General features: G+C 48.6%; 3 protein-coding genes across 10 annotated transcripts; all 3 read right to left on the minus strand.

Moving 5' to 3' along the window:
- Positions 1–10,506: 10,506 nt before the first annotated feature.
- Positions 10,507–60,249, minus strand: MYOM3 (myomesin 3). The gene is made up of 37 exons (XM_088790517.1): positions 60,092–60,249; positions 56,560–56,738; positions 56,208–56,288; positions 55,326–55,485; positions 54,464–54,621; positions 49,906–50,001; positions 48,245–48,333; positions 46,247–46,291; positions 45,648–45,788; positions 43,957–44,118; positions 43,230–43,371; positions 42,017–42,216; positions 41,217–41,270; positions 40,689–40,816; positions 37,576–37,759; positions 35,128–35,302; positions 32,456–32,577; positions 31,894–32,081; positions 31,504–31,630; positions 30,251–30,429; positions 27,042–27,156; positions 26,186–26,342; positions 25,417–25,526; positions 23,678–23,722; positions 22,877–23,013; positions 21,196–21,340; positions 21,005–21,064; positions 20,599–20,666; positions 19,397–19,507; positions 17,552–17,639; positions 16,962–17,000; positions 16,624–16,732; positions 15,288–15,451; positions 15,030–15,066; positions 14,823–14,845; positions 12,981–13,036; positions 10,507–12,009 (listed from the first exon to the last, which is right to left on the minus strand). Exons 2-37 carry the CDS (start codon positions 56,718–56,720, stop codon positions 11,746–11,748), a joined length of 4,320 nt encoding a protein of 1,439 aa, XP_088646643.1. The 5' UTR covers positions 56,721–56,738; positions 60,092–60,249; the 3' UTR covers positions 10,507–11,745.
- A 5,448-nt stretch (positions 60,250–65,697) lies between these two features.
- IL22RA1 (interleukin 22 receptor subunit alpha 1) lies at positions 65,698–90,068 on the minus strand. 8 transcript variants are annotated; one of them, XM_088790523.1, is made up of 10 exons: positions 89,931–90,068; positions 87,869–87,982; positions 86,542–86,632; positions 83,333–83,589; positions 78,833–78,965; positions 77,740–77,918; positions 75,413–75,585; positions 72,574–72,712; positions 68,799–68,920; positions 65,698–67,697 (listed from the first exon to the last, which is right to left on the minus strand). In XM_088790523.1, the coding sequence occupies exons 4-10, from the start codon at positions 83,373–83,375 to the stop codon at positions 66,744–66,746; spliced, it is 1,743 nt and encodes a 580-aa protein (XP_088646649.1). In that variant the 5' UTR covers positions 83,376–83,589; positions 86,542–86,632; positions 87,869–87,982; positions 89,931–90,068; the 3' UTR covers positions 65,698–66,743. The 8 variants fall into 8 exon arrangements, with proteins under 8 accessions (XP_088646649.1, XP_088646647.1, XP_088646648.1 ...); XM_088790521.1 differs by having other exon boundaries at positions 83,333–83,683; XM_088790522.1 differs by having other exon boundaries at positions 86,542–86,635.
- Positions 90,069–90,222: 154 nt separating this feature from the next.
- Positions 90,223–107,864, minus strand: IFNLR1 (interferon lambda receptor 1). Its single transcript, XM_088790526.1, has 7 exons — positions 107,727–107,864; positions 104,013–104,136; positions 96,472–96,656; positions 94,223–94,365; positions 92,552–92,711; positions 92,108–92,241; positions 90,223–90,972 (listed from the first exon to the last, which is right to left on the minus strand). The coding sequence occupies exons 1-7, from the start codon at positions 107,782–107,784 to the stop codon at positions 90,223–90,225; spliced, it is 1,554 nt and encodes a 517-aa protein (XP_088646652.1). The 5' UTR covers positions 107,785–107,864.
- Positions 107,865–142,056: the final 34,192 nt, after the last annotated feature.

Genomic DNA, 142,056 nt, shown 5'->3' on the forward strand with positions numbered 1-142,056 from the left:
CAAACTATTTGGGAATACGAGCCCCAGATGCATAATGAAACAACTTTATTTAGTATCTTTAGTATCCTGTGAAATCAGTACAAAAGCAAGTGGGAAGCCACTAAAGGTGTCATAGGCTGTTTAAGCTGGGAATGCCAGCCATTCTGGTCAAAGTCAGGAGGAACAAATCTCGCTGAGCTGCCAGTCCGGTTGCCCACTGGGCCCGACCCCAGCTGACAGCAGTGAGTTACTATTGCCAGGGAGATCTGAGCTCTTCGGCCAGCAAGCTGCATACTTTTGTAATCTGCTATGTTAATATATTCACTTCAGTTTCTGATTCAAGATTAAACAGGGAAAATCTCTGCTGGAAGCTGAATTGCTTTACAGCCCAGCTCCAACCCATCCTTTGATAATGGAGAGCATCATAATCACCTAGGTACCGTGTTTCCCTGAAAATAAGACCTAGCCAGGCTATCAACTCTAATGAGTCTTTTGGAGCAAAAAATAATATAAGATCTGGTCTCATTTTACTATTATATAAGACTGGGTCATATACTATACTATACTATACTATACTATACTATACTATACTACTGGGTCTTATATTAATTTTTGCTCCAAAAGATGCACTAGAGCTGATGGTCCAGCTAGGTCTTATTTTCAGGGAAACACGGTAGGTAGGCTTGTCATTATCACCACTTGGCAGCTGAAAATACTGAGTTCTGGAGAGGTTAAGCAATGATGCTGAGATAAATGAGCTGAGATTTGAACCCCTGAAGTCTCACCCTGAGGCTGCTTTAGCGTCAGAGACTTTGTTATTAGAGAACTACTAAATAAACTAAATGTTATTAGTAGCCTCCCTATGCTCAGAAAACAATTTGGAATCTATCACTTTAAATGGTTGTTTTCAGTTCTAGTGGTCACTCTATACCTCTAAAGATAGGTTTGTGTGGTTAGTTCTCACTGTATTGATTTTAGACATTTCTATTGACTTCCTGTGGGTTATACAACCTTCGTTTCCTATCTTCCTGTTCTCATTTTGCTGGTGCATGCATTTGAGCATCAATGCATCTTCCCTGTCCCATCAACTTTCCACAGTCATCTTTTGACCTCTAAAAAACAGAGTTTACATATTATCGTTATGTAAGTAGAGCCAAGTAATGAGCTAAGATAACATTTCCTCTCTACTAATTCAATGTCACTCAAGGAGAACATCCCCAGAGTCAATTTCAAATGGAGTCTTCTTCCACACACATCAGCAATTATTTAAAATCACAACATGTATTATTTTTGGATTATGTCTATCCCATACCATTCTTTCTTCCTGGCATTTCTGAGCCTTTGTTTTCTTGTTGGGAGTAGCTAATAAAAAATTGCTGATTTTTTTTAAAGCAATTACCACATGCTAGGCACATTACAAAGTGCTTTACACATAATAATTAATTTAGTCCTCACAGCTACCCAAAGAAGAAGCCACAATAATATACCCATTTTACAGATGAAGAAATTGAACCACAAAGAGATTAAGTGGCAGAGCTGGGATTTAATCCCAGTGGCCTGTCTCCTGCGTCCACACACTTAACCACTATGCCCTTCTCAATAAGGGATATGTGCCATCCTCACCACATTCCTAATCCATTCTCGTTCCCTACTCATTCTGTATATTGCATCCCTGTTCTAATTCAGATCCACTTCTTTACATTTGGACTACATCTTTCTTGTCCAACTATTAAAATTTATTTTCAGTGGACATCTTTAGGCATCCATTATTCTGTCTTCCACATCTGGGAAAGAGGTCCATGTAGGTCCTGGAATTGAGTTTAGGGTCATTTGGTCAGAGAATTCTAGGTCCTGGGTACCAGATGCATAGTTAAGGGAAGGTGTCATATGCTCCATGTAGCCATGTTCCCTTGGCTCCAAGGACCCCTTGGCCCATGGAAAGGGGGTGCAGCCAGCAGAGGGCCGAGTGCCCACTAAAACATGGGGCCTGGAGGAGACCTTCTTGCCTGGGTTTACTGCCAATATTGTTTTCTCCCAGTGGTTTTTAACAGCTTTTGAAAATAAACTCATTCTTATAGCTCAGTGATTTGCTACCACCTCAGATGATTCAAAAGAATGTACCTTAAGTTCTGACTGTCCAGTTGTGGGTGGCAACGTAAAAGTGAAATCTGCTGGGAAGTCTCTGCAGTGCCAAGGCAAAGGGTGCCCAACCCTATACAAAATATATTGTAGGTTAGAAGGCAGATGCCAGAAATCCCAGGGGCATTTCCCAGAAGGAGGGGCTGCTCTGAGTGGCATGTCCTCTTGGCCATGTGGACTCCTTGTCTTTAAGGGGCTACTGAAGATTGAAGCTAGGAGAGTAAGTCACAACGAGGAGTTGCACTTATGGTTTGGCCAAGTTAGCTCCAACTAGATTGATCCTCCTGCAAACTACAGCTATTAACTTCTGGGGAGAAAACTTTACCTAAAGCACTGGAGAACAAATCAAAGCAGGCAGATTCTGGAGAGGAGTCAACATTTGGAAGAAGGATATAGCACCTGATGAGTTTCTCATTTTAAAATGGTTTCTAGTACACTATAGCCAACACAATTTGAGGGTGTCTAACATTCCAATAGAAAGCTTGTAGTAGTTATGGCCTGAAAACCCAGAGTTGAGGGCAACCACAGTCACTGGAAAGTGATAGGGAGATCCTGGAAAGGTGAATGTCAGAGAGAAAAGGAGCCACAAGTTCTTTATAAACTCTGTCCAAATAGCTGGCTGACCTCTAAATCACACATATGTAGGACAGACTACAAGCAGATCAGCTAAAAATAAAATAAACTGACATTTGAGCTGTTTCCCCAAAGATAAAGTTTGTGTTTTGAGTCCAACCAAGTTAATTACCTGAAAAAACAACCTCCACAAAAATCAGCACTCTTTAGAGGAATGTAACAGAATCCAGAGTCTCCATAATGTAACATTCACAGTACAATCCCAAATTATTTGACATACAAAGAAAAGAAAATGTGATCCATTTTCAAAAGATAATAGAGACTGAATTTGAGATGACCAGATTATGATTTTAAAGCAACTATTATAACTATGCTCCTTGCTGTAAAAGAAAATATGTTTATAAAAAAGGAAAAGATAGGATTTTTTCCTGTCAAGATGGCAGCATAGGTAAATACTTGCTTACCTTCTCTCACGACCACATCAGAATAACAACTAAACTACAGAACAACCATCATTGAGAATCACCTGAAGTCTTGCTGAACTGAAGCCCTACGGACATAGAGAAGCCACCTCAAGACTGGTAGGAGGGGCAGAGACGTGGAACAGGCTGGTCCCACACCTGTGTGTGTCCATTAAAAATCAGGAGGGATATCCCGGCTACAGAGGTCCCTCGCCAGAGGAGTGAGGGGTCCCAGCACCACACCAGGACCCCTAGCCCAGGGTTTCAGTGCTGGGGAGAGAAATCCCCATAATTTCTGGTTGTGAAAACCTGCGGAGCTTATGGCTGAAGGGGATGGAGGGCAGCTATACTCTGAGGCACTGCTCTTAGAGAGCCTGTGCATGGACGTACTTGTTGACGGATTTACTCACTCTGAGCTCCAGCGCTGGGGCAGCAGCTTGAGAGGTGAAAGGGACACACAGGGAGGAACTGACTTGTCTGGCTTCAGAGTGAGGGCTGAAGGAGCAGCTTTCTCCCAGGTGGAGGAGCTGATAGAAGCCATTGTTTCTTTGTTGAGCCCTCCTCCTTCCCAGCATGCATAGGCAAGCAGCCGCCATATCTGAGTCTCCATCAACCTGGCTAATGCCGTTCTACTGCATTAGAACGTTCACTGCAGCATTATTTACAACAGCCAAGATATGAAGCAACCTAAGTGTCCATCGATGCATGACTGGATAAAGAGATAGTGCATATCTACAAAGGAATATTACTCAGTCATTAGAAAGGATGAAATTTCGCCATCTGCAACAACATGGATGGATCTAGAGGGTATTGTGCTGAGTGCAGTAAGTCAGACAGCGAAAGAAAAGTGTTATATGATTTCACTTATAAGTGGAATTTAAGAACAAAATAAACAAACAAATGAAACATAAACAAATTCATAGATACAGAGAACATTTTGATGGTTGCCAGATGGGAGGGTGTTTGGGAGTAGGTGAAAAAGGGGAAGGGATTAAGAAGTACAAATCAGTTGTTACACAGTAATTATGGGGATGTAGGTTATAGCATAAGGAATATAGTCACTAATATTGTAATAACTATGTGTGGTATCAGATGGATACTAGATTTGTTGGGGTGATAGATGGGAGGGAGGTTGGAGGCAGGGTGAAAAAAGTGAAGTGATTAAGGAATACAAATTGGAAGTTACAAAATAGTCAATGGGATGTAAAGTAAAGCATAGGGAATATAATCAATAATATGGTAATAACTATGTATAGTGCCAGGTGGTTACTAGACTAATTAGGTGGATCACTTCTTAAATTATATAAATGTCTAACCACTATGCTGTATAATTGATGTACTGTAGAGCATAGGGCATATAGTCAATAATATCGTGATAGCGTGGTACGGTGTCAGATGGTGATCACTTCTTTAGGTATATAAATGTTGAATAACTGTGGTATACAGCTGAAACTAATATAATATTGTATGTTAGCTATATTTTAATAAAAATCTTAAAATAAATAATAAAATAAGAAAATAAATAAATTTAGAAAAAGGGGAAGATAGGAGATTTTTTATTGGGGAATACTGGGGAACAGTGTTTTTCCAGGACCCATCAACTCCATGACAAGTGGTTTTCAATCTAGTTGTGGAGGGTGCAGCTCACTGGCCCATGTGGGAATTGAACTAGCGACCTTGTTGTTATGAGCAGTGGGCTCTAACCACTTAGCCAACTGGCCGCCTTGTAGATAGGAAATCTTGACAGAGAAATAGAAATTATAAAAAATAACCAAATGGAAATTTCAAAGCTATAAAATACAATATCTGAAATTTAAAAAGTCTTAAAGGATTTAGAAGTGAGGGTCCCAGGTATCACTAACAAGTTAGATACAAAAGCAAAAATAAACAGGGTCTTAGAAGGAGCAAATTTCTGTGGTAGCTTATAAAACATTCAAGAGTTCTTGTTTCTCTTTTCTGTTTAAAATATAATGCAAGTGTATTATAGAGATTTTGAAAATACAGATAAGAAAATAAAATAAAAATCAGCTGTAGAGAATTCACTAACATTTTGATATTTATTCTAATCTTCTAAAATATAAATTTTTGTTTTAATAGAATAAGATCACACCTCTATATGCTGTTTGAAATCTGCCTTTTGATTCTTAAAATCTATTCAGAACATCTTTCTGTGCATCTCAATATTTTTTTTTGCAACATCATTTTTGATAATGGCATACTGCTCATGATAAGACTGGATTGTAATTGTATATTATGTTTATTAGACTTATAGTTTCCATATAGATCACAAATGTTATTCTCAGTTGGTTTTTGCTTTTTAACTTTGTGGTGCGCCTGCCCTTTTATCAGTTGGCCATGGTTCAATAAAAACCAGCCATCTCTCTGGATAAACATCTGATAAATGGCATTTCTCATGTGAGCAGGGCTCATGTCTGTTTTGGTCATCACTATATCACCAGGGCCTAGCATAATGCCTGGAGTGAAATAGCAGCTCAATAAATTTGTGTTGGCTGATCCACTAACTTCTAACATGTGCCCTGAGGGGAAGGTCCAGCTACCATGGTTGCTGGTTCCCACTCTTGCCATGTAGCTAGTCTGTTTTCAACCTAGGAATACATGCCCTTTGATCCAGTAATTCCTCTTGTAGAATCTATTCTAGAAAATTTTTCAGTGATACAGGCAAAGATTTATATACAAGGATGTCCATCCCAGTTTTATTTTTAATAGTGAAATGGTAGAAAGTATTTTTAGCCATATGGAAATGATTTATCATGATAGACAAACACTAATATGGGGTTTGGGAATGCTTTTTGGTGACGTGATAAAATTCTTATGGTTCAATGGCATATGAAAAACCCAGAATGTAAAATTATATATAAGATTTCTCAACACTCTTAAGACTAGTATGAAGTACACCAAAAAAATCTTAACAAATGGTGCGTGAATTGGGAATGCTTTCGGCTCTAAGGAATTGAAAACCTGATTTATGGTGCCATAAGTACAGAGAGGTTCATTTTTCCGTTCATAAATAGTCTGGAGGTCTGAGGGTCTGGTGTCGGTTGCTTGGTGATGTCAGGGCTGGTATCTCGGCCATTTTCTTGTCTTTGTGGTCACAAGATGGCTGCCCCAGCTCCAAGCATCAATTCCACATTTGAGGCAGACAGGAAGAAGGGGAGTAGCACCGTGCCTGCAGTGTCTGCTTTTTTTTTTTATCAGGAACATCAAGATCCTACCAAGGTGGCCTAGCAAACTTCTGCTAAGGTCTCTTTGATCAGAACCATGTCCTGTGGCTGCCCCCAGCTACAAGGGCCCTGGGAAAGTGAGTATCTAACTTCCCAGTCTCTAAAGTGGAGGTGGCAATGAGGAAAGGGTGGGGATATCTGTTAGATTGGTTAATAAGCAGTGTCTTCCACTGTGCTTATTTCTGGTTGGTGGGCTTATGGATATTTTTACTTTTCTTCTTGCCTCTTTTCTGTCTCATCCAATCTTTCTACAACACATTTATAATTTCTATAATTGAAAAAAAATACAACAGATACTACTTTAAAAATCCCTTGTGAGGTTGTGGGCTCCTGTCTCTGGAAGGATTTATACTGTCATCACTCAAAAATGGGCAGAAGAAACTGTTGAGTTCTGTAGAAGCTGGATTGACCCATCGTCTATCTTCCCCAGCAGACCATGACCTCCCCTGCACCCTCCCCAACCTGGGAATGGGTGGGTGGGGAAATCTATCATTTGTTTCACTCCTATTAGGCACTGTGCTAGTTCCTGGGCAAGCATCCCTGCATCTAATTGTTATAGCAGTCTTCCTTTTGCAGACGAGATGCAGAAATTACTTAAGTGACATATCAAGTAAAGGAAAGCTGGACATCAGGTTATAACACCAATTTTGTATGTTCCTGCCAACCTCATAAGCTCAGTAAAGATTGTGTTGAATGAATGCAGTCGATGAATCATTTGGATGTGTAATTAAAACAAAAAAACTACAGCCCTTACTTGGTAATTATTTCTTGTAGGGCATCTATGTTACCATTAATTTTAATTAGTGCGATTGAAAAATAACAGGCTGTACGCATTGCCTGTTACAGATACGCCTGTTCCGCATATGCCAAGAGAAGAAGTCTGTGCTCACTTGCCTGTTTCTAATGTCCCTGACTAATTGCTGGATTTATAACTAATATGACTCCAGATGAAAAGACAGCTGAAGATTGGTTTCCCATGGAGTTGTTAAAATTTTTTATGATGAAAAAATTTCAAACATATACAAAAGTAGTGAGTATGAACCGCCATGTACCAATCACCCAGCTTCAAGAATCACCCATATTTTGCTACCTTTTTCATTTATCTCTCTTCTTCCCATTTCCCTTCTCCCCCCCAAACTGGAGTATTTTAAAGCAAACCCAAAGATGCATTTCACCACGAACGTTTCTATGATTAGAATGAAAAGACTTTTGTGTGGCCCTGTGTTTCTCTTTCTTTAGATCTGCTAGAACAGGAAGTGATGGTATAAAAGTCAGCCGAAGGGCACATGGATTTCTGGGAGGCCCAGGAGAGGAGAGGCACATTCCTTGCTGGCTGTGCAATTTGTTTTGCTCTCAACCCAGGGCACTTCTTGGCTGAAACTCCACCGGCCTCAGGGTTCATACTTTTCCTATATGCTGAAAATAAAATATCTGGCTTTCTCTAGCTAGAGACATCTGGGGAGTGTTGCTTCTGAAACTATATTTGGCATGAAAATGTCACCCAAGTTGCTTGAAGTGATTTGGAAATTTTAAGGTATTGAAAGCATCTGACGAGAGTGGCAGCTGAGGCTGAGTGGGTAGAGGTTAATTGTTACACAGGCCAGTCATTTTCCATCAGGGTTCTTGCTCCCTATAGTCTTCCTGTTTACTGCTCTTAAGCTTTAGGTCAAGGATTGCACCGAGGGCTGGTATTTGAAAGGTGGCAGAGCAGCTGTGGGGGAGGAGTGGCTGGTGGTGTGTTAAAGGGGCAATCTACTGGCTGGCTGTCCCTCCTTCAACCTGCACACCCTCCTTGGCTCCCTGGAAGTCCACTATCCTGGGAGATCCATGGAAGGTTCCTGGAGAATGCTAGGATCACGTGTTTACTGCTGGGCTCCACCAGGTAGGGGAGACAAAGTTCCTGACTTTCTGAGTCCCATGCAGAAACTGAGGGATCAGGCTAGAACAACTGAGATGTTTTCCAGGATGAAGCAGTAAAAGAGTAATACAAGGAGCAGGTGGGAATTATAGCTAAGGAGGAACCAGTGGGGTCCCACAAGGAGGGTGCTGGGAGTAGTCCAGGCCAGGGGCAGGAGTGGAGGCCATTGGGAACAGGTCAGGAAGGGGAGAATAAGGTGAAGGGCTATACAGTATAATGCAGGCTATACATTGTGAATGCGGTGAAGCTAGGGAGTCTGGCTTCATTGGATGATAGTATGCTACCGCCAGCGACCCTGCGCTCAGGTAATACAGCATAGATGAAGATGGAAAAGACCCTCTGGGGAGGTGTTGACCTGTTTTGGTTCACAACATTTCTGACACCAAATGTGTGGGTTTTTCCATACCAACAACCAGTTTCCCAACTCTCTAGACGTCAATTGGGTGTTCTACAATTCAATTCAATTCTGAGGCAACTACCCAAAGGAAGTGTCAGATTCCACATGTAAAGGGCTCAGTCCCATAACATCACCCTCACTTCAGACACCTGTTGAAAGTCCCAGGTGGCCACTTGTACTTCTGACCAACCAGCTGTGAATCGAGGGCTCCCTTGACGTCCTCCTCAGGTTTGATAATTTGCTAGAACAGTTCACAAAACTCAGGGAAACATTTTCTTTCCATTTACTGGTTTCTTATAAAGAATATTATAATGGATACAAATGAACATAGAGCAAGTGAAGAGGTACATAGAGCAAGGAATAGGAAGAAGGTATGAAGTCTCCATGCTTTTTCTGGGTGCACACCCTCCCAGCACCTTGATGTGTCCACAATCCTGGAAGCCCTACAAATCTCATCATTTAAGGGTTTTTATGGAGGTTTCATTACTTACGCATTATTGATTAAATCATTGGCCATTTGTGATTAAGTCCATGTCCAGCCCTTTTCCCCTCCATGAATCAGTTCACAGCATTTCCAGCCCCATGATGCACTGCTTCTGAGCTGCTTCTTAGCACGCAAACTCAGTCCCCACCAACAGGGGGCGCTGAGACCACGCTCCATCAGGGCCAACAGGAGGGCTAAACGCTTCTCAGGGAGGAACTCGTGACAAAGTGCCGTGTACCACCGTCCTGCATCCAACACACCCTCCTCCCGTGGAGAAAATTTTACCCTTCTGGACAGTGGGGCCAACAAGTCATCTTCATTTACCCCTCCACTCACTGATTTGCTCATTCATTACTTTGGCAATTCTCAAGTGTTTATTGAGAACTTGTGATTGGTTCACCTCTGGGCTCTGGGCTCCGGGGTCTGAGTACCCTCCGCATTGCTCAGGGGCAGCATGGCAGAGCAGAACGTCCTCTGAAGCAGGATCCAGGGACTCTTGTTCTTGTCCTGACTCTGCCATTTACCGTTCGGATTCTCAATTGCCATTATCTGTAAAAATGGGGTCAGTGAAGCTGTCCCATTGGATCTGATGAACACTGAGATATGAGAATGCTTTACAACCTTTTAAGCGTTGTGCCCCTGTAATTTACTATCATCGCGCTGTCTGTCTACCTCCCTGCGTTGGGGTGATGACAAAGTGAAGGAGAAGGGAAGGTGCTTTGTGAGAAGATGAAGTACACATGTAAGCATATGGAAGGCTGTGGTTTTAAGGAGAAAGTCGATACTGTGCTTTCCAATTTCTCTGAAATCTGACATTTTTCATTGACTCATGAAAGAAGCCAAATCTCTCTTCTGAGATGCCAAGTATGAGAGTGGGAGGGTGGGTGAGGATGGAGCCTTTTTCTTCCTCACATCATCATGAGAAGAGAAAAGCAACGAGAATTAAGTTCTGGGAAGTAATAAAGATCTCAGTGTCAGCTGAAAGGTCCCTCGAAAATGACCTTTCAGACTTCTTGTTTTACAGGTGGGAAATTGAGGCCCAGAGAAAGGAAAAGAATTACCCAAGCTGTGTTTGCCTTCAAGACCTGCACAATTCCCCCACACTCATTCCCAGCAAGGGCACGGTCAGGCTCCCGGGTCCCCACCCCCTTCATTGAATACGTGGCCTGAGTACACCATGAGCCAGAACATGAGTCACTGGGGGATACAAGTCACCCAGCATGAAACACGTGTAGGTGGTGAGTGTAGGAGTGATTCATTTTACCTTGAAGTTCAGAAGTCATTTCAGAAATCAGAGGTGGGTTATCTTCTGGTGTCGGGAGTATAGAAGATTTTTATTTTCTCCTTTATCATTTTCAGGGGTTTCCAAAACTTTACAACAAACATCTATAGCTTTATAAACGCCCACCCCCTGCAAATCATATTTTTAAAAAGGAAATTGGAGGGTGGTGAAATGCCCAGCTCCTAATTGAGGCCCACCCAGCAAGGCCAACCTGTATCTGTTGCACCAGGCAGAGGCCCCAAGCGGGAAGAAGTCCTGAAAGTCATCCAACTCTCATCCAAAGCCACCAAAGCCACCCAGGCCACCAAGGCAGTGTCACTACACCTCCTCAGCTTTGCTCTCACAATGCTCTGCCCCTGAAATGCCCTCCTCCCATAACCATCGCCAAATCGGACTCATTTTTCACGCTCTAATACCAATTCTGCAAGTTCCATGAAGGTGTTTCAAAGCCCACTTTCCCCAGTTGGGACAAACTTCTGTTGCTCTCCTCTGACCACTAGTGGCACTTTATTTGGACCTGTTTTATAATCCTTATCATCTGCCTTGTCCTGGAGTCATTTGCACCCAGGTTTGACTGTCCCCAAGGGCTGAGGCCTCCTCGAGGATGAGGGCTGCGTATTATTTATTTTTGTGCTCCTAATGCCATCCTCAGCCTGGCACACGCTCGACTTCAAAATGAATGTTTGTTGAACTTATGTGAATGGAAAATACAATATCCTGAAAGAGGGAGGTTGTGAAATATCCGTTTCTGGTAGGGCTAACCAGTCTCGGCACTATTGACATTTGGGTCGGATATTCCATGTGGTGTTCAGCAGCATCCCTGGCCTCTCTACCTACTAGATACCAGTAGTCACCCCCAGTTGTGACAACCCCAAATTTAGACATTGCCAAATGTCCCCTGGGGGACAAAATTGCCCACTGTTGAGAACCACTGGTATATGGTTTATAAAGGGTTTTTTATAAACAATCCCTAGGAGTAGGAATCCCCATTTGATAGATGAGAAAGAAAGGAGAGTGTAGAATTGCAACTGGGTTTTGCACCTGAGTCTCCTATTCCAAGTCCAGTCCTGAGCCCACCAGCCTGAGGCCTCTCGGGACCCCAGCAAGGTCTTTGCCGTTCCACTTTGGTGTGTCCACTCCATGCCACCCCTGTGTCCTGGCTTCTACCCTGTCCCTTCCCCCTATCCCCCTGCTCCCTGGGCCCGTGATGCACTCGTTGACCCTACTGGTCCATGCAGACTAGACCTCAGGCTGTGCCTAAACACGCCCGTCACATCTTCTTCAGCTCCGTGGGCTCCTCCCCGTGCTTGAACACGCTGATAGTGACCTGGCCCGTCTCAGAGCCATACTTGTTCTTGACAAAGACTCCATAGCGCCCACTGTCCTCACTGTTGACCTTGTCGATGGTGATGGTGACCTCTGATCCCCTCACTTCCATGTGGTAGCGGTCAAGGAAGGTGACAGGCTGGTCATTCTTCAGCCAAGAGATTTCAGGGGTGGGGTCTCCTGAGATGATGCAGGTGAGGCACAGGGACTGAAATGACAGGAAGGGGACGCTGGGTTACCTCCTTATAATGACATTGGAACTCATCTTGACTCCCCCAGGGAGCTCCCAGCACAAGCTGCTCCTTGTGATAAATTCATTACATGTGTTTTATCGTAGCCCATGAAGCGATAACATTAAAGGGAGAGACATTTTACTTTAACCCCATATCCTCCATCCTCAACTTTTCTACAGGAATACTTACGCGTTAGGATTTCAGGCTTTTCTTATTCTGGCAATTACCTGCCGCGGATGGCTTTATTGCTTTTTGTTGTATACATGTCATTATGATCTTACCACGCAAATGAAGCTATATTGCTTTAATACAAAGATTTATGAATGGAATTTGAAAATTCTTGACTAAGCTCTAATTCTAGTTTCATGGTCAAACACTCAGAGCCTAGAGCTGACCTGCCTCAGCTCTGCCTCTTCAAGCTTTGTGACCTTAGGTACGTCCTTTAACCTCTCTGGGCTTCAGGTTCCTCAGCTACAAAGTGTGACTAGTAATAATACCCCATTTCATGTGGCCTTGATGGTTAAACAAGCTAAAATAGGTAATACATAGGAATAGTGCCTGGCACAAAGTAAGTACCATAATAACGTTAGCTACCATTTTCTAGAATATTCGACTTGCATAATTTCTGCCCTGGAAGGGCTTTTAGGGATCATCTAGTTGAACGCCTGTGGAGACTGAAGTTCACAGACAGCTCCGTGACATCCAGGGCCACCATGAGAGATGGGGCAGAGCTGGGGCAAGCACCCCCAACGGTCCTGACCTCTGGCTCAGGGTCTTTCCTTTACATTACTTGTGACCAGTGAGGTGTGGTCATTTGGCCAGACTCTGGCGGAACTGGCCCCTTGGGCTCTGGAACCCACAGAGCTGCCTTGTTTCATGATTTCTGATGGACATGCAAGGGGACACAGCATGGGACTGCTGGTTGTGGGTTGGGCATGGTCAGTACCTTATCTTCCATGATTGTGGCCACATCTGGCAGGCCCCTCACCACCTTGGCGCGATCTGGAATGGAAAAATGAGACCCCCAGTAACGAATGTTTTTCTGCATGTTGCCGCCCAGAAGCAGGTTGCCACAGAGTTGAGGCTTATTTTTAAGCAATGCTTCTTTTTTCTATTTTCCTCATTTTGGGGTGGGAATCTTTAAATTTATAAAGATTTATAAATGTTTCCTTGCCTTTATAAACAGAAGCTAGGGGACAGAATGTGTTTCCACCATTGACTTGAGGTCATTGTCATGATTAGTGGTACCTGGAGGTGACAGTGAGGTACCCCTCCCCTTGAGACTGGGAAAGAATGTAAATAAGGCTACTCCGAGCCTTACTATGGCAAAATGCACACAACAGGCATGATGAGCCAGCTAAGGGAGCGAACCAAGAGGGGGGCCAGGAAAAGTGGGCCAGAAGCTTTTGGGACACTGATTCTGGTCAAGGAGGGGACCTAGTGGCCATTGTGGGTGGGCAGGAAGAGAATGTGGTTGTAAATCACAGAAAGTCAATATATTCCTTATGCTGCAATTGAGGCTGTGCGAACAGAGAGGTGGGCAGCACAAACCCTACAGCACGGATCAGGGAAGCGCAAAGAGCCTGAATTGGCTGGTGTCTGTCCAATGGACATAAGGGGAGCAGGACCCCGAACTGGGGTGGTGGAGAGAAGGCCCTAGAGATGGACACTGTTGAATGTTCACCAGGCCCTCCTTCAGAGCTGGGTGAAATGACCCACTTTTGTTGACTCTTGATTCCACAACCATATATGGTGAATTCAGCTTCTCTCTATTGGAGTCCTGGACAGGTGTCCTGGCTGGGGACATGCGTTCCAGGATGGGGTGGGATGTTCTTGCTGGGTAAGTGATTAGACTGGCGGCATAGCGGGTTTGAGAGCCTCAACAATCATGTCAGCTCTCCTCCTGGCAAGATGCAGGCTGAGGGGGGGTCTCCGGGCTGCACTCTTCCCACCAAGGTGGCCACCCTCCTGCAAGAACTCCTCACTGCATGGCCACTTAGACCCCCATTGCCCCCTCCCGATTATATTTATGAATGCTGAGGCCTGCACTTCCTGCCAAGTGGAAACACTCGGGGACAATGACGCCATGCAGGGTGAATTCCCCTCCCCCAGGTGATCCCAAGTTAGCAGTGTTTCAGTTCTCTCTTCTGTTTCTCACAGTAATTCAGTTTCCTTCCTTGTTGTCTCATTGTCAGGGGCTGCTTTGCTATGCCGCCAGAAATCTTTCCCTCATTGAAATTCCTACTTCTGATCTGCGGGGTCAGTGGAACCCGAAAGTCAGTCCTCTACCTCTGGGTGATTTATAACTGGCCGGAGGAGACCTGATGACACTCGAGTGCATGGACTTGGTGGTGGCTTTGGGGCCGCTCAGAGAGCGAGCGTGCCATGTCACTCTGGGTTTGGGTTTGAGTCCTCTATCAGATGAGTCCCCGCGCCCCAACAGCCAGAACCAGTTTCAGCTTTAAGGCCGTCTCCTCCCCACATCTCACTCTGAAAGGCCAGCCCAGTCTCGTTCTTGTCCGTCCCCAGACTGTTGGGTCCTACTCGCTGTTGCACCTGACATTGCCCTAGGCCTGTGCGGGGCGCTTCCACACCCACGGTCTCTGGTACCCTCACTCTCCTCATCATCTATTTTCACACTGTCCCTGCCCAGGTCTCCCTGGCAACTGCATGACAACCCAGAGCCACACAGACCCCACGGGGACTTCAGCAGCCTGCCAGGAAGCATGTTTCTTGGAAGCCGCCCCAAACTCAGAAATGAAAACAACAGAAATACTGGTGGACTTACTCTTCTCGATGATGGCCAAGGCTCTGAAAAACAAAAAGGGGAAAAAGGCTCGTGGTTCCCATTGTTAAAGGACAGTCCTGCTCAGGGTGGGGGTGAGGGGATAACGAGGGAAAGGAAGAGCTGGCCGGGGCTCCCAGGAAGGGAGCACAGTGCATGCCACACCCCACAGGCCTATGATTTACACTGAGACACACAGAGGATACTTACTTCAGTCTCTGGTGCTCAGCCAACGCGTCATCAAAGGCTGCGAGAAGGAAAGGGGGGAGGGGAGTGGATTGTCAGGGCCTTTGCCTCTGTGACCTGCAGGTACAGGGCTTAGCGCTGACTGTTTCTGCCTCTCAAGTCCCTCCTGTTCCAGTATTCTCTTGGGGCAAAGCCGGGATTGGGTGCAGAGATGGGAGTCCCCCCGAAAGACTGGGTTTTCCTAAACAGGTTTCACTGAAGATAAACAGATGGATAGCTCACCTTGCCCGGAGAGATCAGCTGAGAGTTGCCGAACTTCCTTCCCGGCAGCTATCTCCAGGATGTATTTGCCTTTGTCTGAGTCTTTGGGATCCAGGATGTGAAGCCAGATCTCATCCAGGGTGGTGCCAGCCCTCACTCGATCACTGCTCTCCAGGCGTTTCTCTCTGAATGTGAGGGCACACAAATGGTTAACATGGCTCAGCCCATCAGTACTGCCCCAACAGGCTGTATGTCTGCTGGTCCATAGGTGTCCCCTGCCCCAAACTCCTCTCATCAGAGTTTTGTTTCCAGATTTGTGGGCTAAAGATGGTGACGATCCATGAGACATTCCATAAATATCCATCCATTCATCCATTCATCATTTATCCATCCATCATTCCTCATCTACCCTTCCATTCATTCATTAAATCCTGTGGCTCATCAACTACGTGCCAACCCCTTGGGACTGAGTCTGTATTTGTGACATGTCCTGCAGGCTGGGACTCTGAGGAAAGAATGTTCCCGGGTCAGTGACCATCAGTCACTTCCTCACCTCTTCATTTTCCTCATCTTAAACCCTTCCAGGATTTCTTTCCACAGTTACTCTCCCCGAGCCCTCAGAAACCATAAAAACTTCTTTTTTTAATTCCTGGAGACACCTGGCCCACGTCCCTAGTGTTGGGTTACAGAAGTGATACATCTGGGCTCAGTCACAGGGCTCAGAAACTCTAGAGAAGGAGCCTCAATTGTCCTGAAATTCAACTTGGCCATGGCTTTCACTCATTTGACAAACTTGACCAGGTCAGTCTAGCCTTCGCCACGGAATGGGTGTGGCAATGTCTGCTCCACAAGGCTGAGGCATGCAAATGACAAGAAACACTGGGAAAACTGCTTTCAAACTATCTGAGGTCACTTAGTTCCCGGCGGAATCTCTGTGGATACCTTATCTATCCTGCCTTCAAGCCCTGGCTCTTAGTTAGTTGCCAGCCCCACAGGTCTCTCTGCCTGCACCTCTCCCCTCAGCCTGGCTGCCTTGCTAAGGCTTCTGAGACCCACAAAGGTACCATGTCCCATCTGACTGTCTGGTTCTTCTTTGTTCCTACACCTTTCCCTCCCCCAATTCCAGATGCTTCTCTAAGACAATGGTCCTTCTGTGGTCATGGATATTCTGGAAAAATGGTCCTACCACCAGGGTACCCACCTTCCCTGGGGTATCTCCCTTTTGTTCCCTATTCCTGACTGCCTCTGTGGACAACAGGACCAGTGGGAGACCTGTCTGCCGACCCCTTGGGACTGAGCTGGGGCAGGTGCTGGGCCCCCTACAGCCTGGCTAGGGCTCCAGGGCAAGGCGACTTACTTGTGGAACCAGGTGGTTTTCATGTACTCCACGTTGTAGTACTTGACCTTGCTGAAGATCCGGATCCCCTCTTCAGTCCCTTGGATTTTCAATGGGGTCGCAGAGAGGACTGGGAGGCAGAGGAGAAGAGTGGGTCTCCCCTAAGATCCTCTGGGTGGCACATTTTGGGCCCTCTAGCTTGCCCCTGCTTTTGAGGTGTGGTGGTGGGGAGGCAGGAACTTCTTCCCCAGTATTTGAGGTTGGAAACTATACCCACCCCTGGGAGCCAAGGCTGGTTGGAGGTCCCCTGGAGGCGATTTGGCATTGGGGCAGGACTGGGCAGAGAGGGGCTTGCTTACCACCAATCTTGCCCAGTTCAGTGAAGACAGCATCCAGGGCTGGAGGGAGACAGAGAGAATGGTCAGCTGATGTAAGGCCCCACTATGGACACACCAAGATGGGAATGTCCTTGGAAAATGTGGTGGAGCTCATGGGCATCTCTCGGGGCATTGGGAGCTCTGCAGGACAGGTCCCATGTCTTGGGGGTGGCGGAGGTCTGGGGCACTCAGTGATTGTGGGGCAGGGGGTACCATGGATGGAGGACAAATGTGTCGACCTGATACTTTTCTTGCTGGCTGAGCGAATCAGCTGGATAAAGAGCCAGGAGCCCACGATGGGGCAGAGGAGTGAACTTGGGCTCGGGTCTTGCAGCCTAGGCTCACGGTGGTATGTTGCAGTAATCATGGGCATGAGTGTCACACAGACCAGGCACCCTCCCACTGACTAGTTGTACAGCGTTGGGCTAGTCACTTAACCTCTCTGTGCCTTAGTTGCCCCAAGTGACATGGGGTCCCATACATTTTACCCTACAGGTCATATCACAGTCTCTTGGCTCAGTGTAATCTCCCCACGACCCTCCTGGACCATCTCCAACATCGTCAGCACCTACCATCTCCTGTGAGGTCCAGTATAGTTTCATCCAAACCACGGTCATCAGAAACCACTGCTCTATATGTTCCCATGTCCTTTTTGGACAGCTAGAAAGAAGGATGAGTGAAGGCGGTGTCAGCATGGGTTCCAGAAGGAGCGATGGACAGCAAGTCAGCCTGGGCTCTAGGCCGACCCTAGCTCTCTGTGTGATATCAGGCTAGACCCTTCGCCTCCCTGGGCCTCAGTTTATCCATCTGTAATGGGTGAGCTGTAAGGCTCCTTCCAGCTCCAGTGCCCTCTGATTTCAGCTCAGGGCTTATCTGGGTCTGGGCATGTGGTGGGGTGGGGGAGTTGAGGACAGAACGACGCCTCACATTTGGATTTCCAGGCAGCTGCTCCGAATGGAGCAGTGATCCCTCCTTGTGGAGCTTGTCTGAGCGTGGCACACCCTCCACCTGGGCTACCCTGCTCCGTGCGGCCCTGGAAGGAGGAATCCCTCTGTACTTCTCCAAAAGGAAGTGTGTTCTTTTGCCCAGGACAAGGGGGGTCCTCTCTGGCAAATGCTTATCAACCCCAAAATGAAGACTGAACCAATACTCAATAAAGTAATAACTTGCGTTATACCTAAAGCAAGGTCCAGAGGTCAGAATGACCTCTCATTACACAACGTCTCCTTCAGGGACTGGGGAGTGATATCTGCCTCCCTGTCCCCTCAAAGGGCCCCTCCCACCCTGCCCATTTCTACAGTGTGCTTCGAGGCAGGATCCAAGGTACAAGTAGCTCTTAACCTGGGGATTGAAGGGCTGGACCCCAAGCGTCCACTCCTAAGTCCCTTCCCTCCCCCCAGTGAAGTTTCCAAAGTCCCAGCCACACCTCGAAGAGGGTGACTGGAGGGACATCTCTCCCCCACTCTCTAGCCTGGTGCCTTTGTACTTAAACCCTCTGAGCCTCAGTTTACTCATCTAAAATGGTAGCATAATCCTTGCCCCAGCTATGTGCTACCACTGCTGTGACGATCAAAGGAGGTAACACTTTGGAAGCCAGAAAGCTCTGCACCAATGGGCCAGGTGATTATAACAAGACTCAGTAGCTATTAAGCACCTACTTGATGCCAAGCCCTGAGTGAGAAGCTTGCACCGTGATGAGAAAGGCCAACTTGACCTTGTCCTGGTCAGGATTTGGGAGAGTACCCTGAAATCATCATTTCTCTCCTTGTCAGCAAACCTGTATTTGCCCCAGTCCTCCTCGGCATCCAGTGAGGCCAGAGAAATCAGCAGCAGGGCAGAAAAACTGAATGTTTGAGAGAAAGCCTTGCGCTTCTGCCTTAACCAGGTCACACTCCTCGGAGGCCACAGGGAAGACGTGGGTGGGAGAATTGAGCTCCAGGCCCGCTTTGCTCTGCCCAGATCGGGCCTCACGCGGAGACAGCCTTCCTGTGTGAAATTCTAGACTGTCTGGGCAGGAAGGAATCTTTGAGAGAGCATCCCTTTCTCTCTGCTTATGTTACAGATGAAAGCTGAGGTCAAAGAACAATGACTAACCCAAAGCCACACGGTCAGTGGCAGGGCCAGGACTGGAGTTCAAACACAAGGAAAAACTGATATTACTGAATCTGTCTTTATTTAATATATTGGTATTGTTTCCCCCAAGGCCTTTTTTCTTTTTTGCATTAATTTTGATTTTTAAAAATATTGCAAGAAATATCATTTATCTTGATTACAGAGTTTTTAGTGACCTTAAATTTTGTACCTGAGCTGAGTGCCTCACTTGTCTCACCCTAATCCTGGCCCTGCTTCTGGCTCCCCACCCAGTGCTCCTGGCACTGCCCAGAGGGTATAAGCCTAGAAGTCGGGGCTGCACTTACCTCTTCAATGCAGAGAAGCCCTGCTCCAGTCTGCGAGTCATACTGACCGTCCGGCATCTCTTTCTTCTGGAAGAACCACTGGAAACAGGTTTCCTTCTTTGTGTTGGTCACCTGAGAAAGGTGGAAAATGAGGCTCCGTCAGGCTTTCCTTTTTTAAGTAATAACTCAGCTCATCAGAACTTTTTTCTTGCAAATGTGACTTGTTGCCCCTCACCCTCTAGCCTCCTATACATATACACTGTCACAATACGTCTCAGCCTCAAACGATGTCTCCTCTGCTGGCTTCAAGTCTGGACTTTTTCTAATGGTGTTCCCTCTGCCTCTTCATCCCCTCCCTACTCTATTTTTCCTTGTAACCACCTATGTGTCTTAAAGACTGGAGTTAGATGTCACCTCTTCTAGGAAGCCTTCCTTGAAGTACCCCAGAGTGCCCCGCCAGGTGATTAATCAATTGCCTGCATGTCTCGATCACAGCAGGAAGCACGCTGTTTTCTGATGAGCCTGCTTCAACCTGTGGGCTCCCAGAGGCCTAAGAAGACCACTTCCTCCTCATTGCATGCCTAGTGCCTTGCAGAGTGCCTGGCACACAGTAGGTCTTTGAGTTTGCTGAATGAATATGCTTCTGGGAGCGCACTCTCTCCTCCCCTCCCCTCTCCCAGTTCCCTAACAAGGCTGCAGGGTGCTGAGAAGAAGCACCAGCTTTGGAGTCAGACAGACTCTAGGCACTACCTCTTGATCTTGACTTATTTCCCCATTTGTTTTCTCATCCAGGAAGTGGGGATTATAATGCCTGTCTCACAGATGCTTGTGAGGCAGATGAAACAAAATAATGCTCTGAAGCACTGAGCACAGTGTCTGGACAAGGCTGCCACTAGTCACCAGAGAACTACCTCAACATATAGACTCCTCGCTTGCTCTCAGACCCCTGGCTCCACACACGGCTTCCCAGTGCAGCTTGGAGATCTAGCCAAGGCTGCCCCATCTCACACTAATTCTGCCCCCTGGGCTCTGCAGACGGGTGGCTTTGTTTTCTGGTTAAATGCAGTCTCCCTGAGTCTACTTCCCAGGTGTGGAGATCAGCCAAGAACAGGGTACTGAATTTTGGGGAGTGGGGGGCAAGGATTGCCACCAGCTTGGGACAAGCCACAGATTTCGCCCCGCTGGGCCTGGGGGCAGGGCTGGAGGTAGGGGCGGGGATTTGCCTTGCACGTCAGCAGCACTTGGCAGTCCTCTGTGACCTTCCACTGCAAGAGCTCCTCGAAATAGGGACCTGAGAATGCAAAACAAACACGCCCACGGATCAGAGCGTCAGGCTCAGCCAGGGCGCCACCTGGTGGCGAGACAGGGAGCCAGCTGGGGTTAGGGCAGCTAGTGTCAGATTCTGCCCTCACCAGGGTGGGGACTTGAGTGAGGCAAAGGAGGCACTTAGGGCGCAAAATTTAAGGAGACATTCGCTCTCCGAGTTGGGCAAGTGCTGTTTCGTTTTGGCACAGGGGCAGCGGAACTGGATTGAATTGCAGCGGCCCTCCCTCAGGAGCCCAGCAGTTCTCAGGCACCCACCACTGGCCTGGTGGCCCAGGTTTTGAATTTCACCCCAGCAACTCTTACCCTGTTTCCTCTTCCAGTCTCTTCTCTTAGCATCCGCCTTCCTTAGAAGTTTGTCAAAATCTGTGAACACATAGGGAGCGACTGGCATGAGCCAAGAAAAGTGCAGGTCCAGAAAGGGGCATCAGGGTGGTCAGAAGACCCTAGAGCCAAGAGCTGAGGCTGGGAGCATGGGGCAGGCAGGCAGGGCTGACCGTCATCCACCAGTGCCAGTGTGATCTGGTTTTTGGCTTTCCCATCTCGGAGCTGAGCGGTATACGATCCTTTGTCTTCCTCAGCCAAGTTCTCCATGATCACTTCCACCAGGCCCTTCTCTCGTTCAAAATTGATTTTGCGGTTCTGGGGAGAACAAACCTGGAGAGTCATTTTTGCCCTTTTCCTATCCCAGGGAATTTGTATTGTGGGGCAAAAATTGGGGTGCAGTTAGACTTGGGGGGTGATATGTGCAGAGTTAGAAGCCTTACGAAATGGGGAGAGGCCCTAGATCACCCTGTGCTGCTTATAGAGTGGGGCTCTCCCCGCACCATGTCCCCAGAGCACCCTGAGGCCCAGCGGGCACTGAAACACTTCCGGAATGCTTGAATTAATTGCAATTAAGAATAAGCACCAACCCCCTACTGTGCCACATTTTTTTGGGTTACTTTTTACTTCTTTTGCAATTTTCCATAAAACTATAAAGGATCATATTTACAAAACCTATGCACTTGCTACTCAGAATTAACACTCATTTATGTTTTTTCATATTTGAACAGTTTTTAAATGTTTTCTTTTCTAGATTTAGGACCTTAGTCCCTCTGGCCTTATTTGCGTGTATGATTTGAGGGAGCCATCTAGTTTTATTTTATTTTTCTATGGAGGCCACTGATAGTCCCAATGCTGTGTACCAAGAATCCAGACTTTGTAACACTTCCTCTACCATGTGCCAAGGTCATGTTTAATCTTTAAGCAGAACTTTCAAATCTATTTTCTCATTTGCTCCTCCTGATTCTGGGACAACCAGCCTCATTGTATAGATGCAGAAACAGAGGTACAGAAAGGTGAAGGGACCTGCAACCCCCAGGGAATATATATTAGTCTTCTGATATCTAGCCCTGAGTTCTTTCTTCTCGTCAGAACCAGCACCCTTCTCTATAACACTTAGTTTCTGATGCCATTTTACCCTCTGGAGATGAAATTCACAAATACTATGATCTCATGATTAAATCTCTCATGAGATTGAAATTGTCATGTTTGTAAGTAAAACAGTTGAACATAGGCAACTCATATGGTTCAACTAATACAACTTATGCACACACATCATTTAAAAATATAATGGAATACCAAAACTGTATAGGAAGAAGAAATAAGGTAATATGCAGGTGTTCAGACATAATTTCACCCATGCCGCACTGATTTATAATTAATTGGTTTGAATTTAAGAGAAGAAAAGCAAAAAGATCAAAACTATTCTGTACAAGAACAGGGAAATGAATGAAAGAGCATAGGTGAACTGTCTACTAGAATAAAAACTCTCTATTCAGTGTATATTAAAACTCTGCAGAAATTCTCTGTATTTATATTTCAGAGTCAGGGTCTGGGCTTGGATAATTATAAACATGAATGTAGGTTTTTCATCTAAAGAATGTCTGGCAGCACATTCAAAAGTTGTAGGGGGCGTGGGAAATTCTTTGTTTGTGGGATCGTCTCTCACGTTGGCGGGCATCTAATGTCCCTGCCACCTGTCCCCAACCTTACACTGTCACTGTGACAGCCAAAGTATGTGGTCAGTTCTGAAATGTCCGCTAGGGGGCGCTGCCAGCCGGTGGGGAACCACTGACGGGAGAGGCCGCATGCTGGGCAGGGAACCTCAATTAAGGAATCTTGAGTTCCAATTACCGGTGAGCTGAAGATCTCCTTCTCGTTGAAGATGAGATGCAGCTCAGCGGCCGGAGATAACTTTTCCACTTCCAGCCAAAGCCGCACTTCCCCTCGTTCGAGGATGTCAACGTTCCAGCCAGAGATCAGCTTGATCACTGGGAAGCGGAGGATGGAAAGGGGTGGGTGGGGCACCCTTCTCCCCTCCCCTCTCCCCGACCACCCCCACCCGGAGGACACCATTGGCATTTACGTGCAAAGTGCTTGAGAGTTTGAAGGTGACAGGCTGGGGTGGTGTGGGGTGAGGGTGGGCGTCTGAAGAAGGTTTTGCGAATGCTCACTCTAGAGTGAATTCATTTTAGGGTGCTTCTCATCCTGGCTGCGTACCGGATCCCCAAGGACATTTAAAACCACGAATGTCCAGGCTCAGATATTCTGATTTGTCTGGGGCGTGGCCCGGGCATCGGGATTTTGAGAAATTCCTGCGTGATTCTAATGTGCACCTAAGATTGTGACCCCTGTCCAAGGGCTGCCCGGCTACTAGCCAACAGAGGGAAGCAGAGGTTTAGGTGATCCAATGTCCAAGAAGAAGAAACCATCCACTCTGCCCTCCCTTGCACCCCCTTTCCACCCCGCTGGCTGCCTTGTTCCCTTTCACAGGACTGCTGACTCCCTGTATCTCAGGGCCTCCATCCACTGTACCCCCACCCCAACCCTGGCTAGTTTTTGGCTCTCACTGGCTCCTCAGCTCTGCTCCAGACATCCCAGTGGGTGTCCCACCCGGGTTGGAGCTGTACAACGTGGGTGGGTTGGAGTACTTACCTGGGTTTCTGATCTCATGGCTCAACTTCTTCAGCTTGTCCAGCTCTGAGACAGGGAGGAGCAAAGAAGAAACCAAAGAGAATGAAATACTGGGGCCAGTGGGGTCCGTAGGAGCCATTCTAGGGTCCATGCTGGGTGAAAGTACTGAGAAACACCCCCCCTCAACCTGGGGTTACTGGCAACACAGGGGTTGATGAACACCATGGGCCTTGGCCTTGGGGCACCTGGGGAGTGTGGGGGGGCTGCTGTAAGTCTCCTTGAGATCAAGTGCCACCTCCCCAGAGAAGTGCCTACTATGTGCCAGGCGCTGTGTTATGTCACTAGTGCTCACACAGGCTGTGGGGTGAGCATTACTGTCCACCTCTGACCGCTCTAGGCCCACTGGTTCCTGAACCCTATTCTTCTTTCTTTCTTTTTTTTTAATGGTAAGGGAGAAGTTCATTAGAAAAGATAGTATACTCTAAAGAATTAGGAGCGGGCCGAGCACTGAGAAAAGTGGCTCAAGGCTCAGGGCTCAAGGTGGCATTATTATTAACAGAGAAAGTATACTCCAAGGTGTTTGGAGCAGGCCCTGAACAAAGGCAAGGCTCAAGAAGCTCAAAGTAGAGTCCTATTCTTGCCCCACTGTAATAGCTGTCCTAGTCCCTATACTAAGGGTCTGGCCCCTATACTAAGCACTTCAGTCTAGAAGGCTCTAGGGCAGTTCTGCAGAATGTTGCCTCATTTGCTATCTGCTTTTTTACGTTAGGTTTGTCTCTCCTGCTAAGCTGGGCTCGGTGCCTACATGAGTGTCTGGCACATAGTAGGTGCTCAATAAATATGTGTTACTTCGATGAATTAGCTGGGGCAGAGCCCATACTAATTTTCCCTTGTGAACCCCAAAGCCCTTAACATGATGAGTCTGGACCCATGGTAAGAATCCAGTCAAAACAAAACAAACAAAAAACTATCCCTTTTGTTGATGGCTTTAGTTTGCATAGAATCATCTAAATGTATCTGCATAACATTGTTTCAGTTAGGGCAGCTGGGGATTATCATCCCTTTTTACAGATGAGAAAACCAAGGCCCAGAGAGGTGACATGAATTGCTCAAGGTCAAACAGCCAGAAAATTGTGGAATTGGGTCTGTCTGGTTTCTGCTTCTTAGTAAAATCAAAGGGCCTCATATACAGTCAGCAGGGAAGACAATGGGTTGTCCCTCAGTTGCCATGGAGACAGCAGAGTGTGAGTCTTGTTGGTCATCAGCACTGATTTCAGTTCTGTTTAAATCATCAAGCATGGATGACCCTTCAGACACAGCATCTGCTCTCTGGTTTGTCACAGTCCCATCTGTTCCCTATTGACATCTTCATTCCTCAGACCAACGTTTTTGTTTTTTAGGCTTTTTTGTTTTTGTTTTCACAGGCAGAAGTGAAATAATTCTGGTACTTTTGCTTTATCCAAAATAAAAAAAAGGAAAGAGAGACAAGAATATGAACTCCACCAGGCAGGGAATTTTGCCTGTTGAGTTCACGGATGTAATCCCCAGTGTCAAAGAGAGTGTCTGGCATATGGCAGGTGCTCACTAGACATTTATCAATGAATTAGCTGACTGAATGGGTGGGTGAGGGCCTACTCCTCTGGAAATCACTGCTTTACTAATTTTTGTTGCTTCTTGCCCGCCTCTGGGGGCATTTGTGTTTGGGATTCTCCATCTGGGCCTGTGTGTCTGGGGAGGTGGCAGTGGAGCAGGGCCATTACCTTCCTCTGTTAGCGTGTGGCTCGCTGAGATGTCTTCATCAGCGTCGGTGACCACCACTGAGTAGGTGCCTAAATCCTCGAGACCAGGTTCTTTCAGGATGACCTTGGACCTGGCAGAGAGAGGAGAGCAGAGGCTCTGAGAGATGCCTTGTGCACTGGAGGCCTGTGAGCAGGAAAGTCTCTGCCAGCTGTGGCCTGGCACCTTCAATGGCCCCTGTTAGTGGGCTCTCTGGCACAAGTTCTTCTTACTGGCCACACTGCCCTGTCTCGCCCCCCAAGGCTTAAATCATCAGCTTTATCTCCTGCTGGACAGGGCCAAGGCCATGAGCTGCTGAGGGTGGAGACGAAGACCTGGGGGCATTTGATAGGGATCTTGGTGGTCACCAGGTACCAACCCCTTGTTTTACAGATGAGAATGCCAAGCCCAGAGAAGTTGCAAGACAAGTCACTGGCACCCAGGCTCGAAACTAAGTGCTGAATGTCTTCTGGAAAGCACACATGCAGGGGCACATGTGATTCCTTCCAGAAAAAGAATCTCCAAATGAATGTTGCCATTTCAGCCCCTTAAATGCACCATCCCCTTATTTCTCCCTGAGGTGGAAGTCAGCAACCTCAGTGAGATAGCAAGGAGCCCCTCTCAAGGGTCTTGCTGGTGGTCTCACCCACTGTCTGTGGGTCCTGCTGGGTGGTCTCCCCCATGAGCTTCTGCTCACTCATCTGACACGTGGGACCTGTGGACTAGCTGTGCCGCCCCTCCCCCCTTACTTACTTGCTAGCTTCCTCCTCGATCTGGACCCTCTGGGGGTCCAGAGGGCCCTTGTAGTCCTTGGACCACTGAAACTCTGAGGAGTCAGGGGCCTCAGGGGCTTCGAAAGCCAAGTAGATGAAACCATCTTCATCCACGCCGACCTTGATCTCCGGGGCGTCTGAGGGCAGAATCCAACAGAGGGCACCGGACGTTCATAAATAATAAATCAGGTCATGCCACTCCCCTGCTTAAACCCTTCAGTGTCTGCCTTTTGCACTTGAATAAAATAATAACTCAGATTCCTTGCTGTGGCCTCCAAGGCCTTGCATGAGCTGGCTTCTTGTCAGCTCACATATCACCTCCTCAGAGTGGCCCTCCCCGACCACCCTGGCTAAAGCAGCCTCCACCCCACCATATCACCCTGTTTCATTTCCTTTATAGCACTTATCACTGTCTCCTTCATGTAATTGGTTACTCGTTTACTGTCCGTCTGTCCTGCTCTTCCCCCACACTAGAGCAGGGACCTTGCTTTCCATCACTGTTGTATGGAAAGAGAACATGTTTTATAGTTAGGAGAGCTGAGTGATTCTGTCAAGTACTAGGTATGTGACGTGATCATTTAACCTCTCCAAGCTACAATAATGTCAGTTCTAAAGTGGGGACAATGATGGCACCTTCAGGGTCTTGTTGGGAGGGCCAGGGCAGTGTAAAGACCTAGTGCTGGAAGAAGAGTGGAGTGGCAGTCGGGGGGAGGGAGGGCTCCAGCAGATCGTGTCCTTCTGCAGACCCATGTGCTCCACCCCAGCCCCCTCTGAGCGCCGCCCCTCCTGGATGGCACAGCCCAGCAGTGGTGCTGGCACCTTCCACCTGCTCCTACCTGGCTTGTGCTCCAGGAATACGGGGTCAGTGGGCATGGACGGTTGCCCCAGACCAGCTGAATTCACGGCCTGCACCTGAAACACATAACTCTTCCCGGGCTGCAAGTCAGAAATCTGGGGGTGACAGGGGAAAGGGAGGCAAGAGTGAGCACCGAGGACAGCAAAGCCCACCCTTCCCGAAACCCTGGCCGTGGGGTTCTGGGAACTACTTATTTGTGGAACCCCAGAAGGGTCCAGGCTGCCCTGGGGGTGGGAATGGGCTAGGAGCACATGGCTCTCCCAAGTTCCAGTTTTTAGTGGGTCTCCCCTTTGGGACAACCGTGCCTGTGGCCCCTGGAACTCCACCCACTTAACTTAAGTCATCCGCCTTCCAACAAGGAAACTCTCTTGCTTCCTGCACCCCTGTCTCTCCTCCACCCACCATCCCAGAGAGATGCCTGGGGATTTTCTTCGACACCTTTTTCGTGAGCCCTACATGTCCAGTCACTAAGTTTCCATTTTATTTCCCTAACGTTTCTTGAATGTGGCCGGTCCCTTCCATGTCCCATCACAGCCTCTACTGAAGCTTTATTTCTTCTCACTTGGTTTAGTCAAGTTTCCTAAGTGGCATCTCTACCTCTACACCCTTCTTCCTGGTTTATCTTTCCCTCTGCCAATCTTCTCAAGCTGCCAGTCTGAATATGCTTGACTCTTTCAGTGGCCTTCAGAGCCAAGTCCAGATTCCAAGGTTTAGTAGCTGAGTCCTCCTGCTCTGGCCTTAGCTTCTGTCCTGTTCCTCTTCTCTGTGCCCTCTCACTCCATGACGCTGTCAGGGTCCTCACATTCATCATGTCATGCCACACCTTCCTGCCTTTGTCCCTGCTGAGTCCTCTGCCTGGCACGCCCTTGCCTCCTTCTCTGTCCAGCCACCTCTAACTCATTCTTGACCACTCCACTCGGGCAGACATGAGGATTCCAGGAAGGGTCTCTGACCATCCTCCTTGGAGTTTCCAGAATCCCTCAGACTCCCCTCCATTGTGTAATACACAGTATCGTTATTGCCTGTTACCCAAGAACTGTTATGTCTGGGACCTGGTTCCAGACCTGGCACTAAGTACGTGTCAAGAAGTGTTTAGTAAATGACTGAGTGAGTGAATGCCAGCCAACCATCCACATGCAGAAGTGGTGCCAAGTTACCGAGGCCTGCCCCACCCTGGCCTGGGCCAACCTATGTGGGGAGCAGAGAGGCCACCCATCTCGAGTGGCTCTCTCGGGCCAGCTGTCCAGCACTGGCCGACTCTACTGCAGAGAGCCTGGCCTCGAGGAGGTAGAAATTGCTCCACTGGCCGAGTCTTGTCCTCTCTGATTCTGTCTTACGTGGCTTTAATATTATTTTTTCAAATAAAAGTATTTTTATTTTTATCTGATTATAAAAGAAATACATACTTGTTAGGGAAAATACAAAAGCAATAGAGAATATAAAATGAAGGGTTAAAGCTCCGCTGGAAGTCTCACCCCCAGAGATGCCCAAAATTAACAATTTTATAAAAATCCATTTACTTTTAAAGGCACATAATCCATGTAGAAACATGACATGCGCTGTATTCTGTTTGTTCGTTTCTTATTCTTTCCACAATGTTTTGGGCTTCTTGAGCCTGCCTTCTTTTTTCTTGGTTCCAAGTAAAGGAATGCTAATGTGTGGTCTTGAAAACCATATACCCTCCTGCCTATTGGTGAAAGATACCTTAGGAAAATGAGTTGGAGAAAATATTCCCTCTTTCTCTAGACTGCAGAAAACAAAATCTAATCCATAGCTAATCCACATGACGGAAATGTTCCTTAAACAAAGGAGGCCTGTGAAACACGCTGGCTTCAGAGATAGATGCTACTGCCTGTGAAAGTGGCCTGGTGACCTGGAAGTCTGTGATTCTCATTGATTTTTCAAGTTAGCCATCTATGTCTGCTAAGAATGTTTCATTCGACACCTTTGTTTTCTGGCATGTAAAAATATCTGGGGGCCGGCCCGGTGGCTCAGGTGGTTAGAGCTCCATGCTCCTAATTCCAAAGCCTGCCGGTTCGATTCCCACATGGGCCAGTGGGCTCTCAACCACAAGGTTGTATGTTCAACTCCTCAAGTCCTGCAAGGGATGGTGGGCAGCGCCCCCTGCAACTAAGATTGAACACGGCACTTTGAGCTGAGCTGCAGCTGAGCTCCCAGATGGCTCAGTTGTTGGTTGGAACGCAGGCTCTCAACCACAAGGTTGCCGGTTCGATTCCTCGACTCCCGCAAGGGATGGTGGGCTGCGCTCCCTGCAACTAGCAACGGCAACTGGACCTGGAGCTGAGCTGCGCCCTCCACAACTAAGACTGAAAGGACAACAACTTGAAGCTGAACAGCACCCTCCACAACTAAGATTGAAAGGACAACTTGACTTGGAAAAAAATCCTGGAAGTACACACTGTTCCCCCAATAAAGTCCTGTTCCCCTTCCCCAATAAAATCTTAAAAAAAAAAATCTGGGAGTTGTCTTTCTTATGCCCGGGGGGTGGGGGTGAGGTGGGGTGGGGTTGTTTGTGCTTTCTTTTCTCCTACAAGCATGGATGTTAAAAGCACTACCATCGGTGAATAAAACCAATGGTTCTGCCAGATTTCTTATTTATCCGAAGAGTTTAGAGTTTGTTTCTCATTTAAATTAAGAAACATATATAGGATGGATATTTTTTCACGTCAGTACAATCACATAGGCCTACCTCATTCATTATATAATTGCTACTCCTTAAACCACTGGAGTCATTTTACTATGTGGGACAGAATTCCACTTTAAGGATATGGTTTATTTGAGCAAACCCCCTACTGATGGACATTTAAGTTGTTTCCAAGTTTTGCCCTTATAAACAATGCAAGAATCAGCATCATTGTCCTTAGATCTTTGCATATTTGTTTAATTATTTCAAGGGACGATCTTATCCAAATGCTGATATATATAAGTGAGTTTTTAGGGAGGAGTCTGCCCAGAGTGGAGCAGGTTAAGTCTACAGCCAGCCAGACCTAGTACTAACTCGCTGTGTGATCCTAGGTAAGCCACTTCCCCTCTCTGGTCCTCTGCTGCCATTCAGTAAGGGCAGTGATCCCTGAGGATTGTTTCAGCTCTGATGTTCTATAGTCTTGCCATGTCCGGTGGCAGGGAAGGCTCAGGGTGGGTCAGAGAATGAAGGGGGCAGGAACTCACCCTCAGGTGGGGGCCAGAGACAGGGTCTGGGGTGACTGGCTCCCACTGCTTAGAGCCTTCCTCCCGGAAACTGATGACATAGCCTGTGACTGGCCCGGCTCCTATATACAGTGGGGGCTCCCACTTCAGCATCAGGGAGGTGGCCCGCACCTCAAACGCCTGCACATCATGTGGGGGACCTGTGGGAGATGGGGTAGAGAAGGTGTTGGGCAGCCAGGCAAGCAGCCAGACAATGCGACGGCCAGCCAGACAGCCAGGTATCGAGCTGGGTGGTCAGTCAGCGAGCCTGTCAACCTGTCAGTCACAACCAGGCCCGGAAGTGCCTGCCCTGGATATAGTGGGGACCTGGCCAGCCTTAGCATCATGACAAAGCTTGATCTGGGACTGAAATAGGGTGAGCTTGGCATCACTCCCTCCCGAATCCTCCCCGATCCGCCCATCCCAATCCCAGACAGCATTAATCCTTCTAATGTCCTTGTCGTTTCAGTGTGTAGGGTGTGACCTCCAGAGTCAGATCACCAGGGCTCATGTCCCAATTCCGCCCTTTCAGACTGGGGACTGTGGGCAAGTTACTTAGCCTCTGTGTTCCTATCTCCTCATCTGTAAAATGAGGATGATAATAGCACTTATAATATACATAGCACTGTTGTGAGCATTAATGACATAATTTATGGAAAGTGTCAGGACATAGTAAGTACCCAGTAAATTTTGCCATTTACAATTGCTGTCTATGGACACACGTACTAATTATCTGCCATTCAGGTAAAGGAACTGAGATGAACGGAATGATGGAAGGTTGTGATCCTTCCTTCCTGGGGTGGTGGTGAAGGGCTTGTTTGTGAGAAAGCTAACAGGGCTGTGGGAATGATGTGTAGGGTGACTAGCCCTCTCGGTTTGTCGCCACTAGGGTGTGGGACTTTCAGTGGTAAAACCAGGAAAGTCCCAGGCAAATTGGGATGAGTGGGTCACCCTCGCAGTGGCCAGAATCAGAGCTCAGATGATGTATTGAGCTAGAGGATAGTTTGTGCTGGGGGTACAGGGCCAGGTGACGGCCAAGGTTAGGGGTCCTCCAAGGCAGGGTTGAGACTATCTGCGTTAGCGATTACAAGGTCAGTTGGTGGAAGGGGCCAGGCATCTGGTGTCTGGGACCAACAGATCAAACGTGCACGCACAGAGAGCTCAGCAGCATTCATCTCATTGGTTAGATTTGGGGAGGCAGGCATGCTGAGGTCCAGCCCTTCCCAGCCTCTCACCTGGCTGTGGCATCGTCCACTCTTTGCACTCAAACAGGCTGCTGGGAACCGACAGCTCACCAACACCTGCCAAGTTGACCGCCCGGGCGCGGAACTCATAGAAGTGGCCTTCACGAAGGTTACTGACCTTGAAAAGCAGAAACACAGACTGAAAGCTGAGCCTAGGGAGGAAGGGGACGAGGTGCAGCAGCAGGGAAGAGGTTCAGGGCAGGAAGTCCATGGGGGCTTTAGACAAGAGTGGACAAGTGGGTCCGCACTTGAAAGTTAGCTGGATTATTGAGGCTACGGAACCTGAAGACTCTCGGTCAGCCTCAGACCCTCCGACAGTGACCTCTGATCTCCACCCACACAAGTCAGGATACCAGGCTGGTGGCCACATTCCAGCCTTACCTTGCAGACCTGGGTGGGGACGGGCTTCTGGTTGACTGGATGCCAGTCCAGTTCCTCCGAGTCGTGCTGATCCAGGAAGTAGCCCAGGATCTTGCTGCCTCCACGACGTTTGGGGGGTTTCCACCCAATGACCATATCATTTTTCCCACAGTTTAGGAGGATGAAATCATATGGGGCAGATGGTGTAGCTGTGGGGAGGCAAGGAGGTGAAGCCAGGGGCAGTGGGGCCTGGGGGGCCAATAAGACTCCTCCAGTGGGTGCCCACCCTGCCCTGGGGGTGCTAACTTAGCCAGTGGTGCTTGCTGGTAACCTTGACTCTGCCCTTGCCCCTGCCCGCAGGGCACCTAAACCTCAAAGCTGGTGAGGCTGCACTGCATAGCCTCAGGCCATTGTTACTTCCTTCCCAGAGGAAAAGGTGGTCAGGGTCAGCTCCAGCTCCCTTCCGGGGGCTTATCCCCATTGGCCTGTGGGATTGGGCCCTAAGGATGTGGCCCTCACTCTCTGCCACACCCAGGACTGCCCCTTGGGGCTTACAGGCTGGACCTGCCTCCTTTGGACTTACCCAGAGCCTGCTTCACCCTGATGGGTGCGGTGGCAGCTGAGCTCTCACCTACCCCGGCCTCGCTGACTGACCGGACACAAAACTCATACTCCTTCCCCGTCCTCAGCCCAGGAACTGTAAACCTGGGAGAGAAATGTGCAGCCTTTCAGGGATGGCCAAACAGTTCGCAGACATTCCTGAACTTTCTAGAACAACCTTGTGGAATAAGTGGTTAATGAGTGTGGTAGGATTTAAGGGTTGTGGGCTAGTTCTTAACTACAGATATTACCTCTGCCCCCAAAGTGAGACGTACATCCTGAAGGAGGAAGTCCTTCAGGTTTTAAAGGTTGGAGGAAGATAGTCAAAATGTACAAACTTCCCGTTATAAGGTAAGTCAGTGCGAGGGATGTAATGAACAGCATGGTGACTAGAGTTAACTGCTGTGTGGTACATGGGAAAGGTGTTAAGGGAGTAGATCCTAAGAGCTCGCATCACAAAGATAAATTTTTTTTCTTTTCTTATTATTGTATCTATATAAGATAATGGATGTTCACTAAACCCGTGGTGGTAATTCACAAGATATGGAAATCAAGCCATCATGCTGTAGACCTTAAACTTATACAGGGATGTATGCCAATTATTTCTCCATAAAACTGGGGGAAAAAAGGTTTTAAAGGATGTGGCTCTTCTAGAGCCCACCATGAAAATGCGAGTGTACTGAGAATGGTACCAGTTGGAGGCCCAGGTAGGGGACCCCTGAACTGTACTACCTGGTACATCTCCAGGACTGCGGGTCTGACCTTGAAACACAAGTGGCTCTTATGAGCCGCACCAATGCTGTGATTTTAAAACACAGAGTCCTTTGAAGACCCCCAAAGAGAATTGTTATTCAGAGACATACAAGGACACTCTGGTTTGGAGAAAAGTGTCCATTTCATCCTGTCCCTTCTTAATAAGACTCAAATTGTAGACCTCCCTCTCCCTTTTCACTTAATTAACATTTTCCTGTAGCAAATCTTGGTCTATATTGAGCTTCTCTCAGTCAGTTGACCTTGAGAAGCCCTGGGGACTTAAATCGGGTATTGATGGCTGACACAGCATCCAGCTCCTACCTCTGGGACACGCACATCTAAGGTGCAATGTGCCTTTACGAGAGGGATGAAGCACGGAGGGGATGATGCTCAGGCCACACCTGAACTCCTTGGGCCAGCCTCGGTGACAACGGGTCACAACAATGCTCATAGCACGTGCTGGTCTAGCGCTCCCTTCCACAGAACCTGTGTACACTCAGGCACTCGTCACAGCACCCTCTGAGGAAGGTGCTATTACTTACCACTGCTTTGGAGATGAGGTTGAAGTTGAGTGTGGGAGGGACCCTTAGGGATCAAACTGTCTAGTTTCTTTATTTCACAGGTAAGGAAAGTGCCCCCAGAAGGAAAGAGGCCACAGCCAATCGGGAACACAGTTGGGCCAGAGCCCAGGTCTCCTAAGTCCCAGCACAGCACCTGCCCATTCAGTATTCGACCATCCATCCCCTCAGACATCTTTCTGAGCATCTCTGAGGAGCCAGGTTCTGTGGCGCCCAGTGGGAAGGAGGTGAGCTGTCCTCCACTGCCCACCTGAGCTGTCTTAACGCCATCACCCTGGGCAGCACTCTTGGCAGCAGTGTTCAGCCTCTTTCCAGCCATGACACAGGTAACTGATAACATACACATACCAGAGGAGTGTTCCCCCCCCCTTGTGACATATTCCCCAGGCAGGCTACACTCTTCATGTGACTCTACCTCTACCTCAAACCCTGCTCCCTCCCCCAGGGAAGTACACTGAATACACGTGCGGGAGAGATATTCTAAGGATAATCTAGACTCGGAGCTTATTTGTCAAAAACCTGGTTTTTGTCCAACCTGGAAACTCCAGCAGGAGCAAATCATGAGTGACCCCTCACAGGTGACTGTGAGGCGCCCAAGATCAGACAGACACACGTTCCTGTTCCTTTTCCAGAGTAAGATGATCTAGGGGCTTAGGGCCCAGGGTGAGGGGACTTCAACCAGGTGTGCTCAGGGCCTGGCCAGTTGTCCAAAGAAAAGGGAGGGGAGGGGTGTCAGCATCTGAGCCCCTTACCCTACAGAGCCTCAAAACTGAGAAAAGTCATGAGCCCAGAAGCCTTGAGGCTGACAGCGCCCAAGGACCAGGGCCTCAGAGTGAGGCAGGAGGCTCAGAGTGGAGAGGGAGGCTGAGAGGGGGTGTCTATGCAGGGGCACCAGGTAAGTGAGGAGTGGATGCAGGGAGCCTGTATTCCGGCCTCCCTGGTCCTGAAGCCACTGCTGCTCTGCACCCTCTGCCTCTCTGTGTCTCTCAGCTCCTGGAGGGACGAGACCCACTCAGCCACCTCTATCTGCAAACAGCATGCCCTCAGCATGTGTTAGCTCCAAAGTCGGCCACCTGGGTCAAGTCCCAGTTCCTCTGCTTACCAGCTAAGGGCGTTGTGGCAAGTGACATAACCGCTCTATGTCTGTTTCTTCACCTGTGCAGTGATTATAAAAATATTAGTCCTAAGTTCAGAGGATTGCGGTTAGAACTGAATGACCTAATGCATGAAGAGAGTGCCCAGTGTCCAGTACCATATTGTGACACGGTGGGCTTCACTAGTATCATGGCTTCTCCTGGTGCAGGAAGGGGTGGGGCGAACTCACTTAGTGTCCTGGATGGGTTTGTTGTTAACTGTTTGCCACTCAGATGATCCTGCCTCCCGGGAGTAGATGTAATAACCCAGGAGCTCTGGGCCTTCTTTCACAGCATCCCAGGTCAGGGATACAGAGGTCTGCGTGTCTCGGAAAGCTTGAACTTGAGCTGGAGGAGGGAGAGTAGCTGAAAAACAAAACAAAACACCCAGAAACATGGGCTGAGTAAGGATGCTGACTTATACAACATGAATAGGATGGGGACGGGTGGGGTGTAGAGAGAGGCAGAAAGGAACCCCCACAATAATCAAGGGTGGAACATGGATTCCAGACATGCCCTGGGGTTTTGGGCAGCTCTTTCCTTGTCCTAGAGGTGTGTCCCAGATTCTTGCGTTCTAAAAGTCCTCTGCCTTCTTACCTCCAAATTTTTCCACTTCCTCACAATGAATCTTTACAATCTCTCTCTCTGTCTCTCACCTAGAATTCCCCAAATCTTCAGTTTCCCTCAGTCTTTATCTTCAATCTCTAGAAAACTTGATTTTCTTTCCTTGAAACATCTCTACTGACTTTCATGGCTCCCTGAGACAAAGCTCCTTGAGGTAGGGGCTGCCATGATTTGTTAAATGTACGGATGGATGAAGAGATAGACAGACAGACAGACAGACAGACAGACAGACGAATGAATGGATGGGTGAATGGATGGCAAGTGCAGGTGCTCCCTTCTCTTTCTACTCCTCAAACTTCTTATACATCTTTTGGTGGCTACCCATCTTTTTTAGAGCCCAAATGTGGGACTCCTCCAAACTTCTGGTCCTTGACTTGCTGAATTTTTCTCCTTTCCTCTCATCTTGAGGGTCTGTTCATTCCCATGCCTTCAACCACCACCTGGCTGCAGGTTATTCCCCAGGCTTTACTTCTCGCCCTGCCCTCTCTCCTGAATTCTAGAGCTCATCTTCCATTGCCCCCAGACACCTTTCCTTGTGTTCTGGTGGTGCCTCAAAGCAACAGGAAAAGGCTGACCTCAGCATCCATCCAACATAAATCCAATATTTATCGAGTGCCTACTCTGAGCCAGGCCCTGCACTTGGCCCAGAGGATGCACTGAGAAATAGATTTGAGGCTCCAGCTCAGGGAGGTCCTGTCAGCAACTTCAGCCTCTCAGGTTGAAGACAGTGTGGCAGTGGATGAAGGCTGGGTGGATGGGAGATGCTGGAGGGAGGCCACTCAGGACCCACCCTGCCCAAGAGACCTGATTCTACCCAAGGTCAAGAACTTGAGCTGAGGAGATCCAGGGTATAGAGTAGTCCTGAAGCATTAAAATCATGACTTCAAGGAGGGTTTCATGACCTGAGGAAATGTTTGTGATATAATGTAATTTTTAAAAGTAGAATGCAAAGTTCTACATATGGTTTGACTGAACTTTTAAAAAGACACATGATATGCACATGGTCAAAATGCTAGAAAACTAAACACTCAGGTGCTCAGAGTGGTTACCGTTGGGCAGCGGAATCATGGGGGCGGAGGCATTTCTCTCTCTCTCTCTCTCTCTCAATTTCCTCCTTCCTTCCTTCCTTGCTTCCTTCTTTCCTTCCTTCTTTTCTTCCTTCCCTCCTCCCTCCTCCCTCCCTCTCTTACTTTTTTGCATTTCCCACTTTTATATAAATTTACTTTTACAATACAAATAAATAAATACCTTTCCTTTTTTTCTCCCCTCTCTTTCCATCCCCTCATCTCCCCTCCTCTCCTCTCCCTTCCTTTTATGAACTGTACTAGAACCTTGCCCTAAGGCTGGCTTGTGGTCCAGAGACAGGCTGCTCACATCCAATCACAAAGCACTCAGTGGCCAGGCCCTAAATCAAGCCTAAACGTTAACTGGACCAGAATTAAAGAAAAATGCCACTTGCCCACCAACACATTCATACTCGTTATGAATATATCTATTCATCTGGCGGGTGAGGACACCAAGGTTTGCAGCTCAGCAGTGACTTGCCCAGGCTCATTGCTGTGCTGCAGGTGAGAGGTGTCCCACCTGTGAGCCAGAGTTCAGGGTGGGACAGCTCAGCCCCCACCAGGGACGGGGCAGGAGGTCTGCTCAGGAGGCTCACTTCTGGCTGCACAAGGCAGGACTGGGAGCTAGTTGGAGACCTTTAGAACTGAGGGACCACTTGGTCACATTCAGTACCTGGACCCAAGTGGATTCTGCAACCTGTGAAGTGTTGTTCTGGGGGAAAAAAATGTCTGTACTTCCAAGAGCCTCCTGCGCAGAGAAATGTGATTGCTGATATTCTAACAATTTACAGCCCTGAGATCATGTTGCTTTTGGTAGCTTCATGGTAGGTAGAAGGGGTCAGAGACAGGGAAACAGGCATGGCTCTGTCCCTGTAGTCTTGGGATCCTGAGCCCGGAGGCTAACAGACCTGCTTGGCCTGGCCTGCTCTATGTCCTACATCACACAGGTACCTGGCTTCCCGCCCAAGGCGATGGGCTCGCTGGGCTCTGAGGGGTCACTCATGCCACACTGGTTCATTGCTCGCACTCTGAAGACATACGACTTCCCTTTCTCCAGATCCAAAAGGGCGAATCTTGGGGATTTCACAGGAGTTTCTGTGCTGATGGCCTCCCAGGTACCAGTACCTATGACCGACTGTGACAAAGAAGAGAAACTCATGTTGGTTAAGTGGTTGCCTGGGCACTCCCCACACATGCTGTCATTAACTTCTATCCCAGCCTGGGCTGCCCCTGCTCACCTGAGCTCTGGCACCACCTGCCTCCTCGCCATCTCTACCTGGATGCCTACTGAGCATCCCACATCCAACATGTCCAGAACTTGACCCTGGAGCTTCCCCACCACACCAAACCTGCTCACACTGAGTCAGTGGTACCCATCCTTCCAGTTGCTCAGGTCCAATCCCTTGGAGCCATCCTGGACTCTTTCCCTCACCCCCCAGAAATGCCCCATCAACAAATCCAGTTGGCTTTACCTTCAAAACGTCTCCAGAATTCAACCATGACTTACCACTTTAATGTTCCCTGCCACAGTCTTGATCCAAGCCCCCGCTGTCTATTACCTGAGTTATTTTAATAGCCTTCTAACTGGTCCGCCTGTTTCTACCTTTAACTTCCTTCAGTCTTTTTATCTCCAAATGATACCGTGTTTCCCCAAAAATAAGACCTAACCAGAAAATAAGCTCTAGCATGATTTTTCAGGATGACATCCCCTGGACATAAGCCCTAATTTGTCTTTTGGAGCAAAAATTAATATAAGACCTGGTCTTATTTTCCGGGAAACACAGTAATCTGAGGGATCCTTTTACAACACGTCAGATCACATCCTGCTCTGCTCAGAACCATCCCAAGCCCCATGTCTCCCTTAGAGAGGAAGCTTCTCCTGCTACTTGTTTGGTCACATTCCATACTCCCCTTTGTCCCTCCACCATGGCTCTGTGTCCCCTGCTGCTGGCTCTGGGCCTCTGCAATTGCTAGTCCCTCTCTTTTTTTTTTGCTAGTCCCCCAGTGCTTTTCCTCCTGAAATCTCTTGGCTGGTTCCTCATTTCCTTTAGGCCTTTATTCAAAACTCACTTACAGGGAGGCCTCCCTAATCCTTTCATCTAAAATGTCAGCAGCCCCTCCCCTCAACACTTCAAATCCCCTCCCTGCTGTATATTTTTCTCCTTAGTGCTACCACTAGGTTATGTGCTAAGTATTTTATTCATTTATCTTGTTTATCATTGGTCCCCACCCCCTACTCTAATGTTAGCTCCAGAGGCAAGGATTTATCGGTACCCAGGGCCAAGAGTAGTTCTGGCACGTGGGAAGTGCTCAATCTGTGAGACAAATATGGATGAATTCTCACAAAACTGTGCAAGGTAGGTGTTAATTTCCCCACCAATGAGGAAATTCAGGTTCAGGGCGTTTTGATAACTTGGCTGAAAGTCATGCATCTAATAACTAGTGTATTTAGTATTAAGCTCAGGGGTGGATGTCCCCACACCTGCTCACTCTCCACAGTGTCAGGGGCCTCATAGGCAGCCATCAATTCTGCATATCTGGCAGATAGAGGGTGAAGGTGAGTGAGGTACCCGGAAGCCAATTCTGCTGAGTCAGGTATGAGAGTTAAGTCCTAGAAGCACCAGGGGACCCGATGACCCTGCCCTCCTTGTTCTTTTCCATCCCATGGCCCACCTGGCTCTCAGTGACCTAGGACCCAGCTAGGCCAATAAATCACTATAAAAACCAGTGAACACTGCTGAGTACCTCTATGCGCCAGGTTCTGTCGTAAGTCTTATGTGCTTAAATTAATTTGTTCCTCATATTGACCCTATAAGGTGTGTACAATTATTATCTCTGTTGTACAGAAGAAGAAACTGAGGCACAGAGGGACTAAATAACTTACCCAAGGTCACACAACTACTAAGTAGCAGAGACAAGATTTGAACTCAGGCAGCCTGACTCTAAGGTCTTGACCATTATGCTCTAGAGCAGGGGTGTCCAAACTTTTCAATGTTTTTTACCAAGGGCCATATGCGGTAAAATACACAAACAGCCGGTCCACTCACACGAGGTGAAGTACGTATTGCCTCACCTGGTTTATTTACGTGAACTAACTATATTTTTGGAATTTGCTGCGGGCCAATTAACAATGGATTGCGGGCCACAGTTGGCCTGCGGGCCGCAGTTTTGACACCCCTGCTCTATAGCCTCACAAAACAAATCCTCAATTATGACAGCTTTCCTATCATAATAGGATCACTTGTGAGTGTGCAAAGAGACGTTTCTTTGGTTGTCAAAGAGACAACCAAGCCAGAGACACCTCCCCAGAACTTTTTTATTCATTGATTTACTAACCCTGTACTGTCCACCTACTATGTGCCAGGGTCAAGAGCACCTCTTTGGGAAGCATTTATAGGCCCAGGCTGCTGGCCCCGGCTGCGTGTCACATCTTATTTCACCCTCACACGGTGGGTTGCCCAGTCTATGCTGGAGGAAACTGAGGTTCAGAGAAGTTAGGAAACTGCCTCACACAGCAGAAGTCAGGATTGGAATGATCTTAACGCCAGGCTGATTTTCACTCTGCCGTGCTGCCTCTCCTCCACTGTGAAATCCACTCCACACAGCTGCCCCCTCCCCAGACACCTGTCCCCACTCTGTCCCCAGTGAGAAATGTCTCCTAGTGCACTGTGAGTGCCACCAGGCATGACACTGGCTGGTAGGGACCAACCTAGCTTCCCTTCCAACATGGCTCTGGCCAAGATGAGATGCTTGACCTGAGGTGTAGCCCGATGCCAGCCAGGAAAGAGCGGATTTTACTGCTGTTATTGTTGTCTGTGTCTCTAATATTGTGTGTTTCCGTGAACAGCCTCAGAAACTGCCATCAGTAACTGGCCTCTCAGGGCTGTAGGTCACCTCAAAAGGTCATTTAATCCATCCCCCTGCTTCTGTGTAGGGTCATGCTCAGGCCCTCCAGGCGGGGAACTCTCTTCTGTGCTCTGAAGGCCTCCCCAGGACATCCCTGGTCCCATAGCATGTCTATTTCTCAGGCTATCTGCGGCCTGGGGGTCTTGGGGTCTCCGTACCTTCTCCAGAGAGTATGTCAGTGGCGCTTTGCCTCGGGGTCTCGGCTCCTCCCAGCCCAGAACCACGTAGGCTTCATGGATCTCACGGGCATGGACATTGGTCGGGGGTGAAGGGATGGTCACAAAGTCTAGAATGAGAGTCATCCAGGGGCAGAGATGGGCGGGTCCTCCGAAACCACGAATCTCAGCCCCTCATTTCATAGAGGAGGGAACTGGGGCCCAGAGAGGGTCAGGAACTTGCTCCAGGTCCTCCAGCAAGGCCGGGCAGAGCCAGAGTCAGCACCCAGGCCTCCCGATGTCCTGCCCAGGACTTTCTACCTCCTCCCCGAAGGGCATGGCAAGACAGGCCACAATCACGGGCCACAATCACAGAGAGCCCTGGCTCCTCTGACTAGGCCCCTCCCACCTCCCCTCCCCACACCTTGTATAGGACAGCTCCTGTCTCTTTGCCAGTTTGTGTTTCAGAGTTTCCAGAACCATAAAGTGGTCTGGAATCTTGAGGTAAAGTGTCCAGAGATTCACACATACCTTCAAAATCATCTGTGCTGACCATGATCTTGTTTCCCAGATCAAAGGGGATCTCTAGGATGGAGAATAAAGCAAGTTGGGGGAGAAGCAGGGGTGCAGGGTATGTGGGGGCTGGGCCAGCAGGGTCAGGGAAGGACCTGTGATGCTCTGGGTGCTGATCCCTCCCCTCGTCCCTGGCCCTGGCCTCTCAGCCCCTCACTGTGTGACTGCAGGCGGGTCCTCCCTGGGCTCCAGGATTCTCAGGGGTCCAAAGTGGAGCACTGCTGCTCCAGACCCCGAGTGATGCTCTGTCTTCTTGGGCCAAATGGGACAGAGAGGGGAAGTGATGTGCTTGGGGTCATGTACGTAGGGCACAGTGGAGCTGGGAGGCAAACCTAAGTCAGATCGACTCCTCGGGGCTGAGAGAGCTGTGTCCCCTCACTCCCCCCTCCCAGGGGGGGGGCTCCTGAGGCAGAGCTGTTTTCTGCCTTCGGATTAAGAGCATCTGAAGAAGGTGCTGTGGTCCTCCCTCAGATTAGCATGTCCTGTGGACAGGTTTGTGTTTCTTCCATGAGACTAGCTGTACCTCCCCCCTCAGGTTAGGGGTTCCTAAGGACAGCACTGTGTTTCCTCCAGTAGACTACGGGTTCCTGAGGCTGTGTGTCCTCCCCCAGATTAGGGGTTCCTGAGGGCTAGGCTGTGTCTCCCCCCTTAGAATAGGGCTTGGAATGGTGGCTGTGCCACATGTCTCCGGTATGAGTCAGTGCTGAGTGTGCTTTGACTGATGCTCTAGAATGTTCCTTCAGGACTTCCGTACTCACCTATCTTCCTCCGGGCTGCATCATGGTCACCCATGACAACTGGCTCTGAGGCCTTGGAGGGGACGCTGCTGCCTGCTTTGTTGAGGGCTCTCACCCGGAATCGATAGCTCTGACCTTCAATGAGGCCTTGGATTGGACACCGACAGGTCCCGCCGAGGGCCTCATGGCAGGGCACCCATTGCCCAGACTCACCCTGGCACCTGTGGGAGGGAGGCCCCAGCATCATCCCCTGGGCATAAATCACACGTTCCCAGTTCGAGCCTCTATCAGGGCCATTTCCCGGCCCTGGGCTGCCTGCCCAGCTTGTCTCAGCCAATTAAAGTCCTGCTCTCCATTTAAAAGCCTGGCTCCAATCTCAGGCACCCAGGAGGCTGGGGGCCATCCCCCACCTCGCATGATGGAACTTTTCTGCGTGTCGGGAGCTGTGCTATGCCCTTCACATTTGTCATCTCATTTAATTGTAACGGTCCTCGGAGTTAGGTATGATTACTGTCACTCTCCAAGGGGAGACACATGGCCTAGAGCGGTGCAGTTAGGATTTCGCCCAAGGGCTGCCCACTCCCTGAGTCGGCATGCTTCCCAGATTGACCCTCAGGTCTGGGCTTTCTGAGCTGTCTGAGTACCGCTGTTCTCACTTTACTGGCTGGATGGGGCAGTGGTCACAGGTGGGTGCAAATCCTGACTCCATCACTAATGAGCAATGTGACTTTGGTACATTGTTCCCAGTTTTCTCATATGTAGAATGGGGCATGAACCTCAATGAAATAAGACATCTAGCTCCAGGCACATAGTCTTCGAGCCATCAGTGGCAGGATTTGGTGTTACCTCAAACCAGGGCCTCCGAGCTGGTAGCATGTGAAGGTGATAGGGTATCCTGGGCCCTCCCCCTTTGTGGTGTGCCCTCTCCCTGTGGGGTTAGTGCTATTCCATCTCTGTCTGTCACTCAGGGAGGAAAGTAGCCAACAAATGTACTTGTGTTCAGGTTTCAGGCCCCTCCCGGGGTCAGCTCCTGCTGCAAATGTTCCAAAGGGCAGTGGCTGATTCCAGTGGTGGAATTCCAGGTATCAGTGAACACCCTTCCACTGTCTCTAAATTACACAACACAGTCTACTTCCTGCCCTGTTCTGAGGCGGGGCATGGGGCTCCCTCTTCCCTGTGGCCCCCATTCTTGCCCTTACAACTGGGGACTCTGCCACTCAAGGGGCCAACTCACAGCTCAATGGAGTAGCCGGTAACAGGGCTGCCCCGGGTGTCACTGGGCGGGGTCCAGGTCAGGATGAGGCAGTCTCTGTTCACATCCAGGCATCGGACATTTAGCGGGGAACCTGGCGCCCCACGCTCCTCAGCTGTAGCATCTGAAACCCAGGGAGGAAGCTCTTCCAGTCCGTGCCTACCTGGCAGCTGCTCCCTCCCACTCCTGCCCAATATCCTCTTTTCATTAACATCCAGGGGCTTAGTTTTGATCTTGAGGACCAGGACCTGAATAACGGCCTCTCCTTTTAAACAACAGCATCTTGGTGTACCATTTATTAGGGGCCCATTCCACACCATGCACCTTGGTAATTGGCATAACTAATTACTCTGAGCCCAGGAGCAACTCTCCATTTTGTAGATGGGAAAACTGAGTCTCATAGAAGAAAATTGACTTGCCCAATGTCACCCCACTAGTGAAGTGGCAAAGCCAGGGACTAGAATCATCCCAGCCCACACTCGACCCTCCCTCTCCAGCTCCCACAAAGCCTGAGACTCTCAGGTTCTGTCCTTTTGGAGGGCCATAGGAGGCCACAGAGATTCTTAAGAGACTAACCCAACACCCCCACTTATAGCAGGGAAACTGAGGCCCCAAGGAGCAGGGGACTTGCCCAAGGTCCCCCAGCAAATTGGTCGAGGATGGATCCCTGGTCTCTGGGCTCCAGCTGCCCCTTCTGTCCCCCTCTCACCTTTCACAAACACATAGGTGCTCTGCTCCCGAAGCCCAAAGGGCGAAGACACCTGGACCGTGTAGAGCCCCTCGTCCTCCTTGTAGGCACAGGACACCTTCAGAGATGCCTGGCGGTCTGCATAGAGGGTCTGCCTGCGTCCTGAGGACCTCAGTAGCCTCCCTGTGCGGGGAAGGGGTCCAGTGTGAGCTTGTGGGGGGGGTCTTTGCTTCACCTGGGAACCTGTAGATGTTCTGGGGTTCTAGGCAGAGGTGGGGCTGGGAGTCGAGAAGTCTGGGAGTCGAGGAGTCTGCCACTGAAGGGGCCGGCTCACCTGCGGCTCAGCTGGGGAGTCAGGGAGGGGGGTGGTGACCTCTGGAGCTTTGCCAATGTGGCTGCTCAACTCTTTTGTAGAAGGCTTGGGGGGTGGGGCTGGGCCCAGGGAAGGGGCTTGGGGTTCAATGAGGAGAATGAAACTTTAGGGTTGGGTTGGGAGTTCAGTGAGGTGTTGGAAGTTCTGTGAGGAAGTGGAAACCAGACATGGGGCCCTTTGTGAGGAGCTCTGTGAGGGGGATGTGAGCTGACTGACGGCAGTGAGGACTCCTTGAAGGGGAGTGGGAACGCAGGACAGGGTGCTGAGGGAGTGAGTGTCAGTGAGGAGGGGCAATGACGCATTGAGGGGGGTAGGGGTCAGTGAGGGGAGTAGGAGCTTAGTAGGTGGGACCCTAGTGAAAGGGATGGGGACCCAGTGAAGGGTCTCTGGACTCAGACAGTGGGCCCTGCTCCCAGGTCACACTGTTGGGCTGTCCTGCTTTTTGTTCCACTCCAAGGCCCCTCCCTCCGCCTGTCAGCACCTCTATTCTGGAAGATCTACAGGTTGAGAAAACATTTCAGCCATGTTATCGCAGCTGTTTCTCAGGGCTCCTCATGGTTCCCTTACTCCTGTGTCCCTATGACCAGCAGGTACAGCCTCCCCAGGCTCAAAGCTGAGGGATGCCGGGGGCTGCTGTACTCCCTGTCTTTGGGCTGCAAGCCTGGTCCCAGATGGGGCAGGAGATCCAGCCGTCCTTCTCTTCCCTGGCTGGGCCACTTTGTCCTGACTTAGCGGACCAGCCTTGTCTGTGACACCCCCAGGGGTCTTCCAGTTCATCGGTAGTAATTATTTACCGGCACCCATACCTTCACTCTGAAAAGCCTTACGCAACTGTCACAACCTGCCCTGACATTCCTTGTGCCGTCCTGCCTCCTGGCCTTGGCTTCTACTCCTGTTGCTTTGAATGCCATCACTCACCCCTAGGGTACTGATCCTGCAGGATCCTGCAGACGCACAGGGCCAAGCCAGGGCCGACCACAGGCTCTCAGTGGGCAGTGGCTACAAGTGTGCCCTTGCTTCCTCCCTCCTCCCAGATGGAGAGCCCCTTGAGCTCATGCATGTCTGTGCCTATCCCCGTCCTGGCACCCAGAACAGGGCGTGACACATTGGAGCTCAGGGACCATTTGTAGGGTGACTTGATCTGGACCCACCTGGCTGTGCTCTGCTTCCCTCTGCCTTTTCAGCACCCATAACTCAGCTGGTACTGGTTGGGGGAGGAGCATAGCTGAGTTTCTCTCTCCTCTGGGGGTCCCAGGCTTAGGGATAGAGCTAGGGCTCTCTAATCCCTCTCTTCCACCTCTGCCTCTGAAGGCTGGAGACCAGGACTGGGGGTCCTCACCATCTTGGAACCATTGAATGTTCTGCGCAGCATCTAACACATCTTCCGAAAATATGCAGGTCAGGGAGAATGGTTCCTTCTCACGGGCAAAGACTGGCTTCAGCTCCGATGTGAACTCCACGCTGGGGCCAAACATTAGTCCTGGGTGGGAACAGAAATTTAGGGCAGAAGTCTTCTGAGGCCGCCAACCTAGCCTGGGGTGTAGGTGGGCGTGAGGACCCTTCTGGGGGGTGCCCCCACTCCTCTGGGTTGGGAGTCACAGTTCTCGAGATAGTCTTAACCAGGAGCAGAGGCCTGGTCCTGGAGGGTAGGGGTAGGGAAGAGATTTATCTAGGTGGGACCAGATGAGCTGAAATAGCAACTATCCAAAGGTCATTTGTCTTTTTGGCTCAGTTTTGGCCACAGGACAGCTCAGCAGCTGCCTTGGGACCCTCAGAAACCAGTCTGCAAATGTTAACAGCTCATAGGCAAACCCGACATGGACATCCCTTAATGGGCAATGAATGGCTGTATCCTAAAGGGGGGCTGTGGAGAGGGCTGACGAGGAGTCCCAGATACCCTCCTCCCGAAGCCCCCCTTCCCACCCCCAACCTCCTTACTTTTAAAGATCTCTGAGTCGAAGCCAGCATCTTTCCCCAGGTAAGCTGCAAACCCAGAGCACACAGAGTTTGAGAAGGTTCAGACCCACGTTCCTGCTAGATTGTGAAGGCCTGGCCTTTGGAAGTGGGTTTGAGTCCTGGTCTATTAGTGGCTCCCACTTTGGCTTTGGGAAAGTCCCTTCACCCCCTGTGCCTCAGTTTCTACCTCAGTAAAATGGGGACCACGATTCCCACCTGATGGTGGTGGGGTTCTGAACACCTGAGTTCATATGAACAAAACCCTCAGCCAGAGCCTGACACATAGTTGGTGCTCAGAAAATGGTGGTTTCTTTCCTCTCCTAAACTCACCACCAGCATTATACACTGTCTTCATAGAGGTAAAGCCCGATCAAAGTGGGATTTCTGGTGGGGTCAGGGAATGCTGGCTGGGGAAGGGGCAGCGCTAAGAGAGCCATCCGGGGACTAAGGGTGATATCAAGGAGATGTCAGCACAAACCACCAGAGAATAGTAACAGCTTTTGATTGTTCACATAGTGAGTACTATGTGCTGCTTATTAACTTGTTTAACCTTCATAATACCCTGTCTGTTGGTGCCATTAAATCCTCTCTACAGATGAGCAAACTGAGGTGTAATCACCCAGCTAGCCTGAAGCCATCATGTGACACTGGTCCCTGGAAAGGCACTTCCTGAGAGAGGCCCAGAGAGGGCCAGGAGGCTGCCCAAGGTCACACAGAATCAGTGGAAAACTCTGGATTAGAACCCAGAGCTTCTGCCTCCCAGTCCAAGGCCTTCCACTAGGTCTACTGCAGTTGCTATGGAGATGAGAGCAGGGGGAGGGGTGGCAGTGGCACTGAGTGGATGATCTTTGCAGGAGCCTGGCTGGAGTCTGGAGGCCAAGAAGAAGCCTGATTGATCCGGCCTGGCTGGCCTTGAGAGGGAGGGGTGGGGATCTGGAGGAAGTGAGGGGAAGACTAGGTGGACAGAGCGGGTAGGGCCCCGATGCCTGACCTTGGGCTTGATTCTGGGCACAGCCTATAGGGACAGCTCAAATTCTACACACAGAGCCTGGCCTGGAAGTGGGGACAGCTGCCTCTCAAGAGCTATTTGGGGAAGAGGGCAGAGGGGGTGGAGAAGATTGTGAAGGATGGTTTAACAAGATCTGATGAGAGGTGGGGAGCAGGGACTCCAGCCAGTCTGCTGCCCAGGGAGTGTGTGTGTGTATACATGCACACATGCAGCTTCTCTCTCAGGGGCGCTGAGGTCAAGGTGCAGCATTGTTCTGGACCCAGAGGTGTGGCTTCCTGGGCTGTGTTCTGCCCTGGTCATGAGGTGGGGGCGGGAGAGTTGTCCCTTCCCTAGAGCCTAATATAGCCAAGCTTTACCCATACTATCTCATTTAATCACCGTGAGTGTCTGAGGGAGGTAGTAAGAGTCTCTTGTATAGATGAAGAGGCTCAGAGATGGGAAGGGGCTTGTCCAGGCTCACATAGCCAGTCAGCGGCAGAGCCAACACGTGAACTGGGGTGTCGCTGACTCTTGAGCATCTCCGCTTCTTTATGCTGTGATTTCAGATGCCCTGGGGTAACTTCAGATGCCCAACTGGGAAATAGCACCAGAACCCAAATCAGGGAGTGGGGGTCAGGAGGGGCATTGGTAGGGCTTGGCCTTTGCCTCTGTGGACCCCTCAGCAAGCCTGGCAGGGCTGACTGATCTCCCAGAGGCCCTGAGCTGGGTCTGGATCCAAGCCCACCCCGACAGGATAAGCACACTCTTTGGAGCCAGTTGTATAGGCTGTGTAGTCTGAGGGCGGAGACTCACTTGCTCCAAAGGCCCCAGGGAAGCGAACGTTTCTGTGGCTGGCCTGGTCACCTGATCCCAGGCCAAATACCCCAGTTCCAGTGGCCCTTGCTTGAGTCTGACTGCAGACCCATGTCCTCATCTGCTCAGCCTGGACTTGCTGTGGGCAGGCCTGGCCTTTTGGGGCCTGGAGGACTCACTGCGGACGAGGACTTTGGCGAAGGAGGAGGCCTGGCCATAGGCATTCTTCACCATCACCCTGTAGGTGGCTGCATCCTCAATGGTGCATCTGAAAAGGAGAGAGCGAGAAGTGCCCCCCAAGATTGCGGGACTCCATGCGATCCCCACCTACAGGTGGGAAAGGTGGGGGCTAGTGGGAAGGCCTCACAGGGGAGACTCTAGGCTCTGGCCAGGCCTCACTTCTGAAAAGCTGTGTGCCTTTGGGCTGGCCACTGCCCCTCCCCATGCCCCAGTGTCCACCTCTGAAGAACTGGGGACATACAGTAGCCTCACCCACCTCAGGCTGAAGAACTTTGAAAATATGATTCTTATTACTGACTCTGCAGGATTAGAATGGTTAAGTGACTTGCCTCCTGCCCTATCAACACCTCCAGATCAAAAGCCTGGAGCAAGAGCAGGGGCCTGGGCTTGCTTGAGGCACACTGCCAGCCTGTGCCAGAACTGGGCCAGATGCCCAGGTGTTCGCAATCTCAGGTCCCGGTGTCCCCACCAGCCAGGCCAACACTGTCATGTTTCCATTGGAGGCTTGGGCCAGCTCCATCTCAGGGGCATCTTAGTGACAAAGAGAGTAGTTGGTAGGATGTGGCACATCCGGCCCCATCAGTATCAGGGAGGCCCCTTGGTGCCCCCTCCTCTGGCTGCTTGGGGCAGGAATCTTTCTTCTTTCAAGAGCGAGTCCCATCTGCCACTACAAGTTCCCCTCGTCCTGCATGCCTTCTGTGACTGTGCAGCCCATGGGACGCCTTCCTTTGTGGCGTTTTGTGGTCAAATATTTATGTCCATGTGTCCCTACTTTGTTCATATTTGTGTCTCTGAAACCCAAGTTGGCTGAGGTGGAGGGTTTGATATATCGGTAAGAACCCAGATGAAGAGAACTGGCTGCAACCCAGGCCCTGCCCTATACAAGCCGTGTAAGACCCTTGGCCTCTCGTAGTGTCTGTTTTCGCACCTGTAACAATGCTTCCACACAAAAATGGTGGTGGGCATTGTCAACTGAACATGTAAAGCACCTAGCAGAGGGCTTAGCACCAGGAGGAATCCAACACGTGGCAGCTCATATGAATAACACATACTTTGGGGAGGATGGTACTTTCCTATTCCCATACGGCCTCCCTTCATGTGGCCTCTTCCTTCAAAACCACGCCCTAGACTCACCATCTCCTGAAAGGCCTAACTCTCCCCTCCAACTGCTTCCCCTTGCACTTATATGTATGTATGTGTGTGTGTATGTGTGTGTGTGTATGTGTGTGTGCGTGTGCGTGTGTAATGATTTGTGTTTTCTCTCCCCCAGCAAGGAGCTCTCCCAACTTGCCTAGCTCAGCATGCAGTCCTTGCTACTAGCCTCTGGGTCCACATTTCTCATTGTGTATTCTAAGGCATTGGAACACCATGGAGGAGAGAAAACACATTCTTGGGCCCCACTACAGACCTATTTAATCTGAATCTCTGGGGGTGAGAGGAGGGTCCATCCCATGAATCGATATTTTAACAAGCACCCCAGGCACTTCTGAAGATGAGGCCCACTGGGGAGATAGCTCCGAGGATGGGTTTGGAATCCTACTCTGGCTTTGGGGTTATGGGGTTTGGGGGATCATGGGTCATCCAGGGCTCACAGTCTCACCTCCTAATCTCCAGGGTCAGCAGCCCATAGTTGTTGGTGATTTGGTACTTTCCAGCAGGGAAGAGGCGGGGATCGATCTGCATGTCATTTTTGTACCTGTGGAGACACAGTGGTCTGTGGCAGGCAGTATGGTTCTGAGCGGGAAGGATCTGGAGCCTTGTTAACTGCTCAGAACCTCAGTTGTCCTCATCTGTGAAATGGGAGTAAGAATAGCACTGACCTAGGGTTTCTGTGCTGATTAAATGAGATAAGACATGTAAATATTTTCTCTGTGCCCTATAGATGCTCAAGAGTTCATTCCCCTTCTGGGGAGCAGGAAGAGGGAGGCTGTAATTAGGGGTAGCTTTTCCTCCCATTATTGGGGTACCTCTGGGGACCTGGCCCCAGCTTTTCTCTCCTCTCTGAAGGGGGTTGCCAAGGGAGGTACCTCCATCCCTACCTCCCTGTTGACCCCCCAGGACAGCAGTTCTTTAACTCTTGGCTCTTGTTAGGCTCACCAGAGCAAGCGTTAAAATTTCTGTGCCCAGATTGTAAACAAAGGCCTTTGGGAATTTGCATCAGAAATTGCTAATTATTCTCCTATAGGCGTTCTCCTCTTATTCTAAAGGAATAGAATCTATTATCACTGAGCCACTAAATATGTAACATCTTTTCTAGCCTCTTTTTCTGCTAGGTGTAGCTATGTGACTGAGTATGTATTGTCAACAGAAAGTAAGACAAATATCACATGGTTGCTTCCGCCCCTTTTTATGTCATTATTTCCTCCATCCTGTGGTAAGAATATAGCAGTGAAGACTGCCATCTCGCATGGGGAAGACAAGGGCTACGCCCTCTAGCAGTGAGCAGAATGGGTCTGAATTCCTGAGGATTCTGAGTGGAGTTGCCTTAGCAGCCCTACCCTGTCTATATCAGACACTTATATGAAAGAAAAATAAACTTCTATCTTATTTAAGTCATTAAAAAAAAAATCTCCATGCCCAGGTTGTATCCCAGGTCAATAAAATCAGAATTTCCGGGGGCAGGACATGTGCATCAGTATTTTTTAAACTCTCAGGTGATTCCCAAAGGTGGCCCAGTGGATCACCCTGCTGATCCTGGGTTCCACCATTTGTTTCCTGAGGACACTGGGGTCTTGTTCTCCCTTCTGTGGACACTAGACAGTGAGATGGCCTTGCCTCTGTTCATAGCCCATTGTGTGTGTGTGTGTGTGTGTGTGTGTGTGTGTGTGTGTGTGTGTGAGCTCTGAGGGATGAGGAGTCAAGGCTGGCGAGTGAAAATCTGTGAAGGTTAGGAGGCCTGGGTTCTTGACACATCTTGCTGTATGACCTAGGGCAGGTCAGTCCCCCTCTCTGGGCCTGTGTGTCCATGAGGCTGTTTGTATGAGGGTCTGTCCCAGTGGTGGTTGAGATTAAAGAGGAGGCCTCAGCCGAGAGAGGGAGCCCCAGGCTCAGTGTGTTGCCTTCCTTGGACCTGGCTCTCCTCCATGCCCTGTTTGTCTCCACGGCAACAAACAGTGTCATGCCCATGCCCTACCACTCAATCCCCAGGCAACACCCTCTTCTGAAAGAAGCCTAACTAGGTCTCCTGTGGGGAGGGCGGTGCCTAATCTGGGTGCTCAATCTCTCCACCTCTTTCAGGCCTGGGGACAAGGTCAGGACCCCAGCCCCCACCTATCAGGAACATTCCAGACACCTCAGCCTGGCCAGCTTCTCCCTTGCCCGGAAAAAGCAGCAGCTGCAGTTCTGGGATTGACCTGGATAGCCAGGGACCTCAGTGCTCATCTTGCCTTCTCTCTGGGCTTCTCCTGCCAGTATGGTGGGCCCTCGCTGGCATGGGCTGTGCTGATGACCCTAAGGGGCAGCAAATCACAAAAAGCACTAGATGAGACCGCTGAGGCGAGGCACCCAGCCCAGAGCCTGGATTAGGGAGGCCCACATAAAAAAGTGAGATTTTCCTTATTTATCTAAATTTATTTTTCCTTGTAGACTTCGGTATTAGATTTTACTTTTTAAGGCTGCTTAGAATAGGAGATTGACTCTGACATCCGGTCGAATCATGGCAGGGCCCACGTCTGCCCCATAAATGTGGCCAGACTGGGGCCTTGCCTGACTTGCCCTGTTATTGCCCCTGTATTCAGGAAGTACTCCATAAATGCTGAATGAATGGACTCTCCTGACAAGCCCGGAGGGCCAGGCTCTTCCTCCTTACCTGGGGGCTGGGTCTCTACTGGGGCCTGGACAGAGCACTGGAGGCCAAGCCCAGGATGCCGTGTGGCCCCACCAGAGGTGATTGATGATAAAAAACCAGTCCCCAAAGCCAGGAGCCTTAGGGGTCACCTGAATCCCTCTGGCTAGAGGTAGGCCTGGCCTTGGCTTCTTCTACTTATAAGGAATACTCAGCTCTCTGTTGTGGCAACCTTGCTGGCAGGGGTGGAAACAAGTCGCCCTGTCGAGAAGCTCCCATGGAATGTCTTAGATGTGGGCCTCAGGGTGTGGCTGCCAGGACCGCTGAGGGGCTGACCCCCACCCCAGCTGTCTGGAGCAGTCTTCCTACTGGACCAGCAACTTGCAGGCAGAAACTGCCTCAGTCCCTGTGGGATTTCACTGCCCAGCACAGTGCCTGGCACACTTTTTTGAGTGAATGCCACCTGACAATAACCAGCCCCCATGCCATCTCCCTCAAGCCACCTCCTTGATTGCTCCTGGTCTAAATGTTTTCTGTTTCTCTGACTTCTGAAGCATTACGTGTGCTTTAAGGAAACAAAACAAAAAACGAAAAACAACCAACTGTAATGATGACTTTCCCTCTCTTTAGGTCAGTGGAAAGCTTTGGGCTGGGAGGCAAGAGACCCGAGTCTGAGTTCTGGCTCACACTGGCTGTGTGATTTTTGACGAGTCACACTACCTCTCTGGGCCTTGATAGCCTCACCTGTGAAATGGGGATAAGAGTCCCTACCTCATGGGTGGCCCTGAGGTTCAAATGAGAGAAAAGTGCAGGGTCAACATAAAGCAGGTTCAAGTATAAGATGTTGCTTTTTCCTTTGTGATGTTGTTTATTTATGTGCTTATCTCCTCTCTTCTACTAGACCATGGTCTGTTCAACCTCAAGGTCTGGCTTATGTGTCACCTCCTTTAAGAAGACTTCCTGGGCTGGCCCAATGGCTCAGGCAGTTGGAGCTCCGCGATCCTAATGCCGAAGGCTGCCGGTTCGATTCCCACATGGGCCAATGGGCTCTCAACCACAAGGTTGCCAGTTCGATTCCTCAACTCCCGCAAGGGATGGTGAGCTGCACCCCCTGCAACTAACAATGGCAACTGGACCTGGAGCTGAGCTGTGCCCTCCACAACTAAGACTGAAAGGACAACAACTTGACTTGGAAAGGGTCCTAGAAGTACACACTGTCTCCTAATAAAGTCCTGTTCCCCTTTCCCAATAAAATCTTAAAAAAGAAAGAGAGAAAAAAAAAAAGACTTCTTGAATCCTCCATTTGGAGGCAGCCACTTCCTCCTCTTTACCTCTACTCTTTTACCTCAGTTATCACCCATGAATGTACTTCTCTGTGTTGACATTTCTCTTCTGGATGGAGACTTCCTTGAGGTGAGACTGTGTTTGGGTCTTTTCTGACTCAGTGTCCAAGTCAGGGCCTGGGCCAGATTACGCTCCTGGTACATATTTGTTGAAATCTCTTCCTTGTCTTCTAATGTGCCTGACAATGGGCCTTAGACTGGGGGAACTCAAGAAGCAGTGGGATTAGCTGTGTGAATGACACACCTTCCTCTGTGGTAGAACTGAGACCCTGGATATGGCCATGCCAACCCTAATTCCACCATGCTTCTTCAAGAGACATCTGCCACCTCCCCACCATCCCCCAGCAAGGCTTAGACTCTGTGGTTCTGTTATGGGTACACTTCCAGGAATGGCATCTCCTGTTTTCCCAGCACCTTGCAAGTTCTGAGGGCTTCCACATTGTTGTGGCATGAAATCCTTACCACATACAAGCTACACAGGTGGTCTTCGACCCATTTTACAGAATAGGAAACTGAGGCAGGACTGGAGAGATTAAGAGATATAGTTGAGACCACACACTGAGTTAGTAGAAAGAGAGACAGAGTGAATGCTAGGCCTGGAGCGCAGCGCTCCCACTCCAGGCCTGAGCTCCTCTCACTGTAGGGCCCTTGCCCTCCCCACCTCCTCCCCTGATCCCCTGCTCCCTGCCCTGCCTCCCACCCAGATGGGAGCAGCTGCCTTCTCATAATGCCAGAATCATATTTTTACGAGTGCTGGCTCCCCAGTAGCCCAGTCTTCCAGTCCTAGGCTAAGTGGGAGGCAGCTAAGAATAACCCCTCCTGAGCCTCTTCAGCAGCTGCTGCTCTGTTTGAGGGGTGGGCAGAGCTTAGGGTCTGTGGCGCTGCAGCTTTTCTAAGGCTGCAGGGACTTCTGGGGGATGGACTGGGCCCCTGGCAGGTGCTGGGCTATAAGGAACTCACATTCACATAACCGTGAGGCCTAGAGTATGGAGGTAGGTGGAAGACCTTTCTCTCCCACCCCAGTGGCTTACCAGGTGACCTGGGGTGGAGGTGACGCCTGGACAGTACAGGTCAGCAGGACTGTGGAGTGTTCCCAGACGGCGTGGGAGCGAAGGGGGATCCAGAACCAGGGCCCCCGGCTGGAACACAGCTCTCTCAGCTCCTTGGCCTCTCGGACTTTCTCTTCTGTCTGGAGGCAGGAGAAAGTCTGTGACTCCTATGAGCCAGGGCGCCATCTTCACTGTCATCAGTCAGACCCATGTGAGCTGGAGCTCCCCTTCAGCAGTAGCTGTGTGAACCAGAGGGCAGAACATGGGCTTTGGAGCCAGCTGGCCTGAGGTCAAGGCCAAACTCTGCTACTTACTAGAGACCATAAGCGAATCCTCAGGTTCCTTATCTGTAAAATGATGATGACAATAATATTTCCCCAGCCTCCTGGGGGGTGGTAGTGAGGATTCAATGATTAATACATGGGTGCTGAAAAGGCCCATTAAGTATTAGCTACTGCTGTCCTGCCTAGGGAGGGGGACAGAGGGAGGCTCCAGATCCCTGACATTTGTCAGGAATAGCATTTCCTGACGATCTTCTGAGTTCTAGGCACTGGGAAAGTGATTTTATGAGCGCAGACTCACTTAATTCCTATCTCAACACTGAGAGTTGGTACAACCACATACATCTATTTTGCAGATAAGAAAACTGAGGCTCAGGAAGAATCAGTTGCTCGCCTAAGATAGAGGGGGGGCGGCACTGGGATTCAAACTCAGACCAATGTCCAGAGTCTGGGATCTTTCCCAATGTCCAGCGGCTTCTTGAGAAGGGGGTAGGGTAAGGTGGGTGACATGTGATGGGTCCCAGGGCTCCAGGGCTCCAGGGCTCCCCAGCCCACCCCCTCACCCGCCGCCTGAGTGCCTTCCGGTCCCGTCTCTGACGCAGCAGCCATTGGGTCTGCAGGAAGGCAATCTCCATCTTCTCCAAGTCGTTGCCGAAGCCCACCCGCTTCTGCCCTCGCTCCTCCAGTTCCACAGTGGAGGTCCGGCGCCTCAGCTGGGCCTCCCTGCGGAGGACATTGTCAAAGGACATCGGTGGCCAAGAGCCCAGGTTGGGGGGGCCAGTCAGTGCCATCCCCACCTGTACTTTAAGGTTCTCGAAGACAAGAGCAACTTTTAATCCTCTCTTGCCTCCAAAATACCGAGTGGGTCCTGCTTACAGTAGGTGCATAATAACTACTATTGATATAGTTCTCAAGGCTCTTTCACAAACCATTGCTCCTCTTGATTTCTTCACTGTAACAAGTGGACAGGCATTAGTTTCACCATTTTATAGGATAGACCATTGAGGCTCGGTGACTGGTTTCAGACCAACAAGGAAGGACCAGGACCCAGGCTTCCCAGCCCAGGATGCGGCCTCCCGATGTTCTCACGCTCAGAGGTCTTCCCAGTCTTGGGACTCATGTCTGAAACTTGGGGTTGGTTTACTTGCTCCGCCTCTCCCCAGCCCTCTCCCCCACCATGTGAAGCCCGGTGGTGAAGGATGGACCCCCACCCTCTCCTTTGGGGTTGGTCCTCACTACTGCCTGTGGACTCATCCAGAGGGCAGTGGGGTGGGCTTTGTGGTCAGACAGCCCTGGGCTTAAACCGTGGCCCAGCCCCTTATTCTAGAGGTGTCACTTGGGGCAACTTCTTTAAGCTCAGAGTGGTAGCCCAATAGGGAGGCAGGGGACTGGACAGGATGCCCACTTCTCAGCCCAGGGCTCTCTGGAAAAGTCACTTGACTTACCAAGATGTCTCTGAGGAGGCCGTCAGAGCCAGGGCGGCTGCAAGGGTGTAGTCTGCAGCGCTGAACTGATACTCTTCCTCGCTGTCCCCAGGGAAAAGAGAAGTAATGGCTCCTGAAGGTTTGGCTGGGGGTCTAGCCGGGGCCCCCTGAGATTAGGGCTGCATCTACCCACCTCAGCCTCACGGACTAGCAGGCATGGCTGTACCTCCCTCCTCAAACTGGGGTCTTGGAAAGCACGGCTATGTCTCTCCCCTCAGACTGGGATTTCCACAAAGCAGGGCTGTGCCTCCCCCCTCCGACTGGTGACCCTGGGGGTAGGGCAGAGGCAGGGTGGGGTCCCGGATGCTCCCACCTGCTGCGGAAGGTCCGCCTCTGCACTGAGGAACCCATGTGCAGACTGTGCTGCCGCTGCTCCTTCTGCTCCTCCTCCTGGTGGTGTTCCAGCCTGTGGACCTCCACCACCTGGGGGGGCTGGGGCTCCCCCACATTTCCAGGGTTGTGGGGCAGAGTCATGGCTGCAAGAGCGATAACCTGCCAAGTCAAGGGGTATGATTACTCCATGGGGCATCTGCCCATCCCTTCCCCATTTGGTCCAGCATCTGGGAGGTTTGCAGGGTTGGCAGCTCTCTCTCCAGTGGGCAGACAGGGGAACGGAGGCCTGAGAGGGCAAGGGACCAGTCCAAGGTGAGAGAGGCAGGCTTCATGCTCTGAGCCTGGCTTATCTACCACCCCAGGTGCTCCCCAGCGGAGTGAGCAGAGCCCCACATTGGGGAGCAGACCGTGGCTTCCAACTGCAACTCTGCCCTTGCCTTGCTGTGTGACTTGGGGCAAGGCCTTGCCTTCTCTGGGCCTCAGCTTCCTAGACAATTAATTACTGTGCTGTGCAAAGAAGCTGTTCTATAACTCAAGATGAGCAGCTGTCCTTACTCTTCCTGCATATGCAACACTCAGTCTTACCTCTGAGCCTTTGCCTGTACTGGTTTCCTCACCTGGAGAACCTTCTCCTCCTCCTAGCTCGCCTAACTCTAATCACGCTTCAAAGCCCAACCTGAGAATGCTTAAGTGAGCATGAAGGTTGAACGTGGAGATTTTGGGTCCAGCCCCCCGGGTGTGATCCCAGTTTCTCATTCTGCTTTACAAGTGTATGACCTTGGGCAAGACTCTATGGTTTCCTCATCTATAAAATGGGTTAATGGGCCTCCCAGAGCGGATATAAAGGATTGATGAGTACCTGGCACATAGTAGGTACTATATAAGCGTTACACATTGACATTCTTATTCTAAGTGCTGCTGAAAAACTACAGGCCACCTCGAGTTTGCCCTCCTCTAATCCCTTTTGTACTTTGTATCCGGACTTCACAATTTAGATCTGATTCAGAAAATGCCTCCTCTTACCATTTAATTCTTTTATATCTGTGCAACTTAACTCTTCAGTAAGATTGTATGTCAATTAAAAGTGACAACAGTGAGTGCTTACTGTATGCCAGGCCTCGTGTTTCGGAGTTTTCAAATGCATTGTCTGCAGTCCCTGCAACAACCCAAACGACACAGCACCATTATCCCCTTTTACTTATGAGGAGGGGAAGTGGTTGCTCAAGGTCGCACAGCTGGCTGATGGTGGGACCATGAGTGGCACTCACGGCTGCCCAACTCTGAGCTCTCTTGACCTCCATGTCACACATCTACTTGGGGCCAGGCCTTGGCTGAGGCTGGGGACAGAGGACCACATGGCCTTTCTTCTTATAAGCAGGTCACAAGAGAGGGGTCCTCCCTTGTATTCCTGAGGCTCAGGTCTGGGCCCCCAGGTAGTGCCCAGTAGGGTTGGATCAAATTGGTCCGGAGGCGCCTCAAGGATCAGGGAGAGAATCCATAGATATAGAGCGGCAGGAGAGGAGAGAGGGAGGCCCACGTGCTAGCTGCTTTGGGCACTTGTACGAGCAGGTCTTCTTCCAGACGTGGCTTTAGCGTCACCACCAGGTTTCTGATGGTCTGTTTGCTGCTGAAGCTCTGGTATGCTTGGGGGAGTCCCTGGAAGGCCTTTGACATCTCCTCTAAGTGGGAATTCCAGGGGTCAGGCCTCTTACCTGGGAGGGTCCTTGCTGGGCTTGGACCTGATGTAGACCCTGGGCATGGAGAAGGAAGCAGGAAAAAGTAGCACCTCAGCCCTGTGTTGTCTGCTTCCACAAGGCCCAGGCTGTTGTGGCCCCTGCCTATCCTGGGGTGGGCCCGCTGGAGTGTGTGTGTGTGTGTGTGTGTGTGTGTGTGTGTGTGTGTGTGTGTTGTGTTCTGACCTGAATATGAGCAGGGCACCTGGGTGACCATATCTCTAAGTTCATGACATTGCAGGTGGGCCCGCTGGCCTCATCGGAGATCTTTGGCCTGGAGGGCCTGTTGTGGGGTGTCGGGGGCTCAGGCTGCCAAATGTCAGTCCTGATGGGCATTTATTTACTCCTTCCAGTTCCTAAAAGTTTGCTACCTTTGGACGTCCACAAAGGACACCTAAGAGAGACTGGATTACTGTGGATTGTTAACCGGGCCTGAGTGCTGCCCCAGAAGTTTCCTTGGCCTCATGCGATGACCTCAGCTGAACATAACAAGACAGTCACCCCTTGGTTCCTATCTGGCCTCTCCTGAGGAAGAGGCACCCAGAGAATGGCCCAGCTCATTCTGCTCCTTCCACCTCACAGCTCAAGAGGAGAGCTGCTGGGTACCACCTTAGGTGGGGGAGGCCCCCCAGCTTTCCTGGGACTTGTGGCCCTGGCCCCAGCAGCTGAGGGTTAACGTTCCCTGGCGTCAGTGCTGGCTTCCTTCCCTGGATGATCTGTTCCTGATTAGCACAGCGGGTGGGCCTGGCACCCATCCCTGACCTCCTGGGCCTCGCAACCAGACCCCTACTTTAGCCGATGAGCCATCAATTCTTTTTAAAGCACTGACTGAGGCTTGGGATTAAGCAGCAGAGCGCAGCCTCCCCTGCCCTCTTCCCATATGCGGTGTGTGCCTGCTGGGGAGGGGTCAGTGGAGTGAGAGCCAGGGGTGCAACTGCCCCCCTTCCCCCCTCCTGGGGGTGTAAAGCCTTGGGCTAGAGGTTCTGCTAGCCACTTTCCTCCCAAGCCTCAACCTGCTTTCACACCGGCCCTCTGGCAGGCACCCTTGAGTGAGAACGGGCAAGGACGCCTCTCCCCTTCCTCAGGAGGGAAAGAGAAGTGCACGGAGGCTGCATGATTTGCAGAGCCCCGATGGCAGAAAGCTGGAGCCGTGGGCAGGAGCAGAGACAGCCTGCGGAGTCTGTCTGCAGGCTGGGACCTGCTCTTAGCCAGCGGCTCCACCAGCTTCGAAGAGGCTGAATTCTGACCCTGCCATTGAGGAACTGAGACAATTCTTCCCCTGTCTGGGCCTCGGTTTCCCACCAGGTGAACCCAGGCTGGATGAGTTCCCTCCTGGCCCTGTGGTTCCGGCCCTGAGGGCTTGCTCTCTTTCCCTGCCTGCTGGGTCTACTAAGCAGGGCTCTGCCAACACTGCTTAGATTTGCTGGACTGGCCACCTCACCCTGTCCTTGCCGATTCTGGCTCTACTGCAGGAAAGCCTCCATTTCCCAGGGCATCCCTGGGTATCTTTCTTTTTTTAGAGCTTTCATATCGCAGAGGGCTCAGCTCAGAAGACCCAGGGCCACACAGAAGAGTGGGATGGGGCAGGGATTTCTAGGGTCCCCTCTCATGTTCACTTGGGTGCTGCCTAAGCATACATCTACCTTTCCTTTTCAAATCTCCCAGCACACACACACACACACACACACACACACACACACACACCACTTCCCAATGGGAAGTGAGGGTCTCACTTTCTGGAGGTTTTCCTCGCCACCCTGATCCCTGGAATTGACTCACAGAAGAAGGAGCTGTGCCCACTTAAGCGTCTCTGGGGAGAAGATTCCAGAGGAAAAGATGATCCTCGGTGTCTTCTTGCCCTGGGCTCAGCGGCAACGGGGAGAAGAATGCGATCCTGGAGACTGCATGGGCCTTAAATATAGCAGCGCTGAGACAGTGTGATGACAATGGATGAGGACTATGGGGGTGGGGGGGTAGAGGGAGGGGTCGTTCCCTCCGTCCAGCATTGCTCAGGCGGCAGCAACAGGTGGAGCTGTCCCTACCCCCACCCTGGCTTTCCTCGGACTGCTCTTCCCCCCACCCGGGTCCCTTCGGCCCAACTCTATGAAAGTGGAAAAAAGGTAACAGCTGAGGCTTGGTTGTATGCAAAGCAGATAAGGGTGGTTTCCCCAGCTGCCGGGCGTTCTGATCTGAATTCTCCCCCCACTGACTGGTGCCTAGGACAAGATGCCCAGTTTCTCTCATCTGATTCCCCTTCTGAAAAATGGAGACAGTGAGACTGGGCACCCAGTCTTCAGGAAGACAGTGGAAAGCATGTGACCTACAAATGAATCTTTAGTGCTCATAAGTTATCACTGGCTGAAATGGAAGTATGTGGCTGCTCTATCACCCCCCACAGCTTGTGAGCCAGCCTCTGCCTGGCCATGGTCATGGGTAAATGAGAGCATAGCACAGGCAGGAGGGGAATGGGGGAAGCCATCTCTTCTTCACTATTCAAATTTCTCAGGCTTTGCTGTACCCCTCTCCCCTATCTCAATTCTTTCCCCTTCACATTGTTTCCACTTGCCCTTTGCCAGGCCTGGTGGGTACTAAGAGCGCAGAAGAAGGTAAGACCCATGATGTGAAGGAATCTAGATGGGGCGAGGGGTAGGCAGTTACAACAGGGGGTGATCAGGAAGGTACATCTGAGCCAGGCCTCAGGGGATGAGAAGGTTTGGGGAAGGCTGTGCCAGCTCCGGGCCAGAGAACACAGCTCCCCCCGCCCCCCCCCATCCTCCTGGGGCCTCCTGGGGCCTCCGGGGGCCAGCAACTCTCTGCCTATCACTCTTCCTAGTGCCTCGGGACTACTCACTGTAGAGAGGGAGCACATAAGCGAGCTCTTGAGCCAAATTCTGTTTCCTGCTGTCTTTTTTTTTTTTTTTTTTTTTTTTACAGTGAAGAAATTTTGTATTTAGAATTAGCCAGCTGGACTCAGTTTAGAGGATCCCAATGTTGTTGGCAACATCCAAAGCATCATAGTCAGGAGCCAGTGGAACATGTGCCTTCTTCTCTCCATCAGGCCTGATCACGGTGCTGAGCTTCTTCCCAGCCTGTTTCATCTGGTGCTTGGTGGCCTTGACATCCACAAGGAACACACGTGTATTGTTGGCTTCTCTCTTCCTCATGGCTGACTGTAGTCAGAGGGAATTTGGTGATGGCGTAGTGGTCAAGCGTGTTCCTCTTGGGGGCGCTCTTCCCAGGATGTTTAGGCTGCCTTCGGCCGCAGTGTTTTGGGCCTCCCGAAGGTGGGTGACATGCGGATCTTCTTTTCTTCTGTGGCTGTGGATGCCTTTCAGGACTGCTTGCTTTGCTGTCAAAGCCTTTGCTTCGGCTTTGGGAGGCGCAGGGGCTTGCTTCCGTCTTCGCTTTCGGCGCCATCTTCGTGAAAAGGGTCTCCTGCCGTCTTTGAAAGCCCCTTTCTAAGCATCCCCGCTTCCTCCCTGGCTGCAGTGTTAAGAAGAGCATCTTTGGGGGAGAACACTTGGTGGCTCTCGCCCATATTGTACTGAGCCAACCCAGGGGCTTTCCAAGACCCACATTCATATATTCGTTGTGAGGGATGAGTGTGTATATACAGCAAAGAGGGACGTGAGCCTCCAATCCAGCTGGAGACAGACATTTAAACTAGTCCTGTAACACACCCTCCCCCCGCCCGCCAAAACACACATAAGGCAGCCTGGTGGAGGTGCCACCACTTACTAGCTGTATGACCTTGGGTAAGTCACGTAACCATTCTTGTTATCTGTATAGTGAGGCCAATGATGCTTGCCTTACAGCCTCATTGGAAAGATTCAACTAGGAAATGCACAGCCTGTAGCACAGTGCTTGGCACCCAATGGACGTTTGCTAAATGAAAGAGCCCCACCAATAACTGCATGCCCTTCTGGGTGAGGGATTCCCATATACCCCTTTGCTGACCAAGCCCTAACGATACCCTCACTCCTTACTGGGATGACCCCCTCAGGGATATCCTGACGTGTCTTACTGTGAACACAGCCAATCTTCAGATCATAAGGCTGAGCAGAGGTTAGACTTCGAGTTATATTGGTTTTAATCCCAACCTCTGGTACCTGTACTCACTAGTGTGGGGAACTTAGCCTCCTTTCTGGGCCTTAGTTTCTTTATCAGTAAATTGGAAATAAGCTCTAAGACAACAGGGAACTTGCTTGCCTGTCTTGTTCACTGTATCCCTAACTCCAAGAACAGTGCCTGGCATACAACTGGGCCCTCGGTTTATGCGTGTTTATGAATGAACAAATACCTATCTTGCAGAACAGTTATGAGGTTAACTATGCATAAAATGTCTGGTATAGTACCTGATTCATGGCTAATACTCCTCAAAATAGTTCCTTCTTTCTCCCCTTTCCTTCTCTTCTCCTTTTAATTGCCTTCCCTGGACTTAGGAACATTGAGGACGGTGCTTTGAACCCCATTTCACCTACCAACTACCCTGAAGCTCCACGCCATTTATTCAGACAGCAACCAAACTGTCTTTGGCCGATGGCCACCTGGTGGCCAAGCAGAGAATTGTATGGCCCCAGCCTTTCTTCACACTACTTCCCTTCTCACCACTTTAGTCTCCCTTCCCTCCCTCTGTCATTTCGGCACTACAGTTAATTCCAGTTACTGTTCTTCTCGCACCTACAGGTGAAAATGTATCTTCCTTATGCCCCTTTCTCTTTAGAGTGGGAAGGAAAAACGGACTCAAGCAGCCAGGGACTAAGCTGGGGGCTGGGGGCTCAGGGCTGCGTCCTGCCAACATCAGCACCAGAAGGTAAGGCAGAGGGCTGTCTGTATCTCTCTGTCCATTCCTGCCTCCGTTTATTGTTTCTGTCTGTTCCACTTCCTGGGAGGTAGGGTGGGGATAGCAACAGGGGACAAGCCATGGTGTTGACATCTGGCCATAGCCTCTTTGTCCAGGCTGACACTCTGACCTGGCAGGGGCATAGAGGGATAGGCCCCCCTGGGACTCTGGAGGAGCGCCAGTCTCATGGTCCCTATTCTCCTTGTGGAAGCTCAAGCAACCTGCTATGTCCCTGGGGCCCAGGGCTTGGGAGGCTGGTGGTCTCCAGGCATCGTAGGTTAAAGTGCCACCCAAGTAACCTTGCAATTCCCCTACATCCATCAAGGGGGCATAAAGGGGGTGACTCTAGGGAGGTGATTTGAGGCGATGGATAGAGAAACTGTTGATATAAGGGCACTATTCCCTCAACTTGCCTGAGATAAATAAACTAAGGCGCTATTAAAAATCCAGATTTCTGGGCCAGCCCGGTGGCTCAGGCGGTTAGAGCTCCGTGCTCCTAACTCCGAAGGCTGCCGGTTCGATTCCCACATGGCCCAGTGGGCTCTCAACCACAAGGTTGCCAGTTCGATCCCTCGAGTCCCGCAAAGAATGGTGGGCATCGCCCCCTGCAACTAAGATTGAACACGGCACCTTGAGCTGAGCTGCGCCCTCCACAACTAAGACTGAAAGGACAACAACTTGACTTGGAAAAAAAAAAAAGTCCTGGAAATACACATTGTTCCCCAATAAAGTCCTGTTCCCCTTCCCCAATAAAATCTTAAAAAAAAAATTAAAAAAAATATCCAGATTTCCCAGGAGCTGTGGATTAACAGGTCTGGGGAAGAGGGAGGAGGTTGAGGTTGGGGAAGTTGTATTTTCAATAAGCTCCCCAGGGGATTCTCATGATGAAGCAAGTGTAGGAAACAAATCTGGGCAAGTCACTGCCCTGAGCCACATTTCCTCCTTTGCAAATATCAATCATACAACCTACCTGGAAGGTTACCCAGAGGATAAATGATCACATATACAAACGACCTGACTACATGGTTGAGTTCTTCCTCCTCTCCTACGGCTGCTACTGTTGCTTTACTCCTGGGCTTGGCTCTGCTGGACTGTGGAGGCAGGTGACACCTTGGAGACTCACCTTTCTCTGGGCTGGATGGAACTGGGCCTAGGAGATTCCCAGTAACGGGGTTAAGGCCTGGGTCAATCAATAGTGCCAAGGTCCTAGGCCTGGGACACTCTGCCCTCTAGCTGGTTCCCACAGTAACTGCAGGCCTGGACTGCCTTCCTGGGAGACCAGAGACCTGAGAGGGATCCTGCAGCCTGTTGCCTGCCCCTCTGTGGGGACAGGGCCAGCCTGAAGAAGATCACAGGACGCAGAACCATTCACTGCTCTCCTCAGGTACGCAGACTCCACCTTCAAAGAATCATGGAGTAGTTGGGACATCTGTCACCTGGAGGAGCTTAGAGAGCTTTGTGGCCTTTTGAGTTGGAGTAGGTGTTTACGGCTTTTAATAAAAAAACTCTGGGTCGCCCTGTCCTATTTACCTAGTGAGAGCAGTCTGGCTGTTAAGCTGCTTTTCATGACTAAACAAGGTGAAGACAGTCAACCTTTGGCCTAGTTCACCCCAAGTGACAGGAAGCAGACTTGTTTGCAGTGTGAGGGGAGGAGAAGCCTTCATTAGTGTCAGTTTCGTGGCTGCTAAGAGGAGAATGGGCCTGGGGTGCTCAGGAAGGCGGCCCACCCATCTGTTATAGAGATATTGGGTCTAAACCAGCGACCCGAAGAGATGTTAAATATTAATTACGAATGGATAAGAATAACACCACCTGGTGCTGTGTCGCAGGGAGGCGGAGGGGGAGGAAGAGGAGGATGCAGAGGAAGGAGGACAGTGTACACTAAAGGGTCACACCGAGGCAACTGACTTTGGTCCCGTTTCTCAGAAACGTTCAGACAAGGTCTTTGGGACAGGAGGGTGATGGGGGTGCTTGCCCCTCAGGGACCCCATTGGAGCCCTCCCCTCCTTATGGCTCATCCTCCAAGAATCCAAACTGGTGTGGAAAGTTCCTTCTCTTCATAAGAACAAAAAATTGAGCTGACAGTGTCATGGCCTCCATGGGGGACCTTGAGCGAGTCCCTTCTCCTCTCTGGGCCTTGATTTCCTCATCATGGGGGTCACCTGAGATGCAAATGATCCAAAGAATGTGCCAGCGCTCTGACAGCACAGAAGGGCCCTTTCCTCAGGTGGGATCAGACAGACGTGGGGGCTCTGTGCAAAGGAGGTCCTCTGAGGATAGCGCCGCCACCCCCAAAACAGCTTGCACTACAACCTTGGGGAAAAGGTTCCATTTGTCTCTGGACCTTGATTCCAGAAGGCTCCGCAATCCCTTCCTTTGCTCCCTCCACCAGACAGTCCAGCATCTCTGGCTTGGCCTGGAGCAATCCTGAGGAAATCAGGATAATTTGAGCCCACGAGAAAATGCCCAGTCTGAAGCCAACCTGAACTGGGGTAGTGGGTTACTCTCTGTGCTGTCTGATTTAAAAAAAAAAAAAAAAAAATCACAAGAAACAGCTCCCATTTATTGGGCATTGCCCACATGCCAGGCACTATTAAGCACTTTACAGAAGTTATTGAATTTCCTCCTCACCACCACCCCGTGAGGTAGATGTTATTATGCCCATTTACAGATGAAGAAACTGAGGTTTTGAGCAGTGATTTCTTTGCTTGAAGTCACATAGCTGGTAAGTATGAGGCTGGAATGTGAACCCAGATGATGGGCTGAACCCAAGGCTGTTTCCAAAGTTGTGAAGTAAGTACAGTTCACTGTTGTGTCTCCTTCAGGGACCATATGGCTGCATGTTCCTTTCAAAGTCTGCTCTCAGGGTGGGATCTGAAACTCCTGCTGACAGAAAGGATGTCTGTGCTCTCCCTCCCTGGGGGACCTGCATTTCACTTGGGATATAGCCTTTCGCAGAGGAATGAAGTTGAAATGGTGCAACTTCAGGCAGTAGCCCTGGCTGGGAATGAGCCCCCGGCTGCACCCCCTCCCTGGAGTCTTGCCATCGTGCTGCCTCTGGCCTTGGCAAGAGGGCAGGTTGTTCTGGTTCTGCCCAGCCTGCTATGAGGCGTTCATTTCCAGGATCCTTTTCTCACCTGGGGAATCACAGAGGAGGCAGAGACCTCACTCGCTGTCAATTTAGATTATGAGACCAGCCAGGAAAGGGGTGTGGAGAGAGGCAGGCCCCTGGAGAACTTTGTGTCCAGTGTGTTAGGAGCTGGGCCCTGGATTTCTGCGAAGTCTCCGTGTGTTAACTCGTCGCACTCTGACTGTCCCATCCTGCCCCTGCAGAGCTCTCATGCACACACTCATTTGCATATGATGCACGCCCCGTAACTCCCCCGGCTGCAGTCCTCATCGTGACTTTTTGCTCTAACAGGCGCTCAGCCATGGCAGGGCCTCAGCATCCTCCTTCCTCTGGTTCTCTCAAGGACACCCACCTGAATTTGGGCTGCGTGAGCAGCACGGTTGGGTTGGGAATGACAGCCGAGGATATGAGATTGGGGTGGAGACAGGGAGGAAGCCCCAGCCTGCCCTGGGTTCTGCTCAGGGCTCCCACTGCACCGTTAGGGCCAGGCCTCTGAAAAGAGAGTCCAGCTCTGCAGGCTGCTCCAGGTCTGAGGCTGGAAGGGCTGGGCTCTTGGCCTCAGCCTCAGACACTGGACTTTTGTCCTTGGGACACACAAGGGACTCCAGCAGGCCCCAGGGACTTGAAACGTCGTCTGTGGGGGAACATGGGATAGAAGGAGTGTGCAAAGGGAGGGATCCTGGGTGACCCTCGATCTGAACAGAGGAAAGGAGAGGCAGCTGGCGCTTTAGGTCCCCTGGTGTCCCTGGGTCCCCTCTGTGTGGCACATTAATGTCAGGTGCTCTGTTTGTGTCAGCCCCCAGACGCTGGTGGAAGGATTTGGCTTCTTGGAGTTCCTCCATAGCCAAGGAGGCCAACGCCTGCAAAGAAAGTTCATCTGCGACGCAGCTCTCAGCTGGTGCCTCTTTCTGGAGCTGACCTTTACGCCTGAGGTATTTGGGACTAGAGAATGTCCCAGGTGGAGAGTCTTTGCCAGAGCCTTCCATGCACATCCCATAGGAAGGAGGCCAGCTGTTCCGAGTGGCTTGAGGGTTGTAGGAAGGCGGCGGGACCTCAGAGATGGACTGTGGCGTGTAGAACGGAGCTTTCGCTTCAGGGGTGACTTGAGGAGTGTAGGATGGGGGTCTGACCTCAGGGGAAGCCTGGGGAGCATAGGACAGTGGGGAGAGTGCCTGGTGAGATGGTACTCTGGGGGTATGGAGGATGGAGATTTCTGACTGCCCGAGGTAGGTAATCTCAGATAGGCTGTGCAGCGGTCGGGCTCCTGGGGGCTCCCTGGGCCCAGAGACCATGACTTGGGAGTACTGGACAGGCTGGGCCAGGCTGCTGGGGCCACTGAGGTCAAAGACGGGGATGAGGATGTGCTCCTGGATGAAGCGCAGAGGCTGGAAGGTCAGTACACGCTGGACGTTCTGTGCGGGAACAAAACAACCCACCGTTAGGGCCTGTGCTCAGCTCCCTGAGGTATCGTGGGTGGGTGAGGCCCTCCATGGGGAGGTAGAGGGGATAGGCCATCGGGGGCTTTTTCAAGATGCATATGCCACACATCCCCTTTACCTCTTAGAGATGCCTCTAAATATTGGGGCTTTCATAAAGGGACAGGACTGCCGGCTCTTTACTTGAGGGCAACCCCTAAAGCCTGGGTTATCTCAGAGAGAGAGATTTTGGCTGTGGTTATCTAGCAGGTAGATAATCCAGGAAGTAGGTGACTCAGCTTTGGGGTCGCCTAGGGGTACCCTCTGGAAGTGGTGGCTCACATTGTTCCTCACTCACAGGTCCCTAAGGGCCTGATAGAGCGGGAAGGTGGGAAAAGATGAGGGATAAAGGGCGGCCAAGAGAGTTTTACAGGAAATGGCTCATCTGGGCTGTGACATTGAGCAAAGTGCCCTCAAGCCTCTCAGATGGGTGAAAGCCACACTGGAGCCCTGAGCAGCTCAGATGGAGCCTGTGGGCCCTGGTGCTTTAGCAGATGCAGTGCCGGTGGCTAGATCGAGGCTGCAATATGATTTGTGTGGTTTATATAGGGCTTCACATTTTAAAAATTAGTTGCCAACATTTGAAAATTGGGAGATTTCACATTATAATCTGAAATTCTGACTTCTCTTTTAAAAAATGTGACAATCTGGCCACACTGGGCCTGTACTCTCAGGGGACAGTCTGGGCTGCCCTCTAGACAGGATGTGAGCTCCGGGGCCCCCACAGTGCCCAGCACTCTTTGGCCCCTGCAGTGGCCTACCTCTCGGGTCCTACGTTACCTGCCTGCATGTGGAAGCTTTAAAGCCCCATGGGTTTTCTATTCCAAGTCCACTCTTCCCCATTACCTGCCCCCCTTCAGTATCCCCTGCTGGGCCACGTTCAGAGTTAGGATGGAGGGGAGACCTGAGGCCTAATTGTCTGCTTTGTGTACTGATCACTGAATTTCAGTGAGAGCCGGGGGTCCCTGGGCCTCTGTCCTCTGCTGCTTTGGGGCCTTCCTCAGACCTTTCCCTCTTGTCCCACGTACTGCTGCTTACCAGGGAGTTGGGAGGTGTAGGCGGCTTGGTTATGTATCTGTAGCTCAGGTAGCAGAGCCCTGCCACCAGAAAGCCCATGGAGAACAGGAAGGCACCCGAGAAGGAGTAGGTCCACGTCCGGTCTGTGTGAACAAAGAGGCCAGAACAGGAAGGGTGAGGCTGGCATCTGGGCTGGGCCCATCCGAAGTGTGGATGCTGCAAACTCAGGGCTTTTCCTCCCCTGTCGTCTCAGGGCCAGGCTTGGGAAACCTCTCCTACCCTGAATATTTGCAGAGCTGGGGAAAGAGCTCCAAGACAGGGCCATCCACCGCATGTCTAAATATTCAGAATTTGTAAATCATATTTTCACACTAAGTAAAACATGCTCTATGCTCCCACCTTGACAAATAATGTACTTTTCATAACAACCTGGAAGGCCAGGTTTGAAATTTGAATTCTTGGACTCATTGGGGACTGTGCTGAAATGTGAAGCCCCTAGCCCACCCGGCTCCATCCCACACTGCCATGGGTCTTGCGCATAGGATATGGAAGCCTCAGCCCACATGGCCAAGCTCATCCATGTCCCCCAACAAATAGCCACCTATTGGCCACTCTTTGGGCCGAAGGTCTGCACCTCAATGGTGTGTCTCCCCTCAGGAGGAAAGGTGCAAGGAAGAGATCTGCCTAGACTGGACAGAGGCTTGGGGCATTTCTACAGGGAATTTTGGGGTCCCAGGTAGTCAGGGTATGGTCTGGAAGGGAGGTCACAGGGGGCCTGTCTACGTGGACCTAAGGACTCTTCATTTTGTGGGGAGGGCCATGGCCAGAGCAAGGTCGGAGCGGGGTTTTCTAAGGTGGGTCCCTCTTGCCTGGGTCAAGTCCTGAGGATAGTCCTGACTCCCTGCTGGGGGGGGGCAGGAAGTGACAAAGGGAGGGCTCTGTTCTCCCCACCTCCCTAGCAATGTAAGGGGTTGGGTATTAGGGAAGACCTTGCTCAGGAGGGAGCTGGAGGCACCACCCTTTCTAAAAGGGAAGGAGAGGGGCGACTGAGGGCTTTAGAGCTGAGCCTTCTCCCTATGGTCCCGCATCTTTGGGATGGACACAGCCAGTTCTTCGTATGACACGCTTCCTGTCACCAGCCCAAGTGAGCCTGGTGAAGGGCTTGGTAAAGAAGAGGTAGTTGGCGTTTTTTTATTAAAACTGGCAATTTGTATTATCCAGGGGTCTTGACTCTCCAAGTCACCCTCCTGTTCGTGGCCCCATGTGGCTTTAGTTTAGGGAACTGATCACCAACTGCTAATGACCTTGGCAATCACTGTGAAGGCTGCGAGTTGCTGGAGCCTCTGCTTCTAGCCCACTCCTCTCTCTTCCTCCAGTCCTGTGGCTCAGGCCTCTATGGGTCATCTTCCCACTTCAGTGGTCCCCTGTCCCCTGTAACGTGATACTCCCAGCACCGCCCCAGGGAGAAGACAGACCCGAAAGTCTCTCCATGACATGCCCAATGGAAAACACTGCTCCTTGTACCAGGATAGGATAGGGACTTGGAACAGTCCCATATGCTATTTCACCCCTGGGGAGGCGGGAAGAAATAATAGAAATAACACTGGAGTGTGGGCTATTAGAGGTCTGGCTCAGCCACTGATATGCTGAGCTTCATTCTCTCCGCTGCACAAACCTCTCATTTGTTAATAACAGTAGCCAGCAATTATTGAATTCGTACAATGTGCCATGAACTGTGCAGGGTGCTCTACCTATGTTATGCCACCGAGTACAGAGTGCCAGGGATGCTCCCTTCTTACAGATAATGAAGCTGATTCTCAGAGAGGTTAAGTGCCTTGACCAAGGTCACACAGCTATACAGTGGAGAAGCCAGGGTTGACATGTATAACTCAAAAGCTTAGCCTCAGAGACACTACACAAAGGAGACTTAGTTTCCTCATCTGTAAAAATTAGGTACAGGGTGAGATGACCCCTAGAGCCCTTTCCAGCATCAAGATACTGGGATGTCGCTCTGTGACCCTTCCAGATAGTCTGAGAGGTAGATAAAGTGGAGATTCTGGGCTCTGGGGGTAAGATAGACCCTAGAATATGCAGGCAAGGGCAGAACATAGCACTCTGCAATGGAAGTAAGAGGAATAAATGTGCAGTAGAGGGGATTAACTATAAATAAAATTGCAAAGTGGTGGTTAGAGCTCAAGTTCAGGATCAGATGAACCTAACTATGCTCACTGACCAGCTGTGTGGTTACCAGCAAGTTGCTGCACATCTGTGAGCCAGAGTTCCTCCTCTGTAAAATGGGGATCACGCTGCCCAACTTGCAGTGTTGTTATAAAGAGCAATTGAGAAAATATAAGTAAAGCTTTTAACACAGTGCTTGGTAATAGAGCAAGTACTTAATAAATAGTAGGAATTTTTATTAACATTATTTTTGAGGATATGGGGTCTTCTATATGTCAGCAGGAAATAGCCAACTAGAAGTGTGATTTATATAAAAGCAGCTCCAGTATTAGAAAAAAATGGTATCACATGAGTGGTCTGCATGTTGTCAAAAAGCTGGGTAGGGCAGGGGTGGGCCACGAATGGGTGAGATGGGTCTAGTTCGGTCCTGGGGAGAGGGTCATGAATCATCTATACGCTCCCAGTGGAGTGCCTGTAACGTTGGTTCCCTTTTTCTAGTTCTCCTCTCGCCAAGTTCTATTCTGGTCTCCCCAACGACCCTATCTATAGGACGGGCATGCCCCATGCAATGGGCCTGAATGGCTGTCCCACCAGGTATATCTTCCCCTGAAAAATAATGCACTGGGACTGTGGTGGAGAAGTCAGTCTTCTGTGGGCTCTTGAGTTGAGTTTGTGAACAAAACTGAGAACCAGAACCTACCTGATGATGTTTCTACCAACCTGCAGTTGTATCCTCAGGCCCAGCCTCACAGCCACCTCACCTCTGTTCATTAGAACAGAAATCACCTACTGACATAATTAGTCTAAACAAGATGACTAAGGTAGAGACCGTTTTTCCAAATCCATCCAACCAACTGCTATCAGTTTCACCCTCTAAACTTGTTTCTCTGAGCGTTACAGGATTTCTATTTGTCTATGAAAATAAACACTAATAAAAATATCACAGTGCTTATGACGAGCGTCAAGTTTCAATGTGCCAGAGGAAGGGAGCATGGGACATCATCTCACTGAGCTGATGACTCAAAACTGTTTCTATAGTAGCACAACGGTGAGAACGTGGTCTCTAGAATTAGGCCTAGTTCTATTCTGCACCACCTGTGTGACCTTAGACAAGTTACTTAACCACTCTGAATCTGTTTCCTCATCTGTAAAATGAGGATGATAATAGTACCTGCCTCAGAGATTGCTCATGAGGATTGTACTTAGTAGTGCCTAGTCCCTGGTTAGCAATTCAGAAATGCTCATTCTCCTCACTGTTATTATTATTTGACTTTGGAAGATATTAAGGGATTTTTTTATCTTATCTGTTCTCCCCCTTGTAGATTATTTCCCAGTATATCTCACCGAGGTTAATATTAAGGTGAAGTTGCTTTGTCAGGGTACATACTAAAGTTGCCAGAGAGAGGAAATCTGGACAGAGGCTGGAGGGTGGAGATCAAACATGTGCAGTGATAACCCATCGTCTAATGCATTTATGGATGAACAAAGATTGACTTTCATAACCCTTCTGTAGTTTTTCAGAGCACTGCCAAGCCTCACCTTGGTTACAGGGAGAAAAGCACACAGTCAAGACTTGAATTCAGGAAACCCACCTACCTCCGGCTTCAGCCAAACTTACCTGGCAGTGTCTTCACTCGGCATTCATAGGCGTCACTCTCTCTGGACAACGATGAAATAAAAATTACGATCTTCCCAGAGAACTCCGTGTCAGGGGTCAGGCCAGTGAACTCATATTCTCTCTGCTTCCCTGCAAGGTGCTGAATTTGACAGAGAACCCGGAGTGACTCCTCGTACACGCCAGTCTCCATATGGAGCCCAAGCAAGCCTGCTCATGCCTATGCCAGGGTTACCGCACTTAGTGAAACGGTTCTGCCAGCTACCCAAACCAGCAACTGCTGGATCTGTCTGCAGTACTCCATTCCCATTCCCCTGCCTCTGCTTTATCTCCAAATCCAGTCAGTCACCAAGCTCCATGTACACTCACTTAGAACACTGTCTGGTACTCAGTAAACACTCAATAAATACTAGCTGCTGTTATCACCCGTGCTATTATCACCACCATCATCACCATCACCACCACCACCACCACCACCACCACCACCACCACCACCACCACCATCACCACCACCACCACAACCACCATCACCACTACCCCCATCACCACCACCACCACAACTACCATCACCACTACCCCCCCATCACCACCACCAACACCACCACCACCGTCACCACTACCCCCATCACTGCCACCACCACCACCACCACCACCATCACCACTACCCCCATCACCACCACCACCACAACCACCATCACCACTACCCCCCATCACCACCACCACCACCACCACCATCACCACTACCCCCCATCACCACCACCACCACCACCACCACCATCACCACTACCCCCATCACTGCCACCACCACCACCACAACCACCATCACCACTAGCCCCCATCACCACCACCACCACCACCACCCTTACCATCATCACCACTATCACCACCACTATCATCACTACCCATTTGTCAGGAGGCTATAGCAATCATGAATGTGTATGTGCCTGATAATAGTTTCAAATAGACACAGAATCAAAGGGGAAAATAGATAAATCCACAGTTGTAGTTGGAGATGGTAACACTCTGAGCAATGACAAGAACAATAGACCACCCCCAAATCAGAAAAGACATAGAAGATCTGAATAACACACTTAGCCATCTTTATCTAATCTATATTTATAGCACATTCCACCCAGCATCTATAAGGTACACATTCTTTTCAAGTGCACATAGAATATTCACTAAGATAGGCCATATGCTGAGCCATAAAACAAGTCTCCATCAATTTACAAGGACTGAAATCATATGGAGTATTTTTCTGACCACAAACTAAATTAAATTATAGAATTAATAACAAAATATTCAGTAAAAACCCAAATATTTACCAAAAAGTCATTGTGAAAAGGCCCCTTCCTGCTCAATAATCAGAAATTGCTCCCACTGACTATTGAAATAAATGATTCCTCCATCCACGATACCAGATCGCTAGAGCATAGCCCCAGCCTGTCTTCTGGAGTTTTAACTCCCATGGTTCCTCTCCATCAGTGCTTCTCAAACTTCAGGCTGGGTAAGAAGTACTGGGGTTGCCCTCTAAGATTCAGATCCCAGGGGTACAGCTGTTGGATTTGATTATGTAGATTGGAACGGGGACTAAGAACCTGTATTTTTAACAAATGCTGCAGGAGATTCTGATGCCATTGGTTTGGGACCATGTTTTGCGAAATTGTTCTATGTGTCCCAATGCTCTGGTCAAACTGGGAAGTTTTGTGCTTTCCAACAATGTCCTAAGTTTTCCTGCTTCTCTCTGTGATCACGGTGGGTCAGTATAGGCCAGTGTGTGTGTGTGTTTAGGGGTGGGTGGGTGGGGGATGTGGGCTTTGAACAGAGCTGGGTTTGAATCTTGACTATGCTATTATTTGCTAAATGATCTTGAACATGTGACTTAACCTCTCTGAGCCTGTTTTCTCATTCAGAAAATGAAGATAATAGTATCTACCTCACAGGGTTTTGGTGAAGATGAAGTGCCATAATAAGCATACATTACGTGGCACACGTCAGAAATTGGTATTGGCACCAGAAAGTTTTCTATTCTAGAGGTCTTTCCAGATGTCTCTGAACTGACATCGCCCCTCTCCCTTCCCTGCCTGCACTGTGCCCAACATAGTACCCTTATTTTCCTCCACCTGTTTGGATTCTTGTTTTAACTCCTTCCCCACTCACTAGGTTATAAACTCCTTGAGAGAGGGCATAGCCATTTAATGGAATTATGGATTAGTGGCACATGCTGTGGGGAAATACTACATGTTTTCTGAATACGAAAAGATATAACTTGTATGTTGTTTGACAATTAATGCCCTTGTAATCCATCTTCTATTATTGCTGATCTTAAGACACTGCCTGTATCCAGTTCCCGTAAATAGTGGAGAGCCAGCAAAAAGAACTACATCAGTAGCAACTGATTCCAGCATTTTCCAAAATGGACACCTGAGAATATTATGTTAATTGAGGTTGTTCCCCAGGATGTTAGAAGGGATTAGGTAAAAAAATAATATATATATATATCTATATCTATATCTATCTATCTATCTATCTATATACATATATACATATATATTTATATTTCTATGTATATATATAGTGCAAAATAAAAGGAGTTTGTCTGGTCAAATAAATTCGAGAGAGGTTGTATGAAACAAATTGAAAACAGAGTCTTTGCAGGACTTGTCAGAGACTTTAGCATGCTATTGTGTGTGTGTGAATCTACTAGAGAGAGGTGGTGGACATATTTTGGGAAATGCTAATTTAGATAACACATCTTCTTTTTACTGAAAGCAATGCAGATCGAATTGAGAGGGAAATGATTTCCTGGACAGGGAAGGACCAGGGTGGCACATCTATTTACCATGTGGTAGGTGTTGTTGCTGTGGAGTTCTAGGCGGTAGAACAGGTCATAGATGTCCTCCAGGGCTAGCTGGTGGCCATCCTTTCCATGAATGGGCGTGTAGGTGGGATGGACAATCATCTGGATGGATCTCACCTTGGGGATACAGGTCACGTCAGGTGGTTTGATGGTAGCTGGAAAAAGGATGACAGAAAAAAAGAAAAGAAAAAGTCGGAATCTGTCAGTAGTGTCTGAGGCTGCCCTGGGCCGTGGGAAATGAATGCTTCCCTGCTCCTCCCACTCCAGCCCCATCTATGCTTCTGAAAGAATCAGCTAAAAAATCAGGCAAGAAGAGAGACGTTCTGCAAGCAACTGGTATTTGGGTTTAAGGCTGGCAAAGGGATGACCAAGGGTGAGTAGGAAGAACCCAGGAAGAGGGTTTCTGGCCCCCTAGTTTGATCATGCCCTTGGCTCTGCCCCCACACATCCCGGTCCATCTATCCCCACCTGAGTCTGCCTGAAGCATCCGTCCCACTATTGGCAATGATAGCTTTGGGGATTGATGTCAGTTCAGTGACATATCCTAAATAATGTTTGGGGAACCCAATATTATTGATTCAGACTCGATGACCAGGCCTAAGAGTTTAATCTTTTTTCAGATGGAACTTTCTAAATAATCAAATGACATTTACTGGTTTACACACCCCTTTGGGAATTGGATAAATGCTATGAATCTTCTGTCCTCCAAAATGTAATATATACAAAAATATTGAATCCCTCAATTTCAGGGATTCATGAATCCCACTCCCCTTAAAGCTAATTTATAAAAACCCTCAAGGCTCCGTTGACCTTCAAGATAAAAAACAACTGAGCTAAAAGAATGATCACTTCCATGTTGTTTATAAAATTGAAAAACTGAGTTAGGGCGGCTGGATGGCTCAGTTGGTTAGAGCACAAGCTCTGAATAACAGGGTTGCTGGTTCAATTCCCACATGGGCCAGTGAGCTGCACCCTCCATAACTGGATCGAAGACAACGAGCTGCGGTTGAGCTTCTGGAGGGGCGGCTGGATGGCTCAGTTGGTTAGAGCGCGAGCTCTCAACGACAAGGTTGCCAGTTCAATTCCCGTATGGGATGGTGGGCTGTGCCCCCTGCAACTAAAGATTGAAAACGAGGACTGGACTTGGAGCTGAGCTGCGCCCTCCACAACCAGATTGAAAGACAACAACTTGGAGCTGATGGGCCCTGGAGAAACAGTGTTCCCCAATATTCCCCAATAAAACTTTATAAAAAAAACACACCAAAAAAACCCCTGAGTTAAACGTCTTCAAAAGTGAATTAGGGAAGTAAATCAGAGTACCTCTCTAGAAGGATCTTTTTTAGCTGTGAAATATCATACTGTGGAAATATATTTAATGGGTATAAGCAAATGTTTGTGATACTATTATATGAAAAACAAAAGATTACAAGATACCATTACATGAAAAACCATTATATGAAAAGATACCATTATATGAATAACCAGATTACAAAAGAGTACATACAGTTTCTAGTAACTGTGGTTATGTTTAAGTGTTCAGATTATTTTGGGCTGCTTTTATTTTTCTTTGCATTATTTCTGTATTTTCCAAAATTTCTACAAGAAACATGTATGAATTGAACAAGACAAGAAAAGATAAATTCAACTTGCTTAATTCAATTTTTATTTTCTTAAAAAAACATGTGGCTATTAAGTCAGTTAGTGAACATCACCTGCTTAACTTGTGAGGAGAGTTTGACAACACATTCATTCATTCATTCACTCATCAATTATGCATGGAGTATCTCCTACGTGCCAGACACTATGCTAAGGGCTGGGAACACAGTGGGTTCTACACCTATGCACGCCCTCACTGAGCTCATGTGTGGGTGTGGGTGGCTGAGGATATACAAGCAAACACAATCATCGCAGATTGGGATATGAGCTATGAAGACAATGAACAGTTTATTGTGACAGAGAACACGAGCTGGTGATCTAGCAAAATCAAGTTGAGGGTTGGGAATGTGGACGCTCACTTAGGAGGTGATGGTGAAGCTGAGACCAGACTAAGGATTGGAAAAGAGTCAAAGGAGAAATGGGGGGACCAAGTTTGGAGGCCTTGGCTGTAGTTGAGGGAAGATGAAGGTGGTCTGAACTAGGGAGGTCGGGACGGAGATGGACAAAGATGAACAAGTGCCCTGGGATGTTCTCCCGTCAGGTCGCCTTCCCTAAAAGCCACATCCCTAAGCCCCATCCCTCACCCCCCAGAGGCAGAGCCCTTCTGGGCCATCCTCCTCCCCTCCCTTGGAATAAGAGGGGCTCCTACTCACTGTGCTGCGGTGGGATGAACCGGTCAGTCATCTTGGGGGCTGACCGGACTCCCCCGCTGATGGCGGTTACCCTGGCATAGTAGTACTCGTTGAGGTTGCCCGTTTCCATGGTGAGGTTGCAGGATTTCCGGGTGATCCGCTGGCAGCCCTTCTTCGCTAGCCACTCTGTGTGTCCGTACCTGTAGGCAAGGGAGGGGCTGGAGCACAACTTTAATGAACAGGCCTGGCATCAGGCCTGTGGTTTATTAATAATGATAACGATATCAAATATTTACTTAGCACATTCTGTGTCCCAGGCCTTTTATGTGTATGATCTGTTAGTCCTCACATCGATCCTGTGAAGTTCATACATTATTCTCCCTCCTTTTCAAATAAGGAAGCCGAGGCTTAGCAGTACAATTTGTCCAGGTGTTTGAAGCATGCCGTGGGGAACCAGGACGTGAACCCAGCCAGTCCTGAGTCCACACTCGGCTCATCGCCACCATAATCCTTTGAGGCAAGCACTGTTATGCCTACTTTACAGATGAGGGAACTGAAGCTCAGAGAGGGCAAGGGACTTGTCACAGGATGAAGTGGCGGGACCAGGAATGAAACCCAGGTTTGCAGATTCCCGAGCCCATGCCAACCCTCCTCCCTTGCATAGGAAAGGGAGCATGGGTTGGAGGGCGTGGACACAACTTTTTGTCGACCTAGTTTCATCAAACATAATGAAACAGTCATTTGCCAGGCACCGGTGCCAATGACTGTCTTATTTCATCCACCTACCAATCCTATAATGAAGGTACTATCACTATCTTTATGGATGGGGAAACTGAGGCTTGGCATGGTTATCCAATTGCCCAAGGTTATATAGGTGAGAGTGGGTGTTTAGGCCTGGGCAGTCTGACGCTAGAGCCCTCATTTTTAACCATTGTTTTATCCTCTCTCTGCGAAAAACAGAACACCATAAAAGAGCAGAGCTATGTTTGTGTGTGGGCGCTGTGTAACCCCAGTCTGGGTGGGGGATATGGGGACATCAGGAAGGGGGAGATTTTCTTGGAGGGGTTGGTTTCAGAGCAGAGTTAGAAGAGGTCGTAGTGGGAGGGAAGCCTACGTCTTATACTCGACACTGTAGACTGTATCTGGAGCGCTCTCCGGCCCACTGTCCCAAGTCAGGATGTTTTCGAAGTTGCTGGACTGGAATTTCACGTGCTGAAGAAGATCCGAGGTTTCCTCAGCAATGTGAACTGCAGGAAGTGGGAACAGGGTGAGCAGATGGGCTCCTGGACCCCACCCCCCCAGCCTTCTAATAAACTGCCCAATTGATTAGACTGGGGGAGTGAGAACGAGCACCCACTCACCAGAGACTGCTCACTGTCTAGCACTGCTCGCCTTTACTTCTTAGTTTCCTTTTCATGGAGCTATAATTCACATTCCATAAAATGCACCATTTTAAAGCATACAATTCAGCGGTTTCTTAGTATGTTCACAAAGTTGTACAATCATTACCACTATATAATGTCAATGCATTTTCATCACCCCGAAAAGAAATTCCATACATTAGCAGTCACTCTCTCTTCCTCCCCGCCCCCCCAGCCCTACGCCACCACTAATGCTTTCTGTGTCTATGGATTTGCCTATTTGGACTTTTAATATTAATACAATTATACAATATGTGGCCTTTGCGTCTGGCATCTTTCACTTAGTGTAATATCTTCTAGATTTCCTTTTCATGGCCAAGTAATAGTCCACTGTATGACTACACCATATTTTGTTTATCCATTCAACAGCTGGTGGACATTTGTGTCGTTTCCACTTTTTGGTTATTGTGAATAATGCTGCTGTGAACATTTGTGTACAAATATTCAAGTGGACATATGTTGTCAGTTCTCTTAAGTGTATAGTTAGGAGTGGATTAGCTGGGTCATATGGTAATTCTCTGTTTAAGTTTTTGAAGAACTGCCAAGATGTTTTCTAAAGTGGCTGAACCAGCTTACATTCCCACTAACAATGTTTGAGTGGTCCAATTACTCCACATCATTGCCAACCTTTGTTATTTGTCTCTCATTCACTTCCTAACACCATCTGACGTTGGTATCCTCACCCATATTTTAGAGATAGTTAACTAAGATGTCTAAAAAGTAACTTGCCCAGAATCAATCATTTCAACCAAGAATGGAGATGTTTATGAATTCCTGCCTCTCTGCTGGCTAAACCCATCCCTGCCTACCTACTATGTGCCTTCTTAGGGAGGCAAAAGTTGCTTCTGCAGCCACATGGACTTTGTAGTGGGGAGGGATGCTGACTGAGGCCCCATATGGCAGGGTGACCTTTCTGCTTAAGCAATCAGAACTTCACTTTCTTTATCTCTAAAATGAGAATAATTTGACTTACCTAAATATAAACACTAATGACAACACCAGCAGCTGACATTTATGAAATGCACATGAAGTGCTGGGCACAGGGCTAAGCCTCTCACTTCATTAAATCCTCAAGACAACGTCATGCGACAGTTACTGCCATTATCCCCATTTTATGGATGAGAAAAACAGGAGGCTCAGAGAGGGTTATTTGCCCAGGGTCACAGTTAGAATGTGACAGAGCCTGTAATATTCATCACAGTGCTGGACTGGTTGTGGGGTGGATACAGTAGGGCAATGTCTATGAAAGCGTTTAGCACGTAGTAGGTTCTTATATATGTGTGTTGAGTCTGAGGGAAGGGGACCTGGGAAAGCAAGAGATTCACCATATAAGGAGGGGTCTGTCCTATTTACCCTCTCTTCTGCGGAAAGCTTCAGTGGCTTGAACTCCTGTTAAAGGGGCCAGCTTAGGGAGGGTGAGAAGAGAGAGGAGGGGAAAAGCTGGCCCCGAAGGAGTTCATGGCCATCTCTTCCAGCCTAGGCCTTTGCCTGGTCTACTGCTGCTTATATCAAGGAAAGGGCAGCAAAGGCCAGTGCCTCAAGAAGGGGTCTGAGGAGGGCTGTTTTCTCCAAAGCAATCTTCACTGTAAATGAGAGCCTTCGACTTATAAAACTCTTCTCTCAGCCCTCCAAGTTTGGTCTGTAGAAAAGAAGAAGGTGCAGGAAAATGGTGACTAGGGCTGGCAGCTGGCTCTGAGCATGCTCAGAAGGGCTGGTTGACTGGGTGGGAAATAAACAGGTGCAGACCTAGTGGACTTGAGGCCTTGAGGCCTTGTGTGTTCATGTGTCTTTGATATGTGTGTGCACTCCCTCTGGATGTGACCATGACCACCAGCAGGCACAAGGTGTAAGGGAGTGGATAGTTATTTACTCCCCCACTCCAAGTCTACATACAGTACTTCTGCAAGAGGGGTCCATGGGCTTGAGAACCAGCTACGGGGATGGGGAAGAATACTAGGACAGCCCAATCCTGCTGTGCATCCACTGGCTAAATCTAAGGCTGCACCCCTCTCTGAATCTGGGTTGGCCAGGCCAAGAAGCTGCCGAAATCTTTGTGTTCCAGGTTCCCTGGAGCCCCCAGAATGGGGTCTATGGGACTAGAGGTCCAATGTGATGGCTGTGCTGCTGAGCCCCAAGGTGTGGCCAACATCTTGTTTGGATCTGAGTCTGGGCAGAATTGGGATCTGCTCTGGAAGGAAGGGTCCTGGATTCAGGGCTGGGTCTGAAGTTGAGGGAGGGAGTCTACTTGAGGTCAGAACTGAATGGTGGCTTCCGGAAGGGTGGTGAGGTCAAGGGTAAGAGAGAAAGAGAGAGAGAGTGGGATTTGGGAGAAGGCCAGGGTCTGTCTGGAGGTGGGCTTAGCCTCCCCTAGTGGTGGCTTAGAGTCTGCAGTGGGAAGGTTGCTGGTTGGGCTCAGTATTCTGCTGGGCTATGTGTGTGATGGGGGGAAGATGTTGGCTGAGGCAGGGACATGCTCGGGAGGTAATAGGCCAGGTTGGGTGGAGATTGGCACCACTTTTCAGGAGGGAACTGAAGTTGGCTTCCTGACGTAGGGTGGTGGACCTTGGCTGGTCCCTCTTCTTTTAAGAGGTGTTGAGGGCTAAGAAGTTCTCCCCTCTCCTCCCATCCCACTCACTCTTCCTTTTTCCTCCTCAAATCCATCATCTGTCCCTCAACCTGTGTCATTTCTACTTCCTGGGTGAAAGTCTATGTTGTGAAATCCTGGGAAGACATGTGTTGTCAAGACTGACAGATTGGGGGTGGCCGGGTGGCTCAGTAGTTAAGCGCGCAGTGCTCATAACGTTAATGTCGCTGGTTCGATTCCAACATGGGCCAGTGAGCTGTGCCCTCCACAACTAGATTGAAAACAACGACTTGACTTGGAGCTGGTGGGTCCTGGAAAAACACACCATTCCCCAATATTCCCCACTAAAATAATAATAATAATAAAAAAAGACTGATAGACTTTATAAAAGGAAGTTTTTTGCACATTTTTATGAAAAAAAATTTTGTGTGTGTGTGTGAACCAATTGGGAATCTGGGGAAAAACAAACAATTCAGCATGCTCTGGAATCATCCTAAGAAAGCTGGGGTGAGGGAACTTGGTTACCCTGAGTAACCTTACTAACTCTTAACAATCTCCTAAGAACTGTTTCCCTGGGCGCCCCATCTTACAGGGTCAGGAGCCTCCAAGATTCCCAACCGGAATGGGTGGGGGTATAAAGGGACAGATCTCTTGGGGTCTCTTGGGGATGCCCCATGTCTTCCTAGGTCATCACAGACCCAATGTGTTGGGCCCAGTGTGATGCCGGGAGGAGGACAGACAGTAGGAGGCGGGGCAGCAGCTGGAAACACTGGATCCAGTCAGCACTGGCCAGGGACATCAGCAAGGGGACTGGGAAGCTCTGGCCCTTCATGTGCCCACCCTGCACTTAAACTAGAAGGGGATTTGTACAGGCTATCTCCCCCTCTACAGTCGGGACTATGCTTTCGCTTCCTGAGAAAGTTCCCGGAATTTGATTCAACTCTGAGGGAATAGACACAATCTAGGATCTCACATGTCTGCCTGAAAGTTCTCCGTAATGGTGACTCAAAATATCCACCTAACTGGATTTGAAAACTACGTCCTTTAGTCCTGTTTTCAAAAGGGCCCTGCTATTTTAGGACCTATTAATGCGGCAGACTTGGCCACTGTGGGAGAAAATACTCTTTCACATCTAGCAAGAGGGACTGCAGGGGCCCCCACAGGGTCTGGAGGGAGGCAACGGCTAGACTCAAGCTTTGCCCACCCGTCCCTCCTCTATGTCCCCTTGTCAGGCCAGTGCCAGCCAGACGCAGGGCAACAAACGGCATAACGTCTACCAGAACAATTTGACTCCTCAAAGGATGTCCATCTACCTCAAGCCAATTCTCCACCCACTGGGCTAGGGAACGTGGCCCCCCAGTTCAGACAGTTGGCTGCACCTCCGAATCTTGAGGTTCAGTTGAGTCTCTGGAAGAACCCAAGGTGTGAGGCCTCTCATCCTTCCCAGTAACCTGAGCCACAAGCACTTCTCCAGGGAAACTCAGCATCCAGTTCAGCCCCAGTAGAGAAGAAACTGAAACTGGCTGTCCTGGGCTGGGTAGCGTGCAGGGAGATGACCCTGATCACTGGCTCCTGGGGTAATGGAGGCCACGGGGCAATGGACACTCACCGATCAGGGATCCCGCAGCTAGGATGGTCAGTAGCGTCCTCATTGGGGCAGGCACAGAGCCCTCTTTTAGCCTCCACTCTGGGTCGCGCCAAGGAAGGGCTGGGAAGCTTTGCCGCCTTGGCAGCTGGCTCCACCCGGGCTGGGGCGGGGAAAGCAGGGGAGGGTGGGACCTGAGCAGTGGTAAGCAGGTACAAAGGTGCCTGGCCTGGGTGCTTCGGAATTCCAGGTCGTGGGTGGGATCCAAGGGAGTTCCCTTCCTAGTTGCAGAAAATAGCAACAGTGAGAGGCAGGCTTGTTTATCTGGTCTGGTGGCTGATTCACCCCAAGACTCTGCAGTGGTTTATTGGGGAGCTGAGAGGCAGAAATGGCGAAAAGAATCCATGATATACAGCCTTATCAGACAGCAATTTGGCACTGTGTATCAAAAGCCTGTAACACGTGCATACCTTTTGCCCCAGTAATTCCATTCTCAGGCATTGACCCTGGACAAGGGAGCAGAATATATGTTCTAGAATGTTCCTTGGCTTTCTTCTGGCAGGAGGAGATATGTTTACTGCCCCTCCTGTGCCCCGTATCAAAGCAGGTCCCTCATGCTGGATGAAGGGATGGGAATAGCTTTCTTCCTAGACTGTTGAGGCGAGAAGCCCAGACACCCTTACCTTGAACCTTTGGGTTCTGGGACCTGCTAAAGGTTGTGGGGGGGAAAAAAAAATCTCAAACTTCAGTGACTCTTTCTATTGTGCTAAAGATGGGGGCAAAATTCCTGAATGGGACAATGAAGATTCAACCTGCTCAGCCAAGCTGTCATTCTGCTTGGCCAAACTCCCTCGTCCTCAAAGCCCGTGGTGCACGATGCTTGCGATAACTCAGCCCACCATAGTCTCACTTAAGAAATCCTTCTAGACCTCTGGCCTGCTGCACAGTTGGCATTGTCGTAACATTATTCTTCAGTTGTACTCCTGCTTAGGACTGGAAAGGAGAGACTCGTCAGCGGGTGAGACGAAACAGGACCATCTTCAAATATTGGAGGGACTGTTGCAGAAAAGAGTCTAGTGCCTTTTTCTGTAACTGCCTCGAATCAAGAGAACTTGGGGGCAGTTAGGGGGCATATGAAGGAGACAGGTTTTTTAAATTTTTATTTAAGGAAATAGCTCTCATTATGATGGTGTGATTGACTTGAGGTGGGGCTGCTCTTGGATGCTGGATGTATTGAGCGAGAGGCTGGGACCCCTGGGAAGTGGTCCTAGATAATCTCATTCTCTGCTCCCTAATATTCAGTGGTTCTTATCTCCCCAGTGAGGGAGAAAATGTTCTGAGTGCAAAGAGCACCCCTTGTATTTCTCTGTACCCTCCACGTGGCTGAACATAGAGCAACTGTGTAACATTCACTTATGGAATGGACCTTTTACAGCCGCAGATCGACCTGCTGCTTCTCTCGCTCAGACTGCCAGGAAAATGCACTTGTTTTCTCTTGGATACATTTCTCCAACGCACCTCGCCTTGCTTTGCCTCGGAGCCTTTGTGCAAGCTGCACCTGCTGCCCAGGACACCCTTTCCCTATTTGATTCCTGTTCCTTCTTCAGCCCTCTTCTCAAACTCACTTCCTCCAGGAAGGCTTCCCTATGCGAGCCTCTCCCCCCCGGTGCCCCAGCCCTGTGCTCCGCTGTCTCTCCCCATCCTACTGTCTATTGCACCATGTTATTTGTTTCCCCGTTACTATGGGGACAAAGAGTGTCACATGCTCTCCTTGATATCTCCATGTCCACCACGAGCTGATACAGAGCAGGTACCTGGCGATATTCGCTGAATGAATAAGTAAGCTGGGGTGAGCTAGTCAGGGCTTCACTGCTGGCTGTGGAATATCCCTAAATTGCAGAAAAAGCAGATCCTAAAATGGCAAATACTCAAGAATGTGCCCTGCTCCTGTCCCTTCTTTCAACACCCAGGCACTCCAGAACCTGTTATGCAGAAGCAAGGAATTCAAAAGGCAGTGGATTGTGCTTTGAGGGAGGTGGGGAGTGCTGCACGTCTTTGTGGTTGGTGACAGCAGTGGGAGCACCTGTAGGGGATCCCTGATCATTCACAGACGGGAATAAGGCAGGAAGCTTTGGCAACCTGCCCCAGAACCTCTTCTTAGAGGAAAGCCTGAGAATCAGACTCACTTTGGAGTCTCCAAACCTACGCTGTGTCAGTGAGGGATATTGATTTAGATGTACCACGTTGGGGGCCTGGATCTTGTCCTTAGCCTGCACCTGACTCCAGGTGACCTAGAGCAGGTCTCGTCCCCTCTCTAGGCCTCAGTTTCTCTGTCTGTAAAGGAGGCTTGGTCTAGACGTCCTCTAAGGGGCCTTGGAACTTGAATGGCCTCTGCTTCTTTGTCACTTTGGGGATGGAAACCTCCCCTGACCACCCAGAATTCCCTTCACGGCTATTGGTGACACAAGTACGAATTCAGCTCGGCACTTATTGACTCTGCTTATAATTTCAGCTCTTTCTCAGGGTAAGGAGTTCCCAAAGTGTATTATATGCTTACAAGACCACGTTTCATAAAAACTTAAAGAAAACCCGACATCTCATGCCAGGATTCAGGGAGCAGTTTCATATGGCCCCTGGGAGCCAGGAAGTAAGCAGAACACGGGCTCTGGGCAGACAGACCTGGGTTCAAATCCTAGCTCTGCCACTTGCCTGCGACATGAGGCTGCTTAATCTTTCACCCTCAGCTTTGTCATCGATGAAAGGGAAATAATAGTCTCTACTCCTCAGGGTTGCTGGGAAGGTTAGACAAGCTGATGTCTCCTGACTGTCTCTGGGGAGGAGACCTCCTGCAGTGGGTCTCCTCTTACAACATGAGGACCAAGGACCAAGTGAGGTCCCTTGAAACTTTTGAAAAAAACCCAGACTCCTGGGTGTGTAGGCGTGGGGATGGTGGGAGGGGGCAATGAGGACAGTGATAAATGTTTCCTCAGTTTGAGTCCGCATTAGTGCCTGAGGCCCAATTCTAGGGGAAGGGGAGTGCAGGTCTCCTACGGTTTAGGCACTGAGGCTGAATTAAGGTTGTTTAGATGAGCATCCGTGCAGGGGTCGGAGATGGGAAGTGGGATTCTGAGCCCCTGTTGGCATCTGGCTCCCAAGATGGTCCATTTAGTATCCAGAGAAGCTAACGCTTGGGGTGGGGTGATACATGCACTGTAAGAACCGATGGGACTCACCTGGAGGCGTTGACACCTGGAGGGGGCCTCCCCTCACCTGGATAGTATATGCGGAGGCATTCCTATCTTCGGACTCCCACTTTCTTCGAACCTACTTAGAGAGACAGTAAGGGGGGGGGGGAGAGGGGAAAGACTCTTGATAATTTATAAAGAGCTGTCACACCTCTGTATCCTGTATCACCACATGCTGAGGGGAGGGGCTCCCTGGGCTAGAATGAGTTCTAGCACCAACGAGTATCTCTTGAATAACTGACTCATGGAACTGACTCACTCATTTAGATATAGATGTAACTTCTGGCCTGTGTGTGTGTGTGTGTGTGTGTGTGTGTGTGTGTGTGTGTGTTTTACCTCTCATCATATTCACCCCACTTTGTAAACACAGGAATGAGCTCAAGGAAGATGTGAGCAAGTAGCCGTTGATTAGGTACTAAATCATATAGGAAGTAACAAGTTATAGTTAGGGGATTAAGGTACTGTCTCGTCTTCCACTTCTGTCCCTTTCCTTGACATCTCCCTCACTGAGCAGCACTGATCCCGCCGCCCTCGCCCCCCACCTTGGACCAGATGCTGGGTTGAAGAACATTCATCCACGTACGACAGGAATTTGGGGTCTGGAATGGTATCATCTAATGCAAGATCTCTGGCCCTCTTGTAATTTCAGTTAGTCATATTCAAATGAAAGTCAGCTATGGCCTGTCCCTTACTGACTCCAATTCATACATCGATTCCTTCATTCATTTATTCAATACCAAGTTTCCACCCTGTGCCAGGAGGAAAACAGTCCCTTCCCTAAAGCGTTCTCCACATGTGACATCCCAACCCTCCCCTCTCCCAGTTGCCCTGAGCACCATTTTGGTAAGAGCCTATGCCATCGGGCAGCCCTCCCACTCCACCATTGTCCAGAAGGTGGTGGCAAACAGGCCAAGAGAAGCTCAAAAGGTGACCTGGCCTGGGATGGCAGGGTGGGAGGCAGCTGGTGATCACCTGGAGAGCAAGTTCTGCCCTGTATTGGATGGAAAGGACCTACTACACATCCATTCAAAGCGGCAGAAGCCCCAACCTGACAACGAGCTGCAATGTACACATAATATGAACTGGCAAGGATATTTGGTTACAAGTACTAGAAAGCCCTGGGAGACGGCTGGAAACTGGGATTGAGGGAAGCCGAGGACTGGGCTGCCGTTGGGCCACAGGAATGGATCGGAACCAGGGTTCCATGTTTCTCATCTTGGCAGCTCATGTGGCGACCTCTTTCTTGTCTCTTCTGCACTCTGGCCTTTCCTGTTCCTTGGAGTGGAAAATGGGGCAGTAGTAGCCTGGCACTTACTTGGTACGAACTTCAGGTCCAGCCAGACAAGACTTCTGAATTCCAGGGAAAGGGACTTGGATCGGCTCGGCTTGTGTCCAGCGCCTACCCTGGTACCAGTCAATAGTGACAAATCTGCAAGAACAGTGCTGGGCAGTTACCAGGGGGCCCTGACAGAATTGTTGGAAGCTGGGAGACCCTCCTCCTCAGAGATATAATGGAGTGAGTTTGGGTTTGCGAGGCCGGCCTTGTTGGATGTTCTCTAACCTTCCACGGAACATAGTGGCTATAGAGCGAGCTGCCAGGCTGGTGGGCACAGCTCTGGCCTCACCGTAGCAGGTGATGTGGTGTCCTACCCCCACCCCCATGGCACTCGTTCTTTGCACTCACCTTGATGGATTCCACCTGCAAGTATACCTGTAACTCTGCAGGCGGGAGCGGCCCTCTACACAGGACTGATGGGAGGTGGCACATAAATTCCCCAGCTCCGACCGCTGGCGTAACAAATTTGGAAGGTCCAACACTGAACTCGCAAAGCCCCTCAGGGGGGCTCGGTCGCCTGGGGCAGTGACTGCCTTCCCTGTCTGGCTTCCTACTCCTCTATAGGTGCTTTCTGGAATCACGGCACTGCGTTGTACTCCCAAATCCCCATCGGTGGGTCAGCTGCTGGGGACCCAACCCAAGACTCTTGTGGTCTAAACACCTAGATGAGTGGCGAGAAGCCATGGAGAAATTAGTGTAAACACTTTGCCATTCAAGTCTGCCTTTTTCTCTAAAAATAGAGCTCTTTATTTAAAATAGTTTAGGGTAGACACCAACGAGTATTAAGAAATTATTTAAATATGATATAAACATAAAACAAAATTGGAAATAAATACAAATATCTAAGAACGATATATAATCTCTGTACACCTGGCCTTGGAACAACACAGGTTTGAACTGCGCAGGTCCACGTACACGCAGATTTTTTTCAACAGTTAGTCCCTCAGTATCACCGGGTTTTGCATCCGCAGATTCAACCAACCGCGGATCGAAAACAGTCTTTGTGATCCGTGGTTGGGAATCCACAGATACACAGTGCTGACTTTATGCATCGCTCTACACCATTTTATATACAGGACTTGAGCATGTGTGCATTTTGGTATCTACCGGGGGTCGCAGAACCAATTCCTCTGTGAACACTGAGGTACGACTGAAGTTACACGTGGATTTTTGACTGTGTGTGTGTGTGTGTGTGTGTGTGTGTGTGTGTGTGTGTGTGAGTTAGCACCCTTAAACCCCGTATTACTCAAGAGACAACTGTGCTCTGAAGAATCCTAATGTTATTTTAACCTAAGGCGTCATGAATTCTTGACCTGATGTCCTTCAAGCGTGGCTCTGGGGCCCAGGCTAGGAGAGTTCTTTGCTGGAACAAGGGAGAGGGATCAAGGTTGGGTTCTGGCTGCTGAGAATTCAGTTTCCTGACCAAGAGGTGGAGACAGCGAGGGTGGAAGAGAAGAGGTAGATGAGAGGTGAGACAAGCTAGAGGTGAATGCTTCCAGGTGCTCTGAGTTTAGGGGTCACAGGTGGGAAATGCCCAGTGGTCTCCGCAGAGTCTGGGGAGACAGAATCCTATCAGCCACCACGCAGACAGTGCCAATGACATGCAGGCCCTGTGTCATACCCCTCTCTCTCAGAACCCTCCCCACTCCCAGGTGGGAGGTGCAGATGAGGAAACTCAGGTACAGAGAAGGAAGGTAGCTTACCCAAGGTCGTAAGTCATACAAGCAGGAAATGGCAGAGCTGGGATTCGGACACAGGTCTGTCTGATAGTAAAACTCTGCAATTCTATGACTAAGAGACTGGGATTTGAATGACAGATGCCCTTTCCCTCCCGCTCTCCAATACCCTCAGCCAGCTAGATTTTTCTTCACTGGGGCCCGCCCTAGGGGGCTCATGAATCGGAAGGCTGAGACTCGGGCAGGAGGGTGCTGGAGAGAGACAGGAGACTGCTGATATGGCTGTTCCTCCAAACTTTTTCCCCTCGGTCCAGATGGCCCCAATATGGTGTCAGGCCTTGATGTCCACTATGATCTGACCTTACCTGTTTCATGTGGTCCAGGGATGATTTTTCCACCTGGCCTGTCACCCAGGGACAGTGGGATGATCTGAGCGTAGCTCATTCATTTGTCTAGTCCTTTGAGCTCAGCCCAAAGCTGGTGGGTCATAGGATGGAGTGGCTTCTTATTGCTCCGCCTGACAAACAGCCTCTACTAGTAGCCGCAAGAACCCTCCACCACCCCAGCGACAATGCTCCAGGCTTTCAAGTCTCAGTGGCGTCTTGGCTCCTTGAGAAGCGCAGTAGCACCAAATTCGGCAGGAAGCCGGGGGACAGCTCACCTGGCCATATAATGCCCCAGTGTCCTACCTCTGGCCTCAGTCCTCTGGAGGCTGTCAGCCCCCCAGATGCTGGTACCACTGTCCTCAATTTCTGAGTCCCTCTCACCCTCTTCTTCCTCCTTCTCCTCCTCCTCTTCTTCCTCTCCCTCCCCAGGGCTGCTGTCCCTGCAGAAGGTCAGTGTCTGAAGAGAAACTAGGGGCTCCCTGGGGGCCAGATTCAACCTTGGTGATGAGGAGCCCCAAGTGGCCCAGGAAGAGAGGTCGTCTTTCGGGGGCTCCTCCAGGGAACTCGAGTCCTTGGAGAATTCGGGGACTAGGAGTGGCTCCTCACACCCATCTCCACTCAGCCTTTGACCGGGTCCCTTCTTGGCCAAATAGCCAGAGGACCCAGCCTCGTCCCAGGGGGAGGAGTTCACAGTGCTGGCCCAGCTTCCGTCTGAAGAGTCCCGGGCAGGGGAGACTTTGACCTGGTCGCCTGCTTCAGAGTGCCTCGGGGGCTGGTGCTCCTGCACCAGGAAACGCGGGGCTTCAATGTAGGGCTGGAGGCTGACGCTGTCGTCTGTGTCCTCGTCATCCTCCTCCGCACTGTCCTCTGATTCTGCCGGGATGCTGGCAGGGGCCCTGACTCTTGGGGTCAGCCTGACCCTTCTGGTCACTTCCTTTTGAGGACAGAGCGCCAAGTCATCCAGGGACTCTGGGCCACTGGGCTCAATGGTTGCGACGTGGTGTCTGTGTGCAGAAAAGTCCTGATTTGGGGAGGGGAGGGAAAAACAGAACGTTTAAGCTTTCCTGAAGCACGGCTGTTCTAATGTGGGTTTCCCCTGGACACAGACCCCGAGACAAGGATGCAGATGTAAGCAGTCTCATTGGGAAGTGATCCCAGGAAACACCAGCAAGGAAGTGGGCAAATTAGACAGGCTGGGGGAGCAGCCACTAGGATGGCTGTTATCAGGCAAGTTACCCCTAAGGCAGCTGGAGCTTAACCCTGCTGGGGACTCAGGGAGCCAGTGCGGCACCCGCACCTCAGAGCATCACCAGGTGAGGGGTGGAAGGGGTGGTGGTGCTGCTGCTTCCCTGACACTCGCAGCCGGCCACATGCACGGGCAGAGTGGTGGACACCAGAGGCCAGAGATGGTCCCCAAGATGCAGGTGCCAGCTGCTGGAAGTAGAGCTGGCGACTTTCCACGTAAATAGGAAGGTGGAGGGGTGGGGTGGGGTGCATATGTGCCTAATACAGAGGTTGTCACTCAGTTAGTGGGATTTCCCTGCAGGTCCTAGAGCTTTGAAAACACTCCCTCCCATGTGGCAGGGACACTCAGAATCCATCCTCAAAGCCCCTACCCAGCCCAAATGCCAACCTCACCTCACCTATGGCCCAGCTTCCCTCCGAGGCCCTCATCTGAACAAGTCTGACCCACTTGACCTCCCCAGGCTTCCCCTGCCCCAGCTGGCCCCCAGCAGACAAGTGAGGAAATTCCAGGGTCACCCTGGGCAAGACTCACCCTGGGTTAGATTGTGAACTAAGTGTTGGGACCCTTCTAAGACTTCCTCTTTTGGCCCCATCTTACCCCGTCCCCTTCCAGCCATCTCTCCTGAGTCCCAAGGCTGGGGCTTTTGCTCTCAGCACCTGACAAATTCTTAGCAGAGATGAAGTTATTTAACTAAAATGGACTTAAGGCACTTCTCCCTTCCAGGTATATTTATTATTTGGATTTGGTGCCAAAGGAATGAATTACTAATAGTGGAAATTTAGACACAAAGATGGATGTTTTGTAGTCTGGGCCATCTTGATATTCTACCTGAACTACCTCTAAGTCTGGCCCCACTTCCTTCTTCTTCAACAACCCCCTGCTCTGACGCACATCCCCGGATTTGCCATACCAGGGCCCGCGGCATCTTTGCCTGCTGAAACCAGGGGTTCTCTGTGACGCTCTTCCAGATTACACGGCTTGTAGCAATAACCAACAGCAGTGGCAGCAGAAGTGATAGCAGTGCCAGGAACGCCCAGTTAACTCCTAAGGAAGGAAAAATAATAACAATGACATAAACAACAACAATGGCTCCCATCTATCAGTTGCATACATGCTGAGGGCTTCACATATATCATCCTATTTCATCCTTATGTGAATAAACCCAAGCTACAGATTGTGGAAACCAAGATTCAGAGAGGTGACGTAAGCTGTCCAAAGACACATAGTGAGTGTGGCAGAGCCGGGATTTTAGTCGAGGTGAGTCTGTCTCTAGACTCATGCTCTTAACCACCATATTATGAAGCTCCTGAGGCTCAGGGAAAAAGTCCCCACTTCTGTACCACTTTGTACCCACTTGAGGCCTCCAGAGAGAAGCAGGTGGGCTTGGAGAACTCGCTGTACTTAGTGTCACTGAAGGTGTAGATGGTTCTGGCACTGAGGCAGTGCTGTCCACTGGTGGCTGGCTGGAGGAAGATCTGGACTGGCTGGCCATGGGGAGTGACTGGAAATCGGGTCTGTATGGAGAGAGAAGCAGAGGTGAACAGACCTGCTGTGGGGACTGCTCCGTACCCCCAGCACAGGGTGGGGATGGCAGGCAGGATCCTTCCTGTAATCCTGCAGTGTCTTCTCCTGCAAAGTTCAAGCGTTAGGGGAGCACTTCCCAACAGTATCTGGTTTCTTTTCTGCTAAGTCTCGAGGTAGAGATGATCTGGGTTCAAAAGCAGCCCTGTTACTCAGGGTCACTCCATCCCCACCCCCATATAAGGCCTGCTGGTCCTTACTTTGAGGGGCATATTCCTCAAGCTTTCTACCTTAAGGGCCTCCCAACTTATTTTTTGGGGGGAGGCATCATTCAGCCATTACAGACACAGAAAATTCTAGAGCTGCCTGTCCGATATAGTAGCCACTGGCCACATGTGGCTACTGAGCACTTGAAGTATGGCTGGTCCACACTGAGATGGGTTCTAAACATAAAATACACACCGGCTTTCAAAGACTACATGAAAAAGAATGTACACTGTCGCAATCATTTTTCTATTAATCACCTGTTGAAATGATAACATTCTATTGTGTGAAATATAGTACATTTCAAAAATTAAATTCATCTTTTTTTAACTTAATTTAAGGAGGAACATTTAAAATTACGTGACTATATTTCTACTGGATACTGCTAGTCTAGAATATTTATAAGGTTCTTGAAGGCATGGGCCTTATTGGACGAAGACGTACATTGTAGGACCCAGAGGACACAGTAGGACCCAGAGGACACAGGGGTCAGGAGTGTGAATGTTGGTTCAGTGAAAGAATGAATAAGGCTAGGCGTCAGTCAACAACAGCCTGACAGCCCGTGGGCAAATCTACCTGCCACTTTTTTTTTTTTTTGTAAACAGTTTTACTAGAAGACAGATATGCCTGTTCATTTACATATATCTATGGCTCCTTTTGTGTTACAGATGTAGAGTTGAGTAGCTGTGACAGACCATCTGGTCTGCAATGCCACAAATATTTACAATTTGGCCCTTTACAGAAAAAGTTTGCTCACCCTACCATAAACAAATACTTACAGACTTACACACGTGCACCCACAGAAAACAAGGCTGAAACTGGGTAGACATCAGAGAATTATTTGTGGTCACCTCTGGTCCTTTTGGTTTTCCTCTTAGAGCTTATCTATATTTTCTGATTTTTCTGCAATGAATCCAGAGGCTTGGCAAGCAGGCCTCCCATAGCCCATCATACCTCAATCAGATTTTATTGTAAAAAAAAAACACCTCAAAACAAACAGGTTTCACAATTTTAAAGAATATTAGGAAGAAAACTGCTATGTGGCTACCACTTGTAATGGACAGAGGTAGGATGCCCTGTACTTCGCCTCTTATGTGGAGAATGGTAGGGGTAGGCCACAGGCTAGCTGTCCTGTGCAGAATCAGGGGTATGTATGGGGAAGGCTTCCTGGAGGAGGTATATGCAGGAGCACTGGGCTTCGGTGGGGTAGTGGGGGCGGGGCAGGAAAGAGGCTTCTCACCTTGTTCCTGGTCCCCTCCTTCCAGAAATCCAGCTCATACTTCAGTTCCAGTGGGGGCAAGCAGGGGGGCAACTGGTACGTGGCATTGATGTGCAGGATCTCCTCTGTCCAAGTGACGACCAGTACGGGAGGGGCTGGCTCCACTGGCAGAAACAGAACAGGACCTGTCAGTACCCTCTGGGGGCCACAGTGAGTTCATCCCCCTGCATCCGGGCTGGCCTGCTCCTCACACAGCTCAGAGAGCTCTCCAGGAAAGGGGAAAGTGGCACTAGTGTTTGTCAAACATCTACTGTGCATCAGGAGCTTCCCAGCCATTTTACTTAAGCCCTGCAATGACCCCGGGAGGGGATATCACTACTCCCATTTTAAAGATGGGCAAACTGAGGCTGAGAGGTGCAATGACCAGGCCAAGCTCACAGTTAACCTGCCTTTACTCATGTTGTCCCTTCCACCTGGGTGCCCTTCACATATCACTGGTCTGCCAGAATCCTGCCCGTGTGTGTTAGTTTCTTATGGATGCTGTGACACATTACCACAAACTTAGTAACTTAAAACAATACAAATTTATTATTTTACGGTTCTGTAGATCAGAGTCCAGGGGACATTGACTATGTATTAAGCCTTGGGCAGGGAGCTGAGGGAATGGGGAGATAAGGCCTCCCTGGACTCTGACCGCTAGGAGCTGAAAGAAATTAGGGAGAAATGAAATATGCAAACTACCAAAACTCAAGCGAGAAAGTGACCAGGGCTACAGTGGAGGGCAGAAAAAGGCAGGAAGCATCATTCAGGCTCGGGATGTGCTATAGGAGAATCAGGAGAGCTTCAGGAAAGAGGAGGCAGAGAAAATTAATTAAAAAGAAAAGTAACCTCCTCTCTGCATCTTTCCCTCTATCCTAATCTCTTGTTCCGGCCATTGCAGTGGTTCATCTATCATTCTTCCAGCCAGATAGCCTTTCTCCCCGCCGTCCATCCTTCCTTTCCAGCTAACATTTCTCCCTTTCCTATCTTTTCATTCCAGCCAATCAGCCGACTTTCTATTCATCCATCCTTACCATCTACCCATTCTACTTTTCTTTCCATATATCATTCCTTCTTGTTTTTCCTTCCTTCGTTTGTTTGTTCATTCTTCCTGTGCCCTCTCTTCCCTCCAGCCCTTCCCAGAAAGCCAGCGTTGCTTCTATGCTCTTTACCCACTGATCATCTACCTTTCCTTCCTACCCTACCGCTCTCCATCCAGACTTGGGGCCACAGGGAGCATTTCCCGCATGTGTACTCCCTTCACAGCAAGCATTTGTCCTTCCATCCAGCCTCCTTCCTTCCCACTCATCCAGCATGTCCTCCGCCATCCTCCCCATGCTTCCTTTCTTCTTACCTGTCCATTCTTTTCCTCCTTTTATCCGTCCATCCACACAGCTTCCTCCCATTCAAGTCATCTCTTCCTCCTTCTCTGCCATCCTTTCCTGCCGTTCTTCATTCAATCCTTTCCTCCCCTCCCTTCAAGCCCTATTTTGCCCCCAAGTATTGTGAGAAGCCTGGGCAACAAGGTACAGATCTCAGCTCCACGAGGCTATGGTCTGAGCGTTTATCCTCTCCTTACCACCCCACCTCACTCCTGATCTGGTCAAAGATCAGAAAGATCCAGATTCCCATCCCATCTCCACCACTTCCTTGCTGTATATCCTAGCACATTACTTAACTTCTGTGAGTTTTGCTTTATTTATTTTGTAAAAATACGTTGATGAAAATGAACCTTACCGTTTTATTGCAAGGATTAGAAATAAAATATTTTGGGGGAAAAAAATGGACTCTTCTCACTCAATATTATCACTGGTGATTTCTGAATGCAGTAAATATGGGAAATGTTTTCCTCTCTATTTTTATCCTCTCCCTGCCCCAAATTTCTACAGTGTTCAGAAATTACTTTTACAACCAGAATTTAAAAAGGCTGTTTTTCACAGAGAGAGGTTGAGCATAAAAAAAAAAAAAATTAAGTGCCAAAAGTGCCTTGTGTAGTCCATGACCACGGTCATGCTTGACAGAAGACAATGAACTTCATAGTAGGAGGTACAAGCTGAATTGCTGGCGGCACTCCTATAACTAACCCCCTGTCTTGAAGTCACACTGCTTGGACATGGGCCCCACAGAACTGTCCTCTGCTTTAGGGAAAGGGGAGACAGATGGCTAGGACAGCAGTGCCACTGAGCCAAGTTCTTGGAGCCTCCCACTCAGTCCCTTCCCCTTAGACCTACCTTCAAAAAGGTACTCCAGGTACTTGGACTCTACCCAGGGCGACCTGGCGCTGGGAGAAACGGCCCGCACACGTCCCTTGAACTTGTTGTACAGATCCTGTTTCTTCAGGCACATCAGAGAACATGCCAGTTCTTTGGTTCCTGCACACTTTTCCACTTTTCGCCACCGCTTGGGGTTTGCAAAGCTGAGGGAAGAGATAGGAGAGCTTGGGCCATGGACTCAGCCTCTTGGGGCAAAGAAAGTTAGAGAACACTTGATCACTCATCCTTCCATTTTGCCTGACCCATCTATCTGTCCATCCACCCATCTGTCCTTCATCTGTCCAAGCAGCCAGCCTTTGGCTGAGACATAATGAGAACAGTCCAGCTAGGAGCTCAGGTTCTAGAGAGATAGACGTGGGTGGGAATCCTGGCTCTGCCCCTCACTAGCTCTGGGACCCTATGCACGTCACTGCTCTGAGCCTCAGTTTCCTCATCTTGTCATGCCTCCCTCACAGGGCCATTGTGATGGCTGCTATTGCCAGTACTAGTAAGCATTTTCCGCATGTTTCAGGCAGTTACGGACCACCTGCTGTTGCCAGGCACCATACTATGCTGTGTAGATGTCAGAGGGGCACACGCAGGTCCGTGACTCCAACCTGCTGAGAACACTGAGGTCCACAGAAGAGACCTGAGCTCTGGGCATTGTTCTTGGGGAATCAGCCACGCATGACAGACGAGGTCCTTGGGAACTTATACTCTGGTGGGAGGGGATGAGAGACAATCATGACATCAACAAGATAAACCCAGGAGCTGGTAAGTGCAGTGATAAGAGGGTAAGGTGGGAGTGACTGCTTTCCAAAGGCAGCGGAGGGAAGGCTGGGAAGATGGTATTGAAGCTGAGGCCGCAATGCTGAGAAGGGAGCTAGATGAAGGCTTGGGGGAAGGAACAGCAAAGGAAATACCCTGTGATGGGAAGGAGCTTGACCTGTCCAGACAGAAGCCAGGAGGCCAGTGTGGCCAACGCCCAGTGGACAAGAGAGGGAGAGGTGTGGACAAACTGGAGATGGGGGCGGGGAGAGGGATAGGCAGAACAGGTGAGGCCTCACGGTCTGGGTAAGGAGTTGGGATCTTATTCCAAGTGTGATAGGAAGCCAGTGGAAGGTTCTGAATAGGGGCAGTGACCTAATTTATGTGTTTGAACATTTTGAAAAATCACAGACCAACCAGCTAGGAGTCTGCAGCAGTGATTGAAGAGAGAATGGTGCTGGCCTTGGAGAGAAGGGGATGAATTCAGGATATATTTTAGAGCAAAAATAGACAAACTATAGGAAGAAACAGGAAACCCACAATTACAATGAGAACATTTTAACACAACTCACTCAGTAATTGACAATTTAACAAAGAAAAATAATCAGTAAATTCGTTAAAAAATGAACATAATTATCAAAGTTGGTCTAATGAACATATACAAAACAAACTGAACTGTTAAGCCACCTGTGAACATTAATAGCATATTAAAAATATTAACATATATTAACAAAACTAAAGCAACTTGCAAGAAATTTCAAAGAATAGGTGTGGTCACACAGCAGCCTAGCCGTTTGTCCCCTCCAATCTTTCCTTAGGGAAAGAAGACTCTGCGGGACTGTCCCTCTTTGGGGTTGAGTTCATTTATCCTAAGTCTCCCTATTTGGTCCCTGTAAGCAAGGTCTGCAGTCAAAGATGAGTAAGTTTCCTCATGGGAGGAACGACTTAAGCCAGACGGGACCCCGTTGGGACCCCCATGAGTTAACACAATAAAAGTCAGGAGGTAGCCATACCCCTCCTCCTCACCATTATGGGAAGCTGCTGATGCATGCCCCAGTTGTTGTCCTGCACCCTGCTGTGCAAAGGACTTCTTAGAGTGATAAGATATCGCTCTTCCTGCTTAGCTCATGGGATGGTTTTACCTTGTGAGACTTGCTCCCCCAGGGGGTTGTACACACCCACCTTAGTCGCCTGGGGACAATGAGCATCGGTTGCTTTGGGACAGATATCTGGGAATTGGAAGAATTTTTATGGTGTGGTGTGAGAATTTCGCAGACCCTGCCTCTAATCATGTGATGCTTATTGCAAGAAATCAATAAAAACCCACGACGACCCGATTCAGGGCTCCAGTCCCTTGAGGCTGCCAGTCCCTTGGTCCTCTGTGATTTAACTATATTTGAGATAGTTAACCCTCGCCGCCTCCCTCACCTTCCCACGGCTTGTGTTGTGCAGGTCGCAACAAATAGGTATCTCATAAACTGTTTCCTCTGATGGCAAATAATCCAGTTAAAAATAACTAACAGAAAGAACACTAAAGAAAAGTTGAACATTTTTAAATGTTTTAAAATAACTCATGGATCAAAGAAAGAATTACAATGGAAATTAGTAAATATCTAAAACTAAATGATTACAAAAGTAATATAAATAAAAATTTAGAGATACAGCCAAATAATACTTAGAGGATAACGTATAGCTTTGAATACTTACTGCAGAAAATAAGAAAGGATAGAAATTAGTAAGTTAATAAGCAATCAACTGAAGAAGTCAGAAAACACATGCAAAAAAACATACATAAACAGATCAAAACTGTAACCGACTCCTTCAAAATGTTCTAAAAGACATTAAAAAATGATACAACACATGAAAGAACAACGTAAGACAGAAGAATTAATGGAGGTCAAAAAGGAGGTAAGAGAACACAGGAAAGAATCAGATAAAACAAACAAACTCATTTCAGAAATGAAGACTAGAATACAAGAGCCAATTAATATAACAGATAATGCCTTAAAAGAAATAGAAAGTGGGAAGAAAGAAAGTTTTAAAAATCAAAAAGAACAGAAATGTAAATGTGAAAATTATAAAACGTCTAGAAGGAATAGAAGAGTATATTCATGACCGTGCGTCAGGCAACTATTTCTTAGGACACCAAAAGCCTTCACCCCTGAAGAAACAAAACTTGATGAATTAATTGGTCCGCTAGGGCTGCAGTGATAAAAATACCAGACTAGGTGGCCTAAACAACAGTAATTTATTTCTCACAGTTCTGGAAGCTGGAAATCCAAGATCAAGGTGTCTGCAAGTTTGCTTTCTCCTGAGGCCTCTCTCCTTGGTTTACAAATGGCCACCGTATTTCTCTCTGAGTCCTCACATGGGCTTTTCGCTGTATGTGAGAATCCCTGGTGTCCCTTCCTCTTCTTATGGAGACACTGGTCCCAGTATTGGATCAGGGCCCCAGCCTTACGACCTCATTTAATCTCAATTACCTTTTTATAGGCCCTAATTCCAAATAAAGTCACATGGTAGGGGGTGTGTGGTTAGGGCTTCAACCTATCAATATATTTGGAGTGGGGGACACAATTCAGTCCATAACAGGATTATGAACTAAGCTGCTATAAACATTCATGTGTAAGTCTTTGTTTGGATATGTTTTCATTTCTCTTGGATAAAGAGCTAGGAGTAGAATCTGGGAGATTTGGTAAATTGAATGTGTAACTACAAGAAACGGTCAAGCTGTTTTCCAAAGTGACTGGACCATTGTACATTCCCACCAACAATGTATGAGAGTTCTAGTTACTCTTGTCAGCACTTAGTATTGTCCGTCTTTTAATTTAACCATTGTAGTGTGTATGTAGCAGTACCTCATTGTAGCTTTAATTTACATTTCCCTAATGACTAATGGTGCTAAACATCTTTTTATGTGCTTATTGGCCATTCGTATGTCTTCTTTAGTGAAGTGGCTATTCAAATATTTTTGGGTGATTTGTCTTTTTCTTATTGAGCTGTAGGAGTTCTTTATCTATTTTGGATACAAGTCCTTTGTCAGTGTATATATTGTGAATATTTTTCTCAGTTGCTGGCTTTTTCATTTTCTTCAGGCTTTTCTTTTTTTTTAAGAGCGAAAGTTTTAAATTTGATAAAATCCAGTTATCAGGTATTATGGACTAAATTGTGTTCCCCAAATTTGTATGTTAAAGCCCTAACACCCCCATGTGACTACATGGCAGTCCCTCTTATCTAAGGGGATTTGTTACAAGACCCCAGTGGATGCCTGAAATTGTGGATAGTACGAACACCTACATACCTACTATGCTTTTTCCTATACATATATACATACCTGTGATAAAGTTTAATTTATAAATTAGACACAGGAAGAGAGTAACAATAACTAATAATAACGTAGAACAATTATAACAATATACTGTAAAAAAAATTATATGAATGTCGTCTCTCTCTGATAATCAATCTGATAAACATGGCAGCTACTAAGTGATTAATAGGCAGGTAGCATATACAACATGGATATGCTAGACCAAGGATGATTCACGTCCCGGGTGGAATGCAGCGGGACCCTGTTCAAGATTTCATCACGCTACTCAGAATGGTGTGCAATCGAAAACTTATGAATTATTTATTTCTGGAATTTTCCATGTAATATTTTCGGACCATGGTTGACCTCAAGTAACTGAAACAGCAGAAAGTAAACCCATGAATAAGAGGGGACATCTGTATTTGGAGATAGGGCCTTGAAAGAGGTAATTAAGATTGAATTTGGCCATAACGTTGGGCCCTAAACCGATAAGACTAGTATCCTTATAAGAAGGGGAAGGGACATCAGGGATGCTCGCACATAGAGAAAAGGCCATGTGAGGACACAGAGAGAAGGTGGCCATCTGCAAGCTAAGGAGAGACACCGCAGGAGAAGGCAAACTTACAGACAGCTTCTTGGACTTCCAGCTTCCAGAACTATGAGAAACAAATTTCTGTTGTTTATGCCACCTCCCACCCCTGCTTCCCCCAGTCTATGATATTTTATTATGGCAGCCCTAGCAAACTAAATTAAAAGGACTCAGATTTTGGGCCCATAAATGGGGCGCTAATGTAACAAATATCTAAAAATGTGGAAGTGGGGGCAGCCGGTTGGCTCAGTTGGTTAAAGCGCAGTGCTCATAACACCAAGGTGCCGGTTAGATTCCCACATGGGCCAGTGAGCTGCGCCCTACACAACTAGATTGAAAACAACGACTTGACCTGGAGCTGATGGGTCCTGGAAAAACATACTGCTCCCCAATAAAAAATAATAAATAAATAAATAAATATTTAAAATGTGGAAGTGGTTTTGCATCTGGGTATTGGCTAGAGGTTGAAATAGTTTTGAGGTACATGTTGGAAAAATCTGAGACTGCCTTGACAAGACTGTCGGTAGGCATGTGGATCTTAAAGGGGATCCTGGGGAGATCGCAGGTAGAAAGGAGGAATATCTTTTTGGAAACTGAAACAAAGATGATCCTCATTATAGTGGCAAAGAACTTGGCTGAATCATGTTCTAGTGTTTTGTGGAAAATAGAAGTTAAAAGTGATGAACTTGTGTATTTAGCTGAGGAGATGTCAAAGCAAAGTGTTAAAGATGGAACCTGGCTTCTCTGTACCACTTATAGTAAAATTAGAGACGACAGCAATAAATAGAAGGGAACGTTAAGCAAAAATTGAAGATTTGGAAAGTTCTCAGCCTGGGCATATTGCAAAAAATGAGAATGCATGTTCTGGAGAGGATACCAAGAGTCGGGCTGGAAAATCATCTGATAAAGAGATCTTAGGTGTGATTTATGGATTTAATCAGCTATCTCAGTAGAAGCCAGGAATTGAGATGGGAGACGAAATATATATTTATATTTATATTATTTACATTTATATATTTACATTTATATTTATAAATATATATAGATAGATCTATCTATCTACTATCTATCTATATCTAACTATATCTATCGATCTATAGGTAGATCAATAGATAGATCACCCTCACTCTGTTCACGGAAAAGATCTCAAAGCAATCGCTAAGTAGTGATCAAAACAACTAGAACACACAGGTTGTGCTCTTTAAAACTCTTTCCTACTAAGTGGAAAATGGCTGATTTCAGGTTTTAGGTTAGGAATTGTGCAAATGAGCCTGGAACATCTCGTTATAACAGAGATGTTATAGCAATACGATATCAAAGACTACTAGGGTCAAGCTAAAAGGACTCAGGAACCAAACTGAAGAGACCTTCACTGGCCAGGGATGGGACAACTCAAGCTTAGTTGAGTAGAATAAGTTGCAACGGATCGAAACTATCAGATATATTTGAATACTTGCGTTCATAATGATAATTAAAAAAATGAATCAATCACCTTTGGGAGATGAAAACTGGTAAATAAATGGAAAAAAAATCAAGCATGTATCCTGTCTTGACTATTTGAATAGTACCTCTGAATTTCAAATACTACATAGAGGAAGCATCTCTTTATAAAATAACTCCAACTAATAAATTAAAAAAAAAAAAAAAAAAACCCAATTAGAATACCACCATTTTGCAATCCTTACAGGTGTTTAAAAAGTGTAAAAGAGAAGGAACATATTGTAAAGGCCCAAAGGATGACCTTTCAACTTTTTAATCAATTTATGCCAGTTCCACTATTCCCAGCTGTGTGACTCTAAGCAAAATACACTCTTGGTGCTTCAATTTCCTTAACTGTAGAGTGGAGTTACTTCATCCTTCCTCAAAGGACTGTGTGAAATTAAATAGGTTTAATGTATGAACTCAGTGCTGATTTAACAGCAAACGTATAGTATTTGTTAGGTGTTTTCTACTTCCTGATACAGTTCTATACGGTTTTTTCTTTAGAAAGCTCTCTTGCAGTCTCTCCTTCAAGCCAGGCCCCCATCACTAACATCTGGATGCTACAGGCAGAGGGACCACAATGGAACAGGCTTTGGGGTCAGACTGGCTCCATCACTAGCTTCCTCGGGCAAATCATGGCACCTCTCTGAGCTCAGTTTCCTCACCTCTAAAATGGGAAAAATGCAGTGCCTGCCTGGTGATACTGGGAGGAAGAAATGAAATATTCCTGCAAGGTTCTTAGCACTCAGCCTGGCATACCAGGTGGGTCCTGAGTACGTGGCAGTTCCCTCCCCTTCCTCCTCCTCACCAATTCTAGATCAATCCTTCTAAGTATCTGCTTTTATCTTACTCTCCTACTAAAGAACTTCAAATGATCCCCATCGATGTGCAAAGATGGTGAATCTCTTTCCATTTTCAGATTCTTCTGGATGCGTAGTGGCTGCCTGGGCTGCCAAGTTGAGAAGGACCCCAAAGCTTTATGAAGGCTCCGTAGGGAAAAGTGTGATCATCTAATGATGCCTCACACAGACTCTGCAGGAAGATCCATTTGCCCTCTCCCTTATCTGCTGGACCAACTCCAAACACTGAATCCAGGTCCTCATGAATTCCATCGCTGGGCCCTCACAGCTCCACCCAAGCCCAGCTCTGACTGTTCTCAAAGATCTACCCCCACCCCTGGAAGGCCTATCACCTGTGCTCTGTTCTCTATTCAACATCATTCCCGTCTCCAGACCTTTATTAAATGCCCTCTCCAAATACCTGCCACATGCCGTCTCTTGGGGGACCCAGAGAACCACGAATGCTGCCTACTCCAAGAGCAGCTTTCCCAGAGAAGCCCCTCCCCAACCGACCAGCCTGGAGGCTCCCTTCTACCTTTGATAGGCCACAAGATAGGTCACGTTCTGGGGGTGGCCAGGCCCTGGCAGCCATGTCAGGTACACGCTGAAGTTCCAGGAGAGTAGCGTCACATTCTGAGGAGGGGCCAGATAGGGCCTCCCTGTGGGGGACAGAGAGGTCATGAAGCTTGGAACTCCTGGCTGCTCTTGCCATGGGCCATTTGGGGCTGAAGAGCGCGGGCAGTCACAAGCTCACTGAGTTTGAGGAACCAGGATTCATCTGGGATGGCTGAAGCATGGGGGACATGGTGGAGGCTGGGAACCTGCGTGTCAGGATCCCTGTGATAGCCATGCCACCAACTGGCTGTACTGCAGCCCCATCCCCTCCCTGGGCCTCAGTGGCCCACCTGTGTCTTGAGACAAAGCCCCTGCCCACTCTGACACCTGATGGTTCCAGTAGACCACAGGACAGGAACCATCTAATGGACTCCTTGGTCCCTGGCACATAGTAGATGCACGATAAATATTTGTTGAGTGAATGAACAAATATTGTGATAACCTGGATTATTCTGAAGGCCTCCTAACTGGTCTCTGCTTCCAACCTTGTCCCCTCAGTGCATTCTCCACACAACAGCAACGGTTAAAATGAAGTCAGATCATGTCACTTTCGTGCTTTAAACCCTCTAATGGCTTCCATGTCACTCAAGACAAAATCCAAAGTCTTTACAATCACTCAAAAGTCCCTGAACCACTACTGTCCCCTTTGCTCCCTCCTCTCCTGCCACACTGGCCTTTCGGCTGTTACCAAAGCACGCCGACATACTTCCACCTCTGGGCCTTTTCATGGGCTGTTCCGTCTGCCTAGACAGTTCTCCCCCCGGATATCCATCTGGCTCACTCCCTTGAGTCCTTCACGTCTCTGCTCAGCTGTCACTGTCTCAGTGACACTTTCCCTGACCACCTTTAACTGGCCCCTACTTCCCCTCTTTGGCTTCTTCTCACTGCTAACCCTGTTCTTCTGAAATGTTCATTTGATTACACAACTTCCCAGTTTCATGCCCTTCCCTTGCTCTCAGAATAAAGTTCATGCTCCTTATCAAGGTAAGTGAGGCCCTGCCCAACTTGGCCTGGTCAGGCCACCTGGTTGACTTCTTCCTGACAGCTCCCCCACAGGTTTGCCAGGCTGTCAATCTTCCCTCTCACCCTTTTCACACCACTGCATTCTTCTGGGTGTCTATGAATCCGGGTGTCTTTGACTGCCTGGTGTTCACCATCTGATCTTTTAAAGACTTGATTCAAATGTCACTTCCTCCAGGGAGTCCTCCCTGACATCTCTAAGAAGTGGTGGTGGTGATGATGGTGATGATGATGGTGACAGCAGCTAATGTGTATTGTGTCCTGTGAGCCAGGCACTATGCGAAGCACAGTAGCTTCATTTTTTCTTTCATTCCTCCCCATGCCCCTAGGAGGTAGGTACTAATTATGATTATGACATTACAGATGAGGAAACTGAGGCTCTCTCAGCTAAGAAGTTGTAGAATCAGCATTCAAATCTAGGCTGAGCCAACTCCAAAGTCTGAGCTCTTGACCACACAGCTTCTATACATTGAACCTGAGCTCTAGGTTCTCATGGGACCTGTTCAGCTTTGTTCTTCCAACATCTGTGGACCATTATTGGTCAAGAGCATCTACTGACCACTGCGTGCCAGAGGTTTCAAAGCATATAACTCCATTTCTGCCCTTTCGGAGCCTATGGTACCATGGAGAATTCAGTGCCCTGAAGTGTCACACGTACAGTGATGGAAATCCATACAGGTTACAGACTGGCATTACGGAGAGAGGGGCCAGTTCTACTGATGGCACGCAGCTGGGCTCCCTACCCCTGGCCTTTTCACACAAATATACAGGTGACTATTTCCCTACTATCCTGTGTCTTTGAGTTGGAAATGGATCATAGGGATGCTGGTGCTGTCACTGCTCCCAGCTTCTGGAATTTCTAGTAGGGGACTGACAGGAGGTCCAAATCTGTCTGCCAGCTGCTTATAAGGTACCAGGGGCAGGACAGACCCAAAGTCTGAGCTTGGCCACAATGGAGAGAGCAGCTAGAGTAGCTACCTTCTACTGAGCTTTCAACAGGTGTCAGGCACGGGCTTGGCATTTTATATATCAGGACAAACCATCCTATGGGTTAGGTGTGGTTTCCCTTCCATGGAGAGGCACTAGGCTCAGAGACAGATGGTAAATAATTTGCCTGAAACTGCACAGCTAGTTCATGTGGGAGCCAGGATTTGAACCGGGATCTGGCTGTACTTTACCCTATATCATCACACCACATTTTGTGTTGTGTACATTAAAAATCCCTTGGTGAGGGGCGGCTGGATGGCTCAGCTGGCTAGAGCATGAGCTCTTAACAACAGGGTTGCCGGTTCAATTCCCACATGGGCCAGTGAGCTGCACCTTCCACAACTAGATTGAAAACAACGAGTTGCTGCTGAGTTTCCGGAGGGGCAGCCGGATGGCTCAGTTCGTTAGAGCGTGGGCTCTCAACAACAAGTTTGCCAGTTCAATTCCTGCATAGGATGGTGGGCTGTGCCCTGCAACTAAAGATTGAAAACAGCGACTGGACTTGGAGCTGAGCTGCGCCCTCCACAACTAGAGTGAAAGAACAATGACTTGGAGCTGATGGGCCCTGGAAAAACACACTGTTCCCCAATAGTAAATAAATAAATAAATACCCCTTGGTGAAAGTATAGCTAGGTCTAGACAGGAAAGCTATTCAGTTTGACAGTGAAACGGGGACAGAGGACCCCCTCCTTCCCTCTCCCAACACTTTCCCTCATCAGCGGCAAAACACTCACTGCCAAAACACTCACTGCTGGGGAGGCATCAGGTGGGGCATACGGGGAGTGGGGCATCAGGGGCTGGGGTATCCCTGGAATGACCTAGGTTGGTGGACAGCCCTGCGCCAGCGACCCACCCCACAGTCAAAGCTGGCATGCTTGCTTCAGCCTCAGTCTTTTCTGTTTTGTGTCTCGCCTCTGCCTTCCTTCTTGGACAATTCCCTTAATTGCCCTGAGCCTCTGTCTCCACACCGGAAAAGGGAGAAAAATAACTACATCATAAGATGCTTGGGTTGTGAAGCTTCAATAGGATAATGTGCTGCCCAGCACAAAGAAGTTGCTCAATAAAAGTTGGCTTTTACTGTAATTATTTGATGACGTCCAAGAGCCCTTCTAGGTCTTGAATTATGAGTCTAAAACTAGAAAGATATCCTGGAGACAATTTCAGACCATCTCTCCCTGGATTGGTTGGGACTTGGTGGGTGGGTCCTATCTCAAGACGCCCCCAGCTGGAGGAACGGGAGGGGACTGCTGGGCGGGCAGAGCACTGCTGTCAGACTTCCCCCACCAGTGGGGGTCAGGCGTGTATTCATTTTAAGAGACCTTAAAAAGCACTTCATAAATAAATGCAGCTGCTTTTTAAACTGCTACTGTCTCTTTTTTTCCTGTTCGCCTGAAGCTGAACTGGCATCAGAAAACGGGATCAGTTTTCTCCCGGAAGGGAATTCCCAAAGGTTTCAGTTTTTGGAAGAAGAAAACTTGGTGAAGGGTGGGCAAGGCGATTCTCCCTGCGCTCCGGTGGCTGCCCAAAGGTTCGGCCTACGCCCCTCCCTGCTCGGAGCTTTGGGTCCGAGGGTGGGCGCGGCCGGGCTGGGGCGCCCCGCAGCCCCCAGTTCTCCCCGTATCCTTACCTGGAGCTGACTGCAGCAGCAACAGAAACAGGAGGGCCCGGCAGCGGATTCCCGTCATGGTGGCCCTTCGTGCGCATGCCCGGCGGGGCCCCGTCCTGACTCTTGGCACACCGACCGGCAGGTGATGCGGCCTGTAGCAAATAGAAGGTCGAGCCGCGGGCCCGCCCCTCGTGGGCCGGGACTCGGAAAGGGGCTTTCCCCAGGGCAGCCCCGCCGCCGAGAGGGAGACTCGGGAACCAGACTCCCGGCGCTGACCCCGCTCGTAACTCTGCAGTGCCTCCACTTCGTTTGTTCTACCCAATCCGGGGGGTGGGGTGGGGGGGGTGAGGGTAGGGGATCAGTGAATCCGTGGATGGGGAGGGCAGGGGAGGAAAATTGTTCATTATTAATAATCACAGTTAGGAATTCCAAGATGGGACTTTTAACGGGACCAAGAAGAGTTCGGGGCCAGTTTAACACCACCAGAGCCTCAGACACCGTTGGCGGGATCTGAGCGTGTTCTCTGTGCCAGGTACTAAGTCAAACACTTTGACACATTATCTGCTTTAATTTCCCCGAGTATCCAGTGGGTCGATCCCATAATTCTCTGCATTCTTCACGTGGGGAGTGACAGTCTCCAGAGCTGAATGGGCTTGTTAGGGGGAAGCTGGTCTCCCCCAAGGCTAAAGCCTGTGGTTGGTTACCAGTCACCTGCACAGTAATCGCTTCCAAATAATGGAACCAACTTCACCGCAGAATGCGGTACAGTCATTAAGAAGGATGTCACCGAGGCCTATGCTGCATAGAGACTTGGCGATGCCTACATTACACTCACTTAGTAGCAGAAAAGCAAGTACTATCAAAATATGGGCCCATTAAAAAATGTGTGTCTAGAACAGATTTGGGAGGATATGCAACAAAATGTTAGTGATTGTTATATATTTAAGTTTCTTCTTTCTGTTCATGTTTAGTTTCAAAGTTTTTCAATAACTTGTGTATTGCTTTTCCAACAAGAAAAAACACTTTCATTCTAAAATGAATCATAGCCCTCCTTTATGAAATATGTTCGTGTCTGTCCTGCCACAACTCTTCAAGGAGGTATTGCCTCCTCTTTACAGGTGAGGAAACATTGTGAGAACCCAGAGAGACTGTGCAGGTGTGGGATTCTGGAGTCAGTCCCAGGCCTGTCTCATTCCATGGCCACACTGCCTCTGCGTAACAGCTTTGTTCGCTCTCTTGGTTTCAGTGTTGGGCCGGGGGACCACAGGTCAATTGTGACCAAGCCCATGAACTAGGACCAGACGAGTAGCAGAGAGAATTCTCTGTCGCAGATGCTGGCACTCAGCTTGGATCCCAGCAGATCTTGGGAGAGAGGATGCATTTTCCCGGAACTTGGTGGATCCTAAAGTTGCCCTGAGATTGGCCCTGGGTGCAAACATTCAGAAATTTCTGGATGGTTCTAGGATTTGCATCATGCCTTCAGCTGAATTGGTGCTTCTTAGCAGGGGCTTAACAGTGGCCATGGTTAGGCCTAAAAGGCAAAGAAGATGCAAGGGGCTTCATGTGGGAGGCACACTTAAGTATCTTGGTATCTCCTCTGAAGCTGTGACTTTGTATGAGAACAAAATAATCAGTCTTTCTGACTCCACCTTGCTTGAACCTACCCAGTTCCCATAACATGTCGGTTAGCAACTTTTGCTTAGTCTTGCACATGGATATGCTAATCATTGATGGGATCTAACCTGTAGCTTAGGAATTACTGAAACAACCTCCCTGGTCAAAGCGACCTCCCCAAGGTAATAAGAAAGGTATTTACAAAAATAATGATTGTTTATCAAAAGCTTTATAGGAACCTCATGACTGGATCACAGCAACTGGTTTGTTGGCCAAAAGCAAAGAAGTCTCACCATCCCCCCTTGGATCCTTGCTGCTGTCAAGATGTCTGCAGTCATCAATCACCCCCTGACCGCAAACCCCTCCCATTTTCCCTGTTCCCCTGATATAAAAGAAGCCTGAATTCTGTACTTTCTCAATATGGTTCTTTAGGTCACTAGTCCGCCATCTTCTCAGCTTGTTGGCTTTCTGAATAAAGTCACTTTCCTTGCCCCAACTCCTTGTCACTTGATTTACTGGCTGTTGTGCGGTGAGCAGTTCAAGTTTTCACTCAATCACAACTTCATCCGACCAACTGCAGCTCTTTGAGACCCAGAATCCCTCTGACCTGGGAGCAGTTCTGCAGTGGGGACAGAGGTGTCTTCATGTGCCACCTGCTCCACCTACTCTACTTGTGTGACGTTAGTCTGAATCTGGCACCTGCTGTTTTTGACAAAATCTGCCACATACATGTTCTCCTCTGCTCCTTCCTTCTACCCCATAATTTCAAGGAAGGAGATTGTGTCTGGATACCTTGGTGCATCAATATAAGAGGACATTTTGTGACCACAAATGCGGGCAAGTTGCATCTCTTAAAACCTTAAAAAAAAGTCATCTTGGATGTAGGTCAGAAAAATCTCAGCCAGTTATCACAACCTAGGCTCTACAGAGGTTCTCAGCATGCTGCTTCGGTTTCTTTCTGATATCTCAAATATTGCTAATAAGTCCATTCTGGAATAAAATGGGCATATCTCTATTGAGATCTCTTGATCTCAATAAATAAAACATCATTCAATAGCATTAGTATTTATTGAGTCTTCGTGATGCAACAAGCATTATAGCTTATGTATATTACAGTATTTAATCCTCCCCACAACCCCACGAGGTGGGTATTTATAGCCCCTTTTAACAAGTGAAACTCTGAGAGGTCACATGGCTTGCCTAAGGTCACACAGCTAATTAGAGACAGGGCTGGGTTTTGGACCTCCGATTGGCTGTCTTCAAAGACTGTGGGTTTAAAACTTTTGCTATTCAACCTCCAGATGGTTAAGGTCAGACAAAAATAAAATTCCCCAGTCTCTTTCACTTCTTTTTTTCTTCCCCTCCATTTCCCCCACCTCCTCCCACCTCCAGTTTTTAAGCCATTGTTTCTCAGTCTAGTTGTAGGGCGCAGCTCCCTGGCCCATGCTGGTATTATGAGACTTGCGCTCCCCCCGCTGAGGCAGTCATGGGTTGGCCGCTCACAGCAGCTCACGGCAGCTCTCATCAGCTGCTGGCTGCTCACGATGGCTGCTGGCCACTCGTGCCAGCTGCCTGCTCTTTCACTTCTTGATTTGCAAAGATCACAGCATGCGACTTTCATGAGCATCAAGGTGGGTACTGGAGTGCCAGTCTCCTCTCGGACTGGATTATTAGGTGGATGCAGTGGTACCGGTAAAGGTTTCTCCGGGAGCCTTCCTTAACCCCGACTTTGATTGGTTTCCAATCCCCATATAAGTTTCCTTAGAAGTATTTGTCACTATTTCATAGAAATACTTTTTGTGCCTTGACTATCTCTCTTTCCTGGATACACGCTAAGGGCCCGGCACACAGGAGGTACTCAATGAAGAGTGAGTAACAGACCTTCAATGTCTGGGGCTCAGACATTGGAACACAATTCCAGATGTCCAAAACAACTCAGCCTCACTCCTGGCTCTTAGATGGCCTGTGGTAGCCACTCATTAAATGTGTATTGAGCTGAACTTGGCATGTGACTCATAATTAAAAGACATCAGTATCTCTTCTGAAAGTATGACTTCACAGTCTTGACTCTCTCCACAGATAGGATTTTACAGTCACACCTTTGCCATTGCCCCTGAGAATAACATGTAGAAAACACATTATCATGTAAAGACAGGCTCTCCCTCTCCTGCCTGGGTCAGCTAAGAATCCAGCAAAGTTGGATCGATGGACATGGGAAAAGGAAGGAGAGGAGGAAAACGTTAAGAGCCAACTGGGGTTTGGGCATTTGAAGAAGAAGCAAGGTTAGGGGCCAGCTGCCTGTGAATATGCGATGTATGAAGAGAGAGGTGAAGAAAATGGATTTTAACACTCTGCTCTGTGTTAGGACTGGAATCCCTTTTGGCTTTTTTTTTTTTTTCAAGAGCCTAAACATTTTAAGTGGTTTGAAACTTTTGTTGTTTTGAATGTTGTTTTTCTTCTTGATGCTGTTTTAATGCAATTCCGGGGGGAGGCAGTCCCCAATACAAGAACAAGAAGGCCCACTTTGATATGGTAATTGTATTTAAGACTTTATTAGTGGGAAGGACAGAAACCCAAAACTGGCTTAAGCAGAAAACGAATGCTGCAGGCTCGAATTCTGCAGGCTCGAATTCTGCAGGCTCGAACAGTGGGTGTGGCTATGAACCTGTTCTAGCAGAAAAAGATTCTGATTTGTCTGCCTTGGGTCATTCTTTGAACCAATAAGTGTGGTCCGAGAGCTTGGGATACTCAAATTGGCCAATATGGGTAGTATGGCCTCTCCTGGAGTGGGAGGGTTGAATGAAGCACTCTGATTGGCAGTCCTTCCAACCATGTGGAGTAAAGGAAGAGTGGCTCCCCAAAGAATGGATGCTATTGAGACAAACAGCACATACCCAGTATAGAGGCTTATACATGAGGAGCCCTCAGACATCATCCATCCCAATTTCCTACCCTGAAAGTCTTCCCTCTCCAGCATCCTGGAAAGATGGGCATCCAGATGCTGCTGGGAATCTTGCAGCGATGAAGTCTCACTACCCTTTGGGGATCCCAATCTGTTTTTGAACAGTTCCAGTTAGCAACATCTCCCTTAAGTTGACCTTCGTGTACTTTCTTGTAACTTCCCCCAACCATCTAGCTTTTTATTTGGGGGGGGCTTTAGAATAAAATAAGGCTTTCCTCTCCATGTCAACCTTTCAAATGTTAAGGTCTCCGGAGCCTTTTTATCAGATGGTGTAGAGGTGACAGCCAGTTTCTTGGGGATAAACACACCAGACTGGAAATTAAGAGCCCTGAGCTCCAGCCCTCTCTCTGTCTTTCATACAGAATAATGGCCACCCTCAGAGTAGTTGTAAATTGTTCCCATTTTACAGATGAGGATGCTTTGTCCTCACAAATTCCTATGTTGAAATACTAACCCCTAAAGTGATGACATTTTGAGGTGGAGCTTTTTTGGGGGTAATTAGGTCATGAGGGTGGGGCCCTCATGAATGGGATTAGTGCCCTTATACGAAAAGACACAAGAGATTATTTTTCTTTTGGATATGTGGGAATACAAGGAGAAGACGTCTACCATCTGCAAACCAGGGAGAGGGCTGTCAGCAAGAACAGAATCAGCTGCCACCTTGATCTTGGACTTTCCAGTCTCCCAAACTGTGAGAAATAAATGCTGCTTAAGCCACCCAGTCTATGGCATTCTGTTACAGCAGCCTGAACTGACTAAGGCAGATACTGAAGTAAAGGGACATGTGAAAGGTCACACGATTGGAAATGGGGAAGCTGCAATTTGCATCCAGGACCACATAATTTTAAAGCTTCCATTCTTTATCCCTCTATGTCCTTGAGCCAGTGATAGCCTTCCTCTGGGCCTCAGTTTTCTCATCTGTAATTTGGGAATGTTAGTGCGCATTAGAATCAACTGGAGGGCTGTTCAACCACAGATTGCTGGAGCTAATCCCCAGAGTCCCGGATTCAGTGTTTCTGGGATGGAGTTTGAGGATTTGCATTTTAACAAATTTCCAGGTGCTGTCAGTGTGGGTTCCACACTTTGAGAACCACTGTAGTAGTTGATTCCTGCTCTAACATGCCATAATGTGGGGTGGGGGAAATTTTACCTTTCCATTTAGCTTGGGCTTAGGACTTTATTAAATGGAATGTGTGTGTGTGTGTGTGTGTGTGTGTGTGTGTGTGTGTGTAATTTTGCTCCGCAGTAAAGTTAATTCAAGGTAAATTCAAGATGTAGGGGAAAAAGTGGAGATAATGAGAAGTAATAGATGCCCAGTAGATTTGAAGGGCACCAAAAGGAACAGGCTGAGGCTTATAGGTTTTCTAATTACAATAATTCCATTTATTGAGCATCTACTATGTACTAACTGGTTTCACTACTTTATCTCATCTAACTCTTACAGACATTCTATAAGGTATCAATACTGACGCTTTGCCAACGGGAAACTGAGGTTCAGAGAGGTTAAGAAATGGAGCTAATATGGTACAGCTGCTCTAGAAAACAGTTTGGTGGTTCCTCAAAATGCTAGACATCGAGTTACATTTGACCCAACCATTTCACTCCTAGGTATGTACCCAAGAGAATTGAAAACAGGTCTACTCGAAAACTGTACCTGAATATTCCTAATAGCACTATTCTTTTTTATTTTTTCTCCCTTTCTTCTGCCTCCACCCCCTACCACCCACTCTGGTTCAAGCCGTTGTTTCTCAGTCTAGTTGTGTAGGACACAGCTCCTTGGCCCATGCTGGTATTATGAGCCTTGCACTCCCCTGGCTGAGGCAGTCAGTCGCCCGTCATCGGTTGGCTGCTCACAGTGGCTCACGGCAGCTCTCGCCGGTTGCTGGCCACTCACACTGGCCACCAGCCACTCACACTGGCCACTGGCCGCTCATGGCAGCACACGGTAGCCTGCGGCATCTCACGCCAACCTCTGGCTGCTCACCGCAGCCCAGCTCCAGGGCGAGCTATTGTTCACAATCTTAGCTGTAGAGGGTGCAGCTCACTGGCCTATGAGGGAATCAAACCAGAGAGCTCGGCAATAGGAACCAGGCGCTCCAACCACTTGAGTCGCCGGGTCGGCCCAGCATTATTCTTAACAGCTAAAAAGTGGAAGCAGCCCAACTTTCCATCAGCTGATGAATGGATAAACAAAATATGGTATAGACACACAATAGAACACTATTCAGCAATACAAGGAATGACGTGCTGACACATGCTACAACATGGATGAACTTTAAAAATATTATGCTAAGTGAGAGGCTGGTCACAAAAGGCCACATGTTGTATTATTCCATTTACAGGAAATATCCAGAATAGGCAAATCTATAGGCTTTAAGAATATTGTGGTTGTCAGGGGCTGGAGGAAGGGAAGAGAATGGAGGAGTTACTGCTAGTGGGTATGGGTTTTCTTTTCCAGGTGATGGAAGTATTCTGGAATTAGATAGTGATGATGGTTGCATGACTGTGAATATATTAAACATTGTACACTTCAAAAGAGTGAATTTTATGGTAAGTGAATTATATCTCAATTAAGGGAGGTTGGGAGGAAATTCCTAGGTGCCCAACGAGAAAGAGGTGGAACTGGGATTTTTGGAAAAAGGTTTTTCCAAATCTTTTTCTGTGAACCCAGGGGCAGAGCAACATGAAAAGAGCTCATGTAGATCACCAATCTCAGCTCGGCTCTCTTGGGCAAGCCACTTCCTTCTTCCCTTAGGGCCTCAGCCTCCGCTGCTGTTCCCTCTGGGTCCTGAAGTGAGGAGAACTTTTAGGATGGAGGTGCAGGAGAAAGGGGGTGGGGAGCCCTGAGGGAGAGGAGGGGAAGGGCCTTTCTTATCCAAGAACTTCTCTCCCTTTCCAGTAAAAACAGCCCAGCCCTTTCCAAACCTGCCTTTATCAGCTCCTTCCAGGCCTGGGAAGGCCCCCCAGGCACTTGACAGTGGTTCCCAGGTGTGTTGGCCGCTGTGGCGTGCAGAGACCCAGCCGAGGCCCGCCTGTTACTACTTCTGGGAAAGCGGAGGGGGTGTGCGTGAAACTGCGATCCGGAGCCTCACAACTCTGCACTGGAGCCTCTGCTCCCACCCAGATTCTTCCATCTCAGTGGGGTCTCTGTTCCTGTCTGCCTGTCCTTGTGGGCCTGTGTGCTACATCTTCCTGAGGGTCCCCTCCCTCCCTCTTTCCCTCCCTTCTTTCCATTCTTTCTCTTATCTTTCTCTCTTTTTAAAAATAATTAGCACAGATTCACCATTCCCCCATTCTTTCTCCTGCCCCCCTCCCAAGTAAATGTTATCAGCTTGGGGGTGATTTTTCCAAAGCTTTTTCTGTGGACCCATAGAAAATATATGATATTGTGTCTCAGTGGATGGTTCTCATATAATTTGTTTCATATGCTATCACTCTACAACCTGCTTCTGGCATTTTCCACTCAACAAAACTTCGTGGAGAACTTTCCACATTAGTACAGACATGGAGACTGTATTTTTTCACTGCTTGAAATAGTCCACAGTTCAGATGTTGTTGCAGAAAAATGGCAAGGACTGAGAAACTCAAGCAGCACGCAGAGATCAGGGAGAACACAGCTTTATTACGCTGGCGGGCTCAGCGGGATCCTTCCCAAAAGACTGAGCCCCTAGCAAGGTATTGAGCAGGTTTTTATGGGTTGGGGACTTCCTTGAGTTGGGAAGGGGTAGGTGTCGTCTGGTGATTGGCTCAAGGTGTGGCTTGGAGGGGGTTATGTGGAAGTGGGCTGGGGCTTAGGCTGGGGGACTTTTCTCTCTGCTCGGGCCACCATTTTAGCTCAGTTCCACGTGGCAGGGAACCATTTTAAGGTCAGTTTCCCCAACAACGTGCCATATTTTGCTTAACTGTTTTCCAGTTGATGCAGATTTGAGTGTTTTAAATATTTCACGATGACAAAATGCCACAATGATCACCTTTGTACAGCATGTACACTGGGCCGAGTGTTTCTGGGGCAGACAATACAGACAAGTGGATCTGTTGGGTCATAGGGTGTGTGCATTTAAAAATGACCAGATTTTGCAAATTGCTCTCTAGAGTGGCTGAACCAATCTAATTCCCACCAGTAGTATGCATGAGAAGATCCTCTTCCCAACATCCTTAGCAACCTTTGATCTTATCAAACTTAAAACTTTTTGCCAATAGCACTTTCTAACTGTTGTACTAATTTGCAGGGAGTTTTCTAGAAGTTTAGGTTGCCGGTGTGGGGGAAGAACTCAGGCATTGGGGTTAAGTGGTCTGAATACTAGAACCACTCTGTCATCAGCTGCTGTGTGATCTTGGGCATATCCAGTCACCTCTCTGATTCTGGGCACACTCCTATATGTGATCTCTGCATCCTGTATTTCTTTCTGTCTGAGAATCTCAGTCATGAGCTTTCTTTTGGGTTCCCTGTTTCCTTGTCTCTGAGATCTAAGGTTTCTTGGTCCCTGAGGAGTCCTTTCTTCCATCTCCACCCCCCGCCAGGACTCTGAAATGTTTGGGTAAGTTGCCATGTCCAGAAGCTCCCCACTAGAATGCACACATATTGCCTCCAGTGGACAAATCTTCAGCTCACCCACTGCTCACCGAATAATATTCCAAGGGGGGCAGGACACCAGATGGAAAGGATTTTATTATTATTTTTTCCTTTCTAAAACTTTAGAAAAGTAACATGTGCTCGACATAGAAAATTTGGAAGATATAGAACATTATAAAGGAATAAAAATAAAACATAATCCCACTCCTCAGAGAGACTCATTGCTGCCATTTGTGTGTCTGTCTCTGATAGATATGTATAGAGACAGTAAATTTATATACATTTCGTACTAATTTTTCACTCAGCATTATATCATGAGCATATCATTTAAAACTGTTTTGAAAATCTCGATTTTTTTAATGACTGCTTTCAGGAAAGCAGTACCAATTTGGGTTTCCGGAAGGTGTGGATGGGTAACCTTTGAAAGGAGCTGTATGGTCCTCAGTTACCTGAACACACTTTGGTCTCTAAGGGATGGAAGACCCTTGCCGGGAGGGAACTCCTCTGAGAGGGTGGTCAGAGAGTCCCCAGGCATCACCTTCACCCTTAGAGCCCACGCCCTCCTCCTAAAGCTTTCTTAGATCATCTGTTGCATTTCATAAGAGTGAGCATCAGAGGGCATCACACACCAAAGGAAAGTGACAGTAACTGAGAAGTTACATGGAACCGAGACATTTCCTGATTATTGCAAGGCAAAGAGAAGACAATCTCTCCTGGCTCCCTTGACGTCTTCCTTACCTGACCTCCTGCAGCCTCAGGGGTGGGGGTGAGGGTGGGGAACCCTCAGATGGATGAGCCCATAGGAAGCTCTGGGAACCAGGGGTGTGTCTAGGACTGCCAAGGCAGGGTACAGCATCGTGGTAAGAGCCCTGGACTGCAGCTTCCCTGCTGTGTGTTTTGGGGCCCATTACATCACTGTTTGGAGTCTCAATTTTTGTCCTCTGTCCAGTGGGGGGAATTACAATTTCCTGGGCTTCTTTACTCTGTGTGTGTGTGTGTGTGTGTGTGTGTGTGTGTGTAACGTAGGCACAAGCATTTTGAAAACCACTAAGATCTATGGCCCTGCCTGCAGTGTGGAGACTAGAATGTAGAGGGCAGGGGTGCACGTAGCAAGGCTGGTGTGGTGGCTGCTATGTCAGTCCAGAGAAGATGATGGTGGTGGCAGCTGTGGAGGTGATCAGCGATAGCTGGATTCTGGATATATTTCAAAAGTAGAATAAATGAGATTTGTTGAAAGATTCCATGTGGGGTGTGAGAGGAAGGGATGGGTGGTCAAGGATGGTACCAAGGCTTTTGGCTTGAGCAAACAGAGACCAGTGAAGTCTTGTGCTCAGGTGGGGAAGACGGCTTCTGGAGGTGCTGTTATTTGGATGTGATAAGTTGGAGGTGCCTCTTAGGTCACTGAGTGAGGGAGTGAGTGAAAACAGAGGTCAGAGGATTGAGCCTTGATCACTTTCTCGGGGTACTGTAAAGCGCACACTAGACGGCAGGTTGGACTGGATCACAGATGAAAACATACCTGACCTACACCCTGCAACAACATCCCTTCCAGCACCCGTGGAAGACATCATTAATTTGTCATGGCACTTGGACTGCTTCTCAATCGGAACTTCTAGGCAGCTACTACCAACCAAGTGGAGGTAACACAAAGATGCAAGTTCTGCCTCATCCTGGGACTTCATGGGAGGCCCAAGAATGGTAAAACCATGGGCTTTTGAGAGACCTGAACGGAAAGCTACTCTTGCTACAAATTAACTGGAGATCTCAGAAGAAATCATTTATCTTCCTTGCCTCAGTTTCCTCATTTGAAAAATGGGGTTAATGATAGTTCCTATTTCATAAGGATGTTGAGAAGATTAAATGAAATACTCCAAGAAAAGTACTTAGCACAGTGCCTGGGACACAGTAAACTCTTAGTCAATAAAAGCAGCAGCAGAAATAGCTGTCAAACTGCTATTCTAGCTCGAACTTTCTACAACGTATCCCCCTTACTTGCTGTTTCTGACCTGTAGGATAGAGCTATTGTAATGCTGGGGCTGTCCAGCAGGAGGCACTGTTGACATTTACATGTCTATGGCCCACAGAGATTGGGCCGTTCTGGAGCAGTTTTCCCTGGAGTAGTGAGTGTCCTCTGATTGTCCTGTCTGCCACCTAGACCACTTTTTTCTTGGTACAATACACTGAGCTCTTGGCTCCTTCCAAAGAGCGTCTCAGCTTTCTTCACTGGGTCTGGTCCTATTTTCTCAGGTATGGTTCCTGGCCTCCTCCTGCTTATCGACTCAACCAAGCCACTAACCACGACATCCCAGGCCCCCAGCCAACCTCTTCTTACTGCCCAACCTCCAGCTTCTGATTTCCTCACCGTGAGCAGGCACATGCTGGCAGCCTTCCTTTTGCACACTGTCACCATTTGGAATATGTGGCCTGCATGGCCTTGTGTCTCTTCCCTGTCAACTCTCTCTGTAGAAGTTCTTTTCCCAATTCCTTCTCTTCAGAGCAGGAAAGAGATGGAGGTGCTCCATCCCATTGTGCAGACAGAACAAAGGAAAGCACAGGTTTCGTACCATGCCCAAGCTTAGGTCACGGGCAAGCTAAGGGAAACCAGAACCCGGGTCTCCCGGCCTCAGGCAGGGGTGAGTCACCCCTCACCCAGACCTCATTCATCCTCAGACTTGGGTGTTCGTTTGGCACTTATTGAGCACCTGCAATTTTCCAGGCACTGTGCCCAGCGCTGGGCTAGACTGAGATGGAGGAAGACCTTGTGCTGGGCCTCACGGGGCACCCCCCTGCTCCCCCCGACCCCAGAGCGTGAGACATCCCTCAAATGGGTGATGACAGCGCAGAGCAAATGTGCTGTGAAGGAAGGAAGGGTAACCAGGATGCTGGTCAGGGGGCTAATTTCGGGATGCGTGTGGTAACCCTGGAAACCACAGTCTCATGGAAACCCTTGCCCTTTTTAAAGGTCCATCTTGGGTCCATCTTTCCCCACTCCCAACATCTAACAGAGACAACTCCTCAGCCTCAGTATCCCTCTCTTGGGCAAACATCATCTTCTCCCTGCCTCCCCCAGCATCCCCCTTCGCCCCCACTGCTGCATAGAATAGGATGACCTCGTGGGAAAGCTCTAGAAGAGGCCAGTCAGCAGGGAAACAGTGTCTGAACCACATCCTTTCTTCCCCCACCCCTCCTGCTCCACTGCCCACCCCCCCCTTCCACAGACTCCTCCTTCCATTCCCCCTCTTGGTTTGGCATGCAAAGCCTGGAGAATATCTGTTTCCAATCTCTCCACTCGCAATCCTGGTTTTGTACACAGGAGATGCCAAGATTTATCGCCTGATAAACTACAACATGCTTTTGCCACGGTCCCTCCCTCCTGTATATGAAATCTGCAATCTGTGGCATGTGTTTGTTGCACAGAATGCCACCAGTAGGTCATCAGCTATCATGGTGAACAAACAAGAAAAAGAAAATGAAAAGCAGGCTGTTTCTCGGAGCTCTGGTGTCCCAACCACAATGACACACCTGATAGTTTTCAGTGGAAGATGACGTGGGGTCAGTCCATACACTGGCCTGGGAATGTCATGTGAGTCAGTTGAGGTGGGTAGAAACTATTATTTAGGTTGATAAAAAGAATCTCTTTTTTACCTTCACAGAAAAAGCAACACACATTAGCTGTAGGAAAATTAGAAATTAGAAATTTGAGATGTAACAAAAAAAGCAAAGGTATCCCTGTCACCCCACCATCTAGAAACAGTCACGGGGAATGCCTTGGGAGGGGGCACCAGACCACACGCCTTTCTTTTTTCTATTACACAAGTAGCGAATATTGTATACATGTTTCAGACCCTGCCTTTTTATTAAACAATATGTTGCGAGTGAAAATATCAAACCCTTACTGAAACTTACTCTGTGCCAGGCACTGTGCCAAACGCTTTGCATACAAGATCTCATGTAGTCAACCCTTTGAGATTGATTATTTACTGTCCCCATTTGACAGATAAGAAAGTCAAAGATCAGTGCTCTTTTGACCCTATGAGGCTATAAGACACAGGCAGAGCCCTGGCCAGGCAGGGCTCCAGCTCATCTTCTCCCTCATTCAGGGCCTCAGTCTTCTCTCATCTGTGAAATTGGGGGCCTGGGCAGGGAAGACCTTTCCACTGGGGGGCTGCAGACCCCTTCCCTACCTACAGAGGCTACTTCCTCTGAGGTCTCACTACATCCGCGATCTCAGGCTTGACAATGATCACTAATGCTCGCTGAGCCGAGTGCCAGCCTGTTCTAAGCACTTCATTTAATCCTCCCAACCACCCTAACAAGATAGGGAGTATTTCTATCTGTCTTCACAGGTGAGGAAACTGAGGCACGGAGATCTAAAATAACTTGCCCAATGTCACTTCATCAGTGAGGGGCAGAGTCAAGATTTAAGGCCCAACTCATCCAGTCCCACCACCTGTGTTAGCTTAGCAGTAGTGTCCCAATGGTTTCCTACCCGCAGTCAGAAAAACACGGTTTACATCCTGACTCAGCAAGCACACGTATATCAATAATTAACTGGAATAAAAATTTCACGAGCTAAAAGCATACCTGTACTATGTGAGAGGCTCTCTAATATTGTTTCTTATATTGCATCCATTATAAAAAAAATTCTGGCTTTCAAGTCTCTTAGTTGGAAAAATCATTGCTTTGCTGTTCCCTCTCTGCCCCATTGAAGTCCTTTTAAATGGGTTCAGTCTTTCTCATTTGATCCTAGGAAATAGCCAGCACAGGCGCTATGACCCCATTTCAGAGGGGAAGGAACTGAGGACCAGAGACAGGGGTAGGGCAGGTCCTGCCGGGGTCACCCAGAGAGCACTGGGATTCTGATCCAGAGACAGTCTGAGGGCAGACCCGGGCACAGCTGGCCTTCTGGGGAGAGAGCTCCACTCACCACAGCGTTTTTACTGAGCATCTACTCTTTGCAGGATGTTACATACCTTCCAGCACAAGGTTTAGGTCAGTTAACCTTTGCAGCAAGCTAGGCAGTGGGAAGCGAGGAGCCTTGTTACAGCTGAGGCAGCCCAGACTTGTGACCTGGCCAAGGCCACGTAGCCTATAAGAGGCCAGGTCTCAGTCTCCATTGTGTTTACAGAACCAGTGTTGGGGGCCTGAAACATAACAGGTGCTCAGTAACATGTTTGACTCCAAAGCCCACTCCCTTGGCCATTGTTCTGTGATTTCCTTAGTACCGTGTTTCCCCGAAAATAAGACCTAGCTGGACCATCACCTCTAATGTGTCTTTTGGAGCAAAAATTAATATAAGACTCAGTCTTATTTTACTATAAGACTGGGTATAATATAATATAATATAATATAATATAATATAATATAATATATCCCGGTCTTATATTAATTTTTGCTCCAAAAGACACATTAGAGCTGATTGTCTGGCTAGGTCTTATTTTTCAGGGAAACAGGGTAGTTCCCCTGCGGGGGAGCACTGGGGGTCGGGGTGAAGGGGCCAGCTGGGGCAGGGAAGGTTCCAGGGTAGTTCAGGGCTTGTTGGGGTTCCTCTGGGGGAGGGTCCCTGGGGCAAGTACTCTTTGCTGAGTTTCGGTTCCAGGTCCCTGCATGCTCCAGCGGCCCTGCCCAGTCAGCTGAGAGGGAGGGAGGGAGGGATTCAGACCACTCCCCAGGGCTGGGGTGGAGGAGCCTAGTTGGCGCCTGTGCTCAGCGGGCCTCTCCCATCCCTTGCCGCTCCCCTGCTCACCTCTCACTCTTGGCGGGTTCTGGGGCCTTCGGTGGGGCCAGAGAACTCCAGGCCTACTTCCAGCATGAAAATGAGGTTCCCACTCTTGGGTCTCCCTCCCTCAGCTCCTGGCACCTGATTCCTGCACCTTTCCACTGGGGAAGTGCTTGGGAGTGAGGGGGTTTAACCCCAGGGCTGAGGTCATGCTTCCCCAGGTGGAGAGGAACAGACACAGAGCCTTACAGTCTCTGTTTTTTTCAGGTTGTGTGTTGTCCCTGGCACAGAGGAAGGGAGGAGAGGACCCTGCAGTCCTAAAGCTAGTGTTCCTTCCCTGAGCAGAAGGGGTCTGACCCCACCCCCCACCCCCCACCCCCAAGCAGGAAGGAAAGAGCTGACTCAGGAGATGGTTCTGGGACTGGGAGGGGAGGAAGGGAAGGAAGGAGGGCTGCAAGCCAAGGCAGAGAGCCAACAGCTGGCTTTGACAGGGCGATGCATGGTTTGGAAGGTGCCAAGTATTCCAGGGGTGTGGCATTTTCACCTCCACCCTCCTCTCTGCCCATCAGGGCCCCACCCCTCCTATAGAGCTGGCTCAATACTCCCTTCCTCCAGGAAGCTTTCCTGGTTTGACCCACCCCACACTGTCAGACATCACTTCTCATTCTCTGTGAGGAAAGGAGGGGAGACAAGACCAAGCATGGTGTAAACTCTCACATGTCACAGAGCTGAGCATCCACATTGCGGGAGACTCGGCCCTTCTTCCAACCCCTGCGCAAAGGCTGGGTTCCTCTTTGGAAATGGCCCTCAGAACCAGCTTTTAGGTGAGGAATACACACACACACACACACACACACACACACACACACACACACACACACTATCATTCCTTGGTCATCCTATCTTGTTTGGGGCCAGGAATAGGAGAGGTTTCCAAAATGATTTCTGGAGGATGCCCATCAATGTTTGCTTACCATCCCCCTGACTCTCCCACCAGAACAAGGGAGTCCTGTGGTCAAATAGATTTGGGACCATGGGATTTAGAGGTTAAACGATACTAATCCAATTTCTGTACTGCAGGCTTTCTCAGGTCCTTTGATAGTGCACACTGTAAATCTCTAAGCATCTATAATTTCCCAAATTTACTTGACCTCAGAATTTTTTTTTTTTATATAGTGAAGCATCTCACGGACCTTGACTGCTACTGAGCACCCTTTGGGAAATGCTGGGATGTAGAATATTCTAGAAAAGGACAGATCCAGCTTAGCAATGACTTTATAAGAACAACACAACATACTTCTATGGACTGAAAGCATGATCTACGAGTGTATCAGGCTTTGTGCTAAGCCTTTACATGCTATATCTCAGGATACTCTCAAAACTACTGGTTAGATGAGTATTATTCTGGGTGGAAGGTCATTTGGTGCATTAATTCGTGATAACCTCCCAAGCCATGGATCCTGCATTATCTGGAGTGATATTCAAAATATTTATCAACCCATATGACACAGACACTGGAGATCTTTTGACAGGCTGGACATTAGCCCTTTTCTCACTGGATTGTGGGGAGACATGGAAGATTTGAGGGTAGGAACTAGGGTCTCTGGGGTATCAAGGAGGGTGGTGAGAGGCCCTTGCGGGGCTTGAGACAGCAGCTATTCACCAACTAGATTGGACATATTTCAATATTTTGACAACTTTGTGGATGCACTCATGCTGAGTCTAGGCCAGGAATGGACAACGGTAAATGTCTTTTCTGCTCACTGGGAGGAAGCAACACACTGCACTGCCCAGAATCCCAATTTGGTTTCCTTTGCAAACTGAGAAATAGCCCAGTGATGGCCCAGTGATGGGCTATTTCTCAGCTTTTTTGTTGGGCTATTTCCCAGTGATGATCTTCACCCCAAGATCTAAATCCCAACGCAGACTCTGACTAGCCACATGTTTGGCCCTGTTTGAATCTCAGTTTCTTCATCTGTAAAATGGGGATAACCGTATTGTTCACCTCATAGGGTTGTTGTGGGGATTAAATGAGATAATGTTTGTCAAGCACAGCCACTGGCCTATGGTAAGCGCCCCACAAATGACAGCTCATACCAATAAGGGTAATGGTGTTTATGATCAACAAAATTATGGGCTCTTTTCAGCCTTTCTTCGAGGAAGACATGCAAGTTTAGGACTTTTCATCTGCAAAATCCATTTTTTTAGACATTGTCAGACATTAATTAGAACAATGAAACTGGAACATATTATGAGAAACGTAAATGTGAGCAGCTTCGAATTACTGTCAAATTGGTTTTTGCAACATGTTACCCTATGCAGGTTCCTCATGAACTCATACTGGGTTATCTGCATCAGACATCAGAACTGATGAGTATCCAGATCCCCAGCTGTTTATCCAACTGGAATTCAGCAATGTCCTGATCCTGTGCAGGCTGCCGAATAAGAGTTTGGATCGGTCTCAAGCTGGTCAATCACACATGTAGAGCTGTTGGTTTGATCCCTGCCAGAGTTTGGTTATTACGGTGAATTAAGAGAACTCTTTAAAAGACTCATAGATCATCTGAAAGACTAAATCATAATCGAACTAAAAATAAATTATGCTTTTTATATTTATGTTGCACTTATGTTGTTTATAACAAATCTTTGTTTTATTATTTCATGAACAAAAACTACTTTTAACATTGGCCATGGTCCTTGTGAGAAGGTCTCTGAAAGGAACAGAATAGAAAAATTGAAACAGATTATTTCACATGACAAAGCGGGCACCACTCATGCCTCGTGGATGAATTTTGCAGAGGACATCACCTTTTGCAGAGGCCACCTGGGTGGCCTTGACCAGAACCTTCTTAGTGGGAATGGCATTGGCCACTGGTGAATCAGCTGGCTGCCCACTGCCCCCCAGTCAGTTCAGGGGAGGCCTGGGTCCCCCGTCCAGAGCAGCCCCTTCCCTCAAGGCCAGTCACCTGGAGATGGGGGCCAGGCTGCCCATTTTCCGGAGCCAACAGGTGGGGAAGAACCCCAGATGTGTGGGATGCAGAGCGTGCTCCTGGCGAATGAACCCAGCATGCGTACTGCTGTCCAGATGAGGCCAGAACTTAATTACTGACCAGGGAATGAAGGTGACTGAAACCTTGGCATAAACTCCTGCCTTTAAATGGTTCAGGTGATCCTTGCAGCCTGGAGGCCAGTTTCTTCGTCCACCTTTCAAAGAGATGCATCACCATTAACTACAGCAGAATGGAGATGGTTCAGTTCTCTGGGGTGTTCAGACTTTGAGATGGGAGCTTTGGGGAGCCACAGGGTTTCTTCTGCATGGTCAGAAGAGAAGCAGCACCCTCCTGTTTTAGTCGGCTTGAGATATGATACAGCTTCAGAGGCAGAGGCATGGGTGGACTGGGTGCTCAGGCAATGAACAAGGGGCAGCATGTGTGGCCAAGCCCCGGCTGTGGCCAAGGCTCCCTGGATAAGTCACTTTCTCTCACTGGCCTCATCATTCCCATCTGTCAGATGGGGGTTCTGGAGGATGTGATTGCCAGGGTCCCTCAGCCTGCTTTCAGCCCCGCCCCCAGTGTCTGTCACTGTCCAATTCCTCCCTCTGCCCCTCAACCAAACCTTCTCTCTTATCTAGAAAGGTGTCTGCCCTGATCCTGCTCCCCTCTCCTCTCCACCACGGCCTTGCCACTTTCCTTCTCCCGTGCAAATACTACCTGAGTTGCAAGAATCTGACTAAATTCCTTTCTCTTCCATGAAGTCCCCTCAGGCTACACCAGCCCTTATTCATCTCCCACTCTCTGATGGTTCCCACATGTACAACCAGAACCTCTGAGATTCTTCCAAGTTTCTGGAAGAATAATAGCTGATACTATATAGCACTGTCTATGTGCCAGGCATTGGAGTAAACCTTGTACACATGTCAATTTATTTTATTCCCACAACAACTCTGCTTGCATTTCCAATTTATAGGAGGGGAAAGTGAGTCCAGAGGGGTTAAGTAACCTGCCTACAGCCAATATGTGTTGGAGCTGAGATTCCAACCCAGGCAGTTTAGCTGTAGAGCTGTGCTGTCCAATCAGATAGTCTCCAGCCACATGTGGCTTCCGAGCACTGGAAATATGGCTCGTCTGAATTGATAACGCACACCGGGTTTTGAAGACTTGGTATGACAAAAAGAATGTAAAATATCCCAATGCAAAATATTTTTTGCTTTGTTTACATGGTGAAATATTTTAGCTGTCTTGATTTGAATAAAATATATTGTTAAAATTAACTTCACTTTTTCTTTTTATTTCTTGATGTGGCTACTAGAAGATTTAAAATTACATATGTGGCTCATATTATATTTCTATTGGACAATGCTGTTCTAAAATCTGTATTCATAAGCAGTCTGCTGAACTGCCTGTTTTTTAGGTAAAGGAGGTGGTGAGAGTGATGGGTTGACAAGAGTGGTGGGGTGGTGGTGATGGTGGAGGCAGTGAAGATGGTGGTGATGGTGATGGAAGTGGTGGAAGTGGTAGAGATGATAAAGATGGTTGGTGGTGATGATGACAATGGTGGTGTAGTGAAGGTGGTGAAGATAGTGGTGGTGGTGATGGTGGTGGAAATGGCGGAATCGATGAAGATGACAGTGATAATGGCGAAGGATATGATGGCGATGGTGATGGTAGAAGTCGTAGAGGTGGTAAAGACGGTAGTGATGACAATGGTGGTGAAGATGGTGGTGGGGGTAATGGTGGTGGTGATGACAGTGGTGGTGATATTGGTGGTGGAGGAGGTAATGATGCGGGGATGGCAGTGATAGTGAGGTGGTGATGGATAAAGCCTCCTCATTTACAGCGTCTAATATTTTAAAAGACACATCTGCTTTTTTTAAAAATACATATCCATTGTAAACAAATAATTCAAACAATACAGAGAAAGTGAAAGCCTACCTTTATTCTTTTACTTCAGAGATTGTCACATGTTTAATGGGGTGTGATCTTCTAGCCTTTCTGTGAATACAGATACATGAGGAGGATATAAATTTTAAAAATATATGATAATGTATATGCTTTTTTTAATAATATATATGCTGTAACCTGTTTTTTTTCACTTAACAATATATTGTGTCTATTTTTTTCCATTAGTATAGATGAATCGAATCCATTCTTTTTTCCAGCTGCATAGTATTCCATTGCATGGTTCTGTCAAAGTATTTAACAAGCCCCCATGTTAATGTCCATTTAAGTTGTTTCTAATTTTTACTATTTTAAGCAGCGATAAAAATGAACATCTGTACACTGGCCAGTCTTCGAACATTTATGCCAACCTCTCGGTAGGATTGATTTGTAAAACCAGAACTGCTTGATTGATGTCTCTACACATTTACTATTTTGCCCCAAATTGCCAACTGGTTCCTCAGAAGTGACCCTCCTGAACACAGTATGTGCAAGGCCCTACCCCATCTCAGCTCCATCAGCTTTTACTAAGATGTGTGCATTAGTCTCTCCACTGCCTTTCCACATTCACCCTACTACCCGCCAATATTTCTCTTTGCAATACCAGAGTTGTCTTTTCAAAATGCAAATCTGATCATGCTATTAATGCCCCACTTTTGAAGTCACACTGCCCATAGGTTAAAGACAGAATCCTGCCCAAGATCTACAAGGCCCTGCAGTACCTGGCTTCTGCCCACATTGCCAGCTCCTTCCGAAGTATGTTTCCCCTCAGTCTCTGCAACCACACCAGTTCTTTTGGAGTCCCCTGCATTCTCTGGGCTCTTTCCCACCTCAGGGTCTTTGCACAGCTGTATTCTCTGCCTGGAACTCCGTTCCAACTCTCATTCCACCCCTTTATCTAGTGAATTCCTGCTAATCCTTCACCTCTCAGCCCAAATGTTACTTCCTCAGGAAGGCCTCCCTGACCCACCCTCATACAAAGGCTCTCAGAGGACACCACTCTCCCTTCGGCAAACTCCTCACTTGGGTGAGCACACTACGTGATTATCCTCCTCTTTGAAGGCAAGGGCCACTCCCCACGGCACCCTCAGGCCCCAGCACAATGCCTGGCTCCCAGATACTCAGTAAAGATTTATTGAATTTTTTGTTGTTGTTTTTACTACATACTTGTTTATAAAATCCTGACGCATATGAGGTGCTTTTGTTTGACTCTTCCTGTAACCTTGCAAAGGAAGCAGGGCTTAGGGGGTTATACCCATTTTACAGAGGAACAAACTGAGACCATGGTGTGGGACTCAAACTGGCTTTCCCAATTGCAACTCTCCCACCTACACTTCCCATACCTACACTCTCCAGGGCTCCCAATCCTTCCTTTACTATCTGCAGGAAATTCCATCTTTATTTTATTTTGTTTGTTTGTTTGTTTTTGCATCTATTGCTAAATCCTCCATCTGTCCTCTTATGGTTCTGAGCAATGAGAGAGTCACAGACAATATCAGAGGTGGAAGGGCCTTGCAGGTGAGGCTTGCGGACCTCATCTTACACCTGGGTGTAGAGAGTGCCCATGACACTCGCGGTAACCCCTGCAAGGCATATTCTTTTACCTAGTGAACAAATACACATTGAGCACCTGCTGTGTGCTGGCCACCGTTCTCTGTGCTGAGGACACAGCAGGGAACAAGATACACTCAGCCCTTGATCTCATGTTGCTCATATTTTTACAGAGGAAAGACAATAAATAAGCCCAATAATTTCAGAATATGGTATGTTTTATGAAGAAAAAAAATTTTGAAGAAAAAGGCACAAGGAGTGATTGACCATGGTGGTCAGAGAGGGCTTCTCTGAGGAGATGACATTTGAGCTGAGACATGAATGATGGGAAAAAGGAAGCCCTGAGCAGCTCAGGAGGAGAGCCTTCCAGGGAGAGGAGAAGGTGGGAGGTACAGCCAGCAGGCCCAAGTGCCTAGTGCACAGTGGCAAGGGTGACAGTGGGGACTGATGCGGAAGGAGAGGTGGGGAGGGACCAGATCAGACAGGATCTTGAGGTCATGATGAGAAGAGTAGCTTTTAGTAGGGAGTTCTGAGCAGGCGAGTCATACAATCTGATTTATATTCTTAAAATGCCACCCCGGCTGCCATGTGCAGGTGGACTGATGGAAGGGCAGGGCCGGGGTGGACAGGATGGCAGGTAGACGTGACTGGTGATTGGGACCAGCCTGGCGGGGGTGATGAGAAGTGGTCAGATACAGGATATATTTTCACAGCAGACCCACAGAAGGTGCTAACGGATAGGAGGTGGGGCACGAAGAAAAGAAGAATCCAGGATAACTCCTAGGTTTCTGACCTAAGCAGCTTTTCCTGGGCTGGAGAGCCTAGGGAATGAGCAGAGATGTGGGGGGAGGGGGAGATGATCAGAGTTTGGTTTGGGGACTTGTTCAGTTTGAGATGTTAACTAGACAACCAAGTGGACCAGTAGAGCTGGCAGGTGGCTGTATGAATCCAGGAGGGGTCTGGAGAGATACATATTTGGGAATTCGTCAGTGTAGAAAAGGGACCAGGGAGGCCATCTGCCTCCTGACTCCCAGCCCAGTGCTTTTTCCACTGTTTCTCTGTCTGGCCTTTCTCGCTCTCTTAGCTCTCTGGCAGATCCTCCCAGTAGCAGGCAGCTAAGGTGGGCCTCTGGGCAGATGTAGAGCCCTGCCCTCCACTTTGTCCACCTGCCCCACCCGTTCCCCTTGGCAAACAGACTGGGCCTCTTAGGCTGCTGTATTTCAGAAAAGCGTTCCAGTTTGGCAAAGCAAATACCGCCAAGGAGAAAGGCAACACCTTGCAAAACAGCACCAAGCCCCCAAAGGAGATTTTTCTTGGTCTTTTCTTTAACTTTCTCAACTGGCCTCTAGCCAAGAATGTGTCCTGTCTTTTTTCCCTTGGTACTTCTGCACCGCCCACCCCATCCCTGGTGTCTGCGATTCCCAGAGTGCTAATCTCCCATGGAAAGAGTGGGAAACCTCCGAAACGGCCTGCAGGTACACAGCTGGCCTGGGCCCTCCTCTTCCCTCCCACAAAGCCTGGAGCTTCCAGAGGAATGGTGGAAAGAGTGTGGGCTCTGGAGTGGAACTGCCTGGATTTGGGTCCTAGCTTGGCAGCTGTGTGACCTTAGACAGGTTACTTCCCTCTCTGTGCCTCAGTCTCCTAATCCGTAAAATGGATACAAAAATAGTACTACCTGACAGGTTTGTCATGAGGCGTGAATGAGTTAATATACATAAAGCTTCAAACAGTGCCTGGCAAGTAGTAAGTGCTCAATAAGTAATAGGGATTATTATGATTTTCCTGGGCTTGGTCAAGATAAAGAACACAGGCCCCAGAGGGGCCTAAGTTCCAGCACTAGCTGCACAACTTCCCACTTAACCCCTGGGTGCCTCGTTTCTTGTCTATAGCAGAACCGCTCTCACGGGCTTGTGGGGCTTGTGGAGATGATGTAGGTACCCGGCACAGAGTCCTGAGTGCTCTGTACACTTCCTAACCTGGGCTTCCTAAATCTGGCCCAGGCCTCTGATCTCCTCAGCCCAGGCTGAGACTCACTCAGTGGCAGACTTCTCTGCCCAGACTCATCCTGAGGATGCCTGAAATCCCACCACTGCTTTGGCTTAACACTTTGCCATCATTAAAATACAGATAGCCTAGGAAAGGGTCACCAGTTTGGTCTTCTGTCATTTATCCCTTAGTATAAAGACATTTATCAGCTGTTTTCCTAAGAGGAATACAAGAAGGGAAAGCCAGCTCTCCCTTCATGCCTCTCTCCTGGGTTTACACCGTCATGCCCTCCTTTTATTCTTGATGGGGGGCAGTTTCCTCAACCTGGCCTGCTGACCATATCAGGTTCAGGTTCCAGCTTACTTCTCACTGCACATGCCCCTCAGGATCCCTGGGCCAACCTGGACTTCTTCTCACCTACAGTGGGGCTTTCTGGCCCCAGTGACATTGTTCATTCGAGTCCCCTCGCCAAAATCACATGCCCTCTCCCTGCCCCCACTCACACTAGTCTTTGCCTCTGTCTGACGGTCTGTGTCAGTCCTGACATTTAGGGCAGGATAATCCTTTGTTGTGGAGACCATCCTGCACATTGTAGGATGGTTAGCAGCTTCTCTGCCTTCTACCCACCAGAAGCCATTTGCAGCTCTCCCAGTGTGACAGCCAAAAATATCTCCTAACATTGCAAAATGTCCCCTAAGGTGGGGTGGGGTTGAGAACCACTGGTGGATAATACATGGCACAAGGTTTGGAATTGGCTGGACCTTGAATTCACACCCCAGCCCTGCTCCTGCTGTGGGACTGGGCAAGAATTATCTGAGACTTAGTTTGCTTGGCTGCCAAGTGGGCACAAGAAGCCTGTCTCACAGATGACATTTTAAAATGATAACTGTTGTAAGGTCCATAATAGGTACTTGAAAAATTGAAGCTCAAATTCAAATGACAACAATGCCGTCTGACTTGGGCTAAATTCCTTCTCTCCTTTTCTTCATTTCAGGAAATGGCACCTGTCCCTCCACCCACCCAGGTCAGTCAGGCCCCAAACTCTGGAATCTTCTTTGGTTTCAACACCCCACATCTGTCTATCAGCAAATGCTTTTCGCACTTCCAAAACACTCCCAAATCGAGCCCTTCTCCCTCCTTCTGTTTGTCTCACTCCAAATCTCCCCTGTGGACTTCATGGCAGCCTCCTCACTGGCCTTCCGGCTCGCCCATTGAATCCATTGTCCACACATCAGCCAGAGTCGTCTTCTTAAAACGAACTCAAGTCAAACTTGACTCAATCGCTAACTTCATACAAGGGCTTCTGCAGCCCCATTGTCCTGGCCCTGCCTGCCCTTCCCCTTGCCCAATGGACAGGAGCCTCACTGTCCTTTTCCCGTCACTCAGACAGAAGTGTGACCACTCTATTTCACGGCCTTGACACTGGTGGGCATGGGGCCTTGGTGCTCACCTGGCTGGTGCCTTCACACCAGTCACATCCCGTCTAGTTCCATCCTGGGAGGAGCCTTGCCTGACTCCCCACCTACAACATCCTCCCCCATCCCAGTTACTCTCGGTCCCTTTATTCCACTTTGTTCTCTTCATGGCCTTTATCATGATCGGAAACTATGCTCTTTATTTATTTACAGCCTTGACTATTAACAGGGTTCCCCAACCAGAATGGTCAGCTTCTCGGGAGAGGGGCCCTGTCCTGTCCACTGCTGCATTCTCAGGGCCAAAGACAGTATGTGGCACACAGCAGGTACCCAAGAAATGCTCGGTGAATATGTGAATCCAGCTGTAAAGTATTGTCTACCTTTAAAATGCAGCTCAGATGCCACTTGCCCCACCCTTTCCCCACAAGGAAGCCATATTTCCCTCCTCTGAGCCTCTGAAGCATCTGTATCTCTTCCTTGCCTGAATTACTTGGTCCTTTTAATACATTCTTTAAGGAACATGGCCCATTTCCCCAGACCAGCAGTGAGCTCCTGGAGTGCAGGGACTGGGGCCCATTTATTTCTGTATCCCCTACAGAGCATAGTACAAAGAAGGTTCTGAATGAATACAGATGGTGGCAGTGGGTGCCCAGGGAAGGGTGAGAAGCACCCTGTTTCAGGGGCTTGGCAGACAAATTCCATCTCCCCTACTGTAGCAGATTAAAGATGACTGCTAATTCTTTGACATTCTTCCCTCGAACCCACGTGGGCCTGTGACTGCCTTGACCAACAGAATACAGCAGAAGTGATGTCCTTCCAGATCCTGGCTGAGGCCTGGAAAGACCACAGTTTCTACTTATTCATGGGGAGACTTGAGCTGTCACATGGACAGGTCTTATCTTACTACCTTGGCTGGTGAAATCATACACAGAGACCCCCCAAGACTGTGTGGGAAGGGAAAGTGGCCCAGCTGAGCCCAGCCTCACAGAATTCCCCACCAAGCTGCCAGGACTGTGGGTGAAGCTGATGGACCCTTCAGACAGCCCTGCTGCCAGCTGAATCAAGTATCTTCAGTAATGCCACGTGAGCCAAATGATAGCCCCAGCAACTCCTGCCTGAATTTTTAACCCACAAAATCATGAGATGTAATAAAATGCTTGTTTTAAACCACCAACTCGGTAATAGGTTATTGGGACGCATGAAAGAGCTTAATTTTATCTGTTGAGGTGGCTGCCTAGGTCACTGCCTTGAGCAAGAGTCTGAAGCTGTGACTGGACTTGGGGGGGACGGGTTCTGTGCTCTATTAGTGATGTCTGCCATGGGTACAGAAGAAATTAATGGAGTTACCCGTACTGTATTTCTCATATTCCTGGCGAATTAATTGTATGTTGAATACAGTCAGACTTGATTTCATTTAATCCTCACAGGTAGGGATTATCATCCCCATTTTACAAATGAGGAGACTAAAGGACAGAGAGATTATATAGCTTGCCCAAGATTACTCAGCTAACAGGGGGCAGAGTAGGTTCTGTACCTCCAAAGTGCACATTTTCCCCACTGAACAACACAAGGGCACAGGTCTTTCCCCAGAAGCAAACATTTTTTAGCACAGATTCCCCTCTGTCCTGATTGATGGCTGACCCCTCACCCTACTTTCTGTTTGCCAGCCCTCTGTCCTCACAGCCAGGCCTGCTTTACTCTGGGGCTGGGGACAGCTGGCACTCGGCCAGCGTCGCCAGGGCCCTAGAACTGCTGGGTTTCCCCTTCTGTCATGGGAGGCTGGCGCTTAGGTATCTCTCAAGGGTGGAACCACATTAAGTTTGTAAAGAGCTTAATGAAATACGCGTTTCACAGCTCCCTGAGGCAGACAAAGCCAAGCGCTTTGTACAAGGTTCTTAGAGAGCATTTGCACAAAGCTTTCTTGGGGGATTCGGAAGCCCTGGGTTGGGGGAGGGAGGTAAGGGAGGAGCAGGGGTTGAGAGCTCAGGCCCTGCTCTACCCTGTCCTGGAGGTGTGAGCTTGAACAAGTGACTTCATCATTCTGACTCAGTTTTTTCATCTGTCAAATGGGGATTATTAGACCTACCTGCATGGTAATTTTGAAAATAAAGGATTTAATGTAAGTAAATTCTTGGTACACACTGGTGCTTAATAAATAATTCTTGATGGATGAATGAATGAAAGAATGAATAGTTGGATAACTCTTTACCATGGTGAGGTGTGTACTCAGGTCTGGATCCCATACTGGCTGGCTGGCTCTTTGTACCCAATGCCTGGCACAGAGCAAACACCTAATACGTATTTGCCAAAATAATTCTTCTAAGTCTCACCTAAGGAAATAGTTTCCAGGCACAATTAAAAAAAAAAAAAAAATCACACAGTACATTCCAAAGCAGATAGAATTTATTCAGGTGATGACAATACCTATATTCTTCAGACCCCATATCAGGCAGCCTCATCTGTGAACCAGGAAGTAAACAAAAAAGACCTCTGAACACACGAAACCAACAGAATAAAGTTCATGCACTGATACCTATGGCTTTTGTCCTAGAAGCAACCTCTGATCCTCATTTTCAGCCTCGTTACTCTTGGTTTAGAAACAAATCCAACAAGCAGCATCTGGTGGTTTTGAAGCCCCCTCAGACTAGAAGAAGCAAGTTGGGAATGAAGACAAGGGGTTGCCAGACCATTTCCATCCTTGTCTTAGGGTGAGAGGGAGCTGGTTCTTCCTGAAAATGGGGTCACCTACCTGGAGCTGATATCCCAGGCAGGTTCTGGAACACAGAACTTCAGAAGGTAGGTCTTCAGCAAGGGAATTGGGCCTCTGCACCCCTCTGGGCCTTGCTCTCTGTGATCTGAGCTGGAGTCTAGTGTTCTCGGTGGAGGGTTCCCTTGGCGGGGATGGAGAAGGCCTCTCACATGCAGAGGTAGACAGGAAGCTGAGCATTTGCGGAGGTCACTGAACCCAAAGCTGAGGGGCGATGGCATATGACACAGAGAACTTAGCTGAGTGACACTGTCTGTGCTTATTTCCCTCATAGCCCCCCTGGCTTTAGTAGCATCTTGTTTAAAGGGTTTCAGCTGTGCTGTGAGGAATGAAGGGAAGAAGTTCAAGGTCATGATTGAAACAGACCATCAGGGGCACTGGAATCTGCTGCAGAAAAACCTCATATTTCCTCAAACTTTGCTGGCCTACAGAACAACTAAAGGGAAGAGAAAAGGGGGCCCTGCTTCTCTTCCACTTACAAACATCACAGCATCTATTTGGCAGAATCTAATTCATAGCCAGAACTCTAGGTGCAAGGAAGTGTGGGAAATGTAGTTTTCAGCTTTCCAATCTTCTCACAAAGGAAGCGACGTTCTGAGTCCTCTAAGAAGCAGATGCCAAGCAAGAGAGAAGCAGACAAGGGAAATGCCTGAGTGAAAGGAAATGGGTCGAGAGCCAGGTAAGGCTGAGGAGACCATCAGATTGCAAAGCAAGTTGACTTTAAGTAAAGGAGAGATGGAGAAAAGGTAGGGCAAGACGTCTAAGGAAGTTTCAGCAAAGCCATCTGAGAGTCCTTGAACCAAAGTTGGTCAACAAAGGTCTTTAAGGAAGGAGTCTGCATTAGTATTCCTGTTATAGGCAGTCACTGATGGAACCATCCAGGGGGGTAGATTGGCTGCTGGGGACCCATGGACAACAACACTCCCTGTAGGAGGAAGCGTTCAAGGCATGTTCTCATGGCTGCCCCAGAGGGTGGGATGGAAGTGGAGCAAGTCAATCCACGAGCCTACCCTGATAACAATACCTGTTTCCTAGGGTGGTTTGAAGGCTAAATGAGATAATACAAGTAAAGCACTTAAAGCAAAACAGGATCTGCTGTAGAGGAAGTGTTCAGCAAATGTTAGGAGCAGTTTGCAGACTGCAAAACAAGGAGACCCCCTCTGGCCCTGACGGCCCTCTCTCTCCACCCTCTGTGAGAGACCATGGAAACAAATAATTACAGGACAATGTGTTGAAGGCATCGAAGGTGTACACTGGCTCTGTGTCCTCATCAATAAGGAAAACTATTGCCGTACAGATTCTAGGTGCCACCCGGGAAATTCAGATTCCGTTGGTGGGAGGTGGGGCCTGGACATGTTCAATCTTTAATATGAAGCCGGGGGCTCTGAGACCCAGCCAGGTTTGGGACCTTAGCTGTAGGTTTCAGAGGAAGGGATGCTTAGCTGGTTAGAGGGTGGGGAAGAGAAGGAAGAAAGGACTTTAATATAAGAGATGGAGCCTGAACAAGGTCTTGAAGGATGAATAGGAGTTGAAAGTGAAGAAGCAGAGGACATTCCAGGTGGAGGGAACAGTGCATATGAAGGCAGAGTGGCTTTAAGGAGCTCTGGGAAACCACAAGGATCTTGGTGTGGTCAGGTTCAAGGATTTCTCTTTTCTTTTTTCTTTTATTGAACATTTACTAGTGGCCAGGCTCTGTGCTAAGGGTTTACCATGCTTTACATCACTGAATCCTCACAACAACCTTATGAGGTCAGTATTGTTATCAGTCCCATTTTGCAGATGAGACAACTGAGGCTCAGAAAGGCTAAGTGACTTCTTCCCAGTCACCCAGCTATTTCAAGATGAAGTCAAGGTTGGGATCCACTTGTGTCCAAAGCTCATGCTGTTGACATTCTGGGAGAAGAGGCTGAAGAAGCAGGTAGGGATCTGTAAGGGGCATGCATGCATGTGGAGCGTGGCATCTAAGAACACAGGCTTTGGTGTTGTCAGAAGTGGGTTCAAACCTGCCGCTACTAGCTGTGTGGCTTTGGGCAAGTTAGCCTCTCCATGCCTTGTTTTCTTTATCTGTAAAATGAGGTAGGTCATGAGATTAAATGAGTTTTGCACATAGCACAATGCCTGGTACATAGTAAGCACACAGTAATTGGAAACTATTATTACTCATGCAAACGTGTTGGGACTTTAGCTTGTAGAGAATGGGGGAACCTAGAGGGTTTTAAACTGGAAGACTGCAACTATCTCTAGGAGGTCTATTAGGGAGCAAAGCCCTAAGTTAAAGGAATGCCACTCACAGGGTGAGCTTTCAGGCACTAACCAGTTGTCCAGGAGGCTTCTAGGGCAGGTCTGACTCATGGAGGCAGCTGGTTTCGTGTGTATTCCGGAAATCTGACCCCATGTTCAGTCACCCACTGTCCAGTCCATCAGAGAACAACTTAAATTAGTTTGGAAACTCTCGAAAAAGGTTCTTTCTGGCCCAGCTGTGGGAGCAAACAATCTCACAGTGCTCAGTGCTAGAATGTTGCGGCCGCAACTTTATGAAGATTTGGTTCCCTAACAATTAGCACAAATACCAAAATGCCTTGGGTAGTGGTATATACTTGGAGATTCCTTCTCACCCCCTTGTATTTTTTCATTTTTTCCACCCTGAGTATGTGCTAATTTCTGTTTTGTGAAAACGCAAAATAAATGTGATTTAAAAGGAAAAAAGAGTAGTTTCTTTTCCCTAGGGAGGCTGACTCACGTCTCCTGCAGCAAGCCAGTGAGAAAGGCTGTGCATCACTCCTGGTTCCTGCTGTGGGAGCAGGCCCATGCAAACCACCTGGGGCTGCCAAGCCCTTTGTCCTTATCTGCCAGCCCACAACTGGCTTGTGTGTCAGGGCAGCGGTTCTCAGACTTCGTCATCTCAGGACCACTTTCTACTCTTAAAAATGATTGAGGGTTGTATATATTACTAATGTTCATTTAGCAACTGAACCTGAGAAATTTTAGTGATATTCATTTCTTAATTCATTCAAAGCAGTTGTTCTCAACGGGGAGTGATTTTTGCCTCCCAGGGGACACTTGGCAATGTCTGGGACATTTTTGTTAGTTCCAACCGGGGGCTTGGGAGGTGCTAGTGGCATCTAGCAGGCAGAGGCCAGCAATGCCACTGACATCCTACGCTGCCCAGGATATCCCCCATGACAGAGAATTATTTGACCCAGAATGTCAATAGTGGGGGAACACTGATTTAAAGCAAGGATAATAAACTCATTACCTGCTGACATAAAAACATATTTTTATAAGAGATAATATTTTCCAAATTAAAAAAAAAAAATTGAGAAGAGCAACATTGTTTTAGATTTTTGCAGATTCTTCAGTGTCTGGGTTAATAGAAGATGGGAATATCTGTTGTAATATCACATGCCATGTAGCTTCTGGAAAACTCCAGAGAGTGAGTGTTGCCAGAGAATGAGAGTGAAAACGACAAATAATGTTTCAACACGATTATGAAAGTAGTTTTGACGTTGTGTACCCCCTCAAAGGGTCTCTGGGACCCCAATGAGTCCTTAGACCACCGTTTGCGAACTGCCACAGCAGGAAGACACTCCCAGACTATTTCCAGAAACAGCCATTGTGTTTTGGGTGTGGACACATCTGGCCCTGAGGTCCCAGTGGGAGGGCAGTGGGGGAAGAAATTGGTGAAAAGCCAAATGTGTGTGGGTGCCCTGAGCCCAGCCCCCTTTCTGTCAGCTGCTAGACAATCGTGGTTATTTCTAATGACAGATCTCACGTTTCACCTTGGGTGAGAAAACAACAGGCCAGACAAGTGGGAATAAAAGGAAAGAGGAGAAAGGGTGGGGGAGGTGGGCTTCCTTGGCTGTTCTGAGAGGGAGGCAGCGGTGCTCTCAGCTGCTTTGGGGTCCCAGCAGGGTGTGCGTGTGTGTGGAGGGCCCACGCCTCAGCCTTGCCCAGGAGCCCGGCCCCAGGAGCAGCAATCAAGGAGGCCCGCCTTGTCTCTGAGTCACCCACCTGAGTTTCACAGGATGTGATAGGCTAATTTTTGGCAGGGAGAGAGGGAGCCCCAGCCTTGGAGGCCCCGGAGGGGTGAGCCAGGCTAAGGCGGGTATCTCTCCCCTTCTCTCTGAAGGAGCCATGAATCCAGGTCAGGAAGCCTGCCACTCAGGAGACCTGGCTCCCCTGGATCCACACCCTCCATGGTCCCCACGCCCCTGAGGAGGTGGAGGGTTCCAGGTGCCACTCTCTGGGGGCTGAGGAAACAGGAGCACAAAGGGCATTTATGCAGTGCTTGCTGTGTGCTGTGGGCTCTGAGCTAATTCCTTCCAGTGCACGTCGTCTTTAGCCCTCACAACAACCTGTGCTATGGGAATTGTTATTATTCCCCCTTTTATCCATGGGGACAAGTCCTGAAGAGGAAATAACTTGTCCACAGTCCAAGCCAGGGAGACTAGAGCTGGGACTGCGTCTAGGTTTATTTGGATCCACAGTCCAGACTTATAACTTGTTCCCTAAAAGTTGTTGTGCTAAGAGTCAGGCATTTACTAACGTACGAGACTATTGCGAGCCTACTCTGAGCCCAGTGCTAGATGCCCAAGATACAGACGAATAAAACATGCTCGCTGCCCTCCTCCCAGCTCTTGGCCAGGGAGGTGTAGGGGGGAATGTAGGGTTGAACAAGCAAATAGGCAATTGATTGTGCCAAATGCTGTGAGGGGGTGAACAGAGTATAAGGGAGACAGTCTGAGTCTGGGGAGAGGGTAGGCAAGGAGAGATTCCTGGAGGAGGTGATGTCTAAGCCAGAGACAAGTCAGGGGGCCCCAAACAAGGAGGAGGAAGAGTGTCCCAACCAGAGGCATAGCATCTTAGGGACACACGCCCAGTGACCCTCTTCCTTCTTGCGACTACTTCCTGGCCCAGGAGAAGTTCCAGGATTTCTACCGAAAGCCCCATCCTCTGTTTACATTCTATTTCTGGAGTAAGAATCAGATGGATGGCGTGCTACCTGGGAGAAGAACAGCAGCACCTTCCCCTATTTGGAAGCTGGGGCAAGCGGTGGTGAGTGGGGTCTCAGGATGGCCTCCAGGATCCAGGAGACTGGAGTGGAGGTCAAGCACTTTTAGAAATAGATATTTGCATACTGAGCATTTTTTTCATGGCGGCACTAACCAATGCCGTGGACATAAAGTATCTCACTGGAATTTTACAATCCTGTGAGATTCAGGATGAATTTGTTTTATGCGAGAATCCTTTTGCTGAGAATACTTTTGCTGAATACCTTACATCCTTCCAAACTCACATGGCACAAGATCCATCCTGACAAAGGCCTCTTGTGTTTTTGTTTACCAGCCAAAGTGGTACAGCCATGTGGCTATGGTGTGAAGAGGTTATAATTCACTTGCTCAAACTGCTATGAATTATGTGGGTTTTGAGAAGTTTTTCATTTAGGGAGGGGGCATGTATACTCTTTCATATTTTATGTGATGTTGTATTAACATGTCTTTCTATCGCATAACCGCCTTTTCGGGACGATCACTACCATTTTGCAGATGAGGAAGCTGAGGCTTTCAGAGGTTAAGGGACCAGCCTAGAGAAAATAGTGGAGCTGGAATTGGAGCTCAGGCAGCTTGACAGCAGAGCCCAAATTCCCCATCTTCACCCTGCTTCTCTTGTGCTAGAAAAATCTCTGAGTCTGGGAAGGACCCTCCCTTCAATCTGTCTGAGCCTAACTCTTAGATGGCTCTTTCAACCCTTTCTCTCCCCTAGGAGAGTGCAGCGATGGGAGAGGGTATAAAGTGTCCAGAGTGTGTGTTTAAGGTTTTCCCAAGTGACTCAGAGACTGGGCCCCAAAAGAAAGTCAGCCCCAGCGTGCCTGGGCAAGGTCCCCTGTCCCGGTTCCCCTTTCCCCAAACAAGGCGATGAGTGTGGGGCCACTTGGGGAGACAGCGCTGTAAGGGGGGGTGCCAGTGGTGGGGTAGAATAAAAAGATCTTAAAACTGATCAACAGGAGGGAAGTGGTTTCTTAGTGCTTCAAAACAACTTCTCGCTATTCCAAAAGTAATAAAGAAAGCTTAGGAACTCCTGATAAGCCCAAAGAAGAAAGTGTAAAATCCCATCACTCATACATGAACTCTGTTAGTTTTGGGGATGCGGTTCCTTCCAGTCTTTTGTCTATGTACCTATCTATATACATATTTATATTTATTATAATAATTGTATTTGTAATAACATTTTATTACTACCAAAATAATACATGTTCACTGTAGAACATTTGGAGAGTAGAAACGAACAAAAGAAGGAAGTAAAAAAAATGATAATTTCAGCTAATGTGACTTCCTAGGTTTTTCTCATTTTTCTTATGAATTGTCATAATGAATATATTAATAAAAATCATCATGCTCCTGCCTGTTAGGGTTTTCAGCATGTAGGTGGGTTTACTGAAATCATTTCTCCAAACAGAATTTAAAGATAAAACAAAGTTGTGGGTTTTAACCTCTTTTAGGTCACAGACCCTTTGAGACTCTGATAAGAGCTATGGACACACAAAAATGCACATATAAAAGTCTTCCTAAAATGTCAGGAAGTCCACAGAGTCTCTGAACCTCTCGCATAGGAGTTGTGGGCCCCAGTTAAAAAATTCCCCAGTTCTTCCTGAGTTGTCAAGTGAAGAAGGGCTTTTGATCCCCTGAGCTGAGACAAAAGTCACACCCAACGTCTCTGCTACCCTTACGTGGGGACAGAGCCAGGAGTGCAGTTTCCAGGCTCTCGCCCTCATGTGGAAAGGTGCTCACTCGGGTACTCAATGTCCATCAGCTGTGATCGGATGGCCA

This window comes from Rhinolophus sinicus, chromosome 14 (assembly GCF_057876585.1).
Source record: "Rhinolophus sinicus isolate RSI-liver-muscle chromosome 14, RSI-T2T, whole genome shotgun sequence".
Classification (NCBI taxonomy): Eukaryota; Metazoa; Chordata; class Mammalia; order Chiroptera; family Rhinolophidae; genus Rhinolophus; species Rhinolophus sinicus.

Coding starts and splice junctions, on each gene's coding strand:
- MYOM3 (XM_088790517.1), bottom strand. CDS start 56,720: ATGACTCTGCCCCACAACCCTGGAAATGTGGGGGAGCCCCAGCCCCCC. Junction 23,723..25,416: donor CCACACGCTAACAGAGGAAG/GTAATGGCCCTG, acceptor TCCCTGTCTCAG/AGCTGGACAAGCTGAAGAAG. Junction 21,341..22,876: donor AGGAGATCTTCAGCTCACCG/GTAATTGGAACT, acceptor TGTTCTCCCCAG/AACCGCAAAATCAATTTTGA.
- IFNLR1 (XM_088790526.1), bottom strand. CDS start 107,784: ATGACGGGAATCCGCTGCCGGGCCCTCCTGTTTCTGTTGCTGCTGCAG. Junction 104,137..107,726: donor GCTGCTGCAGTCAGCTCCAG/GTAAGGATACGG, acceptor TGTCCCCCACAG/GGAGGCCCTATCTGGCCCCT. Junction 92,712..94,222: donor AGGAGGGGACCAGGAACAAG/GTGAGAAGCCTC, acceptor CTCTCCATACAG/ACCCGATTTCCAGTCACTCC.
- IL22RA1 (XM_088790523.1), bottom strand. CDS start 83,375: ATGAGGACGCTACTGACCATCCTAGCTGCGGGATCCCTGATCG. Junction 78,966..83,332: donor AGCTGCGGGATCCCTGATCG/GTGAGTGTCCAT, acceptor CACTTCCTGCAG/TTCACATTGCTGAGGAAACC. Junction 72,713..75,412: donor GCAACAACACCTACCACATG/GTAAATAGATGT, acceptor TGTCAAATTCAG/CACCTTGCAGGGAAGCAGAG.